At 41.8% G+C, this 144,179-nt stretch overlaps 1 protein-coding gene, 23 non-coding genes and 1 pseudogene across 26 annotated transcripts; 24 read left to right on the top strand and 1 right to left on the bottom strand.

Moving 5' to 3' along the window:
- Positions 1-104: 104 nt before the first annotated feature.
- On the top strand, positions 105-177 carry trnav-uac (transfer RNA valine (anticodon UAC)). The gene has a single exon. It is a non-coding gene; the product is annotated as a tRNA-Val (tRNA).
- A 293-nt stretch (positions 178-470) lies between these two features.
- On the top strand, positions 471-543 carry trnav-uac (transfer RNA valine (anticodon UAC)). Its single transcript has one exon. It is a non-coding gene; the product is annotated as a tRNA-Val (tRNA).
- A 293-nt stretch (positions 544-836) lies between these two features.
- On the top strand, positions 837-909 carry trnav-uac (transfer RNA valine (anticodon UAC)). The gene has a single exon. It is a non-coding gene; the product is annotated as a tRNA-Val (tRNA).
- Positions 910-1,173: 264 nt separating this feature from the next.
- On the top strand, positions 1,174-1,246 carry trnav-uac (transfer RNA valine (anticodon UAC)). Its single transcript has one exon. It is a non-coding gene; the product is annotated as a tRNA-Val (tRNA).
- Positions 1,247-1,618: 372 nt separating this feature from the next.
- trnav-uac (transfer RNA valine (anticodon UAC)) lies at positions 1,619-1,691 on the top strand. Its single transcript has one exon. It is a non-coding gene; the product is annotated as a tRNA-Val (tRNA).
- A 372-nt stretch (positions 1,692-2,063) lies between these two features.
- On the top strand, positions 2,064-2,136 carry trnav-uac (transfer RNA valine (anticodon UAC)). The gene has a single exon. It is a non-coding gene; the product is annotated as a tRNA-Val (tRNA).
- Positions 2,137-2,429: 293 nt separating this feature from the next.
- trnav-uac (transfer RNA valine (anticodon UAC)) lies at positions 2,430-2,502 on the top strand. Its single transcript has one exon. It is a non-coding gene; the product is annotated as a tRNA-Val (tRNA).
- A 292-nt stretch (positions 2,503-2,794) lies between these two features.
- trnav-cac (transfer RNA valine (anticodon CAC)) lies at positions 2,795-2,867 on the top strand. The gene has a single exon. It is a non-coding gene; the product is annotated as a tRNA-Val (tRNA).
- Positions 2,868-3,249: 382 nt separating this feature from the next.
- Positions 3,250-3,322, top strand: trnav-uac (transfer RNA valine (anticodon UAC)). The gene has a single exon. It is a non-coding gene; the product is annotated as a tRNA-Val (tRNA).
- A 293-nt stretch (positions 3,323-3,615) lies between these two features.
- Positions 3,616-3,688, top strand: trnav-uac (transfer RNA valine (anticodon UAC)). Its single transcript has one exon. It is a non-coding gene; the product is annotated as a tRNA-Val (tRNA).
- A 372-nt stretch (positions 3,689-4,060) lies between these two features.
- trnav-uac (transfer RNA valine (anticodon UAC)) lies at positions 4,061-4,133 on the top strand. Its single transcript has one exon. It is a non-coding gene; the product is annotated as a tRNA-Val (tRNA).
- Positions 4,134-4,426: 293 nt separating this feature from the next.
- trnav-uac (transfer RNA valine (anticodon UAC)) lies at positions 4,427-4,499 on the top strand. Its single transcript has one exon. It is a non-coding gene; the product is annotated as a tRNA-Val (tRNA).
- A 601-nt stretch (positions 4,500-5,100) lies between these two features.
- Positions 5,101-5,173, top strand: trnav-cac (transfer RNA valine (anticodon CAC)). The gene has a single exon. It is a non-coding gene; the product is annotated as a tRNA-Val (tRNA).
- Positions 5,174-5,921: 748 nt separating this feature from the next.
- On the top strand, positions 5,922-5,994 carry trnav-cac (transfer RNA valine (anticodon CAC)). Its single transcript has one exon. It is a non-coding gene; the product is annotated as a tRNA-Val (tRNA).
- A 382-nt stretch (positions 5,995-6,376) lies between these two features.
- On the top strand, positions 6,377-6,449 carry trnav-uac (transfer RNA valine (anticodon UAC)). Its single transcript has one exon. It is a non-coding gene; the product is annotated as a tRNA-Val (tRNA).
- Positions 6,450-7,416: 967 nt separating this feature from the next.
- trnav-cac (transfer RNA valine (anticodon CAC)) lies at positions 7,417-7,489 on the top strand. The gene has a single exon. It is a non-coding gene; the product is annotated as a tRNA-Val (tRNA).
- Positions 7,490-8,237: 748 nt separating this feature from the next.
- Positions 8,238-8,310, top strand: trnav-uac (transfer RNA valine (anticodon UAC)). The gene has a single exon. It is a non-coding gene; the product is annotated as a tRNA-Val (tRNA).
- Positions 8,311-8,911: 601 nt separating this feature from the next.
- On the top strand, positions 8,912-8,984 carry trnav-cac (transfer RNA valine (anticodon CAC)). The gene has a single exon. It is a non-coding gene; the product is annotated as a tRNA-Val (tRNA).
- Positions 8,985-9,730: 746 nt separating this feature from the next.
- On the top strand, positions 9,731-9,803 carry trnav-uac (transfer RNA valine (anticodon UAC)). The gene has a single exon. It is a non-coding gene; the product is annotated as a tRNA-Val (tRNA).
- Positions 9,804-10,057: 254 nt separating this feature from the next.
- On the top strand, positions 10,058-10,130 carry trnav-cac (transfer RNA valine (anticodon CAC)). The gene has a single exon. It is a non-coding gene; the product is annotated as a tRNA-Val (tRNA).
- A 382-nt stretch (positions 10,131-10,512) lies between these two features.
- trnav-uac (transfer RNA valine (anticodon UAC)) lies at positions 10,513-10,585 on the top strand. Its single transcript has one exon. It is a non-coding gene; the product is annotated as a tRNA-Val (tRNA).
- A 293-nt stretch (positions 10,586-10,878) lies between these two features.
- On the top strand, positions 10,879-10,951 carry trnav-uac (transfer RNA valine (anticodon UAC)). Its single transcript has one exon. It is a non-coding gene; the product is annotated as a tRNA-Val (tRNA).
- A 264-nt stretch (positions 10,952-11,215) lies between these two features.
- Positions 11,216-11,288, top strand: trnav-cac (transfer RNA valine (anticodon CAC)). The gene has a single exon. It is a non-coding gene; the product is annotated as a tRNA-Val (tRNA).
- Positions 11,289-57,373: 46,085 nt separating this feature from the next.
- Positions 57,374-143,577, bottom strand: mllt3 (MLLT3 super elongation complex subunit). 3 transcript variants are annotated; one of them, XM_084691507.1, is made up of 13 exons: positions 143,450-143,577; positions 142,711-142,891; positions 117,634-117,716; positions 117,481-117,501; positions 116,267-116,410; positions 115,882-115,920; positions 115,542-115,664; positions 112,424-113,023; positions 87,169-87,241; positions 86,496-86,631; positions 82,435-82,534; positions 76,506-76,577; positions 57,374-58,822 (listed from the first exon to the last, which is right to left on the bottom strand). In XM_084691507.1, the coding sequence occupies exons 1-13, from the start codon at positions 143,459-143,461 to the stop codon at positions 58,691-58,693; spliced, it is 1,716 nt and encodes a 571-aa protein (XP_084547633.1). In that variant the 5' UTR covers positions 143,462-143,577; the 3' UTR covers positions 57,374-58,690. The 3 variants fall into 3 exon arrangements, with proteins under 3 accessions (XP_084547633.1, XP_084547634.1, XP_084547635.1); XM_084691509.1 differs by lacking the exon at positions 57,374-58,822 and adding an exon at positions 64,027-64,809; XM_084691508.1 differs by lacking the exon at positions 117,481-117,501.
- Positions 87,507-95,512, top strand: LOC146222345 (uncharacterized; annotated as a pseudogene).
- Positions 143,578-144,179: the final 602 nt, after the last annotated feature.

The following is a 144,179-nucleotide window of genomic DNA, read 5'->3' as shown; positions in this document are numbered from 1 at the left end:
GAGCCGAAATGCCCATGTTAAGTTGAAAATGTGTGTCCTCGTTCTGTTTCCTTGTTACTGTGTGTTTGTGTGTGAACTGGGTTTCTGTCTTTCCGGAGTCGTCAGTTTCCGTAGGGTAGTGGTTATTACGTTCGCTTTACACGCGAAAGGTCCCCGGTTCGAGACCGGGCGGAAACTTCTGCATATTTCCTCAGTTTTCATCCAATTGCGATCCTCTCCAAAGTGTTTTGTGCCCCATGTTAGTCCCAATGTCCCATGAAGTCCCATGATTCATTGGAGTCGACATGTCGTTCTTTGAAATGGTAAGTCAGCTACCCTTCTGCCACTTGTGCGGATTCGCCTTTAAGCATATCAACTAGTTCATGAGCCAAAATGCTCATTTGACATCATAAAGGCATGTCCTCGTTTTGTGTCCTTGTTTTTGTGTGTGCGTGTGTGTGCACAGATTTTCTGTTGTTTACTAAGAAGAAGTTTCCGTAGTGTAGTGGTTATCACGTTCGCTTTACACGCGAAAGGTCCCCGGTTCGAGACCGGGCGGAAACTCCCTCATCTTTCCTCAGTTTTCATCCAATTGGGATCCTCTCCAAAGTGTTTTGTGCCCCATGTTAGTCCCAATGTCCCATGAAGTCCCATGATTCATTGGAGTCGACATGTCGTTCTTTGAAATGGTAAGTCAGCTACCCTTCTGCCACTTGTGCGGATTCGCCTTTAAGCATATCAACTAGTTCATGAGCCAAAATGCTCATTTGACATCATAAAGGCATGTCCTCGTTTTGTGTCCTTGTTTTTGTGTGTGCGTGTGTGTGCACAGATTTTCTGTTGTTTACTAAGAAGAAGTTTCCGTAGTGTAGTGGTTATCACGTTCGCTTTACACGCGAAAGGTCTCCGGTTCGAGACCGGACGGAAACTTCCTAAGTTTTTATCCGATTGCGATCCTCTCCAAAGTATTTTGTGTCCCATGAAGTCCCATGATTCATTGGAGTCGACATGTCGTTCTTTGAAATGGTAAGTCAGCTACCCTTCTGCCACTTGTGCGGATTCGCCTTTAAGCATATCAACTAGTTCATGAGCCAAAATGCTCATTTGACATCATGAAGGCATGTCCTCGTTTCGTGTCCTTGTTTTTGTGTGTGCACGTGTGTCCACGGATTTTCTGTTGTTTGCTATGAAGAAGTTTCCGTAGTGTAGTGGTTATCACGTTCGCTTTACACGCGAAAGGTCCCCGGTTCGAGACCGGGCGGAAACTCCCTCATCTTTCCTCAGTTTTCATCCAATTGCGATCCTCTCCAAAGTGTTTTGTGCCCCATGTTAGTCCCAATGTCCCATGAAGTCCCATGATTCATTGGAGTCGACATGTCGTTCTTTGAAATGGTAAGGCAGCTACCCTTCTGCCACTTGTGCGGATTCGCCTTTAAGCATATCAACTAGTTCATGAGCCAAAATGCTCATTTGACATCATAAAGGCATGTCCTCGTTTTGTGTCCTCTCCTTTAAGCATATCAACTAGTTCATGAGCCAAAATGCTCATTTGACATCATAAAGGCATGTCCTCGTTTTGTGTCCTTGTTTTTGTGTGTGCGTGTGTGTGCACAGATTTTCTGTTGTTTACTAAGAAGAAGTTTCCGTAGTGTAGTGGTTATCACGTTCGCTTTACACGCGAAAGGTCCCCGGTTCGAGACCGGGCGGAAACTCCCTCATCTTTCCTCAGTTTTCATCCAATTGCGATCCTCTCCAAAGTGTTTTGTGCCCCATGTTAGTCCCAATGTCCCATGAAGTCCCATGATTCATTGGAGTCGACATGTCGTTCTTTGAAATGGTAAGGCAGCTACCCTTCTGCCACTTGTGCGGATTCGCCTTTAAGCATATCAACTAGTTCATGAGCCAAAATGCTCATTTGACATCATAAAGGCATGTCCTCGTTTTGTGTCCTCGCCTTTAAGCATATCAACTAGTTCATGAGCCAAAATGCTCATTTGACATCATAAAGGCATGTCCTCGTTTTGTGTCCTTGTTTTTGTGTGTGCGTGTGTGTGCACAGATTTTCTGTTGTTTACTAAGAAGAAGTTTCCGTAGTGTAGTGGTTATCACGTTCGCTTTACACGCGAAAGGTCCCCGGTTCGAGACCGGGCGGAAACTCCCTCATCTTTCCTCAGTTTTCATCCAATTGCGATCCTCTCCAAAGTGTTTTGTGCCCCATGTTAGTCCCAATGTCCCATGAAGTCCCATGATTCATTGGAGTCGACATGTCGTTCTTTGAAATGGTAAGTCAGCTACCCTTCTGCCACTTGTGCGGATTCGCCTTTAAGCATATCAACTAGTTCATGAGCCAAAAAGCTCATTTGACATCATGAAGGCATGTCCTCGTTTCGTGTCCTTGTTTTTGTGTGTGCACGTGTGTCCACGGATTTTCTGTTGTTTGCTATGAAGAAGTTTCCGTAGTGTAGTGGTTATCACGTTCGCTTTACACGCGAAAGGTCCCCGGTTCGAGACCGGGCGGAAACTCCCTCATCTTTCCTCAGTTTTCATCCAATTGCGATCCTCTCCAAAGTATTTTGTGCCCCATGTTAGTCCCAATGTCCCATGAAGTCCCATGATTCATTAGAGTCGACATGTCGTTCTTTGAAATGATAAGTCAGCTACCCTTCTGCCACTTGTGCGGATTCGCCTTAAGCATATCAACTAGTTCATGAGCCAAAATGCTTATTTGACATCATAAAGGCATGTCCTCGTTTTGTGTCCTTGTTTTTGTGTGTGCATGTGTGTCCACGGATTTTCTGTTGTTTACTAAGAAGAAGTTTCCGTAGTGTAGTGGTTATCACGTTCGCCTCACACGCGAAAGGTCCCCGGTTCGAGACGGGGTGGAAACATGTGCCCTTTTATCAGCTCGCGATCGTCTCGTAAATAATCGATGCGTTCTCCACAGTTATGAGTTCACTGGAGTCGGTATGTCCTTCTTTGAAGCGGTAAGTTAGCTTCCCTGGTGCCACATGTTCGCTCGTTTTCTGGCTTCTGTAGAGCTTGGTAAGGGTTCGATCAGGTCTAAAACATGCAGGGCAGGGAGGCCCGAGGTCCAGGATTGGCAACGGTTGCTTTAGACAATCTCCTTTGTTGCTATCTTGCTGAAGCAGAGAATCAACTAGTTCATGAGCCGAAATGCCCATGTTAAGTTGAAAATGTGTGTCCTCGTTCTGTTTCCTTGTTACTGTGTGTTTGTGTGTGAACTGGGTTTCTGTCTTTCCGGAGTCGTCAGTTTCCGTAGGGTAGTGGTTATTACGTTCGCTTTACACGCGAAAGGTCCCCGGTTCGAGACCGGGCGGAAACTTCTGCATATTTCCTCAGTTTTCATCCAATTGCGATCCTCTCCAAAGTGTTTTGTGCCCCATGTTAGTCCCAATGTCCCATGAAGTCCCATGATTCATTGGAGTCGACATGTCGTTCTTTGAAATGGTAAGTCAGCTACCCTTCTGCCACTTGTGCGGATTCGCCTTTAAGCATATCAACTAGTTCATGAGCCAAAATGCTCATTTGACATCATGAAGGCATGTCCTCGTTTCGTGTCCTTGTTTTTGTGTGTGCACGTGTGTCCACGGATTTTCTGTTGTTTGCTATGAAGAAGTTTCCGTAGTGTAGTGGTTATCACGTTCGCTTTACACGCGAAAGGTCCCCGGTTCGAGACCGGGCGGAAACTCCCTCATCTTTCCTCAGTTTTCATCCAATTGCGATCCTCTCCAAAGCGTTTTGTGCCCCATGTTAGTCCCAATGTCCCATGAAGTCCCATGATTCATTGGAGTCGACATGTCGTTCTTTGAAATGGTAAGTCAGCTACCCTTCTGCCACTTGTGCGGATTCGCCTTTAAGCATATCAACTAGTTCATGAGCCAAAATGCTCATTTGACATCATAAAGGCATGTCCTCGTTTTGTGTCCTCGCCTTTAAGCATATCAACTAGTTCATGAGCCAAAATGCTCATTTGACATCATAAAGGCATGTCCTCGTTTTGTGTCCTTGTTTTTGTGTGTGCGTGTGTGTGCACAGATTTTCTGTTGTTTACTAAGAAGAAGTTTCCGTAGTGTAGTGGTTATCACGTTCGCTTTACACGCGAAAGGTCCCCGGTTCGAGACCGGGCGGAAACTCCCTCATCTTTCCTCAGTTTTCATCCAATTGCGATCCTCTCCAAAGTGTTTTGTGCCCCATGTTAGTCCCAATGTCCCATGAAGTCCCATGATTCATTGGAGTCGACATGTCGTTCTTTGAAATGGTAAGTCAGCTACCCTTCTGCCACTTGTGCGGATTCGCCTTTAAGCATATCAACTAGTTCATGAGCCAAAATGCTCATTTGACATCATAAAGGCATGTCCTCGTTTTGTGTCCTTGTTTTTGTGTGTGCGTGTGTGTGCACAGATTTTCTGTTGTTTACTAAGAAGAAGTTTCCGTAGTGTAGTGGTTGTCACGTTCGCTTTACACGCGAAAGGTCTCCGGTTCGAGACCGGACGGAAACTTCCTCAGTTTTCATCTGATTGCGATCCTCTCCAAAGTATTTTGTGTCCCATGAAGTCCCATGATTCATTGGAGTCGACATGTCGTTCTTTGAAATGGTAAGTCAGCTACCCTTCTGCCACTTGTGCGGATTTGCCTTTAAGCATATCAACTAGTTCATGAGCCAAAATGCTCATTTGACATCATAAAGGCATGTCCTCGTATTGTGTCCTTGTTTTTGTGTGTGCGTGTGTGTGCACGGATTTTCTGTTGTTTACTAAGAAGAAGTTTCCGTAGTGTAGGGGTTGTCACGTTTGCTTTACACGCGAAAGGTCTCCGGTTCGAGACCGGACGGAAACTTCCTCAGTTTTCATCTGATTGCGATCCTCTCTAAAGTATTTTGTGTCCCATGAAGTCCCATGATTCATTGGAGTCGACATGTCGTTCTTTGAAATGGTAAGTCAGCTACCCTTCTGCCACTTGTGCGGATTCGCCTGTAAGCATATCAACTAGTTCATGAGCCAAAATGCTCATTTGACATCATAAAGGCATGTCCTCGTTTTGTGTCCTTGTTTTTGTGTGTGCGTGTGTGTGCACGGATTTTCTGTTGTTTACTAAGAAGAAGTTTCCGTAGTGTAGTGGTTATCACGTTCGCCTCACACGCGAAAGGTCCCTGGTTTGAGACCGGGCGGAAACATGTGCCCTTTTATCAGCTCACGATCGTCTCGTAAATAATCGATGCGTTCTCCACAGTTATGAGTTCACTGGAGTCGGTATGTCCTTCTTTGAAGCGGTAAGTTAGCTTCCCTGGTGCCACATGTTCGCTCGTTTTCTGGCTTCTGTAGAGCTTGGTAAGGGTTCGATCAGGTTTAAAACATGCAGGGCAGGGAGGCCCGAGGTCCAGGATTGGCAACGGTTGCTTTAGACAATCTCCTTTGTTGCTATCTTGCTGAAGCAGAGAATCAACTAGTTCATGAGCCGAAATGCCCATGTTAAGTTGAAAATGTGTGTCCTCGTTCTGTTTCCTTGTTACTGTGTGTTTGTGTGTGAACTGGGTTTCTGTCTTTCCGGAGTCGTCAGTTTCCGTAGGGTAGTGGTTATTACGTTCGCTTTACACGCAAAAGGTCCCCAGTTCGAGACCGGGCGGAAACTTCTGCATATTTCCTCAGTTTTCATCCAATTGCGATCCTCTCCAAAGTATTTTGTGCCCCATGTTAGTCCCAATGTCCCATGAAGTCCCATGATTCATTGGAGTCGACATGTTGTTCTTTGAAATGGTAAGTCAGCTACCCTTCTGCCACTTGTGCGGATTCGCCTTTAAGCATATCAACTAGTTCATGAGCCAAAATGCTCATTTGACATCATAAAGGCATGTCCTCGTTTTGTGTCCTTGTTTTTGTGTGTGCGTGTGTGTGCACGGATTTTCTGTTGTTTACTAAGAAGAAGTTTCCGTAGTGTAGTGGTTATCACGTTTGCCTCACACGCGAAAGGTCCCCGGTTCGAGACCGGGCGGAAACATGTGACCTTTTATCAGCTCACGATCGTCTCGTAAATAATCGATGCGTTCTCCACAGTTATGAGTTCACTGGAGTCGGTATGTCCTTCTTTGAAGCGGTAAGTTAGCTTCCCTGGTGCCACATGTTCGCTCGTTTTCTGGCTTCTGTAGAGCTTGGTAAGGGTTCGATCAGGTCTAAAACATGCAGGGCAGGGAGGCCCGAGGTCCAGGATTGGCAACGGTTGCTTTAGACAATCTCCTTTGTTGCTATCTTGCTGAAGCAGAGAATCAACTAGTTCATGAGCCGAAATGCCCATGTTAAGTTGAAAATGTGTGTCCTCGTTCTGTTTCCTTGTTACTGTGTGTTTGTGTGTGAACTGGGTTTCTGTCTTTCCGGAGTCGTCAGTTTCCGTAGGGTAGTGGTTATTACGTTCGCTTTACACGCGAAAGGTCCCCGGTTCGAGACCGGGCGGAAACTTCTGCATATTTCCTCAGTTTTCATCCAATTGCGATCCTCTCCAAAGTATTTTGTGCCCCATGTTAGTCCCAATGTCCCATGAAGTCCCATGATTCATTGGAGTCGACATGTTGTTCTTTGAAATGGTAAGTCAGCTATCCTTCTGCCACTTGTGCGGATTCGCCTTTAAGCATATCAACTAGTTCATGAGCCAAAATGCTCATTTGACATCATAAAGGCATGTCCTCGTTTTGTGTCCTTGTTTTTGTGTGTGCGTGTGTGTGCACGGATTTTCTGTTGTTTACTAAGAAGAAGTTTCCATAGTGTAGTGGTTATCCCTTTCGCCTTACACGCGAAAGGTCTCCGGTTCGAGACCGGACGGAAACTTCCTCAGTTTTCATCTGATTGCGATCCTCTCCAAAGTATTTTGTGTCCCATGAAGTCCCATGATTCATTGGAGTCGACATGTCGTTCTTTGAAATGGTAAGTCAGCTACCCTTCTGCCACTTGTGCGGATTCGCCTTTAAGCATATCAACTAGTTCATGAGCCAAAATGCTCATTTGACATCATAAAGGCATGTCCTCGTTTTGTGTCCTTGTTTTTGTGTGTGCGTGTGTGTGCACGGATTTTCTGTTGTTTACTAAGAAGAAGTTTCCGTAGTGTAGGGGTTGTCACGTTTGCTTTACACGCGAAAGGTCTCCGGTTCGAGACCGGACGGAAACTTCCTCAGTTTTCATCTGATTGCGATCCTCTCTAAAGTATTTTGTGTCCCATGAAGTCCCATGATTCATTGGAGTCGACATGTCGTTCTTTGAAATGGTAAGTCAGCTACCCTTCTGCCACTTGTGCGGATTCGCCTGTAAGCATATCAACTAGTTCATGAGCCAAAATGCTCATTTGACATCATAAAGGCATGTCCTCGTTTTGTGTCCTTGTTTTTGTGTGTGCGTGTGTGTGCACGGATTTTCTTTTGTTTACTAAGAAGAAGTTTCCGTAGTGTAGTGGTTATTACGTTCGCCTCACACGTGAAAGGTCCCTGGTTCGAGACCGGGCGGAAACATGTGCCCTTTTATCAGCTCACGATCGTCTCGTAAATAATTGATGCGTTCTCCACAGTTATGAGTTCACTGGAGTCGGTATGTCCTTCTTTGAAGCGGTAAGTTAGCTTCCCTGGTGCCACATGTTCGCTCGTTTTCTGGCTTCTGTAGAGCTTGGTAAGGGTTCGATCAGGTCTAAAACATGCAGGGCAGGGAGGCCCGAGGTCCAGGATTGGCAACGGTTGCTTTAGACAATCTCTTTTGTTGCTATCTTGCTGAAGCAGAGAATCAACTAGTTCATGAGCCGAAATGCCCATGTTAAGTTGAAAATGTGTGTCCTCGTTCTGTTTCCTTGTTACTGTGTGTTTGTGTGTGAACTGGGTTTCTGTCTTTCCGGAGTCGTCAGTTTCCGTAGGGTAGTGGTTATTACGTTAGCTTTACACGCGAAAGGTCCCCGGTTCGAGACCGGGCGGAAACTTCTGCATATTTCCTCAGTTTTCATCCAATTGCGATCCTCTCCAAAGTATTTTGTGCCCCATGTTAGTCGCAATGTCCCATGAAGTCCCATGATTCATTGGAGTCGACATGTTGTTCTTTGAAATGGTAAGTCAGCTATCCTTCTGCCACTTGTGCGGATTCGCCTTTAAGCATATCAACTAGTTCATGAGCCAAAATGCTCATTTGACATCATAAAGGCATGTCCTCGTTTTGTGTCCTTGTTTTTGTGTGTGCGTGTGTGTGCACGGATTTTCTGTTGTTTACTAAGAAGAAGTTTCCGTAGTGTAGCGGTTATCCCTTTCGCCTTACACGCGAAAGGTCTCCGGTTCGAGACCGGACGGAAACTTCCTCAGTTTTCATCTGATTGCGATCCTCTCCAAAGTATTTTGTGTCCCATGAAGTCCCATGATTCATTGGAGTCGACATGTCGTTCTTTGAAATGGTAAGTCAGCTACCCTTCTGCCACTTGTGCGGATTCGCCTTTAAGCATATCAACTAGTTCATGAGCCAAAATGCTCATTTGACATCATAAAGGCATGTCCTCGTTTTGTGTCCTTGTTTTTGTGTGTGCGTGTGTGTGCACGGATTTTCTGTTGTTTACTGAGAAGAAGTTTCCGTAGTGTAGGGGTTGTCACGTTTGCTTTACACGCGAAAGGTCTCCGGTTCGAGACCGGACGGAAACTTCCTCAGTTTTCATCTGATTGCGATCCTCTCTAAAGTATTTTGTGTCCCATGAAGTCCCATGATTCATTGGAGTCGACATGTCGTTCTTTGAAATGGTAAGTCAGCTACCCTTCTGCCACTTGTGCGGATTCGCCTGTAAGCATATCAACTAGTTCATGAGCCAAAATGCTCATTTGACATCATAAAGGCATGTCCTCGTTTTGTGTCCTTGTTTTTGTGTGTGCGTGTGTGTGCACGGATTTTCTTTTGTTTACTAAGAAGAAGTTTCCGTAGTGTAGTGGTTATCACGTTCGCCTCACACGCGAAAGGTCCCTGGTTCGAGACCGGGCGGAAACATGTGCCCTTTTATCAGCTCACGATCGTCTCGTAAATAATTGATGCGTTCTCCACAGTTATGAGTTCACTGGAGTCGGTGTGTCCTTCTTTGAAGCGGTAAGTTAGCTTCCCTGGTGCCACATGTTCGCTCGTTTTCTGGCTTCTGTAGAGCTTGGTAAGGGTTCGATCAGGTCTAAAACATGCAGGGCAGGGAGGCCCGAGGTCCAGGATTGGCAACGGTTGCTTTAGACAATCTCCTTTGTTGCTATCTTGCTGAAGCAGAGAATCAACTAGTTCATGAGCCGAAATGCCCATGTTAAGTTGAAAATGTGTGTCCTCGTTCTGTTTCCTTGTTACTGTGTGTTTGTGTGAACTGGGTTTCTGTCTTTCCGGAGTCGTCAGTTTCCGTAGGGTAGTGGTTATTACGTTCGCTATACACGCGAAAGGTCCCCGGTTCGAGACCGGGCGGAAACTTCTGCATATTTCCTCAGTTTTCATCCAATTGCGATCCTCTCCAAAGTATTTTGTGCCCCATGTTAGTCCCAATGTCCCATGAAGTCCCATGATTCATTGGAGTCGACATGTTGTTCTTTGAAATGGTAAGTCAGCTACCCTTCTGCCACTTGTGCGGATTCGCCTTTAAGCATATCAACTAGTTCATGAGCCAAAATGCTCATTTGACATCATAAAGGCATGTCCTCGTTTTGTGTCCTTGTTTTTGTGTGTGCGTGTGTGTGCACGGATTTTCTGTTGTTTACTAAGAAGAAGTTTCCGTAGTGTAGTGGTTATCCCTTTCGCCTTACACGCGAAAGGTCTCCGGTTCGAGACCGGACGGAAACTTCCTCAGTTTTCATCTGATTGCGATCCTCTCCAAAGTATTTTGTGTCCCATGAAGTCCCATGATTCATTGGAGTCGACATGTCGTTCTTTGAAATGGTAAGTCAGCTACCCTTCTGCCACTTGTGCGGATTCGCCTTTAAGCATATCAACTAGTTCATGAGCCAAAATGCTCATTTGACATCATAAAGGCATGTCCTCGTTTTGTGTCCTTGTTTTTGTGTGTGCACGGATTTTCTGTTGTTTACTAAGAAGAAGTTTCCGTAGTGTAGTGGTTATCACGTTCGCCTCACACGCGAAAGGTCCCCGGTTCGAGACCGGGGGGAAACATGTGCCCTTTTATCGGCTCGCGATCGTCTCGTAAATAATCGATGCGTTCTCCACAGTTATGAGTTCACTGGAGTCGGTATGTCCTTCTTTGAAGCGGTAAGTTAGCTTCCCTGGTGCCACATGTTCGCTCGTTTTCTGGCTTCTGTAGAGCTTGGTAAGGGTTCGATCAGGTCTAAAACATGCAGGGCAGGGAGGCCCGAGGTCCAGGATTGGCAACGGTTGCTTTAGACAATCTCCTTTGTTGCTATCTTGCTGAAGCAGAGAATCAACTAGTTCATGAGCCGAAATGCCCATGTTAAGTTGAAAATGTGTGTCCTCGTTCTGTTTCCTTGTTACTGTGTGTTTGTGTGTGAACTGGGTTTCTGTCTTTCCGGAGTCGTCAGTTTCTGTAGGGTAGTGGTTATTACGTTCGCTTTACACGCGAAAGGTCCCCGGTTCGAGACCGGGCGGAAACTTCTGCATATTTCCTCAGTTTTCATCCAATTGCGATCCTCTCCAAAGTATTTTGTGCCCCATGTTAGTCCCAATGTCCCATGAAGTCCCATGATTCATTGGAGTCGACATGTTGTTCTTTGAAATGGTAAGTCAGCTACCCTTCTGCCACTTGTGCGGATTCGCCTTTAAGCATATCAACTAGTTCATGAGCCAAAATGCTCATTTGACATCATAAAGGCATGTCCTCGTTTTGTGTCCTTGTTTTTGTGTGTGCGTGTGTCTGCACGGATTTTCTGTTGTTTACTAAGAAGAAGTTTCCGTAGTGTAGTGGTTATCCCATTCGCTTTACACGCGAAAGGTCTCCGGTTCGAGACCGGACGGAAACTTCCTCAGTTTTCATCTGATTGCGATCCTCTCCAAAGTATTTTGTGTCCCATGAAGTCCCATGATTCATTGGAGTCGACATGTCGTTCTTTGAAATGGTAAGTCAGCTACCCTTCTGCCACTTGTGCGGATTCGCCTTTAAGCATATCAACTAGTTCATGAGCCAAAATGCTCATTTGACATCATAAAGGCATGTCCTCGTTTTGTGTCCTTGTTTTTGTGTGTGCGTGTGTGTGCACAGATTTTCTGTTGTTTACTAAGAAGAAGTTTCCGTAGTGTAGTGGTTATCACGTTCGCCTCACACCCGAAAGGTCCCCGGTTTGAGACCGGGCGGAAACATGTGCCCTTTTATCAGCTCGCGATCGTCTCGTAAATAATCAATGCGTTCTCCACAGTTATGAGTTCGCTGGAGTCGGTATGTCCTTCTTTGAAGCGGTAAGTTAGCTTCCCTGGTGCCACATGTTCGCTCGTTTTCTGGCTTCTGTTAAGCTTGGTAAGGGTTCGATCAGGTCTAAAACATGCAGGGCAGGGAGGCCAGAGGGCCAGGATTGGCAAAGGTTGCTTTAGACAATCTCCTTTGTTGCTATCTTGCTGAAGCAGAGTATCAACTAGTTCATGAGCCAAAATGCTCATTGAACATCATAAAGGTGTGTCCTCGTTTTGTGTCCTTGTTTGTGTGCGTGCGTGCTGGTCCCTTGGTACCCCCTGTCCTGCATGTTTTAGATGTTTCCCTGCTCCAACACACCTGATTCAGATGAATGGGTCGTGATCTAGTTATGCAGAAGCCTGCTAACAACTATTCATTGGAATCAGGTGTGTCAGAGCAGGGAAACATCTAAAACATACTGGACAGGGCGTACTTGAGGACCATGGTTGAGAACCACTGCCATAAACCATCTCAGTGCTCCAATGGTACCTCATTTTTGAACATGGGTCATACGGTTCAAAAGTTGCGTGTGTAAACACAACTCCAACTTTGACCCATTGGTGGCGCTAGAGTGCCAAAGTATGGGACATGAAACTTTGTGAATTGGACCAGGGGACTGTCCCCAATGAGTGTGCCAAATTTCAGAACTTTCGACCAAGCGCTTATGGGGGCTGCCATAGACACTCATGGCGGAAGAATAATAATAATAACTAGACAGGGTACAATTTCTGGGGAAATTGTAGCGTGTGCTTGCTTGCTTCAGATGCAGGTGGGTCCGTTTTCCCTTCTAGTGATATTTTTAAGCATTTATCCTGCTCATATTGCATAATTCATTAAGAACACCCTTTGAAACAAGCTACTGTAACAACGTTGTCACTGGCAGTATTTCAGATGGAATTGCAATTCAAATACTACAGTCTGCTAACTGAAAATAAGCCTCCCAAAACGTTCAATATTAATTTAGGGGGACATGGCTAATTCAAAAGCAGTTTGCTAGAGGCAAGCTAGCTGCCGTTGCTATCCACTCTCCACTGATTGTTTGAAAGCGCAGGAAATTAGAACGTTTCTTTTGTAAGGGACAATTAAGCAATAAGCCCCACAAGGCCGTGGTTTGGGATGATTTTAGAACAGGTAAGGGGAGTTGTTAGGCACGACGCAAAGCGGAGTTTCGCCAGTTTTGTTTCGCCATGAAGGGGCTTATTTCCCCAATAATGACCGGCGTTCTATACATTATCCCGCTTATTACACGGCCAGTGGCGTAACTATAGGGAGTGCAGGGAGTGCAGCTGCACTAGGGCCCGTGGCGAAAAGGGGAGAACTGACCGGGCCCCTCGCTCCGCGTAAATCACAGAAAGGTTAACATATGATACAGTCCGATCAATTCGTAAACATTTCTCAATTATGGTTATTCTCATCTGCCCGATAAACATTTTAACAATAGTCAGTCTTAACAACAGCAAATAATTCATTTGGCCTCATTTGCCTTTTGCTGAATGAAACGAATCTCGTTTTTATTAAGTAATATTGTCTGGGTAATATGTTGTCAATGATTCTATAGCCCACCCACACGTTGTGATCGTTTGCCATCCTGTTGTGTTGCATTGCGTGTTGAGTAATTGCAGTAAGTAGGCTACCCCATCATGCCCATCTTTCAAAAACAGAAAAGTGGCTGCAGGAAGCGGCACAAACGCAAAGAGCAGGATTAAAGGTTGGCAAAGATGGCAAAATTATCTTCATTTGGATTTGTGGCGAGGTGTTCAAGAGGATGCTGCGTCTGACCCCCAGCCCAACAGCAATGAGTGAAACTCAGCCACCAGGGTAGGCTAACGTTTACTGTCTGGTATAGCCTATTGAAAGCATTTAGACATGGCTATTAAACATCATTAAATGCACGTATAGGCATAAGGCAGCAGCCAGGTTAGATATTGAAAACAATGTGCAGGATGTTGTTGGAAAATAGATAGGCTAAACGTTAAGCTAGCATTTACAAAAATCAAATCAAACATTCACCAATCAAATCACAATGTGTATTGTCAAAGCAGTGTTGGGAAAGTTCACCTTCTACATGAACTAGTTTATAGTTCATAATTAAAAATGTTGAACTAAGTTCAACCCCTCCTTGAGTCACCACCTTACCGCGGTGGATGGGTTTGCGTGTCCTAGTGATCCTGGAAGCTATGTTGTCGGGGGCTTTATGCCCCTCGTTGGGTCTACCAAGGCAAACAGGTTCCAGGTGAAAGACCAGACAAAGCGTGGCTCAAAAAACCAACCATGAAGAAACACAACAATGGTTCTCAGTTGCCCCTGCCCGGAAGCGGGTCACCGGGGCCCCCCCCTGGAGCCAGGCCCGGGGGTGGGGCTCGATGGCGAGCGCCTGGTGGCCGGGCCTTTTCCCATGGGGCCCGGTCGGGCACAGCCCGAAGAGACAACGTGGGACCCTCTTCCAGTGGGCTCACCATCCGCAGGAGGGGTCATGGGGGTCGGGTGCAGTGTGATCCTCGGCTGCAGAAGCTAGCTTTAGGGACGTGGAACGTCACCTCGCTGGCGGGAAAGGAGCCTGAGCTGGTGCGCGAGGTAGAGAGTTTCCGGCTAGATATAGTCAGCCTCGCCTCGACGCACAGCACAGGCTCCGGAACCAGTCTCCTTGAGAGGGGCTGGACTCTCTCCCACTCTGGAGTTGCCCTTGGTGAGAGGCGTCGAGCTGGGGTGGGAATACTTGTTTCCCCTCGGTTCGGTGCCTGTACATTGGGGTTCACCCCGGTGGATGAGAGGGTAGCCTCCCTCCGCCTTCGGGTGGGGGGACGGGTCCTCACTGTCGTTTGTGCTTATGCACCAAACGGCAGCTCAGAGTACCCACCCTTTTTGGAGTCTCTGGAGGGGGTGCTGGAAAGCGCTCCTCCCGGGGATTCCCTCGTCCTCCTGGGGGACTTCAATGCTCATGTGGGCAATGACAGTGAGACCTGGAGGGGCGTGATTGGGAGGAATGGCCCCCCGATCTGAACCCGAGTGGTGTTCTGTTGTTGGACTTCTGTGCTAAACACGGCTTGTCCATAACGAACACCATGTTCAAGCATAAGGGTGTCCGTATGTGCACCTGGCACCAGGACACCCGAGGTCTCAGTTCGATGATAGACTTCGTAGTCGTGTCGTCGGACTTGAGGCTGCATGTCTTGGACACTCGGGTGAGGAGAGGGGCGGAGCTGTCAACTGATCACCACCTGGTGGTGAGTTGGCTCCGATGGTGGGGGAGGACGCCGGTCAGGCCTGGCAGGCCCAAACGTAATGTGAGGGTCTGCTGGGAACGGCTGGCGGAACCATCTGTCAGAAGGAGCTTCAACTCCCACCTCCGGGAGAGCTTCGATCATGTCTCGGGGGGGGGGCCGGGGACATTGAGTCCGACTGGGCCATGTTCCGGGCCTCCATTGTTGAAGCGGCTGACCGGAGCTGCGGCCGCAAGGCGGTCGGTGCATGTCGCGGCGGTAACCCTCGGACCCGGTGGTGGACTCCGGAGGTGAGGGATGCCGTCAAGCTGAAGAAGGAGGCCTATCGGGCTTTATTGTCTGGTAGGACTCCTGAGGCAGCTGATGTGTACCGGCAGGCCAAGCGGAACGCGGCTTTGGCGGTCGCGGAGGCAAAAACCCGGGCATGGGAGGAGTTCGGCGAGGCCATGGAGAATGACTTCCGAACGGCTTCAAAAAGGTTCTGGACCACCATCCGGCGACTCAGGAGGGGGAAGCAGTGCTCTGTCAACACTGTATACGGTGGGGACGGTGCGCTGCTGACTTCGACGGGGGACGTCCTGGATCGGTGGAAGGAATACTTTGAAGACCTCCTTAATTCCACCAACACGCTTTCCGACGTGGAGGCAGAGTCTGGGGACATCGGGGGGGGCCGTTCTATCTCTGGGGCCGAGGTCGCCGAGGTGGTTGAAAAGCTCCGCGGTGGCAGGGCCCCTGGGGTGGACGAGGTCCGCCCGGAGTTCCTTAAGGCTCTGGATGTTGTAGGGCTGTCTTGGTTGACACGACTCTGCAACATCGCGTGGACATCGGGGACAGTGCCTCTGGACTGGCAGACCGGGGTGGTGGTTCCCCTCTTTAAAAAGGGGGACCGGAGGGTGTGCTCCAACTTTAGGGGGATCACACTCCTCAGCCTCCCTGGGAAAGTCTATTCAGGGGTCCTGGAGAGGAGGGTCCGCCGGATTGTCGAACCTCGGATTCAGGAGGAGCAATGTGGTTTTCGTCCTGGCCAAGGAACAGTGGACCAGCTCTATACCCTCCGCGGAGTCCTGGAGGGTACATGGGAGTTCGCCCAACCAGTCTACACATGTTTTGTGGATTTGGAAAAGGCGTTCGACCGTGTCCCTCGGGGGCTCATGTGGGGGGTGCTCCGAGAGTACGGGGTACCGGATTCCCTGATCGGGGCTGTCCGGTCCCTGTACGACCGGTGCCAGAGTTTGGTCCGCATTGCCGGTAGTAAGTCGAACTTGTTTCCGGTGAGGGTTGGACTCCGCCAGGGCTGCCCTATGTCACTGATTCTGTTCATTACCTATATGGACAGGATTTCTAGGCGCAGCCAGGGTGTTGAGGGGGTCCGGTTTGGTGACCTCAGGATCGGGTCGCTGCTTTTTGCAGATGATGTGGTCCTGTTGGCTTCATCAGGCCGTGACCTTCAGCTCTCACTGGAGCGGTTCGCAACCGAATGTGAAGCGGCTGGGATGCGAATCAGCACCTCCAAATCTGAGGCCATGGTTATCGACCGGAAAAGGGTGGAGTGCCATCTCCGGGTCGGGGAGGAGATCCTGAACCAAGTGGAGGAGTTCAAGTATCTCGGGGTCTTGTTCACGAGTGAGGGAAGAATGGAGCGCGAGGTCGACAGGCGGATCGGTGCGGCGTCCGCAGTGATGCGGGCTCTGCATCGGTCCGTCGTGGTGAAGAAGGAGCTGAGTCGAAAGGCGAAGCTCTCTGTTAACCAGTCGATCTACGTTCCTACCCTCACCTATGGTCACGAATTATGGGTAGTGACCGAAAGAACGAGATCGCAAATACAAGCGGCCAAAATGAGCTTTCTCCGCAGGGTGTCCGGGCTCTCCCTTAGAGATAGGGTGAGAAGCTCGGTCATCCGGGAGGGGCTCAGAGTAGAACCGCTGCTCCTCCGCGTCGAGAGGAGGTGGCTGAGGTGGCTCGGGCATCTGATTAGGATGCCTCCTGGACGCCTCCCTGGTGAGGTGTTCCGGGCACGTCCCACTGGGAAGAGGCCCCGGGGAAGACCCAGGACACGCTGGAGGGACTATGTCTCTCGGCTGGCCTGGGAACGCCTCGGGGTCCCCCAGGAAGAGGTGGTGGAAGTGGCCGGGGAGAGGGAAGCCTGGGCCTCCCTGCTTAGGTCGTTGCCCCCGCGACCCGATCCCCGGACAAGCGGCAGATGATGACGATGATGACGATGACTAATTTCAAAGCTCCAAAAAATGAACTAGGTTAGTTCAGTTCTTTTTTTCAATATGTGGCTGCCGTCTGCAATACCGCTCTCTGCCTCTACGCAATTCTGCGTTTTCACACTTACCATGCATAGACAGTAGAAGAAAGAAAGAAAGCACACGCAGCAATTGACAGGTTGGGTAACCCTGGACACAAGACGGTTAACGGTGTGTTTTTAGCCTGGAAGTCTCTAGAAATCAGGCACCTTATTAAACGAAATTAAAAAGAGTGAACGTGCCATTCACAGACACCAGAATGAGTGCGTCCACTGCACAGTATCGTTCATCGGGCAGTAGCCTAATACAGTAGGCTATGTTCAGTTCACTTTCACCAAAATTATGAGCGAGTTCATGAACGTGTTCAGACGCAACACTGATAATAAATACATTTCCATGCGCCTCTCCAAGATCCACACTCAATAATTTAGTCTGACGATAGGTCGGTTAAGGGGCCCGTTGGTGGCACTACACTGCCAGTGTAGCGAGCCGAGTCTTTGACTCTGTGGCCAATGTCAAAACAAGACGCAGTCTCACTCAAATTCCAAGTTTTACACAAATAACAAACTATGCTGACCCGCTGGCTGTCTTCGCAATCGCCATATCTTTAAAACACTGCTGTCCATTTAGATGTAGAATTGACCCTGGTACGAAATTAAGAAAATACTCACCAGACGGATCGACAGTTGACTGAGTGACAACACTGTCGACAACACTGTTGTTGCTGCCGCAATCGTCAATGGAGGCTGACAGTCTCTCACGTAACAAACAAATCAACGTTTTTACAGCAATCTATATTAAAATCTCACCACCTGGCTGTTTTCACATTAGTCATATCGTCATAACATTTCTCTCTTTCAGTTTTTTCATGTAAAATTGAACTATAAAATTAGGTAGCTACAAAAAATAATACTATGACGCTTTCTAGCATGGCTGCCGCCTAAAAGACGAGGCAGTCTCACGGGCGACCTGCACTCACTTAAATTTCAAAGACTGTCACGACCTAAATCAAAAATGCGAGTTTGCAGTTCTCCTCGAAATCGTTTTCTCTACAAAGTCAAATGGTTGTGATTTTTTTGGGGTGGTATTTTTCACCCATAATCCAAGCTCCAATTTGCGAGCTAGAAAGTCTCTATCACGTTGTATCCATGCGTCGTTGCTAACGTGTGTTGACGTAGCTAGCACAGATTACCCTTCGTCAACTAAAGGCACATTGTCCCACATAAACGTTATAACCTCCTAAACTGTGCAACGGAACGTAAATCAAAATACAAGCAACTCAATGGAGACCAAGACAAACATTTTGACACAGGCATTGTGTATGTAGTCCAAATATTGACAAAGTTTTAGGGGGGCAAAAAGAAATAATAATAATAATTAGAAAAGGCTGTTCCTGCGAAACAGCAGTGAGAATGCTGAAAACCTGAATGGGGATAGCTGACCATGCTAAAAAAGCTGAACATTGTGAAAATGTTCAGAAAGTTATAAGCTGAAGCTTCAAAGCGACTGAAAGGTATTTTAAATAGGGGCTGGAGCTGGACGAAGGCATAAAACTACAGAAGAGAAGAAAAATGCTCAACAAAAAGTGAAACAAATCTGAAAGAATAGGAACAATGCATAAAAATGTGAACATTTAGCAGAAAATTATTTGCTGGAGTTTCAAAAGGCCTGAAATGTATGCTAGAAAGGACCTGCAGCAAGATGAAGGCAGAAAAGTACAGAAAAGAGAAGAAAAATTCAAAAGTACTGGCAGTTAGTAGGTACCGCTGTGAAAGGTATTTTTTTAAAGGACCTGGTGAGGGCAGAAAACAGAAGAAAAACGAAGAAAAATGCAAAACAAAAAGGAGAATAATTCAGAAAGATGAGCTGCAGGAAAATGTGAAAATTGAGCAGAAAACCAGTTGCTGAAGTCTGGGTTGAACGAATTTGAAGGTTAAAGGACAACACTGGAATGATTTGAACTTGCTGGAGAAACGTAGCAACCGTTGGTCATTGGCAACACACTGGCAACATTTCTAACCTAGAATCTCAAGACAGAGGAGAAATCAAATCAAATTTATTTGTATAGCCCTTTTTACACGCAAGCATGTCACAGAGGGCTTCACATACGCCCATAGAACTTCCCCTCAACCAACCTAAACCCTCAAAGAAACTAATCGTGCGTGTCTGCACACCCAGTCCTGTTCAGACACTTAATTTAAGATGACATCAAAATAATAATTCATAGTGCAGGGTTTCCAATGTTGTCGTTGTCCCTGGTGAGTTTAAAAAAACGTAAATAACAAGATCATGCTACATCTAACCAGCATATCATTTCTTGCAAGTGTGTCAAAGTGGTATGTAGATCTACTACTTCAAATTGAAAACGGACAAGATATTTACAGTAAAGACAAGTTACTTAACATCTGTGTTCAATATCGTCAATTAAAAGTAAAAGCTTTCCAGTTACGAAGCGTTTGTTCGTAGGATTAACGCCAGCTGCAGCAAACACTTACCCCAGACCTGGGGCAAGCCAGGGTTTTCTGTACTACGACGGTGGATCACTTGTTAACGGGGTGATCGCCATGGTAACACATGCTGAACGGCTAACCTAGTCGGGAGCAGGTTGGAGATCAGAGATCAACCGGTATAAAAACCCCGCCCACTAACTCATTCTTAATGAGTCATTCTTGACGATAATGTCGTCACCGTTCATAGAAGTTCCTATGGAGCTTGGTACGCGGATTGTCAGAGGTGCGCTGAGAAGAAACAGAACATTTAGAGACTGACAAAACCCTTTTGCATTCCCTCATCAGTATCTTTATGAAAGATATAGGTTATTAGCAGAGGGAATTACGTATATCGCCAGCTTCTTGAGCCGTATTTGGCCAATGCTACACATTGAAGATGTGCACTCACAGTCCCACAGACTGTATGCATATCGTTTCGTTATTTCGCTATGGGTACTTTGATAGTGTGGGTGATGCAGAGAACCTGAGCAAGAGCAAGAACAAGGTCTGCTCCGCTATTTGCAACAGATTTTCTTTAATGGTTGTTGCCACCATATGCTGATTAATGTCGTGGTGAAAATTTTTCCAAAGTGCCCTTTGGAAAAACTTTGGACTCTAATATGTTGACAAAATGAAAGAAGGTTTTTCACTCAATGTTCTGATTTCCCTTCTGGAAATGTATGCAAATGATATCATATTTTACAACTTAACCCATTCTGTTGTCCTTGGGTTGCTTTGAGCCATTTTCTAATCATTTCCATATCAGAAATGTGTTTTTTTCCCCCAATCAAAACCTTTCAAACCAAGAAGAACAATGGGTATCTGTACAAAGCTCTTCACAAGTGATACATAAATGATCATTTCACTACTTTCATTAAATGTTGATGTTTCATTCACTTTTATAGCATTTTTAGGACATTGAAAGAGATAAGTGGTGAAAACCCCCAGAAAAGATTCAAACGGCACAACAAGAAAGCCACAAAAAGGTATTAAAAAGACCAAAACGTAAAACAAAGTTTAACAAATACATCCTCATGTGTTCTCCCTTCCCTAGGAATACAGAAAAATATGTCAGTGTAACTTATTTTAGTGCCATTCATTCAATAGTCAATTACTATCTCTTCTCATATTCCAGTTTTTCTGTCTCCAGCCTTGTTTTTTTAATTAAAAGCCTCTAATAATCGAGCTCCAGGGTTTTTTTTTTATACAGGGCCCCTCACATTGTCTGTTCCAACCTAATACAAAAGAACATTGTCCCTTTCCAAGGCACACTTGGTCAAAGTTGAAGGTGTCCATTTGACTATTACAAGGTTCATTGCTTATACCTTGTGTCTTTGTCTTGGCTTTGAAGTGGAGGCCCTAGGCTCAGGGGGAGGAAGACGTTCCTATTCCTGCTGAGTTTAACACCATAGCAATTTAATCAATTGAGTCATATTTGAAATGAGCACTTTAAGGACTTGTGTCTTATGTTGAGACCACCACCATTAGTAAGTTATCACAGACACTTCAATCACAGCCACACGTTCACACACTCTCACCATCTGTGTTGCAAGTGGTAAATACAACTCAAAAGTGTACCCCCAAAATGAGCAGGCAGACGCAGTTTCCTGATCATCTAGGACCTGGATGAGAAAGTAAATGGTATATTGGATCAATATTTAGCAACCACATATGGCATACATACTGGCGTATGACTATTAGTTTCACTGTTACCTCTGTATGGCACAGTGGGACGACAGTCACTGCAGAGAACAGTAATACATTTCACTCCTACAATATTCATAAATAATTGTTGAATGAACATGGTCACATAGATTAGGCTACTTGAAACATACATATGCCTGGGCTTCCAACCTGCTGCCACCAGGGTCTGAAGAAATGCCCCCTTCCATCATGGGGTGACCCTGATAGATATCCTAAAAAGGGACAAGTTCAGGCAATTCAGCCTTGTACTTGTTGGCCTTAAAATATGTACCAGTATTGGCTTACCGTTTTGAATTATGGTTTTATTTTTTATTTGCTCCCACAATCGTTTGCCACTGCAGGGTTGCCACTGCAGGGTTGCAACTGAAATAATACAGCAACAAAAGTTTAACGTTGTGGAATGCACACGTGTAATTATGATCACATCTTCAATAAGTCATGTAGCTTACGCATTTACAGCTGCTATTTTCTGCCAGATTGGCTGCAGCGACTTTGTTGAATTTTGCCTATATTAACTCTTCCGAGTCGACGATCACGCCGGCGTGATCAGAGCGCTGGTCAGCTTTCGGACCACGAAGCATGTAAACAAAGACACTCAGAGAGCTGCCGTCGATTTCATGCGATAGTGCAGACCTGAAGCTACATTTGAGTGTTTGAGTTGTGTAAATAGGCCAAGTAAAACTTAACTTACGATTTTTTCAATTCCATGAAAAAAGTGCGTTAAAAAAAGCGCTCTTTTATGCGCTCGTTGCGTTTATTTGAATATTTTCATCGTTTTTTGTCCAAAAATGAAACGGAGAAAAACGGGTGATTCTGCTCACTCATAGCTATAGCGTGCACGAGAAAGCGAGAGGACAAAGAGACGTCTAAGAAAAAACGGATTAGGTTTATTATGACTAGTATTAGTCATAATAAACCTATTTTGAGTAGTTTTGGGGAGATTTTGAGTAGTTTAGGAGTACATTTGGACTTACTTTGGGTGAAATGAAGCGGACAGGATATCCTTACATGCCGTCGACTTTGTATTTCCGCTTGAGAGCAAAAAAAAAAAACATGTTGGCCTACCAAGATTCTGTTGTTGACAGCGAGAGGTGAGAAAAACATTTATTGCTTTCGTTTATTTTATTATCTAATTCTATTCTACTTCACTATAGTACAAATTCCTTAGAACATCTTGATTTTTGAATCTTTTACATGTTTTATTGACATACAGAGAATAAAGAGAAAAAAAAGAATTGCAACGGAGAATTACCACGGTAGTCAAAGAGAAGGTTATAATTGAGCCAAGTCTGACATCTAGTGGAGAATTTTTTTTTTTTTAATTTTTTTGAATAATTTATGAAATATTATTTTGGACAGTTATTGATGGCACAATAACAGTGTATATGGATAGACCTGCTCTCTTTGTAAATATCTTGATTATATCTCAACTTTACCTTTTTATGTTCACATATACAACTTGTGCTTCAATATTAATCTTTTGAAAAGCTTTGTTGAGTATGTGTGTGTGAAATATGGTCCAAAAACCATAATTTTCCCACACGGAGCTTGTGTTTTTGTGTCTGTTTGGGTCCAGTATGTTGAAAAGTATACCCTAATTTAACAGGTCATGTAGGTGAGATTGTGCTGAAAAAAATGATACCAAACATTGGTATGATAAACATTTCTTTATGCAGCATATCAAGGCCAAATCAAAGGTACTCAAAAACGGCCAAAATAGCTCCAGACTCCATGTCTGTATTCCTGATATGATTGTATTACAATATTTCACACAAGAGGAGCAGACAAAGTTTGTAAGATTGTCTGCTCCTCCTTCGTGAAATATGCGGCTCTTGTTTCGTCCATGTTTGCGATTGGACATACGGTGCAAACACCGCCCCTTTATGTGAACGCGCACGTCTTTAGATTGGAAAGATCTGGGTTGAGTTAGAGAATTGATAACCGCCGTCGTAGTACCGTTTATCGTGACTGCGATTGTTAGGCTTCGCATAGCCGGGTAACTGAAAGTAATCCAGAGCATGTTGATCTTCATTCGTAGCACAGGCCCCTGGTTTGGCTGTTCGTGACGGTCAGCTATGACAGTCTGCCTCGATTTTTGTAGATTTCTCTAAAACTTGCTAAAATAAAAACGATCTAGCTAGATTATGTACACTTTAAGCTCAATGTAACTACATACCTTGTTTGGCCAATTTGGTCGATTGTGGGAAAAAAGTCGAACCATTTTTAGTTATGGAGAGCCATCGCGCTAGCTGGATTGTGAGAAATTTAGCTAGAATCCACACCACAAACAAGTTAACCTAGACTCAAAACTCTGAGGCCCAAGACTCTGCTGAAATTATTGATATCCTTTATGTGTCTGTGCGGTCAGAAATACAACTCTTTTGGAAGTTTCCAAAACGTCACCCAATTCTGCTTACATGGTGCGTGTCTGTTTGGTTGCCACGGTGATGGCACAGCTATGATCGCTAACGAGCTGGGCAGAGCACAAATTTAGCTGGAATCCACACCTCAAACAAGTTAACCTAACGCAAAACTATATGTCCAATCCCCAAAATAAGGATAGTTTCCGAGACCCAAGACTCTCCCGAAACCAGACATGTCATTTATATGTCTGTGCGGTCAGAAATATGACTCTACCGGCAGTTTAAAAACACGTCTACTTTCGAAATTCTCTGACGAATTTTACCCACCTCTCTATTGAAGTTAGTGAGGGAATTTGAAAGGCTGCTCTCGCTTGAAAGAGTGTGCCACTCTGCTGGCTGCTCAATCATAAAAATCAAGAAGGAGCTAAATTTTCATGTATTTCAAACTGTCATCGTCGTCATCTACCGCTTGTCCGGGGATCGGTTCGCGGGGGCAACGACCTAAGCAGGGAGGCCCAGGCTTCCCTCTCCCCGGCCACTTCCACCACCTCTTCCTGGGGGACCCCGAGGCGTTCCCAGGCCAGCCGAGTGACATAGTCCCTCCAGCGTGTCCTGGGTCTTCCCCGGGGCCTCTTCCCAGTGGGACACCTCACCAGGGAGGCGTCCAGGAGGCATCCTAATCAGATGCCCGAGCCACCTCAGCCACCTCCTCTCGACGCGGAGGAGCAGCGGTTCTACTCTGAGCCCCTCCCAGATGACCGAGCTTCTCACCCTATCTCTAAGGGAGAGCCCGGACACCCTGCGGAGAAAGCTCATTTCGGCCGCTTGTATTCGCGATCTCGTTCTTTCGGTCACTACCCATAGTTCGTGACCCTAGGTGTCGGTAGGAACGTATATCGACTGGTAAATAGAGAGCTTTGCCTTTCGACTCAGCTCCTTCTTCACCACGACGGACCGATGCAGAGCCCGCATCACTGCGGACGCCGCACCGATCCGCCTGTCGACCTCGCGCTCCATTCTTCCCTCACTCGTGAACAAGACCCCGAGATACTTCAACTCCTCCGCTTGGTTCAGGATCTCCTCCCCGACCCGGAGATGGCACTCCACCCTTTTCCGGTCGATAACCATGGCCTCAGATTTGGAGGTGCTGATTCGCATCCCAGCCGCTTCACATTCGGTTGCGAACCGCTCCAGTGAGAGCTGGAGGTCACGGCCCGATGAAGCCAACAGGACCACATCATCTGCAAAAAGCAGCGACCCGATCCTGAGGTCACCAAACCGGACCCCCTCAACACCCTGGCTGCGCCTAGAAATCCTGTCCATATAGGTAATGAACAGAATCGGTGACATAGGGCAGCCCTGGCGGAGTCCAACCCTCACCGGAAACAAGTTCGACTTACTACCGGCAATGCGGACCAAACTCTGGCACCGGTCGTACAGGGACCGGACAGCCCCGATCAGGGAATCCGGTACCCCGTACTCTCGGAGCACCCCCCACATGAGCCCCCGAGGGACACGGTCGAACGCCTTTTCCAAATCCACAAAACATGTGTAGACTGGTTGGGCGAACTCCCAAACTGTCACAATTCAAAATTGGCTGAATATATTTGAAAAAAGCTGAATCATTTGGGAATAGCTGAATGTCTTGTGAACATTTTAAAAGTTGAATGGTGTCTCTAGCTGAAAGTATGTTGAAGCAGTTACGTTTGAAAGAGGAGGAAGCTTTTTAATGATTTGAAAGGATTTACCATTACTTTTAATGGGAGAATAATTTGCACAAAAACCTTAATTCTTTAAAAAGTATAAAAGTGAGAATTACCAGAAGTCATAGCCATCATCTCCTGAAGGAGCTGAATGTTTTGATTCCAAAATTGTAGGAATCGGTGAAAGTATGCAGGACTAGTTAAAGGGCAAAAAAACGGCGGAAGAACTAAGAAGTTGGAACTAGAAAAGGCTGTTCCTGCGAAACAGCAGTGAGAATGCTGAAAACCTGAATGGGGATAGCTGACCTGCTAAAAAAGCTGAAAATATTGAAAATGTAGGCTAGTAGAAAGTTATAAGCTGAATGTCTTGTGAACATTTTAAAGGTTGAATGGTGTCTCTATCTGAAAGTATGCTGAAGTAGTTAAGTTTGAAAGAGGAGGACTGAAAGTATGCTGAAGTAGTTAAGTTTAAAGAGGAGGAAGCTTTTTTAATGATTTGAAAGGATTTACCATTACTTTTAAAGGGAGAACAATTTGCACAAAAACCTTCAAAAAAAATTAAGTATAAAAGGGAGAAATACCAAAACACATAGCACACATCTCCTGAAGGAGCTGAACGTTTTCTTTTTTTAAAGATTTTTTTATTTTTATTGCTGAAAATACAGAAATGAGAAAAGCTGAAAGCTGAAATGAATTTCAAAAATGTATGAGTCACACAAAAGAGGCAGTGTGGAAGCTGTACTGCATGATCTAACAAAGCTAAGAGCGAAAATAGCCTACAATGCGGGAGAAGCTGAAAGCTGAACTGTTAAACATGAGAAGAAGTAGGCTAGCTAGTCGTGTTAACGTTTTAACAGCTGAAATTATAGCTATACCATTGAGTGAATTTACTCGGCTTTCTTAGTAGGACTCAAACATACAGCAGTAGGGCTGATACAAGAAGACACGGCGACACTTTGTTGCAGAAGGATGATGGTGCAAGTTTCGTCCATGGAGCATACAACGATTAATAAAAAAGAATCATGTAGACGTGTTTATTGAGTAAATAAGCGCAACTAGTTCTGGCAGGGCAATCGGGCAGCGCGCGTCAGTCAGTGATCGGGGACATACGGCGTCTTCTTACTCCACCTTCCTTCCTCCACCCACTACCACACCCATGTTAGCAGCGCATATCCACTGGGCCACGTCCGATAAGGCGTCTTTAAAAGACGCGCGGATATGCACACACTCACCCCGGTCGTTGTATAATCAGTGCTGCTGCCACCCTCCACCGTCCCCTTCTCCCCCATGCTGTCTGTATGTCTATCCAACAGGGGGATTATATCTCTATTGCTCCTTGCATCATATGTCATGTATGTGTTGTATCGAGGAGGCAGGGAGTGCTTCCCTTAGATCAGTGTTTCCCAAAGACTGGGTCGCGACCCTTGGGTGGGTCGCAAGACATTTTTTTGGGGTCGCCTTGTCACGATCTGCATCTCTACCAGTGGCGATTTCTTTAAGACTGCAAATATAAAAAACTGCAAATATTTACTATTGTGTTAATGTGGTATACTCTAAATTGACACCCTGTGTTTCTTTATACATTAATACGTTATTTATGTTGTAACCTGCACAGCATTGATTAATAAGAAAAAGAGAAGCGGAACTAATTAGTTTGAGTGGTGTTGCGCCCAGTTTTCGCTACGTGAGGGGCTCCGCCCTCCCCTTCAGACAACATTTGGGAAGAGAAAAGCACGCTTCTGTTTCTATTCCTGCTAATACTTTTCTGTATTTACCAGGTCAGTATTTGGTTGAGAAGTCAACAACTTACCGATATAAAGATGAACTTAATGTATTTCTTGATGAAAAGTATTGTTGTAAACAAATTTTAATGGTCAATGATGAGTTCAAAATACCAAGTTAGCACCGCACCTAGCGGCATGTTCTGTAAATAGCGACCGTTGTGGCGAGATGAAAGGATTAGCATTATATATTTTTACAGCTATGTTTTACACGCTGGGGTCCTGAGTATTTGACCAAGGTTTAATGTGTTTGAATTTTGATAACTGTTGTGGAGATGCTTACAAAAAGAATGCACTTAGTTAAATGTTATAAGGTGTACTTCCATGCATAGAGCCGACTAGTTATTGAACGTGTTAGTGAGGATTGTCCTAACCTACTTGAAGGAAATGATGACCGAGAGTACAATAATTGAGTATAAATTATTGAATTAGTGACTAGTTATGTGAAACAAACTTGATGTGAAACAAAGGGGAAGAAACCATGAATGTGATTTGATTAAAACAATGGACAAAAATCAGCATTTAAGCATGTACAATAAAGCACTATAGGGACAGTTGGAATGTTATGTAAATGTGATGTAATAAAAGAGAAGATTTGGGAAGAGAAAAGCACGCTTCTGTCTCCATTCCTGTTAATACTTTTAACAGTTAGTTCAGAATCAGCTACGTAGTACGTATTCGTGCAGGTCAAATGATACATTCTTTCTCATAAATTCCCGTAGCATGGGGCTGCTTTGAACATTTTTTTTTAATGTTAATTGGATAAATGCTGCGATTATGTCCCGCCCACGGACACTCAGCGTCTCTGGGGGTGAATGGAGGAGTGGGCTGGCCTGGATGCTTGCATTAGGCGTGATGATTGGAGGGTCTGTCGAAAGACTGCATCTTCTTTTGATTGACAGCGATTTTGTACTATACAAAAGATTCCGAGGCTAATCAAGTTCAGTCCCATCGCAGATTTTGCAACTGTAGTTGAAAGACAAACTGCTGCAACATATTTCTTTGTATTTGCTTGACGAAATTGCTAGCCAATTTTCATCATACATTTCATACAATTATAGACTACGTTCCTTGTTTCAGTTTAACCTAATTCACACATTTCCTTTGAGTTTAATAATTTTTCGTTTGATCGTTCGTTCATTCATTCAGTCATACAGTAGGCCAGGCCGCCAATGAACTCTGCAATATACTGCAACCTACTTTTCAGACACATGAGGGAGCTAGTAAAGAGTCAGCGAATCGTATATGCCTGCCCTGAACGAGTGTGCCTGCAGCTAGGTTTAACCCTTGTGCTGCCTTCGGGTCACATGACCAAAAGGTTCATAACAAACCATCGTTGTGTTTACCCAATTTTACCCAATACATAGGCAAATAAAAATAATTTTCTTTTAACCTTCGCAATGTGGGGGGTCTGAGACAGCCCAACGGTTAAAAGAAAATGCTTCACTTTGTTTTTGTATGCGGTAAAATTGTCGCAAACAAAGGTGGGTCACAATGACTGATGGGTCAGAATGACCCGAGGAGAACACAAGGGTTAAATAGATTTGAGAAATGCTTGCTTGGTTGACCAAAAAGAAGAGTAATGATGAAATATCAGTAAATGTCGGTGAACTTCAGGAAAGCGAGAAAAGTCAGGAGCCAATCCGCTATGAAGCTGCGACGAGTGTTAGCATTGAAAATACAGAGGGTGTATGTGAAAGTGAGGCTAGCATTAACGCTGTTGTTGCGCAGGGATCGGAGCCTGCTGCAAAGAAAATAAAATTGGCGGCAACGGCAAGGCTGTACAAAGACTATTTTTTGAATTATGGCTTTGTAAATTGTGCTGGTCCTAGCCAGGATGCAAGGCCAATGTGTGTCATCTGCAGCGAAAAACTGGCGAACGAGAGTCTGAAGCCATCTAAACTTAAGAGACATTTAGAAACAGTACACCCCGATTTAGTGGACAAACCGTTAGATTTCTTTCAAAGAAAGGTACAGGAGATTAAATCATCTGCAAACGGTCTCCAGAAAAATGTCACATTAAATGACAAAGCCCAACTTGCCTCTTACATGGTTGCCTACCGTGTGGCCATTGAGAAACAGCCACACACTATTGCTGAGAAATTAATTTTGCCTGCCGCAATTGACATGGTTAGCGCTGTCATTGACGAGAAGTCTCCTGAAAAATTAAAATGCATCCCCATGAGCAACAACACTGTCTCCCAAAGAATACACGACATTGCAGACAACCTGGAAGAGCAGCTCGTTACCCGACTCAAGACAGCAGGATGTTTTTCAATACAACTTGATGAGAGCACTGACGTCTCGGATTGCGCCACCTTGCTGGTTTATGTCAGATGTGTGGGAAAATGAATTTATGGAGGACTTGTGTTGCTTGAATATTCCTACTGGAACCACAGGAGAACAGATATTTAGTGTCTTGAACGACTATGTGGTTAAGTGTGGACTTGACTGGGGCAATTGTGAAGGCGTAACGAGCGATGGGGCTGCAAATATGACAGGCAGGAATAGCGGAGTTGTAACACGAATAAAGGAGGCAGCAGGCAAGGAAACTACATGGAATCATTGTTTCATACACCGCCAGGCATTGGCATGCAAGGGCATACCCCCCGCCCTCGACAAAACACTGAGCGAAGTCATTCGCGTTGTAAACTTCATTAAGGCCAGTGCACTTAACAACCGGCTGTTTGATCAACTGTGCACTGACATGGGAGCAGAACACACGCACTTGCTGTTTCACACTGAAGTACGCTGGTTGTCCAAAGGCAGAGTTCTGACCAGATTCTATGAGCTTACACATGAAATCCATGCGTTCCTCATCCAGAAAAAGTCCGCTCTTGCCGAATTATTCAATGATGATTGGCTTCTCAATTTGTCTTATCTGGCCGATATCTTCTCATCCCTCAACAACCTGAACTCGAAATTACAGGGACGCAACGACAATGTTTTCCTTAATTGGAAAAATGTCCAGGCTTTCCAAAAGTCCTTGAAGCTGTGGCTTGCACGACTCAGAAGGCCAGACCCAAGTCACTACATGTTTCCCACTGTGTTGAAGCACGTAGAAGAACATGATGTTGCGGCCACACAACTGAAACACCTACCTGCGCTCATTCAAACTCATCTCGTTGCGCTCATTGAGAACTTTGATCGCTATTTTCCAACAGAGAGGTATGCCATTCTGAATGACAAAAGGTGGATCCAAAATCCCTTCCAGTTTGAGAGTCCTGAGGCTTTGCTTGAGTTGACGCTTAGTCCTGCAGAAGAAACCGAGTTGTTGCAGCTCAGCTGCGATCGCACTCTGCAAAGACGCCATGGATCTGTAACCTTATCGTCATTCTGGATTAGCATTGCGTCAGAATATCCTGTCCTTAGTAGGGCCAGCATTTCTATGCTTATTCCTTTCACGACCACATACATGTGTGAATTGGGATTTTCTGTGCTCACAAAAATGAAGACAAGATACAGAAACAGACTGAATGCTGCGCCTGATATGCGTGTAGCGCTCTCCTTATGCACCCCGGACTGGAACACACTACAAAAACGCAGACAGGCCCACCTATCTCATTAGTAGGCTAATGTTGAAATGGTACAACATGTTTTGTATAATTTGTAATCTTTTGTTGAAATCTTATGTTGAAAAGAAGAAGAAATGGGAATGTTTTTTTTTTTATAGCCTACATTTAATGTCCAAATAGGCACTTATTGTATATACCTTCTTTAAATATTGCTGATTCAATTGTTCAGAGAGATGTGATCACTCAGTTTGAGATAGATTATTAACAATGGCAGTAGGCCTACAAATTCTGAAATAACAATAAAATAACATTTATAAAATAACAATAAAATATCCTCATTAATGGTCAAATCAATTTATTTCGTGATTTACGGATAATGTCTATTGGTTTGGGTCGCGAAGGCTTATGACTTTTAAAATATGGGTCCCCAGAAAAAAAGTTTGGGAAACACTGCCTTAGATCATCCACTCCGCCAAAGTAAATCTACATGTCCATGTCATGTAACAATAAATGCTCACATCTAATACGTGATCGTCTTGACTGAACTAATTACACATGTAATCGGAGTAATTGTATTATTGGCATAAACCGACAGTTGCTAGTAATTGGGTTTGATGAATGATTAACTTTATTGGTTCGTCGAGAATAACAGAAATTTGCCTAGCATCCACACCTCAAACAAGTTAACCAAGACCCAAAACTATACGTCCAATCAGAAAAATACGGATATTTTCAGAGACCCAAGACTCTACCGAAGCCATTGATATCCTTTATGTGTCTGTGCGGTCAGAAATACAACTCTTTGCAGTTTCCAAAACGTTACCCAATTCTGCTTTCATGGTGCGTGTCTGTTTGGTTGCCACTGCAATGGAGCAGCTGTAGTTCGCTAACGAGCTGGTCAGAGAGAATGACACATTTAGCTAGCATCCACACCTCAAACAAGTTAACCTAGACACAAACCTATACGTCCAATCCCCCAAAAATTGATATTTTCCGAGACCCAAGACTCTGCCGAAACCAGAGATGTCCTTTATATGTCTCTGCGGTCAGAAATACGACTCTACCTGCAGTTTCCAAAACGTTACCCAATTCTGCTTTCATGGTGCTTGTTTGATTGGTTGCCACGGTGATGGTGCAGCTATGATTGCTAACACACTGAGGGCAGAGAATAACCAACATTTACCAAGCATCCACACCTCAAACGAGTTAACCTAGACGCAAAACTATACATCCAATCCAAAAAATGAGGATATTTTCCGAGACCCAAGACCCTGCCGAAACCATTGATATCCTTTATGTGTCTGTGCGGTCAGAAATACAACTCTTTTGGCAGTTTCCAAAACGTCCCCCAATTCTGCTTTCATGGTGCGTGTCTGTTTGGTTGCCACAGTGATGGCGCAGCTGTGATCGCTAACAAGCTGGGCAGAGAATCACAAATTTAGCTGGAATCCACACCTCAAACAAGTTAACCTAGCCGCAAAACTATACGTCCAATCCCAAAAATTGGGATATTTTCCGAGACCAAAGACTCTGCCGAAACCAGAGATATTCTTTATATGTCTGTACAGTCAGAAATAGACTCTACCTGCAGTCTTGAAAACGTGTTCCTTTTGGTTTCCTGGTGTGTGTTTGTTTGGTTGCCACGGCAATGGAGCAACTGTGCTCGCTAACGAGCTGGGCAGAGAAACACGAATTTAGCTGGATTCGACACCTCAAACAAGTTAACCTAGACGCAAAACTATACGTCCAATCCAATCCAATTCCGAGACCCAAGACTCTCCCGAAACCAGACATGTCCTTTATATGTCTGTGCGGTCAGAAATACGACTCTACCGGCAGTTTAAAAACACGTCTACTTTCGAAATTCTCTGACGAATTTTACCCACCTCTCCATTGAAGTTAGTGAGAGAATTTGAAAGGCTGCTCTCGCTTCAAGGCTCAAAGCTGAAAATCTGTAAATGTGAGCTCTTTAGTAGTTACATTGGCTGAAAGAGGACAAGTTTTCCTACATTTTAAGGTATAACTTGTTTCTGTAAGTTAAACTATATGAACGTCAGAGGAATTTGTTTGACAATTTAGTTGAATACCAGAAAAAGAGCAGCCAGCAGAGTGTGCCACTCTGCTGGCTGCTCAATCATAAAAATCAAGAAGGAGCTAAATGTTTAATTTGCACAAAAACCTTAATTCTTTAAAAAGTATAAAAGTGAGAAATACCAGAAGTCATAGCCATCATCTCCTTAAGGAGCTGAACGTTTTGATACAAAAATTGTATGAATCGGTGAAAGTATGCAGGACTAGTTAAAGGCCAAACAACGGCGGAAGAACTGAGAAGTTGAAAAGCAAGTGAGAATGCTTAACAGCATTCTCACAATAATAAAGAGAAACAGAAAAACAATGCTTAACAGCATTCTCACAATTATAATAAGAAGAAAGAGAAACAGGAAAAGAATGCTTAACAGGATTCTCACAAATATAGCTGCAAGCAGCGATGCGGGTTCCTCCTCAAAATGGCAAAATATTATAAAAATGTACAATGTATAAGCAAAACGATTTCATGTTTGGCCAACAACAATAGGCTGAATGGGGATTTGAACTCGTGAGCGTAAGGTTACAAGTCAGTCTCTCTATCCTCTCTGCTACACACCAACTGTTGGGAACCATGAGTGATGTCTGAGAAGTCTTGTGCAGTTGTCCCACGTTGGCAACAAATCAAACTAAACCTACTATATTCAACCGTGTTGGTTAAACAGTACTAACTAGTTCATTCACTGTGTTAATGAAATGCACTCCACGGCTACAAGCTAGCTAACGCTATACACGAGTCATTAACTTAATCATGCAAGCCCAGGTAACGAAACAATTGAGACCCGGGTATTCCCTTTCGACTACAATACCTCTGCTGTTAAGACCGTTTAAGAAATGTTGCAACAGGCTACAGTCTGAATCACAGATATAACTCCATGACATAAGTTACAATCAGGGGGTAAATTGGGGTTTGATATATCGGGGGGCTCTGTGGTTTCTGGGTTTCGATGGCACATGTGTATGCAAAGCCTACTAAAAAGGTATCCTACTCAGTTGAATGACTAACGCAGACTACCTAACTCACTACCCTTCGAATAAATTTGTATAGTACTACTATGTACCTCTTTCAATTATATCTTTAACATATGAAACGTTGAGATTGTATCATCTTGCGGAAAAAAACATGAAAAACTGAACCTAACAACAGCTAGGCTAGCTCATAACGTTCAGTTCTCGTTTGGCCAAACATCGGTTAGGGTCTACTGAAATTATTACCAAACTTAACTTTACGCTAGTAGCCTAACAAACTCATTCACTGTTGACTATATATATATATAATATATTTAAGTTGTATGCATAATTTGTGATGACTTTGATTTAGTAGTTGCTTCTCTTAGATGCTTGTTTGCCTTCATACCTCGTGGCAGAAAATAACCGGAAATGACCAGGCTTCACACTTGTTTTTAGGTCACTTAATGATTAAATCATAGGCATTCTTTATTATGTCTATGGATTTAATGGCCAGACATGGTAAAACAACAAAACTTTATTATTCATCAAATGCATACATTACATTTTTCTTTGGCATGTGGCAGCACAGTAAAAAAAAGGCAGTAAACACATAACTGACAGCACATAAGCCTATAATACCAACAGTACACTACATTGTAAATGGCAAACAAAAAGGGTAGACAAGCAACAAGTGAAACCAATGATCAATTGTGTTGACTTTCTATAGAGCAAGCAAATCATGACTTTTATAGTTGTTAATTACGAAAGGCAATTCACCTTTATATTAACTATAAAATAGACAATTAAACTAAACATTTAAGCAAATTGCATACCTTTGAAAAGACTGACTTATTGTCTGTCCAAACAAGAAATTTCCATCAATCAAGCTGTTGTAGTGAATATATATCATTTAGTGACTTTCTAGAAAGTTTCTGAGAAAACTGTAGCCTTGTGTTTTGATACTTTGTGCTAATAATAGGAACAAGACACTGATGTGTGCAGGTGGCCACAGCTGTATCTCCATGTATAAAAAGCCTGTCTCTGGAGAATGTTTCATCAGATGCCGACAGACTACCCAATGTACTCTGTGTGTGTCAGGTCCTTTCTGCAAAAAGCTATATTCAATAAATACTTACTACATTCTAGCAGCTTTGGGTGTCTTCATTCTCAAATGTCCACCGCAATTGTCAATACCCCTGAGCCATAGCAACTACCATGTAAAAGAAAAACTTGCCAGTTAAATGAAAAAAGAACCAGATTTAGCTATTGTGTAGGAATCCCCTCAGAATGAAACATTACCGTTACTATTTTGACTATACAGCTAGTCATACTGTGGTGTACCTGGACACCTGTTTAACTAAATAAATAATCAGTATCACAAAGATTTGAGGCAATGTGGACATTCACATAAATACACCCCTTTCAGACATTTTGTATTGTACTGTCTGTCTCTGGAGGGCTGGCAGGCAGTGGCAAGCAGAGCCTGCAGGCAGGCAGAGCAGGCCAGCTGGATGAAGCCATCCTGGGGTCAGGGCTGAAGAGAAGCTGTCCAGCTAGAGAGGGGTAGTCCAGCAAGGGGTCTGTGTTGCTCACAGCATCTTCTGTTGCATCCTGATAGATCTTTATTTGTCATTGTCACAGGTAAAACAAAATTAAAGTGCTTCCAGTCCGTGCAACATTCATTGGCCTAAAAATCAATAAAAGGATCAAATTACTAAAGTACTAAAATAAACAACAATAACTAACTAGAGAGGTAGTTATTGTTGTTTATTTTAGTACTTTAGTAATTTGATCCTTTTATTGATTTTTAGGCCAATGAATGTTGTTTCTGGGGAAATTGTAGGGTGTGCTTGCTTGCTTCAGGTGCAGGTGGGCATTTTCCCTTTTAGTGATATTTTCAAGCATTTAGCCTACTCATATTGCATAATTCATTAAGCACACCCTTTGAAACAAGGAACCCCCTTTGAAACAAGCTACTGTAATAACGTTGTCACTGGCAGTATTTCAGATGGAATTGCGATTCAAATAGTACAGTATGCTAACCAATGTTCCCTCTAAGCTGCGCGCCTGCACGGCCGCGCAGACCAGTTGAAGGACCCGCGCACTAGATTTTCCAGACCGCTCACAAAATAAAATCTGTATATTTGGGGTGTGCTTGCCTTCGGCGAGCACAAACCATTGTTATCTCACATATATTATTATTATTTCTTTTTGCCCCCCTAAAACTTTGTTAATATTTGGACTACATAGACAACCTCGGTGTCAAACGTTTTGTTTTGGTAGCCATTGAGTTGCTTGTATTGGGATTTACGTTCCGTTGCACGGTGTAAGTAGAAATTACGTTTTTGTGGTGAAAAGTGAAGCTAACGGTGGCTAACTTGCTAGCCACAGTCACTGACGTTGCTAACGTCACTAACGTCACGAAAACACGCGTGACTACCTGTTGCAGAACATTAGTTTAGCAGCTTGTTAACTTCTGGGAGATGATAGGCTAACTAGAAACGCTACAAGCAAAGAGGCCAGGGTGAACTATTTACTCATTTAACATTGTCATAAAACAAAATTATGAAATGTAGTGTATAATATGATCTACGCATTGTTATTAAGCTAGTACATCTATTTTCGGAAAAAGAGTGGTCTGCGGCTGATGCCTTAGCATCATGAGTCATCATGATATAGCCTCTGTTGCCCGGGCGACATAGGGCATACATACAACATAATGCTACATCTGTTTTCAATCGTTAATTAAACATTCCTCACAAATGCATTTTCGTTTTTGGATTTATTATTTTATTAGATTACAAGTAAATGATTTGACTAGCCATGGTGATAACCATTTACTCATTTAAAATTGTGATACGAAACACTTGTGAAATATGTATGCTGATGATTATAGCTACTGTAGAGCTAGCTAGCTAGTCTAGCTCTACTTTCGTAAACGGTGTAAACGGTCTCCTATTTTCACAGAGAAGTTAGCTCTAGCTGTTACACCGGCACATCTCTGCTACTATCTGTTACCAAAGGTGTTAGACCGTAAGTTAGAGCTAGAGCTAACTTGCGACCTTGTAGTCTTCCGTTCCAGATCGCTTTGGCCTGGGGAGGTTGCCTACAGTAGGGATGGAGATTTGAACTGATTTCACTATTCGAATAGTATCCAAAATTATTTTCGAATATCCGGATAATTTATTTTTGTTAATGTGGTTCCGTTAATTAGCCTGCCGTGACGCAAAGCATACAGTAAACACATGAACCACCACACATTCTGGCAATAATTGGGACTGTTCAGCTATTAGATTAAATAAGGGTTGAATAAAGAAAACAAATGAAAGATCAATTTATTAACATGACGAAAAGACAATGAACTTGAAAAAACGCTGCGTCTTCAGACGTAGGCTCTCAATTTGGCGGAAAAGCGATTAACCTATTATTATGTGAAATGAAAAGTAGGCTACATTGGACTAAATTAAACACATTGGGAAGGCTATCCTCGATAAAATGGAAAGACACACATGGAGAAATATTGCATATTAACTTGGATATTAACTTGGAACAGAAATCCTATAGGATACGGTGCGCCACTACACAATGCAAACATAAACAGCGGATAACGCTAGCTCTACATGGCTACTGGTAAGAAAATAAATAAGCCACAACTGCATTAGCCATACGCATTTTTATTCAGGAAAATGAGCATGTAAACATGCTCAGGGGAGAGGCCAGTACGGAGTCGATTTACGAGCAGGCCGGCGTAGAAAAAACTGCATGAACTGAGGTTGCTGCGAGGTAGCCTACTGCTTAGCCAGGACATAATGCTTCTTGTAGCGCCAAATGAAATGAAAGGAGACTCGCAGCAGAACGCAGGCGTAGCCTACCTTTTTTGATGGTTTTCATCATTTCTAACGTCACAACTATTAGAATTCACAACACAACGCGACGGTTTTTCATTAAAACATTTTTTTTTATTAAACTTCGATAAAAGTATTCGAATACTAACTTACTTTAGGATTTCCGGATATTCGATTAACCACGCCCATCCCTAGCCTACAGTACTGTACAATATACGAGTGGCAGGTAGCTACAGTATAACAACAAATTAGTTAGCCTAGCTGTTAATCCTACAGCTAATTTTCTACCTTTCGTCGTCCGTTCCAGACCGCTTTCGGGAGGTTACTTTACAATTCGTCCAGCCACCAGATAGTGCCGTACTGTAGTAGCCAGATATATATAGCACTATATATATTACATCTCGTCAGCTTTGTTGTCTTTGCGCTGTTGGTCAGCTAGAATACAAAATCATTCTTTACAGTCAAGTAAGTTAAATGTTCGGTTTACATAGTTATAGGCCTACACATTACAACAGATCAGAGTGGTTTACAAATATGCCTTTTACATTCATACATTTCTGAGCTTACTTTTAAATAACATAAAACATGTAGTAAGATACTTTTATTAATCAGAATGACCTACACCAGCTTGCGATTGACTTTTAGGTCGGGACCCACCACTTGAGAAACACTGTCCTACACATAGACAAATGCAATAGACGTCCCATCGCTTACACGGGACCCTTTCAATACAGCAAAGATGGGTGTTCATTTTTGAATCATTTATGTGTTGTGTAAAATTGCATTAAATTCGATGTGTTTCTAACCAGGTGCAACTAAATTAATCTTCCAGATCTGCCTTAAAAAAAAATCCACTCTTCCCGGACAAGCCTAAGCTACATGGCTAGACTGTTGATACAGATCAGAATCCATCATAATTTGGACACTCAAAATCAGGTAGCCTATATATATAGGCCTTTATATGGCTACAAACTTCTGCTCGGTTTCTAGCTGGCTACTTGTTACCAAGTTACAACTTTGTTGCACGAGCATTCTTTGTCTACATTGCGAGCTAGCAGTGTCCGGTAATGATGTCGCTATAAATAATGATGTTAAACCGAGACCACTAAGCCCTCAAAGAAAATGTAAGGTCAAAGAAACAAAAGAAAGGTTTGAGGTTACTCTTAAAATTATTAATAAAATAGGCTTGAATTAATAAAACTGCTAAATCCTTCTCTAACTAGGCTCCTCTATCATGCATAATGAAACACGTTTTTTAAGTAATCAATAAGCCTGTGCTTGCCCTCATTACTCAAATGATGCCATTCAGGGCGTTAAAATTCCATAATAGGACGAGTGTCTCAGAACTAATATAGAGCTATATTTGTCTTCAAGGCCAAACAATGAGAATATTGTGAATAAAAACAACACAGACACAGGCGGCAAATAAACAGGCAGATGTTAGCCTTGCATTGTTTGAAAAAGAAGAAGCGGGAAGCCAGCTAGTATATAAGAGGCCGATGTTGGATGTTGGATCATATCACACCATGGAAAACCAAAGTCGTCCCCACGTCTGGATCGTTGGCAGCTCGTTGGTCTACTGGTTTGCGCGGCACGCGGAGGTTGGACTGTACCCCGACCTTGCACTGGAGTGCCATATTGAATGGGTAGGGGTGAGGGGCATGAGGTGGGCAGACCTTGTGCCTAAGCTCCGTGAGAAGCGTGGCATGCTTCCCACATAATGGTGCTCCACGTCAGGGGAAACGACCTCGGCCAACTGACCGGGGTAGACCTGACGAGGCAGATGAAGCGAGACCTGGGGGCCATCATGGAGATGTGGAGGAAACACTCTGCTGGTGTTTTCGGATATCCTGGAACGCTGCGTCTGGAGGTATCGGAGGAGCACCAGCGCTTCTGGTATCGACAGGGCAAGACGTCGAGTCAACGCAGCCGTGTCTAGCTTCCTGGCCGACCGTGGGATGGGGAGCATTCAACACCCCCAAATAAGACACGGTTTCGTGTGGATGTACCGACCCGACGGTGTCCACCTTGATCACATTGGAAACAATGTGTTCTTGGGAAACATCCAAGACGGTCTCCGACGACTCCTGTGCTAGCCACAGCACACACAACAACGGCTCTTTTAAGAGCCACCCAAAATGTAAAAAAAGAGCAATTAGACCGTTCAAAGTGCCGTTGTAATTTTACAACCATGGGGCAGGGACGGACTGGGAGTAAAAATAGGGCCTGGACTTTGATCCAGACCAGCCTACCAGAACCGGTCCCGTATACGCCACCACAGCGAGCGCCCTGCTAATGCATGCAAATTCTGTGCCTGATTTGATGCTTTGGGACTTCCACGCTTAATGCGAGCGAATTATTTTGGCTGATTTGAGCGAAAAGTAGTTTTTTGAGCTTGATGTACAACAAACAAACATAGCCTTTTGTCCAATTGGTAAAACATTGTGTAGTGAAGGTAATTACGTTTACGTTTCTTTACCTGGTTTTCCATCTTTATATTGTCTCTATAGCTAACTTTCGATCTGTTAGTGTCGCTGTTGTGTATATAAGCGGCACAAAGGGCTGCATAGACGTTCATTTGGAATAGACCAACCGGCCTGGGGGAAAGGGGGGCCGGCAAACCGTGTTGCTCAATCTTCTTCCAACAATTTTATTAGTAGTAAAAAATTATGGGTCCTCCCGGCGGCCCTCCGGCCCAAAGGTGCTTCGGCCCATCGGGTATTCTCCCGATTCTCCCAATGGCCAGTCCGCTACTGCCATGGGGTCTTACAGGGTTAAATCGCACCATCTTTACATCTTTGAAGTGTGTCATAAAAAGCGGTGTCACGTAGGCTGGGGCTAGGCATTGCGAGCTCAGCTCACGGTGTCCGGTAGGCTACTCTAGGCCTATATAGCGAGCAACTCTACATTCATACGTCTCTAAGCTTACTTTAAAATAACAGAAAACATTAATATATTGACGTTGACAGGCTACATTTAGATGCTTTTATGAATCAATATGTCCTACCACTTGAGAAACACGGTCCTACACATAGACAAATGCAATATTAGACGTCCCATAGCCTACAACCTCATAACCAGGTGCAATAGTTGCCTTGAGAGGATTAAAGAGTTGAAGAAGCAGATGCTGTGTCTTCCTCTTGTTGGGCAACCAACAAGTTGTTTATCTGATTACAATTTAATAAGTTACCTAGCGCTGCATCTTCATGAGCTACATTTGGCCTCCTTCTCTTCCAACCAACCAGTATCACCTCTCCTCCATCTGAGTGATGCATGTAATTTTTACAAACTTATTATCAAGGGAACACAATGGTCAGAACTGCAGTCATCCATCTAATATGTAAACACCAGGAGAGTGTGGGCAGCTGGGGCAGCCGCAAGCACACCCTCACAATTTCCCCAGAAATTGTATGCTCTCTAGTTTTTTATAAAATTATTTTATAAAACCAATAAATGTTCAGTTGATCGGCGAAATGCGGCGAAGCCCACTTCATACATTTCAATGTCTCTCTAGACACAAGCTTTTAACAAAACAACGTTACCTTTACAGGCGAAGAGCGTAAGTCTGCGTAGGGTCCATAGGGACTAGTCACGACCAAAGTTTGGGAAAGATACAATTGTCCCCACCAATATTTTGTTAATTTTCGAAAAAAATATTTTGCACATATATTTGCAAAACTCATTCGTATTATTATCTTTACTATACTGTTGCCCAGAAAGGTGAAAAATACATTTCCAAGTTAACCAATGCGCCCTCGAGCCTGCGAGACAAGACAATGTCATTTAATTGGCTGAAGTGGCAGGCAGAGTCAGAAACACTTCATGAATTGTGACTTGCAGAAAGAGGGCTGGCCCTCAGTACGCCAGGAAATAATAAAGCCTCATATTAGTATTTTGTTTGGTCTCAGCATTGATATTTTTGACCCTTGTGTGCTTTATAGATAGGAAAATGTCACCCAAAAAGAAGAGAGATATCAGAAGTTTTTTCACCACCCAGAGAGTAGTAGTAGCTAGCAAGAAGGTCGTTGTTAGTCAGCTAATAGGAAAACTACACACAGTGCAAACCTGCTGGCCTTATATCGACACCCATTCTACAATGGAAACATGTTTTGAAAGTTGTTAGTGTAGTGGAGCATGTAACTTTTGCTTGTATTCAATCTATCCCTAGCGTCTGCAATCTTTCGACCAGTGTGTTAGCAGCAGCTTGTCTTGTTGAAGCCAGAAGGATAAAGCTAACCTACCCACATAATGGGACTGTGCTAGTTTAGCCTAGTACCAGCAGGCTAGCAACTCAAAAGTGACATTAACTGGTAATAAGTAGGCCTATATGATATGATCCCTTGGATAGTAATATGCCTATCCCTGTAATCTCGACCAATGTCAGCAGTCAACTAAGCATGGTTAGCGTCTGTATTAAATTGATGAATTACTGTGCAGGAAAAACAGCACCCTCAAGATACAGATGTAGAACAGGTTGGTGATGAATCAGCATCAGGGGTTCAGGTGAGAAGTTGAATTGTCCATTTTGGTAAATACTGCATTAAATTGCAGTTTTATAAGGGATGATTAGACAATGTTACCCATGAATGTTATCATTCACACTTATACTTGTAGATAGTAAAAAGTTGCTATAAATTGGGATGCCCAAATGTATGCATCATATAAGATGTCATTGCTCAGAAGTCCAGTACAGATTATGTAGGCCTAGTACAGCTCTATAAAACTTGAACCAATTACCTAAAAAGTGTCCCTACCAAAGCAGAGACCAAACCTACGCCCTTGTTACATGCGCCCCAAAAAGGGGCAATTTTATATTTAAACACAAATGGCTTGATGAAATTGTTCAAACGGACACAAGCGATGGTCCAGGTAGGCTGATGAAGCTTTCTGATATATTTAGCTACGAAGAAGCTAGTGGAGTTCTCTGCAAACTTTGCTCAGAGTACTGAGGTTTGCGCTCAGACAGATTTCTATTTGTTCAGTGCGGAACATTTTTTGAAGGAACATTGCTGCTAACTGAAAATAAGCCCCCCAAAACGTAAATAAGTTCGATATTAATTTAGGGGGACATGGCTAATTCAAAAGCAGTTTGCTAGAGGCAATCTAGCTGCCCTTGCTCTCCACACTCCACTGATTGATTGAAAGCGCAGGAAATTAGAACGTTTCTTTTGTAAGGGATAATGCGACGTGAAGCTGAAGGGGCTTATTTCCCCGATAATGACCAGCGTTCTTTACATTATCCCGCTTATTACACGGCTACTTGCCAACAAAAATAACTTAACACAGTGTGTCTTTTACAATGTATTTACCATTCGTATTGATGATCAGCGGAGAAATAAATCGCCAAAGACGTTGAACTGCATAGACTTAGAGCATTATTTTGGCTTCAAATCAACTGACGTCGCTAAGCAACAAAGTACGCTGGGGTTGAAAAGTTACCGGACTGCTTGTGGAGTGCTACGAAAGACGTGAATCCGAGGCAAAAAGGCCACTTCCCTTGACAGCGGTCAAATATGCATAGCAACGGTCAAATATGAGAAAATTGTTCACGGCAGAACGTTGGTAAGCCCCATTCAAGTGAATGGAGCATTCTACAGCATTAAGAACAGCCGTGTAATAAGACATAAAAATGTTTAGCCATAGCTGTGGCATTGAAGACAGTACTGTAGCCTACTACTCTACTGCCAGTGGGCGAGCCGAGTCTGTGATTTTGAGGCTAACGTCAAAACAAGACGAGGTCTCACTCAAATTCAAAGTTTTACACAAATAACAAACTATGCTAACCTGCTGGCTGTCTTCGCAATCGCCATATCTTTAAAACACTGCTGTCCATTTAGATGTACAATTGACCCTGGTAAGAAATTAAGAAAATACTCAACAGACGCAGATTGTCAGTTGACTGACTGTCAACACTGTTGACTTCACTGTGTTGTTACTTCCGCAATCGTCAATGGAGGCTGACAGGCTCTCACGTAGCAAACAAATCAATGTTTTTACAGCAACCTATATTAAAATCTCACCACCTGGCTGTTTTCACAATAGTCATATCGTCATAACATTTCCCTCTTTCAGTTTTTTGGTGAAAATTGAACTAGAATATTAGCTAATAAAAATACTACTATGACGCTTTCTATCATGGCTGCCACCTAAAAGACGAGGCGGTCTCACGGGCGACCTGCACTTGCTCAAATTTCAAAGACTGTCACTACCTAAATCAAAAATGCGAGACTGCAGTTCCACTCGAAATCGCTTTCTCTACAAAGCAAAATGGTTGTGATTTTTTTGGGGTGGTATTTTTTACTCGTAATCCAAGCTCCAATTTGCGAGCTAGAAAGTCTATCACGTTGTATCCATGCGTCGTTGCTAACGTGTGTTGACGTGGTGACGTAGCTAGCACAGATTACCCTTTGTCGACAAAAGGCACTTTGTCCCCACAAAAACGTTGTAACCTCCTAAACTGTGCAACGGAACGTAAATCCAAATACAAGCAACTCAATCTCTACCAAAACGAAACTTTTGACACCTAGGTTGTATATGTAATCCAAATATTGACAAAGTTTTAGGGGGGCAAAAATAATAATAACTAGAAAAGGCTGTTCCTGCGAAACAGCAGTGAGAATGCTGAAAACCTGAATGGGGATAGCTGACCATGCTAAAAAAAAGCTGAAAATAGTGAACATTTAGTAGAAAGTTATAAGCTGAATGTCTTGTGAACATTTTAAAGGTTGAATGGTGTCTCTATCTGAAAGTATGCTGAAGAAGTTAAGTTTGAAAGAGGAAGCTTTTTTAATGATTTCAAAGGATTTACCATTACTTTTAAAGGGAAAATAATTTGCACAATAACCTTAACATTTTTTTAAGTATAAAATGGAGAAATACCAAAACACAGCACACATCTCCTGAAGGAGCTGAACGTTTGTTTTTTTATATAATTATTATTTTTTTTATTGCTGAAAATACAGAAATGAGAAAATACCAGCAAGCTGAAAGCTGAAATGAATTTCAAAAATGTGTGAGTCATACAAAAGAGGCAGTGTGGAAGCTGAACTGCATGATCTAACAAAGCTAAGAGCTAAAATAGCCTACAATGAGGGAGAAGCTGGAAGCTCAACTGTTAAACAGAGAAGAAGTAGGCTAGCTAGTCATAACAAGAATATTATCGTTTTAACAGCTGAAAATATAGTTGAGATAGTAATAGCAGTAGCAGATGTAGCCTAACATTGAGTGCATTTACTCGGCTTTCTTAGTAGGATTCAAACATACAGCAGTAGGGCCGATACAAGAAGACATGGCGACACTTTGTTGCAGAAGGATGATGGTGCAAGTTTCGTCCGTGAAGCATACAACGATTAATAAAAAAGAATCATGTAGACGTGTTTATTGAGTAATCGCATAACTAATTACACATGTAAACGGAGTAATTGTATTATTGGCATGAACCGACAATTGCTAATAATCGGGTTTGATGAATGATGAACTTTATTGGTTCGTCGAGAATAACAGAAATTTGCCTAGCATCCATACCTCAAACAAGTTAAACTACACGCAAAACTACACGTCCAATCCCCTAAAAAACGAATATTTTCCGAGACCCAAGACTCTGCCGAAACCATTGATATCCTTTATGTGTCTGTGCGGTAAGAAATACAACTCTTTTTGCAGTTTCCAAAACGTTACCCAATTCTGCTTTCATGGTGCGTGTCTGTTTGGTTGCCACTGCAATGGAGCAGCTGTACTCGCTAACGAGCTGAGCAGAGAGAACGACACATTTAGCTAGAATCCACACCTCAAACAAGTTAACCTAGACGCAAAACTGTACGTCCAATCCCAAAAAAATAGGATATTTTCCGAGACCAAAGACTCTGCCGAAACCAGAGATATTCTTTATATGTCTGTACAGTCAGAAATAGACTCTACCTGCAGTCTTGAAAACGTGTTCCTTTTGGTTTCCTGGTGTGTGTTTGTTTGGTTGCCACGGCAATGGAGCAACTGTGCTCGCTAACGAGCTGGGCAGAGAAACACGAATTTAGCTGGATTCGACACCTCAAACAAGTTAACCTAGACGCAAAACTATACGTCCAATCCAAAAAATGAGGATATTTTCCGAGACCCAAGACTCTCCCGAAACCAGACATGTCCTTTATATGTCTGTGCGAAATACGACTCTACCGGCAGTTTAAAAATACGTCTACTTTCGAAATTATCTGACGAATTTTACCCACCTCTCCATTGAAGTTAGTGAGAGAATTTGAAAGGCTGCTCTCGCTTCAAGCCTCAAAGCTGAAAATCTGTAAATGTGAGCTCTTTAGTAGTTACATTGGCTGAAAGAGGACAAGTTTTCCTACATTTTAAGGTATAACTTGTTTCTGTAAGTTAAACTATATGAACGTCAGAGGAATTTGTTTGACAATTTAGTGGAATACCAGAAAAAGAGCAGCCAGCAGAGTGTGCCACTCTGCTGGCTGCTCAATCATAAAAATCAAGAAGGAGCTAAATGTTTAATTTGCACAAAAACCTTAATTCTTTAAAAAGTATAAAAGTGAGAAATACCAGAAGTCATAGCCATCATCTCCTGAAGGAGCTGAACGTTTTGATACAAAAATTGTAGGAATCGGTGAAAGTATGCAGGACTAGTTAAAGGCCAAAAAACGGCGGAAGAATTGAGAAGTTGAAAAGCAATAGTGAGAATGCTTAACAGCATTCTCACAATAATATGTGAGATTACAATGGTTTCTGCTAGCCGAAGGCAAGCACACCCCAATAAATCAGAATAAATATACAAACATTTGGCTCGATTCCAGGCTCTGGCAAGAGTATTTAGCCCTAAACTGGTCAATATACACATCTGACCAAAGACCAACTCGCCCTTTGTCTGTAAACAGTGATTCTGACTGTCAGAGACTTTAAAATATGCTGACCGAGTGAAACTTGCCTGGCTAACGTAGGTCGCTTTCTCAGGAAAATGACAAATGAAATAGGCTTGTTTTGAAAGATCCTATATACTGGTTAGCTTCAGCAGACTCTTGTCTACAAAAAGCAGCCCTCCCTGACGTTTTAGGAGTAGAATTGAGTGAACTACAATATCGTTTACACACTGCCAGTGAGTGAGCGAGCCAAGTCTGTCACCGAGGCTAAGTCAAAACAAAGTACACCCGGGGACGCAGTCTCACTCCACTTGCAAGTTTTCCACAAATCACAAAAATAATCGGAGCATCTGGCTAAAAGCACAATTCCCACATCTCCTAAAGGCTGCCCTCCTCGACATTTTTGGTGTTGACCGAACTGTGAAATGGTGAACTTATGAACATGACGCGACCAAAACATGGCTGCCGCCTAAGCCTATGCGGTCTCCCTGGCGCATAGGCTTATTACAAAGACTTTCTCGACCCAAATCAAAATTCTGAGCCAACAGGTCTGTGGGGAATCGCTTGTTCTCCTAAAAGCTGCCTTCCTCTAGCTTTATGATGAATTTGCCAAGATGCTACATGATTCAGTAATTACACAGAGGGAAAAAGCTAGCTACTTTTCGAGTTCGGTTTTCCGTCACTTCAAACTCACGATCTAAAGGTCTCAAAGTGCTCAAACCTTCAACATAATTCAAGAGTAGTGTACTTTCATGAACCCAATCATTGATTCTAGCTTAAAATGTGTAAAAATAGGACTTATCGAACGTGTCTGCCTCCAACAAGGCTTTCAGGTGATTCCTGTTGATAACAACAATGGCCGCCAAAAAATAATTTATATTCGTAACGGCGAGCTGCGATTGGAAGCGAAATTAGGGTGAGGGTGGGGCTTGGTTAGCACACCATTTCCAGAAAGGATGTGTGTGCGTCTCGCCAAGCTCGTGCGTGTCAGTAGGTTGACCACCTGTTCCTCTTTGCGCTGTATAGCACAGCATTTTCAATATGCGACGTGCGGAACAAGGGGTGAAAATGCTGTGCGACACAACGCAAAGTGGTCACCCTAGTGTCAAGGGGCAGGATGAGTCTGTGAGAATTTGGAGTGCGCGCACTGTGGAGCAATTCAATTGAATTCAATCATATATTGACATACCAAGGTGAAATTGTTTTTATTTCTAGAGATTGATGTCGTCTTGAACCCTATTAGGTTTGAAATACAATCAGTCAAAATTATATTTGATTTAAGAAAAAAAATATTGAGGCAATTTGTAAATTTACATAAATACACTTCTTTCAGCCATTTTGTATTGCATTTCTTATTCAATTTGACCCTTTATAAAAACGTGTATTGTACACATCTGTAACAAATTTCAAGTCGATTGGATCTATGGTTCATGAAGAGAAGGGTTTTGAAGGTTGTACCAAATTTGAACAGTACAGCCAAATCTATCATGGCGGACCTTATGGTTTCTTGAGGCTTTTTTGTTCCCCATGAGAAATAAGGCATGTATACCAATTTTCAGGCATTTTGGAGTAATGGGTGTTTTTGAACTTTTTGAGCTGTTGGGCCATTTAGCGGAGAAATATAATTAGAATATGAATACTAACAAAAACCTATTGTTTTTGTTAGTATTCATATTCTTATTATATTTCTCCGCTAAATGGCCCAACAGCTCAAAAAGTCCTGGACCCGATTTTTTCCAATTTGGCCCAATGATTCAACAGGTCATTCATTACTCCCAGACGGCTAGTGGCCCATGTACGCCCATAGGTGGCGCTATAAAACACGCCCAAAGTCTACGTGATTTCCCCAGCGCCCCATTATTCCAAAATGCCTGAAAATTGGTTTACATGCCTTATTTCTCATGGGGAACAAAAAAGCCTCAAAGAAGGTCCGCCATGATAGATTTTGCTGTACTGTCCAAATTTGGTACAACCTTCAAAACCCTTCTCCTCATGAACCATAGATCCAATCGACTTGAAATTTGTTACAGATGCGTAGAATATATGTATTTACATAGAGTGACATGGAATAAGAAATACAATACAAAATGGCTGAAAGAAGTGTATTTATGTAAATGTCCAAATTGCCTCAATATCTTTGTGTTAATAAATCAAATATAATTTTGACTGATTGTCTTTCAAACCTAATAGGGTTCAAGACGACATCACTCTGAAGTACCATAAACAATTTCACCTTGGTATGTCAATGATATGATTGAATTCAATTGAATTGCTCCACAGTGCGCGCGCTCCAAATTCTCACAGAGTCATCCTGCCCCTTGACACTATGGTGACCACCCGTCCCGCTTTGCGTTGTGTCGCACAGCATTTTCACCCCTTGTTCCGCACGTCGCATATTGACATGCTGTGCTATACAGCGCAAAGAGGGACAGGTGGTCAACTTACTTGACACGCGCGAGCTTGGCGAGACGCACACACATCCTTTCTGGAAATGGTGTGCTCATAGACATAATAAAGAGTAGACGCCGCATTGGCTGCTGGGCTCGAGAAATGCAGCCGCCATCTTGAAAAGGTCAAATTCCCAGTTGCGTAGCAGCAGAATAAACAAGATGCCAACACTGCAGCATATTCATGCTCTAATCAGCGAACCATCTTAAATAGGGCTCAGGGGATTACTTTTCGCAAGTAATATTTACCATTACAGTACTATTTGTTGCATTTTGTAAATAGAATCTTACCAACGTTGAGAAATTTTTAGCAAGAATCTTTGATATTACTGTACTGAAATTGTAGCACGCAAGCTAGCCTAGCCCCCTATGTTTACTTCACCAGCCGGTGTATACCCGGCTATGAACTGAGACTTGATATGTCATATTCCTTAACACTGACTTGGATGATACAACTGACTCAAGAATGCTATTGTAGAAATAAAACAGATATTACTGGAAAACATTGGCCAGCGAATTTTACACAAGTGGCACCGACTGTAGGCATCAGGGCAGTCGCTATAGTAGGCTACTTCTTCCACAATCGACCGAATTGGCCAAACAAGGCATGTACTTATAGCTTATAGTTTATATAATCTAGCAAGTTCATGTTGTTTTTCCAAATTTCACAGAAAGCTGCTAAAATCAAGGCTAAACAGTGCAAGCCTACTACTGTCATAGCTGCCTATCAAAAACGGCCAAGCCGGACACGTAATTCTTTGTTCAAATAACTCATGTCACTCCCACAAACAAATTCTTCATAAGTAAAAACTTTAGACTTTTAATTCACAATATTGACAACACATATTAAGAAACTTGTCTTTACTCATAATATCGTCTCCGACTTCAATTCGAAGCTGTGAATCTAACACTGAAGGCTATCTCCCATTGTCTCCGCTCTGGCTCCGCCTCGGAAAACAATGGCTCCCGTTGCTGACGATACATTTATTTTCCCCTCCCAGTAACCCTTAACCAATGACATGTACTTTGAGCTTAAGTTGTCATGAGTATCTGGCAGTTTTCAGAAATAAAATCGGCAATTGGACGGCAAAGATATTGACGCGGCAACCATGGGCATTTTAATGCCCATATTTGAATGGTCCGGCAGGAAAGGGTTTAAAGGAAAGGCCCACTATGAATATTAAAATACGCCGAAACATGTGGCCTGTTTCATAGCTACATGTATGACCTTTGCAGCAAAAGGTATTGGTATTCAGTGCGGTATGATTACTTAAATGCGTTGACAGCTCATTGCCCCAACCAAACAGATTACACTGAGTGGAGCGATTGGACCTTTCCAATATGGCGGCCCCACGTCTCATCAGCGCCAGTAGGCAGTAGCGTTCGATGCGGCGTCTATTCTTTATTATGTCTATGGGTGTGCTGACCAAGCCTCACCCTCATTTCGCTTCCAATCGCAGCTCGCCGTTACGAATATAAATCATTTTTGGCAGCCGTTGTTTTCAACTGGATTCACCTGAAAGGCGTGTCTGAGGCAGCCACGTTCGGTAAGTCCTATTTTTACACATTTTAAGCTAGAATCAATGATTGAGTTCGTGAAAGTACACTACTCTTAACTTATTGTGAAGGTTTGAGCACTTTGAGACCTTTAGATCGTGAGTTTGACGTGACGGAAAACCGAAATCCAAAAGTAGCAAGCTTTTTCCCTCTGTGTAATTACTGAATCATGTAGGTTAGCATCTCGGCGAATTCATCAAACAGCTAGAGGAAGGCAGCGTTTTTGGAGAACAAGCGATTCCCCACAGACCTGTCGGCTCAGAATTTTGATTTGGCTTGTGAAAGTCTTTGTAATAAGCTTATGCGCCAGGGAGACCGCATAGGCTTAGGCGGCAGCCATGTTTTGGTCGCGTCATGTTCATAAGTTCACCATTTCACAGTTCGGTCGACACCAAAAATGTCGAGGAGGGCAGCCTTTAGGAGATGTGGGAATTGTGCTTTTAGCCAGATGCTCCGATTATTTCTGTGATTTGTGGAAAGTGAGACTGCGTCCCGGGGGTACATTGTTTTGACTTAGCCTCAGTGACAGACTCGGCTCGCTCACTCACTGGCAGTGTAAACAATATCGTAATTCACTAAATTGTAGTCCTAAAACGTCAGGGAGGGCTGCTTTTTGTAGACAAGAGTCTGCTGAAGATAGCCAGTATATAGGATCTTTCAAAACAAGCATATTTCATTTGTCATTTTCCTGAGAAAGCGACCTACGTTAGCCAGGCTAGTTTCACTCGGTCAGCGTATTTAAAGGTCTCTGACAGTCAGAATCACTGTTAACAGGCAAAGGGCGAGTTGTTGGTCTTTGGTCAGATGTGTATATTGACCAGTTTAGGGCTAAATACTCTTGCCAGAGCCTGGAATCGAGCCAAATGTTTGGAGTGACTTTGCATGGCCGGGTCTCCATCAGTTCAACACATTTGGATTTAAGTTCAAGTAATGCCATTGCATTTCACAGTCAAAACTGTAGTTTGTCAAGTGTAGATGTAAAAAGCTTCATTTTTCACAACTGACATGGATCCGTTCTTCACTTGTACAGGTCTGGAGGGTCATGCAGAGGCCTGCTCAACAAAAAATACGGAGTGTAACAGAGGATGCCCCGAAGCCTTCATCCCCACCAGTTTGCCTACAGGGCTAACAGATCCACAGGAGACGCAGTGGCGGCAGCAATCCATGCCACTCTGTTACACCTGGAGCAGCAGAGGAGCTGTGTGCAAATGCTCTTTGTGGATTACAGCTCTGCATTCAACACCATCCTCCCACACAAGCTAGTGATTAAGCTGGGGGACCTCGGGCTCCCTTATGCCACATGCAGGTGGATCAGCGGCTTCCTCTCTGGCCGCAGACAGTCAGAGTGGGCCATCACACATCCACAGCCCTTAGCCTCAGCACTGGCTCCCCCCGGGGCTGTGTGCTCAGTCCCCTGCTCTACTTCCTCTACACACACGACTGCACCCCTGTCCATCACAGTAACACCATTGTAAAGTTTGCAGATGACACCACAGTGGCAGGGTTTATCTCTGGGGGGGATGAGCCCGCCTACAGAGAAGAAGTGGAGCGGCTGTCGAATTGGAGCACGGCCAACAACCTTCTCCTTAGCACTGCAAAGACAAAATAACTCTTAATAGACTACAGGAGAAAGAAGACCGAGATCACACCATTGACCATCAGCCGGATCAGTGTGGAGAGGGTGGCAGACTTTTGCTTCCTGGGGGTCCACATACAGGACAGCCTATCCTGGAGTGTGGACACCTCTGAGCTGCTGAAAAAGGCCCAACAGAGACTGTCCTTCTTGAGAATACTCAGGAATTGAGGAGTAACATCACACAAAGACTGCTGGTGTTCTTTTACCGAGCCTCCATTGAAAGTATACTCACATACTGCATAGGCATTTGGTATACCAGCTGTACAGTGGCTCAGAGGAAAATGCTCCAGAGGGTCATCAACACCGCTCAAAAGATTGTTGGCTGCCCTCTCCCCGCACTGGGAGACCTACACATATCCCGTTGTCTCAAGAGCCCAGAACATCATAAGACACTTCACATCCTGGGCACTTCCTGTTTGAAATGTTGCCGTCAGGCAGACGGTACAGATCAATCAAGGCAAGGACAAACAGACTCAAACATTTTATTGATTTTTAGGCCAATGAATGTTGCACTGACTGGAAGCACTTCAATTTTGTTTTACCTGTGACAATGACAAATAAAGATCTATCAGGATGCAACAGAGGGTGCTGTGAGCAACACAGACCCCTTGCTGGACTACCCCTCTCTAGCTGGACAGCTTCTCTTCAGCCCTGACCCCAGGATGGCTTCATCCAGCTGGCCTGCTCTGCCTGCCTGCAGGCTCTGCTTGCCACTGCCTGCCAGCCCTCCAGAGACAGACAGTACAATACAAAATGTCTGAAAGGGGTGTATTTATGTGAATGTCCACATTGCCTCAAATCTTTGTGATACTGATTATTTATTTAGTTAAACAGGTGTCCAGGTACACCACAGTATGACTAGCTGTATAGTCAAAATAGTAACGGTAATGTTTCATTCTGAGGGGATTCCTACACAATAGCTAAATCTGGTTCTTTTTTCATTTAACTGGCAAGTTTTTCTTTTACATGGTAGTTGCTATGGCTCAGGGGTATTGACAATTGCGGTGGACATTTGAGAATGAATACACCCAAAGCTGCTAGAATGTAGTAAGTATTTATTGAATATAGCTTTTTGCAGAAAGGACCTGACACACACAGAGTACATTGGGTAGTCTGTCGGCATCTGATGAAACATTCTCCAGAGACAGGCTTTTTATACATGGAGATACAGCTGTAGCCACCTGCACACATCAGTGTCTTGTTCCTATTATTAGCACAAAGTATCAAAACACAAGGCTACAGTTTTCTCAGAAACTTTCTAGAAAGTCACTAAATGATATATATTCACTACAACAGCTCGATTGATGGAAATTTCTTGTTTGGACAGACAATAAGTCAGTCTTTTCAAAGGTATGCAATTTACTTAAATGTTTAGTTTAATTGTCTATTTTATAGTTAATATAAAGGTGAATTGCCTTTCGTAATTAACAACTATAAAAGTCATGATTTGCTTGCTCTATAGAAAGTCAACACAATTGATCATTGGTTTCACTTGTTGCTTGTCTACCCTTTTTGTTTGCCATTTACAATGTAGTGTACTGTTGGTATTATAGGCTTATGTGCTGTCAGTTATGTGTTTACTGCCTTTTTTCTTGCTGTGCTGCCACATGCCAAAGAAAAATGTAATGTATGCATTTGATGAATAATAAAGTTTTGTTGTTTTACCATGTCTGGCCATTAAATCCATAGACATAATAAAGAATGCCTATGATTTAATCATTAAGTGACCTAAAAACAAGTGTGAAGCCTGGTCATTTCCGGTTATTTTCTGCCACGAGGTATGAAGGCAAACAAGCATCTAAGAGAAGCAACTACTAAATCAAAGTCATCACAAATTATGCATACAACTTAAATATATTAGATATATATAGTCAACAGTGAATGAGTTTGTTAGGCTACTAGCGTAAAGTTAAGTTTGGTAATAATTTCAGTAGACCCTAACCGATGTTTGGCCAAACGAGAACTGAACGTTATGAGCTAGCCTAGCTGTTGTTAGGTTCAGTTTTTCATGTTTTTTTCCGCAAGATGATACAATCTCAACGTTTCATATGTTAAAGATATAATTGAAAGAGGTACATAGTAGTACTATACAAATTTATTCGAAGGGTAGTGAGTTAGGTAGTCTGCGTTAGTCATTCAACTGAGTAGGATACCTTTTTAGTAGGCTTTGCATACACATGTGCCATCGAAACCCAGAAACCACAGAGCCCCCCGATATATCAAACCCCAATTTACCCCCTGATTGTAACTTATGTCATGGAGTTATATCCGTGATTCAGACTGTAGCCTGTTGCAACATTTCTTAAACGGTCTTAACAGCAGAGGTATTGTAGTCGAAAGGGAATACCCGGGTCTCAATTGTTTCGTTACCTGGACTTGCATGATTAAGTTAATGACTTGTGTATAGCGTTAGCTAGCTTGTAGCCGTGGAGTGCATTTCATTAACACAGTGAATGAACTAGTTAGTACAGTTTAACCAACACGGTTGAATATAGTAGGTTTAGTTTGATTTGTTGCCAACGTGGGACACTGCACAAGACTTCTCAGACATCACTCATGGTTCCCAACAGTTGGTGTGTAGCAGAGAGGATAGAGAGACTGACTTGTAACCTTACGCTCATGAGTTCAAATCCCCATTCAGCCTATTGTTGTTGGCCAAACATGAAATCGTTTTGCTTCTACATTGTACATTTTTATAATATTTTGCCATTTTGAGGAGGAACCCGCATCGCTGCTTGCAGCTTTATTAATAATAATAATAATAACAATACTAACAAAAACAATAGGTTTCCTCCTACCATAGGAACCCAATATATATGTGAGATAACAATGGTTTGTGCTCGCCGAAGGCAAGCACACCCCAACCAGAGAGGGTACAGATTCGGGTGTGCTTGCTTGCTTCAGTTGCAGGTGGGTCAGTTTTCCCTTCTAGTGATATTACAAGCATTTAGCCTACTATTATTGCATAATTCACTTAGAACACCCTTTGAAACAAGGAACCCCCTTTGAAACAAGCTACTGTTACGGTGCGTGTCCACTACAGCGGAGCGGAGCGGAGCAGCGCAGAGCATCGGCTTTCAATCAATTTTCAATGAAACCGGGCGTTGACGCTGGTGTAAGGCATTGTGGGAAGGCGAGCGGGGCATCGACGCTCAGGTAGGGTATTGTGAGAAGGCGAGCGGGGCGTCGAAAGTTGGATTTTCTCAACTTTATGTAAATGAGGAGTGTGAAAACGCTAGCGTTGGCCAATCGGGTTGGTTTCTTGTTTCTTGTAACATAGCAACTGTTTGTCATGGTAAACACTTCGAGGTTTGACAATTTGAAGATGGAAAAGCAACTCATTGTATGTGTGTCTACACACTCAGTCTTGTTTTATAATCCTCTGTACGATTAAAGAGAGGTTAACAAAAAATGTATACCTGGCGCAGGGTTGCCGAGGTTGTCTGTGTCCCTGGTGTGTTAAACTCAGTCTTGTTACTTTAGCTAGCTACAGTACGCAACCTAGATCTAACTTTCTTCTGTGCTAGCTGCATACTGTACTAGTCTAGCTACAGTAGTCTAGTTTACCCGGCACACGATTGACATTCAACGTTGAAATGCTGCTTGGCAGTCACTCGCTAGCAATATAGTAAATGTGTAGTGGCCATAACCGAGCGAATGTTACTGAAGTGCTGTACAGTACTGTACCCATAGCCTAGTTGACAAGATCATGCAACATCTAGTCAGCGTATCTGATTCCTTGCATCATGCAGTGTGCATTTTCAGCTCAGGTTTTGTATAGGCGGAGCCAAAACCCGACGATCTACGTCACAGCGACCAATCTACGTCAGACCACAGATGGTTGCATTCTGTTACTCAGCTGCAAAGACAAAGTAATTAACACATAAATCACTCAGAGACTGCAGGTATGACTGTTCTGATATCTGCAATTGATTTAGCTAGTGTTACTGTTGTTGCTTTATTCAAAAATCCGAGGGGGCGGATATTCAGCTCCTTCAGGCAACACGCCCCCCCCCCCTAGTCTCAAGCAGAGAAGACTGCTGATTTTCTCACGATTTGAAAGCCTATTTTAACATACTTGTCTGTTTTTTTTCCCATTCAAATTTGTATATACTTGACAGATCTTCCCAGGTACACAAGGGCCAGTTATATCTATACTGTAGTTCAAGGAATCTCTCTGTGTGTCTGCCTGCAAGTTTTATAGTGGGATTTTAGGTTGACTTTAGTGGAAAGATTAGCTTGAGAACTGGGCACTGTGCAAAGTTATAATTTTGCAGGTGGCACCCATGGACGTTTGGTGCAGTGTTTGACGTTGTTTGGATGAACGTTTCTCATTTCTGAAAGAAAAAAATGCCTAAAGGCCGATTTATACTTCTGCGTTTTTACGCACACGCACACGGGGAACGCCCTCTCCTTCAAGAAACGCCCTCTACGTGTCTTCGCAGAGCCCTCGCACAGCTCTGCGTGTGCCTCCTGATTTTCCTGACTATCCGTCTGTCCATGCGTCTTTTTACGGCTACCCCTTGGCTATGATTGGTCCGTATTGCGTCAGGTGTGGGGGGCGGTGTTGCCGTGACCAACAAGAGAACAGAATCCTTTGACCGCCATTGTTGTATGTTTTTACAACTCTTATTTCAGCTAAACAGTACATGTAAATCAGCATCTGAATTAAAATGTGACGAGAAATGGACAGTGTAGTTGCTGAAAATGTGCTTATTTTATTGATGAAATGGTTCATTTGTAAATTTGCTCCGACTTTTCGATAACCTAGCTAGCATCGCAGTGCAGCGTCATCTACTGTTCTGGCTGTGAATTGCTTTCAGCACGCAGCGCCGTCGGAGTAGTATAAATTCAACCAGTCCGTTCGACTCCGTCCGACTCGTCTGTGCGTCTGTCCGTTAACGGAGAAGTATAAATCGGCCTTAACTAGTTGCATGACGGTACTTACTCTAATCATCCAATCAGTATCCTTATTTTTGCTCTAAGAAGGACACTGATTGGAAGAGGACGAGAGCCATGTTGATTATTCCACATTAAGATGACTTAAGTTCCACTTTTATTTTATATAACAGGTTGGTAGATCTATCCCTTCCATAAATATGCCTTAAATTGAGTGTACATTTGAGAAGGGAACGTGACATTTATTTGAGCTGAGCATAGAGGGCTGTATGTTAGCTTGCTGATGTTAGAGTGAACTTGTGTAGTGCGAGTCGTGTTAAATAGGATTTGTTATTGTTTCCAGAAACATTTTTTGTTACACTGGTTGAAGGTCTCTTCACATCCTGATAGCTATCAATAATTTAAGTGGTCTAAATGTCATTGCGCAGACAATCACAAGTCATTGTCTTGGGTTCCTTGTTGCTGTGTAGAGCAAACGTGACAATGGACGGCGAGCAACCTTGTGTTCCTCACTGACAGAGACATACAGGAAATTGGGGAGGGGAACAAATGGCGAGAGCCGTAATCAAACCCGGGATGCTGTGTGTGGGCCTCAGCTCGTATGGTAAGCATCCTAACCAGTGAGCCACCAGGGAGCCCCATGCTAAGAAATGTTTACATTAAAGTCAACAACAAAAAAAGAACATAGTTAACACAAATACAGTTTATAGAGACACAAACAATATATGATATTCTTTCAATCAAAACAGATATATTTGGGCTTGGAAATAGAGCAAAGGAAAAATATGAAAAGATAGGGCATTCAATCAAATATCTAGCAGTAAAGTACAAGAATGCAAGACCATTTCGAAATCACAGTGCCAATACACTTTCCTCTGCTGGATATTTATGATTTCATTTGTACATAATAATTATTTACTTTTCCAATTAAAAAAATATTTTTTTACGATTTACAATAACTCATAAGGAACATAAAGTCAAGCAAAAGGTTAAACAGCACATTCTGCTGTCATGGCCCCTGAAAAAGACCACATGCATTCTCCCACATATGGTACAGCCTTTGAATACCAAACAATATCAATTCATAAAATTAGTCTAAGGACAACATATTAACCATAGCAAGTGACACAAAAACGTCTCCCCAAATGTATGCAGATTTGGCAACCAAGATCCCCATTTAATAAATAAAGACTTTCTGATGTCCTGCACTCTAAATAGTACATTTGTATATATAAAAAAGTAATTCTTGACTGTTTAATATTGAGGACAGTTACAGTTTTAAACAAGCACAAGCTAATAATTATGTAATGCAGCACCTTTTCAAAATAATTATACAGTATTAATACAAATGTTTGATACCACAATTACGATATCAATGTGACAATTGTAAGTGCATGACTTGTTCCATTGCCCATTTCTGTACTTCATATAACCTCAGAAAGAGTCATCCCCTGCTTTTACATTGTATTGCCACTCAAGTAATTCCTCACAGTTTTTTGGTTATAAAGAACTTGACTGTCATACACAGCATGAGATATGGTTGCTGTGAGGTGCTGGTGCAAGTATAATTCTGTTCTCTCCATCACACACACACTTGGAACTCAAATTCAATAAATTAGCCTGATAATGCAGTAAGGCAGTTGAACATACATGTCACAAAGAACAAAACATAACACGCACAGAGTACACGATAACAATATGTAAAGTAAGAGCAATACGGTGTTTTCAATTCGTTTTTGTGAATTGTGAAATTTTCAAGGCTTATGAGGTGATCTGGTCGACCTGGGTAATTTCCAGGGTGATGTAGTGGTTAAACCTGTTCTTTGTCTATCACGAGCCAACTACTGACTAAAGAAAGAAAGAACAAGGATCCAAACCAAATGCTGGTCTCAGTAAAGGAGGGAACAGGCTGCATTGCAGTGAAAGTTCAAGTAAAAAGAGACAAAATAGTAGTTAGAGGAAGTTAACATTCACCAAACCCACTGGCAGCCTATAGCTCTTCGCCTTACAAAACTCCAGACGTTTCCAGGTAACTTTGAAGCTTTCTGACTGTGGTTTTGTCCAAAGAGCAGAGGTCAAAGTCAAAAGTTGTGTTTGTGATATGGAAGTGTCCAGTCTCTTCGATGAGATTCACTATCTGTGGGAACAAGACACTGTAAGAAAACTGACAAGATGAAGCAGAATGCAGAAGCAGAACAAAAGAGCAGAATGCAGCATAAATCTGCAGGTGGTGATGTTGCTATTAACAGATTTTCAAGACTAAATGTAACAGATGTGGTTGCGCCTGTAATCGGGATCAACCCCGCCACCTCGGAATGACCGCTACCAGATACACCAACAAAAAGCCAGCGATTCACTGGCCTGTAACCAATCTACACCGTCTACACTCACCCCTCTTAACTCACTCCACACATCACAGCTACCCCAGCTGTGTCGGCTGCAGCTAACCTGATGGAATCTGGGTCACGGCACCAATGTAATAGATGTGGTCACGCCCCCTTTGGAGGTACAGCTAACCTGATGGAATCTGGGTCACGGCACCAATGTAATAGATGTGGTCACGCCCCCTTTGGAGGTACACTTGGCCGAAGCTCGCCCACACTCGGGATCAAACCCCTCACCCCCGACATCTCAAGCACTACCACTACCAGCTACGTCAACTAAAAGCCAGCGATTAGCTGGCGCATGTAGCCTGTGTAAATACCTGCAGAGTGAGTTTAACCAATCTTCACCAGCCACAAGTCTGGAATTTGTATACATTACTTCATACTGAGAGGAACTGACCTTAATATAGAGTGTGTGTGTGCAGTGAGTATGGAGGACTAAATGTGCCATAATTAAATAAGTAAAGAAATTAATAGACCAATAGATCTCTTAAGTGATGTGAAGTTGCATGTGTTTCAAAAGAAATAGGGGCGGGACATAACCCATTACATGGAGCTGTCCTCGTGTGCTTGGAGCATTGTGATTGGATGCTTGAGAGCAAACTGTCAGACCTGAGCTGTCAATCAAGTAGCAGACATACAAGTTTCATTCTTATTAAAACACAATTGGGCCACTTTGAAAATGATTTAACCATACACATATATATATATATATATATATATATATATACACACACACACACACACACACACACATATATATATATACTGTTAACATGTGGCCTGTTCTCAGTCACGTTCATTGAAGCAAGCGCATGATCAGGTAGAGGGTCAGAGAAGTGTGTGTCTTGGTTGTGCCAGGCTGCCAGCACCATTCTACAGCTCAATACCATACCATAACCTTTACAGGTTATGTTTTAGGACCATTAAAACATTTTCAGGAAAATACAATGCACATTTCATTTTAAATGCAAAGGGGCGGGACATAACCAGTTGCACAGAGCTGTTCTTATTAGACTGCAATGTTTTACTCTTGGAGCACTGTGATAGAACACTTGAGAGCAAATTGACAGACCTGAGCTGTCAATCAAGTAGTAGACATATTCAATCTTATTGAAACACAAGTGGGCAAATTTCAAATCTATTGTTAACATTTGGCCTGTTCTCAGTCACGTTCATCAAATAAAACCAAACCAGTCTCATCCCAACTCGTCAAATATTGGCTCTTGGGCAGACCCCTTTGGCATCACTATACTGATGCCGTTTTTTGACGCAGAGGGTTGCACATTGACTTCCACGTTGAATAAATAAATCAGGTGATTTTGTAAAAATCCGGCAGATGTGCTTTATACATGTTTCTTTTGTTATATCCAAGAAAATGGACATAAACGTTGTTCATGGTCATAAAAGTTATTTATAAAATGTATAAATAATATAAAATAAACCGATCTAAAAACATATGCATTAAATTTTTTATAAAAAAATCTGACGGACGAGGAATATCATTTTACTTTGATCATAATTTTAAGTGCATGGACACAAGCATTATTTATCAAATGCTCTGACTGCAAAACCTATAAGTTGACCTACATTATTGTAATTGTATTATTCCACACAAGTTGCTGAAAGGTTTAGCACTCAACTTTCAAGTTCAGGCTGGAACTACTTCTTGTCAACCAAACCTAAAAAACATCAACAGAAGCTGTTGCATCAGAAAGTTGTCATCAGAATCAGAATTGAAATTAGTTTTTATTGCCATGTTTTCACAAACACAGAATTTACTGTGGCAGAAAGGTGCGTACAATAAAAAAACGGTCAGCGTGAGTCCTTGGCCTTGTAGCGGATTGGAAGAAACTCTTGTTATGGCGTGAGGTTTTGGTCCTGATGGACTGCAGCCTTCTGCCGGAAGAGATGGAATAGACAGTGGACAGGGTGAGAGGAGTCGGCCACAATCTTACTCGCTCGTCTCAGGGTCCTCGACGTGTGCAGGTCCTCGAAGGCAGGCAGATTGCCGACCATCACCTTCTCAGCAGCACCGATTATACCCTACAGTCTGCTCTTTCCCTTGGCTGCAGCGTACCAGATGGTGATGGAGGTGGTGGGGATGGACCTATAACAAAATAATGGCTGTGTAGAAGTGCACCATCATTGTCCTTGACAGGTTGAATTTCTTCAGCTGCCGTAGGCAGTACATCCTCTGGTGTGCCTTCTTGGTGAGGGAGCTGATGTTCATTTGCCACTTCCCACAGTTCCTGGGTGAGGATAGTGCCCAGAGGCCTGTTCCATAAAGCGAGTTTACCGAATATGCCAGACTGTCAGTTAGTCTGACTCATTTCTAGTTAATTTGGTTCCATAAAGCTAGCTCAACGTAGTTCTAACTCAGTTACTATGGTAACTTATGCTTCAAAACTAGCCTGGTCCGGGTCAGGCTAATTGTCAGGCTTAGACCGTGTTCTTGCTTAACCAGACGTTCCAGTAACACTGAGCCAACGGGAAAACTATGACATTCTCATTTTCTTATTCTTATCAGTTCCATACGCTACATTTATAAAAAGTCAACTTAAATAGCCTATAGATGAATATGATAATATTTCCCATAAATGAATATGCAGATGACCTATAAATGCGCCCGAGGTCATTTCTTTGTCTGAATTAAAATGGCTTAACACGCAAAAAAGATATTTCACAGGCTGTGAGATCGAGGTTCTAACAACAGAGGTGGAGACAAGGAAATTATTTTCTGTTTGTTGGCCTGTCATCAGGTGTTAGCAAACCCCAACAAAATCTGTGGATTGTTTTTCACATTTTCAGACTGAAAATCTGCGGAATTCCGCTAGCCTTCCTGTTTTTATGTCGGAGCGATCGAAGATGTTCCACAACAGTTTGATGCTGAATATGGTTGATTGAATGTTGACAGACTTTGCAAAAAAGTATTGATCCATCCTCATAAAGATCACCTGAAAACTCCCGGGCCCTTTTAATATAATTTTAATATTGTCTACATTAGCTAGTCTAACGTGAGCGTTACTGTATACGTTTATGGGTTGACAGGCTTCCTTCAATTGCTATCACATACCTACACTGGTGGCTCTGTTTACAAGTTAAATATTTTGAAAGAATAGAGATGTAATATGTGTTGACAAGTTTATTTAAATTTTATTTTGCCTCAGACCAATGCATTATATTTGAAATCGGAATTCTGCGCTAGAAAAGAAAAGAGAGTCGGCGGAGTGGAAATGTAGGGCATGTTGTGGGTTGGGAGAATCGGACCATGGCATAAATTAATAAGAAATAGTCCGATATGAAACTCTAAATAAAGAAACGAGTGGTGGTCCTTGGGAGGTTGACCGTGCGTAATGCTTTCTGTGCATCATGGATAAGCCAGAGTCAGGCTCGCAGAAACAATTGCATTTTCCCATGCCAATCTTGTAGTTGCACGGCACAGCGAGTATATATATTTCGTCTGTAGTAAATAATCTGTGCTGCGTGCAATATTAACCATATTAGGCCTACAGAGGCCTACAGAGGGTGACATGCATTTCCTGAGTGATTTTGTCGTTCGTTTGACACCGTCAAGTTTAACAGAAGTTATTAAGTGGTGGCGAATTAAACAGTTAATAGCATTTTCGGTTTGGGTTTTGGCATTTTGATGTGAATCATCCACATCAATGATCAAACTTTTATTAGCGGAGGTAATTATGTTTTTTGAATAGTCAATGTCATAGACGTATCATCATCATTTTGTAATGTTTGGTGAGTTTTGGCACTTTTCAGTTGAAAATGGCCACGTTACATAGCCAGACAAGACTTTGCAGACGGCCCGCATATTCTCACGTTAACTTATTTTTTATACATGACATTGTGTGCATGAAAACCAGCATACACAACGTTATACGAGGCCCCGGCCACCAGGTTGTCAGATTTCCACCCATAGTCAAACGTCCCCACCCAAGATGAGCCCAATAAGGGTGGTGTTGTCTGAAAACTTCAGAAGTTTGACGGACTGATGACTGGAGGTGCAGCTGTTGTTGTACAGGGAGAAGAGCAGAGGGGACAGGACGCAGCCCTGAGGATATCTGGTGCTGATGGACCAGGAGTCAGAGATGTGTGTTCCCAGCTTAACGCATTGCTGCCTGTCAAATAGGAAGTCTGTGATCCACCTGGTGGTGAAGGCAGAGCTGAAGTCTACAAACAGGATCCTGGCGTAGGATGCTGGAGAGTTCAGGTGCTGGAAGGGGTGAAGTGGAGGGCCATGTAGACTGCGTAGTCTAAAGACCTGTTGGCTCTGTAGGCAAACTGCAGGGGGTCCAGGAGAGGGTCCGTGATAGCTTTGAAGTGTGCAAGCACCAGGCGTTGAAAATACTTCATTACCACAGAGATCAGGGCGATGGGTCTGTAGTCATTAAAGGGGCAATTGACAGTTTTTTGGGGGTATTTCACACTGTTTCTTAAGGTCTCCAAATAGGGTATGTAACATTGGTTGGGTTGAAAATGGCCCGGGAGCTGTTCTATGCTCACTGAAATGTTCCCGGGGTAAAACACTAGCTTTTCTCCTTTTATGGTATGCTCATTAATATTTAGATGAGCTACGCGCTGATTGGTTGGTTTTCAACGAGTGAAGCTGGGGAGCAAAAACGCAACACGGCAAACAGCAGCACTCGCTAAAACACCGAAGTTGGAGACTTGAAATAAAAATGTGCAAATAAATCTATTGTGTCTACACAACACTGTTTTCAACAGATTGACTATATATCATTTGAAATGATAACATTACTTGTTTCCACTTCTGTTGTTGAAGCAAACTGGATTGACTTGGGTGGGTAGAACGTTAGGCTACAGCTTAGCAACCAAACCATATCCTGATTCTACTTGGCTTCAGTTAGCTAGCTTGCTCTAAATAACTTGCTGAAAAATTACATTACCAAGATCTGGACAAACATGCATCTTGAATTGTAGATTTACATTACACAGGTTTTTTATTTGAATGAAACAGTCAGGAACATGAATCAACAGGTTGGTTGAGGGGCAGTTCTATGGGCGTATGTGAAGCCCTCTGTGACATGCTTGCGTGTAAAAAGGGCTATACAAATACATTTGATTTGATTTGATCAACGTTAGCCCCTTGCCAATAAACTAGGCTAAATTATCACACATTCTACCTATGCTCTTGCGTTAGCAAGCTAAACTTGTTTACATGCCTACAGTCTAGGTGTTACTAGTTTACTAGCAATGCTACCGTATCCTGTGTCAAGCACCTGCCTTTCTCCAGTTCTTTCAAATAGATTATCTAGACAGGCGTTAGCAATAAGCCAGACTGCTATTCGTTTTCTGGCTATTTTTCGGAAGCTTCCCTTCTAATGCCGACTATAGCTAGTCTAGCTAGAGTCATTTGATGTGTGTAGAAACTTATTTAGCATTCTACCTGGTATGCTATATTATACAGGAAACGTTAGCATTGCTAATAACTGTCATAACAACACAACATCATACTGTCCTTATAGGCGGTTGCAATGAGCATACGGTCGGAACAGCACCTCTTTCCAGGTTCAGCTTCCTAGCAAATCCTGCTTGCAATTGTCCAAGGTTGTCAAAACTGTCTTGGGTGAAATGTTCAGAGCAAATGAATGATTGAGTGTCGAACTTCGCCGGGATCTTCTCATAAGACAACAGCAGCCATGCCTGTTGAATGTTTGGCTCCTTGGGAAGACTGTGAGTGTTAGCCTTCCCTGTAGGCTACAGCCTGGAACACAGCATTTACGAGTGGTCCATTAGTGGTCCATTTTCAATATCCTTGTTATAGTACAAAACATTCTTTGTAATTCCTTATAAGTAGCTTACACAGAGCAGCGCGCAGCTAAACTAGAATCGGAGATAGACGCTACCTCGGGCTGGTCTGGATGTAAATTCTGGGGCGTGACAAAGATACAGACCAGAGCCAATAAGAGGGAGATCACCGGTCCTACGTAGGACCGGTAGTTTTGTTGAAAAGCTTGCGTTTTACAGCCAAATCTTTTCTTTTTGAGATTTGAATAGGAAAGAGGTGTCAATGGACTTTGATATTCACGGTATGTTCATTTTACCCACCGAACTGTCGTTATTCAACTATGACAAGGTACAATCGGTTTTGCAGTCAATTGCCCCTTTAAGTCCTGATGGCCTTGGCTTTTTGGGCACAGGGATGACATAGGACTAAACCAAATACATACATGGAAAGGTATTGATCAAAGGAGTAACATCTCAACAGCAGTGTTGCGCCTGAATGTGTTCATTGATCAAAAGTTCTGGGCAGGGCTGCTAAACAGCAGTTATCCAGCCCTTAAGTTAAGTAGCTAGCTAGAGATCGTGCTCAGGGTACTTGCCGCTGCGTGAGACCCTGGCCTTTGTTTACATAATTAGGGTCATTGTAGGAAGCAGCTAAATAGCCCTGACATCTGTAACCAGATTCAGAGCGAATAGTGTTTTTACTGTATGTACATCGTGACTGTCTCCTGACCAAGTAAGTGAGTTTAAACTTGTAGTATTGCGTTGTGTTGTTGCTAAATCTTGTGTCTGGGCAGGGCTGCTAAACAGCAGTTATCCAGCCCTTAAGTTAAGTAGCTAGCTAGAGATCGTGCTCAGGGTACTTGCCGCTGCGTGAGACCCTGGCCTTTGTTTACATAATTAGGGTCATTGTCAGCTGCGCCTTGCATATTTAAGGCGGTTAGCACTACAGAGGCAGCCTCGCCTGCCAGCCTCGTCACACGAAGACTCAGTCGATCAAAGACAAAGGAGTCTACCTGCGGAGTCCACCGAGGAAGGCCGACGAGGAGGAGCACCTCTACTGATAAGTATCAACCTATTCATATTCATAATTAGATTATATTCTACCTAGAACTTATTCATAGCTAGCATGTGTTTCTTTAGCATTCCTGTTCATTACACTACCCGTAGACGTAGATATGTCACAAAATATATACGGTCTACTTCTAACCTTCACTACCTATCCAGATCTTCTCCACCTGCCCTCTCTCTTTCCTTAGGGCTCTGGAACTGCCAGTCTGCTGTGAACAAGGCAGACTTCCTCCCGGCGTTTGCATCCCATGCTTCTCTTCATGCCCTTGCGCTGACAGAGACATGGATCCGCCCAGAGAACACTGCAACTCCAGCTGCTCTCTCCGTCAACCACTCCTTCACTCACTCACCCCGCTCAACTGGGCGGGGTGGTGGGACAGGTTTGCTTCTTTCCCCACATATTAAATACACATCCACGCCACTCTCTTTTACTGCCAAATCATTTGAACACCACTATGTGATGATAACTAATCCTATCAAAGCATGCTTAATTGTTCTTTATCGCCCACCAGGACCGCTAGCTGACTTTGTGGACGAGCTGGACATGCTCCTCAGCATCCTCCCGGATGATGGAACCCCCCTGATAGTCCTTGGGGACTTCAACATCCACCTCCAAGGAACGCAGGCTGCTGACTTCTTGTCCCTCCTGACTGCCTTTGATTTGACGCTGCTGAGCACACCGGCGACCCACAAGGCAGGCAAACAGCTAGACCTCGTCCTGACACGTAACTGTATCACTCACTTAACCTCTGTAACCCCACTGCACATATCTGATCACTACTTTATCAAATTCTCTGTCTCTCTCCCTCCAACTCCTCCTACCTCCCCTCCCCTCGTAACTTTCCGGCGCAACCTCCGCTCCCTATCCCCCTCCCATTTCTCCTCTGTTGTAACATCCTCCATCCCTCCCATTGACGAGTTCTCGTCCTACCCCACTAACACTGCCACCGACACCCTTTTAACCACGTTAACTGCATCACTTGACTCTCTCTGTCCCCTGTCAACCAGGCCTGCTCGATCTTCTCCCTCCTGCCCGTGGCTTACGGATGTTATTCGTGAAAAGCGGTCCACCCTTCGAGCAGCTGAGAGGAGATGGCGCAAGTCCAAAGACGGTCTGGACCTTGATAAGTATCACTCCCTCCTTAAATCCTTCTCTTCTCACATAACTGGTGCTAAAACCCTCTACTTTCTTAACAAAATTAACTCTGCTTCTAACCCCCACAAACTTTTCTCGACCTTCTCCACCCTTCTTAACCCACCTCCCCCACCCCCCCCCCTCCACTCTGACAGCAGACGACTTCTCCTCCTTCTTTGAGGAAAAAGTCTCCGACATTAGCAGTCGGTTCCCTAAACCCACCTTTCCTACCCCCTCACCTTTCACGACTGACCCAACTAAATGTCTAAACTCTTTCTCTCCCCTGTCCGAGTCAGAGCTCTCTGACCTCATTCTCTCTCATCGCCCCACCTCCTGCCCCCTTGATCCTGTTCCCTCCCCTCTCTTTCAAACTATCTCCCCCTCTATCATAACTTTTCTGCTCCATGTCCTAAACTCTTCTCTTACCTCTGGCACCTTCCCCTCTGCCTTCAAACAGGCCAGAGTTGTTCCTCTACTCAAAAAACCCTCCCTTAACCCTGCCGTCCTCCAGAACTACAGACCGGTATCACTGCTACCCTTCTTTTCTAAAACAATTGAACGTGCTGTATCTAACCAACTGTCTAACTTTCTCTCTCAGAACAACCTGCTTGACCCCAACCAATCGGGCTTCAAGACCGGCCACTCCACAGAGACTGCCCTCCTTTCAGTCACCACTGCCCTCCAGTCTGCCAGAGCGGCTTCCAGGTCATCCGTCATCATTCTGCTGGACCTTTCTGCAGCGTTTGACACGGTTAACCACCAGATCCTGCTCTACAGACTTGGAGAGATGGGCATCACTGGCACTGCACTCCAGTGGATCTCATCCTACCTCTCGGGAAGATCCTACCAGGTCTCCTGGGGAGGCAAACTGTCAGACCCCCGCCAGCTCTCCACCGGTGTCCCACAGGGCTCCGTCCTTGGACCCCTCCTCTTCTCTCTGTACACCACCTCACTTGGACCAATCATCACCTCCCATGGCTTCTCCTACCACTGCTACGCTGACGACACCCAGCTGTACCTGTCGTTCCCCCCGACCGATCCGGGGATCTCTGCTAGGATTGAGGCCTGCCTCGCAGACATCTCCGCCTGGATGACCGAGCACCACCTCCAGCTGAACCTCGCCAAAACAGAACTTCTCATCATCCCGGCTAAACCCTCCATCTCCCACGACCTGTCAATCACCCTGGGATCTGCGACGGTGACCTCCTCATCCTCTGCCAGGAACCTTGGGGTTACAATGGATGACGAGCTCTCCTTCACGGCCCACATCGCCGCAGTCTCCCGGTCTTGTAGATTCACCCTCTACAACATCCGAAAGATCAGGAGATACCTGTCTGAGCACTCCACCCAGCTGCTAGTCCAAGCACTGGTCCTCTCCAAGTTGGACTACTGCAACTCGCTGCTCGCTGGTCTCCCAGCATGTGCAACCCGCCCTCTTCAGAGGATTCAGAATGCAGCGGCCCGCCTGGTCTACAATCTACCCAGACGCTGCCATGTTACCCCGCGCCTCATCTCCCTCCACTGGCTACCCATCAACGCCCGTATCAGATTCAAGACCCTGGTACTGACCTTCCGAGCAGTGAACGGGACTGCACCCATCTACATCAAGTCTCTCCTGCAACCTTACACCCCCACCCGTCACCTACGGTCTTCTTCAGACAACCGCCAGGTGGTCCCACCGCTCAAGACTGCCCGGTCCCAACACAAGCTCTTCTCCTGCCTGGCGCCCCAATGGTGGAACCAGCTCCCCACCTCCATCAGGGACACTGACTGTCTCCCCACCTTCAAGAAAAGGCTCAAGACGCACTTGTTCCGGGAGTACAACGGCACTTAAGAATGCTTGGCTGGATTTGTTAGTCTCCTCCAGGATCACTACGACTCTTATTGAGTGACTTGTTGCTATTGTAGGTTAGATATAACGAAGTTAAGTCTTGTACTTGCTGTGTAATATTTTATTGTTGATTGTTCTTTTACAGGTACAGTCCTGCACTTTTGTGGTTCATGTTGTTTTATTTGTAACTTGTATAACTACATGCTCTTATGGGTCTTCCCTTTTGGCACTTGTTTAGCTTTTTCACAATGTATGCTTCATGTTTTGGCTGCTTGCAATGTTTGGGACTATCTCGTTGTTATGTTCAGTGACCTATGCTCTTTTGTAAAGCTCTCTCTTGGAAGTCGCTTTGGATAAAAGCGTCTGCTAAATGAATAAATGTAAATGTAAAAGTTCATGAACTCATTCATAATTTTGGTGACCGTGAACTGAAGGTACTGTATTACTGCCTGATGAACGATACTGATGAACGCGTTCATTCTGGTGTCTGTGAACTCTTTCAGTCTTTTTAATTTTGTTCAATAAGGTGCCAGATTTCTAGAGACTTCCAGGCGGAAAACACACCGTTAACAGTCCTGTATCCAGGGTTTCCCAACCAGTCAGCGCCAGTTCTCTGCTAACGACTCTGCTTCTGTCTGGAGAGGGCTCAGGCCGAACACCAACTACAAGCCCAGAGCCCCCCACTCCACTAATGACTCTCGTTTTGGCCAACGACCTGAACAAGTTCTTCTGTCGTTTTGAAAGACAACCATTCCATTCAGGAGAGTGAAGTTAACAGACTTTTTAAGAGGCAGAAACCACGCAAAGCAGCTGGGCCAGATGCCACCCTCAAGAACTGTGCTGACCAGCTGTCTTCGGTGTTCACCTACATTTTTAACACCTCCCTGGAGACATGCCATGTGCCAGCCTGTCTCAAGTCCTCCACCATCATCCCTGTGCCCAAAAAGCCCAGGGCAACTGGACATAATGACTACAGACCCGTTGCCATGACCTCTGTGGTAATGAAGTCTTTCGAGCGCCTGGTGCTGGCACACCTTAAATCCACCACAGACCCTCTACTGGATCCCCTGCAGTTTGCCTACAGAGCCAACAAGTCTGTGGACGATGCAGTTAACATGGCCCTCCACTTCACTCTACAGCACCTGGACTCCCCAGCATCCTACGCCAGGATCCTGTTTGTGGACTTCAGCTCTGCCTTCAATACCATCATCCCCGCCCTGCCTCAGGACAAGCTCTCCCAGCTGAACGTCCCTGATTCCACCTGCAGGTGGATCACAGACTTTCTGTCTAGCAGGAAGTAGTGCGTTAAGCTGGGAACACAAGTCTCTGACTCCCGGTCCATCAGCACAGGATCACCTCAGGGCTGCGTTCTTTCTCCTCTACTCTACTCTACTCTTCTCCCTGTACACCAACAGCTACACCTCCAGTCATCTGTCCGTCAAACTCCTGAAGTTTTATTGGGCTCATCTCTGGTGGAGACAAGTCTGATTATAGGTGGGAAGCAGCCAACCTGGTGACCTGGTGCAGCCAGAACAACCTAGAGCTCAATGCTCTTAAGACAGTGGAGATGGTTGTGGACATCAGGAAGAAAACAGCCCCACTCACCCCCATCACCCTGAGTGACTCCCCAGGCAACACTGTGGAGTCCTTCCGCTTCGCGGGCACTATCCTCTCCCAGGACCTCAAGTGGGAACTGAACATCGGCTCCCTCATCAAAAAAGCACAACAGAGGCTGTACTTCCTTCGGCAGCTGAAGAAATTCAACCTGCTAAAGACAATGATGGTACACTTCTACTCAGCCATGATTGAGTCCATCCTCACCTCTTCTATCACCGTCTGGTACGCTGCAGGACAAGAGCAGGCTGCAGCGTATCATCCGTACTGCTGAGAAGGTGATTGGCTGCAATCTGCCTTCCCTCGAGGACCTGCACACCTCGAGGACCCTGAGGCAAGCGAGGAAGATTGTGGCCGACTCCTCCCACCCTGGACACTCCCTGTTTCAGTCGCTCCCCTCCGGCAGAATGCTGTGGTCCATCAGGACCAATACCTCACGCCACAAAAACAGTTTTAAAATTTAAAATAAATCCCATTCTGATTCTGATTCAGTCAATCGCTGCGTGAGCTTTATTCTACTGTCTATGCCTGGCAAGCATGAGAGCGCCGAAGTTGCGTAGAGGCCGAAAGTGGTATTGCAGACAGGTAGAGATTTCAATCTTTTTTGTAAAAAAAAAAAGGGAGATTCCTCCCTTCAATGCGAATGTAAATCTTGGTTGGATAAGGATAAAAAAATGGATATGAAGATGAAATCTGACACATAGTTTCTGCGTCAAACTAATAAAATAATTGCTGTCTGTGGTTCTATATGGGCTGTGGAATCATTTAGGATAATTATAGCTCGCAACATATTGAAAAAAAGAACTGAACTAGTTTTTGGAGCTGTGAACTGAGTTCAAAATCTTGAATTATGAACTGAACCAGTTTATTTTAAAATGTGTGAACTATGAACTGAACTAATTCATGTAGAAAGTGAACTTTCCCAACAATGCACAACAGTCTCTACATCAGTGTTTTTCAAAGTCAAAGTCAGGGATGAAAATTGGGTCGGCAAATATGTTTTCATAATGATTTTGTCATAGGCAGTGATTGAAGTGGGCCGGAACTCACTGGTACGCAGTACCGGCACTTGTACATTTTACTCTTAAGCGTACCCCGCCACTTTTGCTTGCGTACCGCTACTTCTCACATGTAGCCGGCCCGGTACTCTACCACTGACAGAGAAAGCGTCAGCGTCAGAGAGAGATTGGTAATGACCCTATCACTACGTGAATTACCTCAGATCTTGACGAATCACGTAAAGGCAAGCAGTCGGCCCACCCTATCAGAAGTTTGCTTCTCCACGGACGCTAGTTCGAAAAAGCTGTCTGATGCCTGTTTAAGTGCGTAACAGATTTTTCACTGCTGAAAACCTAGAAACTAAAAAAGAGTGTCAAGTTTCTGAGTCTGTAAGTCGTTATGTGAGCCTGGCTTCAGAAAGGTACTAAAAGAACGCTTGTGCCAGAGCCAGACACGTCAACAGAGGTCCAAGTCCAACCAGAAACATCAGGTACAAATCATGAGCTTCAAACTTATTTAAATAAATACATACATATGCATGGCCGCGGGAAATATGGGTACTGAGGGTGCTGCAGCACCCCCTGACAGCACAAGAATTTAAAATGATATGACTTGAAAATCCACCACCACATACATATTACAGCCCTGCAATAGCGGACTGGCCATCGGGAGCAACGGGAGAAGAATAACGATGAAAAACCAGGCTAAGAAACTTAAGGGTGGGGCTGAAAAATTTAGACAAAAAGACATCACCTTCACTAGACAAGGTTTTACCAATGAAAAAACGACTATGTTTATTTTACATAGAGCTCAAAAAACTATTGCGCTCAAATAAAGGCACAAAATGTTGGCTCGCACGCTGTGCGCTCTCGCATTAAGTGCAGAAGTACCTATCTTTCTTTATCACTAGCATCACATCAAACACAGACTGTGCATGCATTAGCAGGGCAGCTTTGGTGTCGTACATTATTACTGATGACAATTAGAACTAATTATTCAATTAAAACTTGAACAAATAAATAATAACAATAGGGAAATTGTATATTTGCAAACACCCCTTTTCATATCATTTGGGTCGCGATGGTTTGTAATTTTGAAAATGTGGGTTGCCAATTTTTTTTTTTTTAAACCACTGCTCTACATGACTCCTGTTGTGAAATAATGACCTCTGAACTTTGACTTTTGGCCCAAATTTAGGGTTAGGGTTCAGAGTTCCTTTCATGGGGCATAGTCGTGGCTTGGTACCGTGAATAACTGGGATTAGATAAACGGAGTATTTCAATTTCATAACCCTAGCCCCTACAGGGAATCAACAGCGCCACCTAGAATAGGTAATTTCCCAAAATTCAATTTCAATTCCTTTTTTCAGCTGAGGCTAGGATCAGCCTGGGATTATGTATTTAGTAGTGCTGTCAAACAATTAAAATATTTAATTGCGATTAATCGCATTAATGTCATAGTTAACTCACGATTAATCACAATTAATCACACATTTTTATCTATTCTAAATGTCCCTTGATTTCTTTTCGTCTCGATTTCTTTTTTTCTTTTTGTTCTTTTTGGAAAAGTGGTTCGGATTGCTTCGTGCAAATATTTTTTTTATTGAAAACAACATTGCAATCGCCTGGCTTTGACGAGGGGGCGGAGAATTCGCATCAGCTGGGTGCTTGGCCATCAAGTGGTATTTCAGACTGGACGTGCTGCGATGATAGCTCAGTTTACAACGACAAAACACACAGATCACTTTGGTCTTGTCAATGGAACCATTTGGCAACTTTTTAAAAGTAAACTTTCCATTCAGAATCTTATTGGCATCCATTTCGGCTTCTCGCGCTCGCCATCCACTCAAAACGTAACGTTAGCCTACTACCAGAGAATGTCTAATATCCGTAAATGGGCTCTGCTACTACTCTTTAGCCGGCTCGCAAGCCAAACAAGAGTGTGTGGCGTGCCTGTTGTTTTGTTTCCGGTCTAGCTAGATCTGGTGTGGTGTTGTAGTTTTTCTAACGTTGGTAGTTGTTGCAACAGCATGTGAAAAACACTACAAAGTTTGCTAGGCCAGAAAGAGCGTTAATCGCGCAATAAAAAAATTGACGCAGTTAATTTGGGTTTGCGTTAACACTGTTAATAACGAGTTAAACTGACAGCACTAATTTAGACCAATATTGACCGTCTTCACATCATATTGGCACCATGAGTTGTGCCAATGTGTAATTTCTTTATCAAGTAGTCGTCGGATTCAAAGAAAGTACAATAGTTTAATGCTTGCCGGCAAGGACACAAAATCTGATTGCAATATGTCTGGTTCACAAGTCTTCATGTAAGACCATTTAAACATATTGATAAGAAGTCCCCTCCCCTGAATATCAGCTGTCAATGTGATCGATCCCAGAGGTAGAGTGCGCATGCACGTGGAAACTTACAGAGTTCTCTGACCCTAGGCTTGACCATATGATTCACTCAACACATATGGTTAAACACATTTTTTGCACCTTTAGTATGATAATGGTCAACCTAGGTCTGTTTGTTTACGTAAGCCTAGTGTCATCTATAGGTCATGCGAGGAGGGGGTTCTCTACTGACAAGCAATACTAAGCACCAGTATTTTCAGAATATAACTTTACATTAAATATTTCTCCGACACCATGTTCAAAGAGTATAATGTAAAATAATGTTAAGTAAAGATTACATATAAGGACTTTTAACTCGTTAAGGAGTAGCGTCGCACATGTTATAGTTCGAATGTGGGCCCCACAGCGTAACGTCGCACATATGCGATATCGAACATTCCAATTGAATATTTTCCAATAGACAAATACTATGGGACAAACGGTTTGGTACGGCTTCCAAATGTACTAATGAGGAGGCTAACAAGTAACCCTAGCATGGTAATAGCATTGCTACGAGTATTATGCTAGTTACGTTAGCCCAGAAGCTAACGAAAGCTAGCTAGCTCCCGTTTCTGAAAAAAAACTCACGCAGTGGGGACCGTTATATATTTAGAGCTCACACATGTAAGGGTTAAATGTTGACTTTGAGTACTGATAAATTACACCTTTCCCAGCCCCCCGACAATATGTTTTAAGCTAATATGCGTCATATTTGTAGTCCAGGTAGTTCACTATGGTTAAAACATTTGTGTAGCGCAGATTATATGAAGCCCTTTTTCCATTCCTTTAAAAACTTGTATAAGTCATACCATGTGTTAAACACCCTAAAAATTAGAATATATCATTTATAATTAATATAGCCGACCTTCATGCCATCATCTTTTATTAAAGGCATGGATTATTCTGAATGCCAAGCCATCGTGCCGTACTACCAGTGCAGATAACTAATATTCAGCTAAAAGGAATCCATCATTAAACATTTTAATAGGATAATCTGCTTGGAATGGCCTAATTTTTTAAATGTAAATCTTCTCTTCATAGGTATTCTACTCTTATGTCCACCAAGCAAAGGATCATACGGTGGCTTGTAGACTTGCATAAGTGAGTCCAACCACGCAAATCACTGTTTATAAAAATAATACCAGAGTTTAATAGACAATAAAACAAGACTGTGGTTAGTGGTATTCAAAAAAAAAATAATCTTGGATGTAACAAAAGAAACATGTATAAAGCACATCGGCCTGATTTTTATGAAATCGCCCAATTTATTTTGGGGAGATTTTGTAAAAATCCGAAAGCAGCTCATCAAAATATATTTGAGACCTAATGCGTCAAAATACAACGCCATATTTCAGAATTTTCAAAGCAAAAGCCAAACATAATAACGTGGAAGTCAATGTGCAACCCTTAGTGTAAAAACCCCCCGAAAAAGGCGCCCCACGGCATCAGTATAGTGACGCCAAAGGGGTCTGCCTGAGCGTCAATATTTGACGAGTTGGGATGAGACTGGGTTGATTTTTCGATGAGCGTGACTGAGAACAGGCCAAATTGTGTTAACAATAGATTTGAAACTGGCCCATTTGTGTTTCAATAAGACTGAGTATGTCTACTACTTGATTGACAGCTTAGGTCTGACAGTTTGCTCTCGAGTGTCCAATCACAGTGCTCCAAGACTAAACCTTGCAGTCCTATAAGGACAGCTCTGTGCAACTGGTTATGTTCCTCCCTTTTGCATTTAAAATTAAATGATGCAAAAGGGCGGGACTTTGATAAAACTGGCTGTGTCCTGCCCCTTTGCAAAGGAAAATGCTTATTTAATTATGGCACATTTAGTCCTCCATACTGTGGACTGTACAATGCTTGTGTCAGATATACACACTGTTGTAATTGGGGTGTAACCTGATCTGTTTCACACTCAGCCCTCAGTCGTCATGTAGTATTAATTTATTTCTGCCCAAGTGCAGACCAATAGGTCCAGGGGAAAGTATCTTGGGTGATACACTAAGCTATGTCTTGGAGCAGTCTGTATTGGAAGCACTTTATACATAAGCGCCTTTTCCAATTTGTGGTTTCAAAGAAAGAGGTCTGTAAGAAAGGATGGTTTGTGAGATAATCTTTTCTATTTTATTCTCACACATCTTCGAACATGAACAAATAAGATTAATTTGTTTAGGATTAGTTTCTCTTTCTACATCCTATTGGTAAAACCCATGAAGTGCCTAAATACAATAGGCCTTCGGAATCGAAGGGGTTCTCTGTTGTAATTACTGTACTGTTAGGATGACCAGACGTCCTCTTTTACCCGGACATGTCCTCTTTTCGAGACCTAAAAAATGCTTCCGGCAAGGATTCCAAAATTGTCAGAGATTTTGCCTTGTTGGATATTTGTGTTTCTCTGGGTCTTTCACAAACTAGTTATTACACCCTTACAAGTTTTAGAAAGGGAATCTACCTTACGTTCCACCTTCTTGTGCAAGTTCTGACTGTATGAGATGACTGTCAATGGTCGACTGTCTTCTCAGTGTTGCTGGCATCAGGCAACACTGAGCACCTTGCCGCCTCCACTAGTTGCATTGTTTACAACAGCACATGACATCTGCAGCGGTTTTCCCGAAATACACAGTATTTGAACTCACTTGTTGTAATATGCGCCTTTCTCGCAGTGCCATTAGTCTTCTGTGCAGCTCTATCAGCTCGTCCAGGTAAGCCTGAGACATGGAAGATAGCAGGTTAGTGGACAAGAAGTTTGGAATTATGCTGGAGGACTGCACCCATGATAAAGTCACATTTGGATTTCAAGGATGTTCTCTTGATATAATGATATGCCTGACAAGAGAGGAACAAGATTATAATTAGTAAAGAAGGTTCACATCTCTGAAGTACTTGTTCAACCGCCACATCTATTCTAGTCAAACATTGTACTTGTACATTTGCAATGTGCAGACATCGGTAAACACATTCATCTATGTAATGAAATGTACTGATCTGTACTAAAAGTATATCCACTTTATTTTGTCATTCTGTTCGCTAGCCAGCCCCTTTAAACGCATCTGAATATCGGTTGTCAAAGCTAATTTGAATTTCCTTATTTTCCTTAGAGTAAGCGGCCCCATTATCTTCCATTCAAACTCACCAACGTTCCAGACCCCATTATCGTCCATAACCGTTTCTTCCGTTAATTTCTTAAAGAAGATATGCAGCAGCAACGAAAGAAAGTAATTAATAAATAAAGCCGCGTTTATACCCCGATTTAACATTTTTCTTGTGGTGGTGCGGTTTATATTTTGAACTATGTCACAAACGCTTTAGTATTGGCCATTTTTTAATGAACATTCTAGAATTTTCACTTGTCAAGTTTGGCCCTTGAAAGCTTCCGGTTTCAGACGCGCGAATGATTGCTTTGATGGAAGTGAAAGGCTGTTTATCAATCCATGTGTTTTCCGTTCTTGTGTTCTTGCGAACTTGTTTGACGTCATCTTTCATTGCCCAAGTATGGTTCCAATCCAAAGAACACAAGTCACCAAGAACGCCAAAAATACCCGGAAATTTTCCTGATCCGCCCCTTTGATCGAGGATGCACTGGATGGTGACTTGACCAGCGAGAACGCTTCTGATTTCCCAAAAGTCCTTGCAAGGACGCTTGCAAGAACGTTCTTCAAAAGAATGTACTTGCGTTCTCAGCGTTCTTCGGATTGATAAACAGCCAAAGACTTTAAAAGCATAAAGCCTAATAGGCTCTGTGCACAATCGTACTGACGAACGTCCGCTGGAGCCAAAATTCGGTTTCTGGTTTATGGGAGACCATCACCCAAGTTTCCAAAATGCTTAGCTTTAGTAGATGTCTCCAAGACCTGCTTAAAATAAGTGTCAGTGACGTCCATCGCACCTAAATGCTTTTTCCCCTGCTCCAACAAGCAAGCGGGACAAGGGATTCAAACTGTACATATCCAGTTATCTGCAAAACTATGAGAGTAAGTAGTTTAATGTGGTGTTCAGGTCGATGTGTTCATTTTTTGTGTAGTATAGAAGCTTGTTTTTCTTTATTTTAAATGCTAACTGTCCATTTTTATGTATTATAATTTGTATTTCTGCCCCTCTCAGTTCCTAATAAATCAGGACACAGGGGAAGTCGTGGTCAGGGCATGTGCTACAGGTCCATAAGGAAAGCTGAGAAACCTCACAGTCTGAGTGTATGGTGAAGTTGATTGATAAGTTCAAGTTCAGGTTCAGCCAACACTTATAAGCTTGTTACTTTAATAACCCGGCGTTTCTAATGTTCCTGGGGATTTAACTAAAGTCAGTTACGTTTATTATAACTCCCAAAAATAATGATCTTCATTAGGCAGGTTTACCAAGCTGATCCCCTCCGGGTTAAATGCGTTCTTATTCAACTATTTCCCAACTCAGTCGTTCATTTAAGATGCAATCTTGTGTTTAAGGTATTAGGCTATCATGTTTCAAAGAAAAACAACTATGGATCTTGATTGAACGCAGTTGGCAATGGCATATTATACAACATACTGTAATCCAACATATAGAAATGAATGACATTTGATCTGTGATTATAGAATATTAGATATAGAAAATATTGTAAAAACAAGATTGTGTCCTAAAAGAATGGTTAAACAGTGACCAAGCTAAGATAAATAAGTACTATGACATTTTACTTATGCAGGTGGTACTCGTTGCCCATTAAAAAAATAGTTGTAGGAATCAGACTTTTATAGGCTAACCACTTTACCAGTGTTGGGTAACGGTACTTTTTAAAGTAACTAATTACAGTTACGAGTTACATTCCTTGTAAAGTAACTAGTTACGTTAGTTACTTGCTGTAGAGAGTAAGGCGTTAAGTTACTTTTGAGAAAAGTTTTTTATTTCTAAGACAATTCACCTAGGTCACTCTTATGCCCAGAAGGCACATTTAATGGGTAGACCTCAGCAATAGCACATATTGTACTGAATATTAAGTGTAACTTGCGTATAACATGATCAATCCTCATTATACAGCAAGACGGATCAAGGTAATAATCCACTATAATGAAAAGCAATATAACTCTTTCATCCATAAATAATGTTGTAAAATGTCAGGCAGAAGTCTAGTAGTTAGCTAGCTCTACAATGGCTAAGTTTGAATCTAGCGCACCAAAAGAACAAAGGGGAACCCACCTGTCTATCAGATTAAGACATTTTCGTTGGTACCGAGTAGCCTCAACTTTCCTAGACTTTTAGCTACATGCTGAGTGCTCTCGACCAAAAGACTATATTAAGTAACACGTTACTTGTTTGAACAAGGAACTAGTAACGGATTCATTCAATTAAATAAGTAACGCGTTAAGTTACTCGTTACCTAACAAAAGTAGTCTGACTACTGTAACGCATTACATTGTAACGCGTTACATCCAACACTGCTCTTTAGACTGTAAACGCACTGTAGCTACTATTTGACACAGTGGTAGACATCGGGATAGATTAACTAGCTCTACCTTGAGTAGGCTATCAATCAGCCTAAAATAAATTATAGCCTAAAATAAATAACGTTCTGGTCCAGTGGGTCGGTTAGGGGACACTATTTGATGTATCGCTGCTATTCACAGCCAGTTAATTGGCGGTAATATGCGCTAGTCATGATAACTCAATGGTAAAGTAGCTAGCGATAATGTAGGAAACACGCTAGCCGAATGTAGTTCAGGGCCTTGCGTTCTAAACTGATCTGGTATTGTTTACGTTCCAAAAAAGGTAATGAATTAGTAACTAATTATTTTACTCAGAGTAACTGAATATAAGCGTGCACATGAGCCACCGTTGTAGACTCTCCTAAGTCTCTAACGCACATTGTTGTGTTACGCCTCTTAGTGGGCGTATATCATTAATTGTAATAACTTAAGTCAATAAAGGTAGCCTACATTTGCATTTCGATAATCTGAGTAAATATAGTTGTTAATAATAGTTCATTATTTTCATATGAAGAACCATGTCAATAAATGACACCCTATGATTGCAAATGTACTTTCTGGGTATTATACATATTGGAAACTACAAACTCTCCCGGATACAAATCTGTTTAAATCACTCAGATATCTTTATCACACCTGAAGTTACATCAAGTCGACCTGTGTCAAAAAGTGATATGGAAGAAAATCCTTTTGTTCGTAATGACGTTGTGAATGTAAATGTCAGTTTAAGTATAGGCTACATTAATAACTTCTCAGCAAGTTATTTCATTGATCAGTTGTAATGGACTGCTGCAGCACTCAAAAGAGCAGGCAAACTAAGCATTTGATTTGACATGGCTTGAAAACCTTGCTTGCAGACATGTCCAAAAACTGTTGAAATTAACAGTTTTTCATAAGTAATCATATACTTTTTGAACATTACAATAAAGTTTAGGGTGTTAACTATACAAAACATCCAAAAATCGAAATTTTGACATAAAACGATTTTTCGATCTTTAAAGGCTTATAGCCAACACTGAGTAGCCGCGACATCCACGGGTTTCCGCAGGCCGCCACACATATTTAAAAAATAAAGTTTATAGACTGTTCTCCTATTCTGTTAGTCGCATTAGTTCAAACGCAAAATATTAACTTTGCTGAGTGCCCAGTTCTTGAGATATTAGTCGGAAACTTGCTGGAGATCATTGGACCAATCAGAGTGAAGGGGCTGCGATGCGACGAGAGCAAGCCAAACTGATGGAAAAGTACTTTTTCATTGTTTTTCATCATTTGATGTCGAAATGCTTATCCAAACAACGTCCATCACAGCACTGCACTCCTTTGGATTACTAAGAGAACACATGCAGAATACGAACTTTGCAGAGCGTAGTAAAGGTGGAAAAAAATGCACCCAGGATTTAGTAGATGCTCATTCTCCAACGGATTTTCTCCTGCCAACCTCTTTTGATATGCAATCAATCACTGTCCTTTATCAAAATCACACCCTGGAGAAACTGGAGCAACTTTGGAATACCCATGGTACACCAGTTAAAGCTGTATTTGCTGAAACTGGAATTGCACTAAATGGAGTGTGAATGACGGCCATCCAGTAAATGCACACAGAAGCAAATCGATTAACCCAATTAAAAACGCAGAGTCATTGGTGGCCAAGCCCCTAGAACCACATTGTCAGAAGTTGTGAAATTTGGCACACTCATTGGGACCAGTCCCCTCATCAATTTCACCAAGTTTCATACCTCGCATTCCAACCCTTCTAGCGCCACCAATGGGTCAAAGTTGAAGGTGTGTTTACACATGTTACTTTTGAACCATATGCCCCCTTGTCCAAAATGAGGTATCGTTGGATTCCCTGGATCAAGATGAGTTCAAAGCACTCTATGACATCATACCCAGCTCTATTGATTCTCCACCATTTTGAATGTAAAGGAAAAGTGGCAGCCAATCAAAGTCGTCAACCAAGCCACCATAAAAGAAGTGAGGTCATATCTCAGCACCTCTTTACTGCATTGACACCAAATTTGGTATAGGGACTAGGGACACTGTTCTACAGAGGTCCAAAATAGGTCATGCCATTTCACCTCTAGGTGGCCCTGCAATCAGCAAAAATTTGGCACCATTTATCTTCAGATCAAGCCTCACAAACCTTTTCACCTTTTGGTAAAGCTGATCAAATTAGGCGATGAAGCCGCCAAAACAGGAAGTGAGATAATATCTCAGGAAATAATTGCTGCATCGACATCAAACTTGGTACAGGTGTTCAGGACCCTGTTCCAAAGAGGTCCACAAAAGGTTGTGTCATCTAACCGCTAGGGGAAGATCCTGTGTCTGATACATGTTAAATTGTGATACCAGCTGAATTGATGTGGCCGCCATTTTGAATGAATGAATCGTTATTGGTAAATATCAAATATTCACCTAATTTGGCACAGATTATCTTCAGACCACAATCACCTTTACATGTCAAAATATAACTGAATTACAGCTGTTTAAACTTTGGACAAATCCATTTTTTACCCAGTAACTGAAATCTGTGATTTCCAGCACTGAGAATAGCTCACTAGGATAAGTTGGTGTCCTGGCAATGTCAACGTCAGAGGTTCGAATCCAGCCAAAGCTGACAAGCTTGTCATGTCTCTGATTCTCTGTTTAGCGAGACTGTAAGCCACTGCAAAGGAGGCCAGGTACACCGCAGTCACTAGATTTCGAAAGTTTCTTCTGGGTCATCTGACCTGCTTGGCCACCACATTGCTGCTTGCAGCTATATTTATTAATTATAATTGTCACAAAATTGTCTTGTTATTACCAAGTATGGGTGGCTTATATACAGCTACCTGGTTAAAATTGGCACAGCACATTCCTGTCTAGGTTACTGCTGTGCTCTCTGACTATCGGCTCTTTAGGTTTGGGTTAATGTTAGGCATTTTTCTATTTGGTGGGAATCAACGTTTTAATTAATTGTTCATTCATTGCTTATTGTGGTATTAATAATTTGTAAATTATTCAGTTTCTTAGAAAAAAAAATCTCTACTCAATACATGCTGAACTACAAAGTATACAAAAGTTTTCTATTTCTGGCTTTGGTATAGGATACTAGCTATCAGGTTAGTCTTACCTGGTTATTACTTGTCTTTAATAAAGGAGGCGGATTGTTGTGTAAAAGGGGTGAAGGAGCAGAGCTGTTTTCACTCTCACTACCGTCACTCAGGCTGATCCTATTAAGGAGAAGAGAAGTTAGAGATGAGGAGAGGATGGGTTGACCCTTGAACATTATAAAATATAATTATAAACATAATAAAAATCACTAACCTCTCACTTGTTTGCACCTTCCTGCCACAGTAAATTCTGTGTTTGTGTAACATACATGGCAAATAAACCAAATTCTGATTCTATAACTGAATCCTGTCAGATTGCAGAATCCAGTTAGCTTGCAAGTTGGCTGGCTTGTCCCACCAGACCAGAGTATCATGCAGTTTATTTGGAAAAGATGGCATTTGTCAAATTAGACAAGTGTAACCTTGCAATAGTTGACTAGCAAAATGAGTCAACGTGCTACATTTTAATAGCACAGTGATTGTTGAGATGGGACAAAACACGGCGGGCCTGCAATGTTGACTGCATTTAGGTTTAAAACATTTTTTAAAAATCATTTTCAATTGTAGTTGTTCTGAAGGATTAAGTAAAGGATAATGTATAGAACGCCGGTCATTATCAGGAAAATAAGTCCCCACCATGGCGAACAGCACCCCGACACGAGGGATGTTGCTTCGTTCTGAAGGGGCTTTCCCGATAATGACCGGCGTTCTATACATTATCCCCCTTATTACACGGTTACTTTCCGAAAACATAACTTAACAGTGTATCTTTCTCAAATTTGTTACCATTCGTAGTGTTGATCAGCAGATAAATAGTTCGCCAAAGAGTTGAACTTCATAGACGTTGAACATTCTTTAGGCTTCAAATCAGCTGACGTCGCGAAGCAACAGAATACGCTGGGGTTAAAAGTTACCGGACTACTTGCAGAGTGCTACGAAAGAAGTGAATCCGAGGCAAAAAGGCTACTTTCCTTGACAGCGGTCAAATATGCATAGCAACGGGCAAATATGAAAAAATTGTTCACCGTAGAACGTTGGGAAGCCCCATTCAAGTGAATGGAGCATTCTACATACACATTAAGAACAGCCGTGTAAAACTATAAGGTATTGAACACAATCATCCCCTTCAATTTAATCATCATTGTATAAAATCTATAACACTGCACTACATATAAAATAGTGTGTCCACAGACAGGGGTTCAATCATTTGCATGCTTTAAAATAGATACAAATGTTTAGGTTTTTTTTACAAATAAAAACCTCATAAAGCTCATATCTCATAAAAGTTGTTTTTCGATGCCACATGCATGTTTCAAAAAGTTTCAAAGTTGTCCACACTTTTTGTCAACACCTTCAGACATTCATTAAAATTTTATAAAATCCTGCAATATCAGAGGCAGTTAGCACTATGCAGAGGTGGCTTGTGGCAAGGAGTCCTTCAGAGTGCATCAATGACAGGCAGGTTCAGGAAAGATTTCTAGTTTCAGAATATTTTTACCTTCATGTCAATTTTCTCTGTCAAAACCATGATATGTCAACACCCTCTTCCAGTTTTTGAGGACATTATTTTTAATTTTGCAGTCATGTCCCATTTTAGTATGTATACCTTATAGAAAACACAAATCTATTTTTATATTTAATACAATAAGAAAACCTAGACTTGAAAACCACAAAAACATCACTTCACATTGAACATCAACTCTGTCATTGGCAAGTCACCACCATAAATAAGTAAAAATCTGATAGTGGTGACATTTGACGGTGTTGACATTTACATATTTAAATGTGAATCTTGACTAACATGAGAATGTATTTTAGAAATCATAAAAACATTTTGATTGCTGTTAAAAGGTCAAACAATTTTTACAAATTCCCATTCACAAAACACAGATGAAATTTGATAATATATTTTTGTATATATGATATATGATAATGTATTTTTGTAATTAAGGTAAAGTAATTTTATCATGGCCTCTGTCAGCTTCTGTGAAAATTTGTGTTGACTATACTTCTTATAGTTCTAGCATATTGTAAGTCAGTGGTGATTTATTTAAGACTGCAAGGGAAGCTCAGTTTCCTGTAACATAAAAAAATATTAATGGTCAAATATTTACTATTGTGCTAACATTTTAAATGCGTTAGAACACATTCATATCGAAGACGAGTTCATTCAGAATCAGCTATATATATTAGCAGGTTGACTGACTGATTTCCGTCTCATACATTCCCGTAGCGCCACAGTGAATTTCCTGTGGAAGCTCAACTTCCATGGACTTCAATGGGGCTGCTGTGAACAGCTGTTTTCAGTGCTTCGAAACTATACGGTTATTGGATAAATGCTGCGATTATGTCCCACCCTGGACGCTCAGCGTCTCTGGGGGTGAATGGAGGAGTGAGCTGGCCTGGACGCTGGCCTGGATGCTGGGCTTCCGCATGATGATTGGAGGGTCTGTCGAAAGACTATCTCCTTTTGATTTACAGCGATTTTGTACTATAAAAGTTGCCGAAGCTATTCAAGCTCAGTCTCATCACGGATTCTGCAACTGTAGTTGAAAGATAAACTGCAGCAACCTATTTATTTTTATTTGTTTGGCGAAATTGTTTGCCAATTTTCATCATACATTTCATACAATTATACATCACATTCCTTGTTTTAGTTTAACCTAATTCCCATATTTTCTTCAGGTTTAATATTTTTTCTGTAGTTTGTTCATTCATTCATACAGTAGGCTAGGCTAGTGTCGTAGGGGTGAACTAGCCAGTGAACTGAAAATGTATACGATGTAAGCCGAAAATTAGCTTCCCCTATTTGAAAGACGAGCAGCCGCCACTGTTGTAAGTGCAAATTAATTTGTGTTTTTGGTGTATACACAATAAATGATGGCAAAGGGAAAAAGCACATTTTGATTAAAAAAAGAGAAAGGTTGGATCGAAGCATTACTCATTAGCTTAGTACTTGTTAGACATGTACATGTAGTTTAATTTGTGTGAGCATATTTTTAACATTTTGAAGCCCGTTTTGTCCCACTTCTCCAGAATCACGTAGCTATGAGCTGCTAATGTTGAGTCAGACTTTTAATTTCATTGGTAGGCTAGTCCCAATTTGAGTCACGATTAAAATGGGTAATCTTTTGGTGGATGTAATTTTTTGTGTAATGTGCTCAGTAATTATTAACAAATGTATTCAGGCAAACCGAACACAAAGAAATATAAACAAGCTTTACAAAGCAAACAATATAAATATCAATGTTAACAGAAAGGCTGCAATGCACAATATAATGATATTTGTGACTGTGCAGCGCATTTTAAAAGCATCTTTTCCAAATTCAATGAAGACCAAGTTATAACCTTTACATTTTAAAAGTCAATTTTAAAAGCCATGACAAGTATAAGGCCAAATCCCAATACTCCCCCTTAGGGCTACATAACCCTAAGAAATGGGACACCACTTGGTTACAGGTACGTCATCTAGCAAGTATCGATATCTCCAAAGCAAGTAGTGTTATGCACTGCTATTAAACGAAATTCGCTGCTACTTGAGTTCACATAAAACTGTAGACATGCTAGTCAAAAAAATGCGGGACTGCAATTCAGCACTGTAACATTAGCGTACCAAACTAGCTATTTTTTGAAACTTTTCAATTAGGAAAATGGTTGCGTATAACACAAAAAAAGACTGTCATAATTTTTTTATCAATTAATTAAGCCAAATATATTACATTTATTGGACTCTCTGGATGATCTGGCGCCATTGTTGCCGGTTGCGCAGTATTCACATAGCCCTAGGTTTCAAGTAAGTTCCCAATCTTACTTGGTTTTAAGGGGTGTATACCCCTTAGTCTTAGCCCTACCCCTAGCTCAAAAAGAGTATTGGGACAGCACTAGCTCTCACGGGAACGCGCGAAACTAAGGGGAAAGGGGGAGTATTGGGATTAGGCCGAAAGGGAGTATGGTAGGATGGATTTGTATACAAATATCTCCCTGTGGTAGGCTTACGTTTGTTCAATCTAGAGGTTTTACCACCGGTTACTCCGCTACAATCATAACCACAAGATAACAATGGTTGATCATATTGGTTCACCTGCGGTGGCAATGTGTCATATGTGTGTGCATGGGCCGTTCAAGGTCAGAGTCTGCTTCATTGTCCTCCTCCCCAGACTCCTCTACATTATCGTCAGAGTGCAGGTCTTGCATGATTGATTGGAGGGGACCCAACACTGCATTTGTGAGAAAGGGGCACACATATGTTAATTATTCAAATATGTTGGATTTATAAACAAAGTATATACAAACGTGTGTGTGTGCACACAAGGTTACATCATAGAGACAGAGAGAGATATAATAAGAGAAATGAAGGGACACTTCATAGTACCAATGGCACTTTCTTGCGCAATCGGAGTTAGAAGACAACATGTTTATAGAAAGGAGGTTTTTAAGTGTTTGTGTGCATGTAAGGGTTTTTGTGTGTGTAAGAAGGGGGAAGGGGGGCATTCTGAAACACCCCACCGGGATCAGATCAATGGTTACCTGTGTGGGTAGTGACAGGAACTGCCACAAACTTCCTATGGACAAAGTTCACCACTGTGTTTGTAAATAAAAGTGCATGCAACAGGGGTAAGAGGAAAAGAGTATAATCTGCTGTAGCTGCACATCACATGGAAAAACATTACACAAATTGTTTGCATTAGAGAAAGAGACAGCAAGAGAATGCAAGCACATCATATCTGTTCATGTATGTTATTCCTTTAATTTACCTTGATGCTTGTGACTGGGTGTAAAGCTCGAGCTAGAACTTGAACTGGAGCTGGCAGGGCTAGGCTGCTTTGACTGGAATAGAGGAGTAAATAGGACACATCATTAGCGAACACATTAGAATGCATATAAACTTATTGACGCTTAACTGCAAATAAGAAAATAAATAAAAAAGCGTAAAATGCACAGTCTTGGATTTGTAGAACAAAACATGCAATTTTAAGGTTTGACGGTTCAGGTTCAGTATGTGTGGACATTTTTCTCACGTTTCTATGGAATACTGGAACAATAATACACATTTCATAGTTTTTCAAAGCTTTTATTGGTGAAGACGTTCAATATGTCAGACTGGTCAAAGAGTAGCTAGCCAGTGAGTCATTTTCGGTTTCAGGGTACTCAGGGTATTCTTCTGTTTGACAGTAATTGGGGGCGTTGTATCTGCGCATTAGCATATTTAAGGCGGCTAGCACTACAGAGGCAGCCTCGTCTGCCAGCCTCGGCGCACAAAGACTCGGTCGAACAAAGACAGGGAGTCTACCAGCGGGCGATATTTCACAAAGTATATACGGTCAACTTCTAACCTTCAATACCTATCCAGATCTTCTCCACCAGCCCTCTCTCTTTCTTTAGGGCTCTGGAACTGCCAGTCTGCTGTGAACAAGGCAGACTTCATCCCGGCGTTTGCATCTCATGCTTCTCTTCATGCCCTCGCGCTGACAGAGACGTGGATCCGCCCAGAGAACTCTGCAACTCCAGCTGCTCTCTCCGTCAACCACTCCTTCACTCACTCACCTCGCTGATAGTCCTTGGGGACTTCAACATCCACCTCCAAGGAACGCAGGCTGTCGACTTCTTGTCTCTCCTGACTTCCTTTGACCTGGCGCTGCTGAGCACACCGGCGACCCACAAGGCAGGCAAACAGCTAGACCTCATCCTGACACGTAACTGTATCACTGACTTAACCTTTGTAACCCCACTGCATATTTCTGATCACTACATTATCCAATTCTGTCTCTCTCCCTCCAACTCCTCCTACCTCCCCCTCCCCTCTTAACTTTCCGACGCAACCTCCGCTCCCTATCCCCCTCCCATTTCTCCTCTATGGTAACATCCTCCCTCCCTCCCATTGACGAGTTCTCGTCCCACCCCACTAACACTGCCACTGACACCCTGTTAACCACTTTAACTGCATCATTTGACTCTCTCTGTCCCCTGTCAACCAGGCCTGCATGATCTTCTCCCACCTGCCCGTGGCTCACGGATGTTATTTGTGAAGAACGGTCCACCCTTCGAGCAGGTGAGAGGAGATGGCGCAAGTCCAAAGACGGTCTGGACCTTGATAAGCATCACTCCCTCCCTAAATTCTGCTCTTCTCACATTACTGGTGCTAAAACCCTCTACTTTCTTAACAAAATTAACTCTGCTTCAAACCCCCACAAACTTTTCTCTACCTTTTCCACTCTTCTCAACCCCCCCCTTCCTCCACCCTGACAGCAGACGACTTCTCCTCCTTCTTTGAGAAGAAAGTCATCAGGGTTCCAGTGACGTCAGCACAGCAAGTGGCTGCTTAAGAACACAGCTCCTCCAAAAAATCAATATATTTCGCCCCAAAAATACTCAAATAATATTATATTTTACTTGTACACGGTCAAAATGTCGGGGCCAAAATCAAGAACAAGGGAAACAACAAGTAAAAAATGTACTGAACAGCAAACCGAGTTAGTTGGCCGAGTAAACTCTAGCTCACCTCATGGAGATGCTAGCCCAAATCAAGACACAGCAGCTAGCCTGGCTAAAGTATTAGAGGAGATTCTGGATTTTCGTCAAGATATGAATAAACAACTGAACGACATCTGAACTCACTAAAGTTGACCAAAAAGTTGAGGAAGTGGAGAATCGTGTGGGTGAGGTAGAAGACCGCACCCAGAATATGGAACAAGTTGTAACAAAACTGATAAAAGAAGTGACCCAGCTCGAGAATTAACTGCTAGACCTAGAAGGTAGATCCAGACGGAAAAATATCAGAATGTTCAATGTACCAGAAGACGCAGAGGGGACATCAACGGTGGAGTTTGTGGAAAAGCTCCTGCGTGACAAACTGGAAATACCCGATGCAACGGCAATTGAGATTGAGAGAGCACACAGGGCCCTTGTTCCTAAACCTACTGGGGAAGACAAGCCACGGTCAATAGTGATATGATTCCTGAGATACAAGACTAAAGAAGAAATCCCACGGAAAGCATGGGGGGAGAAAAAAGTGCTTATTAACAATGAGAGGCAGATATTTTTTGACCAGGATTATCCCCCAGCAGTTCTACAGAAGCACAAGGAATACTCCGAGGCAAAACGAGTTTTGAAACACAACAGTATTCGCTTCCAGACCACATTCCCAGCCAAACTGCGAGTGCACTACCAGAATGGGACACAGCTCTACCAATCAACAAAGGAAGCGACGACAGATATGAAGAACAGAGGACTTCCCATCAACTTGTTCAGGGGTGAACCGAATGGGGATTTAGCCGCGCAGCTGTCTCGCACTGCATGGGAGAGAGTGGAAGCCCGAGGACGGTGTCGGGGGACACATAACAAGAGCCGGAGGACCCGTGAATGACCCATGAAGACGGAAGATGCTGTGAAACAGTGGTAACTGTACCAATTCCCCCCAAAAATCACTATCTAAACACAAGTATATTCCCTTCCCTGACAAATGTAAAAATATTAAGTATAATGGAGGGATCAGACATTAAGTTAGCCTTTGCACTGATGGACAAAGATTTTTTTCTCCCTCTTTAGGGAAATTTCAGCAGAGGCCCTCAACCTATGAAAAGGAGAGGCTTTCCTCCCAAGCTAGACGTTCCTTCTAGCTTAGTTAAGGGTCATATCAGGACCTCAGCCTTGGAATCTAAGTTACTGTGTTTTTTGTTTTATTGTGTGAAAATGTTCTTAATTGTTGATTTTCAGGGAGTAAATCATTTGAAATGTGTTTAAGCATAAAGATGCATAGACTTAATCTATGGCCAGTGACAAGGTTAAAATAATTTCTTACAATGTTAACGGGCTATTAAATCCAATCAAACGCTCTAAAATTCTAACTAAAATGAAGAAAGAGAGGGCACATGTGGTATATCTACAAGAAACCCACTTAAATGATAAGGAGCACGAAAAACTGAAGAGAATGGGCTTTACTAACTTGTTTTTCTCATCATGTTAGCTAGGACATAGGAGAGGCGTAGCCATTCTTATTTCTAAACAGGTCAATTTTGAAAAAACATCTGAAATCAAAGACAAGGAGGGTAGGTATGTTTTAGTTAAGGGAAATAAAGATGGGAATATAATAACCTTACTCAATATCAATGCACCTCCGAGAAGTGATATGGAATTTTTTCAAAAGATAATTGATATCATAATAACAGAAACAGAAGGCCTACTAATATGTGGGGGGGATCTTAATATCCATCAACAACCACAACTTGATTCTTCAAGTGGGAAAACATATGAAACAAAATGTCTATATAGAAAAGTCAACACACTTTTCAAGGATGTGGGACTTATTGATATATGGAGAGAACTATTCCCACAAAGAAGAGATTACACCCACTACTCCGCTCCTCATTCCATTTACACCAGAATAGATTATTTTATAACATTCGGGAGGGATAGAGATAGAATACATACATGTGATATCTGGACGATTGATTTGAGTGACCATGCACCTATTTATCTAGCTGTTGACCTTGACCTACCACCCCAAAATACTTTATGGAAAGTAAACTCTGGCCTACTCAATGATCCTTGTTTCAAACAAGATATTAGAAAATAAATGAGTGTCTTCCTAGAATTTAATGATAATGGTGAGGTCTCACCTCATACTGTGGGATACTATGAAAGCGGTTTTAAGAGGAAAAATTATAGCAATAGCCTCACATGAGAACAGACAACAAAAAAAGTTCTTGAGGAGCTACAACAAAAATTGTAGAATTTAGAATCAAAACATAAGACCAGTTCAGATGGAAATACATTTCAGGAAATTGAGAAAATCAGAAATGAAATTTGAAGTTTAACCACACAAGACATTAAAAGAAACCTCATGTATCTGAAACAGAGACATTATGAAAGTGGCCCAAAATCAATGAAAATACTGGCATGGAAACTGAAGAAAAAACTAGCTGAAAATACAGTTTTACGACACCCTAGAACAAAGGAGATCAAAAACAAGCTAAGTGAGATTCACGGAGCATTTGAAGCATTTTACAATTTTTTTTATACAAGAGTCCCAGGAGGAGGCATAGCCCAGATTGATACCTTCTTGAACACCCTGAAATAACCCACTCTTGATGAAGAGCAAAACCAAGAGCTAATGGCTGTGATAACAGAAAATGAACTGCAAGCGGCAATTAGCAGACTTAAAGCAGGTACGGCTCCAGGTTCCGATGGTTATACAGCTGAGTGGTACAAGGAGTTAAAAAATGACTTGATTCCTATCATACTTCCTACACTAAACTGGGTCCTGGAAAAGACACACACACCTCCTAGTTGGAAGGAGGCCATCATTTCTGCCATTCCAAAGGAAGGCAAGGATAAAACGGAGTGTGCGTCATACAGACCAATATCTGTTTTAAATATAGATTATAAGATGTTCACTTATATTATGGCCAGAAGAGTTGAAAAGTTTATTACTAAATTGATCGAAGATCAATTTACCCTAGAAAGAGGTACAAGACAGGGCTGTGCATGGTCACCAATATTATTTGCACTTTTCCTTGAGCCATTAGCCCAATATATAAGACAAAACTGAGAAATCAGAGGCATGCAACTTGCGGAAAGAGAGCATAAGCTAGCATGCTTTGCAGATAATGTACTAGTTTATCTCAGACAGCCAACACACTCTTTGCCCCAGCTGATGCTGGCACTTGAGAAATATGGGCAATTATCAGGATATCAGGTTAATGTGGGTAAAACCCAAGTGCTAGCGTATAACTATAATCCAACATCAGAAATGGAGAGCAAATACCTATGGTCATGGCAAGCGAAATCCTTTAAGTACCTAGGCATAACTATTCCAAAAGATCTGTCAAAACTATCAGAATATAACTACTCACCTATACACAAAAAAATCAAAGAAAGAAGATGGAACCTCGTACCTTTCTTCAGTCTCAGCTCAAGAATACAATCTATTAAAATGAACATATTACCCAGATTGTTATATCTATTTCAAACCCTACCAATAGAAGTTACTCAGGGCCAGCTTAATGAATGGGACAAAATGTTGTCTAGATACGTGTGGCAAGGCAAGAGACCAAGGGTTTGTCTCAAAACACTGCAGTTAGTAAAGGAGAAGGGAGGATGGGGTCTGCCATCCCTCAAGGAATACTACTATGCTGCCCAGACAAGAGCAATAATATGCTGGTGCAATCCTTCATATAGTGCACAGTGGAAAGACATTGAAGAAAAAATATTTCCCATTCCAATACAGGCAATCATAGCTGACTCTAAACTGCAACACTACATAAACAGTTCTGATAATCAATGGTTCAAATTGACCTTTAAGGTGTGGAAAAATATAATTAGAGATAAACTAGAAGGAGATCTACTGTCCCTTAAATGGTGTGGATATGACTCAGACTTCACACCAAATAAAATGGACACCAGATTCAAAAAATGAAGAGATAATGGAATAACAGCTTTATGCAATATTATGAATGGAAACATACTGTTTAGTTTTGAAATGATTCAAGAAAAGTATCTGCTAGAGAAACAGGACTTCTTTAGATACTTGCAGTTGCGGCATTTTGTCAACGAAAACGTTAAAAAGGTAACGGAGGCAAACTCCAGTCTCATGGAACTGTTCAAAAGAGAATATAAGTCAAATTGCAGTAAAGGGGTGATATCAGCCATATATAAACGCTTTCTAGATCTTAAAACTCATTCAACAGCATACATTAAAGCAAAATGGGAAAAGGAATCTGGGTTAGATATTTCTGAGGAAGAATGGACATTAATATGGGGGTATCAATGGAAATGTATTAGTTCAATGAGCTGGCGAGAGTTTAACTGGAACATTTTAATAAGATATTTCATTACACCGTCTCAGACATCTCATTATAGCGATAACATTCCTGTTTGCTGGAGAAAGTGTGGACACCAAAGTGCAAACCATTACCACATCTTCTGGGACTGTCCCATTATTAAAAACTTTTGGAAGGCGGTACATGATGCTTTACAGGACATCTTTCGAGAGGACGTTCCTTTGGACTTTAAGATTCTGTACCTTGGAATTATACCTCAAAGTTGGCTGAAAAGGGACAGACACTTGATAAATGCAATGCTGGTGGCCAGTAAAAAGACTATTACCAGAAAATAGTTATTACCAGAGTGTCCTACAATTACATCATGGAGAGACATTGTAACATAAATCTACAGAATGGAGCAGATTACAGCTCATGTTAACGAAAGAATGGAAACATTTCTTAAGCACTAGCAAAAGTGGTGCAACTATGTCACAGATAAATGGCCTGACTGTATTTCTTTACTTTATGGAAAAGGATCTCTCCCTGCTTTATTTTTTGTTTTGTTACTATAGTATTGTTTTGGTTTCTTTATTTGTATATGTGTTTGTTTGTTTTTCATTTACTTCTCTTTATACATAGAATCAGAACAATTGAAATGTGTATGTGAGATTCTGAACATTAATAAAATAAAAAAAATAAAAAGAGAAGTCACCGACATTAGCAGTCGGTTCCCTAAACCCACCTTTCCTACCCCCTTACCCTCCATGACTGACCCAACTAAACGTCTAAACTCATTCTCTCCCCTATCCGAGGCAGAGCTCTCTGACCTCATTCTCTCTCATCGCCCCACCTCCTGTCCCCTTGATCCTATCCCCTCCCCTCTCTTTCAAACCAAATCCCCCTCCATCATAACTTTTCTTCTCCATGTCCTAAACTCCTCTTTTACCTCTGGCACCTTCCCTTCTGCCTTCAAACAGGCCAGAGTTACCTCTCTACTCAAAAAAACCTCCCTTAACCCTGCCGTCCTCCAGAACTATAGACCGGTATCACTGTTACCCTTCTTCTCTAAAACAATTGAACGTGCTGTATCTAACCAACTGTGTAACTTTCTCTCTCAAAACAACCTGCTTGACCCCAACCAATCGGGCTTCAAGACCGGCCACTCCACAGAGACTGCCCTCCTTTCAGTCACCACTGCCCTCCAGTCTGCCAGAGCGGCTTCCAGGTCATCCGTCATCATTCTGCTGGACCTTTCTGCAGCGTTTGATACGGTTAACCACCAGATCCTTCTCTACAGACTTTCTGAGATGGGCATCACTGGCACTGTACTCCAGTGGATCTCATCCTACCTGTCGGGAAGATCCTACCAGGTCTCCTGGGGAGGCAAACTGTCAGACCCTTGCCAGCTCTCCACTGGTGTCCCACAGGGCTCCGTCCTTGGACCCCTCCTCTTCTCTCTGTACACCACCTCACTTGGACCATTCATCACCTCCCATGGCTTCTCCTACCACTGCTACGCTGACGACACGCAGCTGTACCTGTCGTTCCCCCCGACCGATCCGAGGATCTCAGCTAGGATTGAGGCCTGCCTCGCAGACATCTCCGCCTGGATGACCGAGCACCACCTCCAGCTGAGCCTCGCCAAAACAGAACTTCTCATCATCCCGGCCAAACCCTCTATCTCCCACTCTCTCAATCACTCTGGGATCTGAGACGGTGACCCCCTCATCCTCTGCCAGGAACCTTGGGGTTACCATGGATGATGAGCTCTCCCTCACGGCCCACATTGCTGCAGTCTCCCGGTCGTGTAGATTCACCCTCTACAACATCCGGAAGATCAGGAGATACCTGTCTGAGCACTCCACCCAGCTGCTTCTCCAAGCACTTGTCCTCTCCAAGTTGGACAACTGCAACTACCTGCTCGCCGGTCTCCCAGCATGCGCAACTCGCCCTCTTCAGAGGATTCAGAATGCAGCGGCCCGCCTGGTCTACAACCTACCCAGACACTCCCACTTTACTCCGCTCCTCATTTCCCTCCACTGGCTACCCATCACGGCCCGCATCAGATTCAAGACCCTGGTACTGACCTTCCGAGCAGTGAACGGGACTGCACCCGACTACATCAAGTCTCTCCTGCAGCCTTACACCCCCACCCGCCACCTACGGTCTTCTTCATACAACCGCTTGGTGGTTCCACTGCTTAAGACCACCCGGTCCCAACACAAGCTCTTCTCCTGCCTGGCCCCCCCAGTGGTGGAATCAACTCCCCACCTCCATCAGAGACATAGACTGTCTCGCCACCTTCAAGAGAAGGCTCAAGACGCACTTGTTCCGGTAGTACAACGGTACTTAGGAATGGTTTGCTGAACCCAATGCTATTTTCCTCAAGGATCACAATGACTCTTGCTTAGAGACTTGTTGCTCTTGTTGGTTAGTGGCAACTGATTTAAACTGTTGTATTTGCTGCAAAATATTCTATTTTAGTTCATCTTATTTTTATCGTTATTGCTGCTACTTTTTCTACAGGTACACTTGCACTTAGAGATGCATGTTGTTTAATTGCAACTTGCTTAACTACATGCTCTTATGGTTCTTCCCTTTAGCACTTATTTTTTGGTTGTTCACAATGTGTGCTTCTTGTTTTGGCTACCTGCAATGCTTTGGGGCTATCTTGTTGTTGTTATTATCAGTGACCTATGCACTTTGTAAAGCTCTCTCTTGGAAGTCGCTTTGGATAAAAGCGTCTGCTAAATGAATAAATGTATATGAAAATAGTCCCCACATTTTACAGCAATCAATCTGCTCTTAAAATCCAATCAGAATGATAGTAATTTCACCTGACTAGAACTAGTTCACAATTTCCCATGTGCTGAGGATATGACAATGATGTTCGCAGACATTGTATGCCAGGGCCCAAAAACTGTGAAATTTGGTTTTTTTGTGATTAACAAAAATTTGGGGGGGGGCCAATGAAGATTGAAATTAAAATCCATCTGATCACTCTGAAAATAATTGAGTAACAATCAATCAAAATGAGGTGGAGGTGGTGACATCCTGATCATGTGCACACATGCATGTATACACTGTAAAAATGAACCTTAATGTATTTGTCAATCATCATTATCACGCCTGCAGCTGGTCCAGAATGCGGCTGCTAGAATGTTGACTGGTACCAGAAAGAGGGAGCATATCTCCCCAATATTGGCCTCTCTTCACTGGTTGCCAATCAAATGTCGAATTGATTTTTAGGTGTTGTTACTTGTTTTTAAAGCTTTACATGGATTGGCTCCATTGTATAACTCAGATCTTCTTAGGCTGTAGAAACACTTCCAGGTCCCTTAGATCATTATGCCAGTTCCTTTTAGCCATTCCACAGACTCGGTTGAAAAATGCCAATTTTTATCAGGTCATCCCCCACCACCGAGACATTTAAGTCTCGTCTTAATTTTTAAAAATTCTTTGGCTTTTCGCGTCAGTTTAGAGTCACTCGTGCTTGCTGTAATTGTGATGTTTGTCTGTTGTTCTTATTTATTGTTGTTTTGCCCTATTTGATAATTTTGTACAGCACTTTGGTCGGCATTGGCTGTTTCTAAATGTGCTCTAAATTTGAACAACAAATCGAATTGGTTACCTGCAGAATGGGTCATCAAATATATCATTAATTAGCATCGGCATGAATGTGGTCCGCTTAGACTAAATACACTCCATATAGAAAATTCTGTCAGACCAACGCAAATGTGCTTCAAGGTCAAACGAAAATAGCAAATCAAATAAAAGTTAAACTACAATTCTAAATATCGCAAGAATGCAATTTATATGATGGCTTATATACAATAGGCTACAACGACCAGACATTAAATTGACATGCATAATACACAAATATAGTAGAAAAGTAGGCCTATACCGCGTTGAAACGGTATAGCCAAATCTCTCCCGGTAGACACATTTCTACCGTCGCATGGTATATACCGTCATACCGCCCAGCCCTAATTACACTGATGGGATGTAACATTAATTTAGGAAACCTTTTTCTGAAATGGATTGGCTTGGATCCAAAAGACACAATATTAACCTGTATTAACAACCATGAAATATCAGGGTGGTGTCTGACACATTCTAGGACACATTCTTCCTCTGGCAGTTTCGGTAGCGCTTTTCCAGGTGCACAGTGCCACCACATTGGCAAAATGCCGCAATTTTAGTTATCAATAACAGAAATGCCCCAATAGCAACGCTTATTAGAAAATAGTTTTTTCCATGAGAACACCTGTCAGTGTTTTGTTGAGAGCTGAAGGCAGCACAAACTTTGACAGAGACTGCCTGCAGCTAAGAGGCGGCTGCCTCTTAATTCTCTATACAAGAAAAACCCTGAATGTGAATCAACACCACAACAACTGAAGCAGTAAACTTTGCAAACACAAAATGTATGTCCCTGACAATACTTTTGGCCACGACGGCAAGTTTCAAGGTGTATTTAAAAATGTTCATGGTGCAATGTACAGTGCGTGGGGATTGAGTGCATATGCAATTTAAATTGACACATACATTTTAGTGTGATTTGAAATGGTTTGACAGAGTCAGATCACCCAGATTGAAAATGTCCATTAGCTCTTCTCTGCACTGATACTGATAGTATTGACAAAGAAATCCTTGTTCATTTAAATAGTTTTTAGTTCATTTCATTTTTACATTTTAAGCTATGTATCAACATGTATGAGAAAATAACATGACCTAGTTATTAACAAGAAGAAAAAAAGGCCAACACGGACAAAGAAAACAGACTCTGGCTCTCTATTTCTCTACATTACAAATGTTTGAGTTTTTTCAAGGAATAGGTCAGCTTTGTGCCTCGTTTATAAACACTGAAACGTAGCCAGCTGCAAACCCTACGTTACCAAGTCATCAATTGGTATCAAACACGGTTAAGGGCTGTAGGATGTCCCTAATCCTCATTTAAGACCATAAAAGACTATCTGTGGTATGTAAAATACACCTAAGGTAAAACAATGACAAACCTATGTGCCTTACAGGCAGACACCAGAAAAATAAAATATGACAGTTTTACTGACAAGGCTGTCAAAGGCTAAAGGCTCACCTTCACATTAAAACAATATTCAACCAATTACATAACCATTTTCAGATCTTTTTGCTGCGGAGTGTATTACACAATGTTCATTTTTGGTGTGGCGTTTATTTGAGGGCGGTGTTTACTTGAAGGCAGCGTTTAATCCAAGAAATACGGTAGTTTGGTACAGTAATGCAGTGCAATTGAGTATATGAAAAACAGTGAGAATTCGAGTTTACAGAACAACTTTAAGGTAAGTTTCCCAGATTGTATTACTGACAGATATTTTTTTGCCAGGCTTCCTTTAAAGGTCACATGATATGCAGTTTTTGGATGCTTTTATGTAGGCCTTGGTGGTCCCCTAATACTGTATTTGAAGTCTCTTTCCCGAAATTCAGCCTTGGTGCATAATTCTTGGTGCGTAATTACAGCCACTACGAGCAATCCCACAATGAGCATTCCCCTTGACATGCTGTTTCTGTGTCTGTAGCTTTAAATACTAATAAGGAGGAGAGAGGCGGCACCATGCGCTAATGTTTATAATGGATGTATCGCAATGGCATGTAGCCCCGTTGCTGTAAGATGTCACAAAGTTTCTCAATTCTCATCTGATCACCCACCCATCTGATCATCACGCATACTTGAACTCAGCTGTTAGCTGCAGAGCTAATGTTACAGCCACATTCTAAGGGTAGCAAGCTTGGTAACCATATACAGTAAAGCAAAAATGATATAGCGTTAGCTAACTTGTCGAAGGTTTGTAGCTGGACCAAGGTGAGTTAGTACTGATCCAGAATTTTTTTTTCAGCAAGGCCAGCTTTGTATTACTTCAAGTTGAGGAAACAGTCGTGGCTGAAATATTTGGCGCAGACATACAAAACTTTGGGAAGTTGTGTTGGCGCATTTCCAGAGAAAATTAAATTAAGACACTGGGGGCCTCATTTACTAACATTGCGACCGCAGCTTAATCTGCGCCTTTGCCAAACCGCAATTAGCGTACGGTATATTAGCGTATTTTGCATGGTATTTATCAAACCATATCCTCATCGGGCAATCAGCGCCCATTTGTGTTAATTATCGCGCCGTTAAGTGAGGAAAAATCTCCTGCATGTTACTGCCACCATGGGTGATTCGAGGAAAAGCAAAAAAGCAAACAGGAGCTAGAAATATACACACCCACTTTCCCTTATACCCACCCAGCAGCGGTAATCTGCGTTTTTACTCAAGTGCGCTGTCTTTGTAAATAAGGTGTTATGTCTTTACCCGCTATTTCACGCCTGAAATGGGCGCAATCCTGTTAGTAAATGAGGCCCTGAGTTTTCAGAGGCTCGGATGAAAGAACTGTAAAATTACTTTTGTTTTCCTTTGTACATCCAAACTGAGCAAATGTAATGCTTTGTTCGTTTGCAAGCCATGTCTCTCGAGGATGAAAACACTTGCACGGTCATAGCTATGTTTCTCATGGGCGGGCCAGATTATCTGGGCCGGCAAAGCAGAGAGAGGGGAGGTAACTTTCAAACCGAGAGTTCGAGCTTTCATTTTCTCAAAGGCGGAGAAGAATACCCAGGGCTTGGTTTACAACTATCGAAAATGTCTAGCCACTGGGGACCAAAGGCAGGCTAGGAGAACTCATATTAATGTTAACCTGTTAAACGAGTGAGTTCTAAATATTTCTGACGCTTCCAACAGAGTTAGTTATTTTTGCAAAACGGAAGCTAGCTTGCTTTAGTTTCCGTTACCTAGCAACCTAGCATAATACTCGTAGCTATGCTATTACCTGCTAGTGCTACTTGTTAGCCTCCTAATTGTAAATTTTAAAGCCATAATATAGCGTTTGTCATGTAGTTTTTGTCTATCGGAAAATAGTTGGTTGGAATGTTCAGAATCACACATGCCGTCACAAATCAAATCAAATTTGTTTGTATAGCCCTTTTTACACGCAAGCATGTCACAGAGGGCTTCACATACGCCCATAGAACTGCCCCTCAACCAACCTAAACCCTCAAGGAAGACAAGGAAAAACTCCCAGAAAAACTCCCAACGGGAGAAAAAATGGAAGAAACCTTGGGAGGAGCAATTCAGAGAGGGATCCCCTCCTCCAGAGACGGTTGGTAAGAGAGAGGAGCAGAACACAAGCTAAACATAGTCATACAGTGTCAATGGGTTTTGAAACACCAAAAATCCATTGTTCGGCTTTATAGACATTGGATGGGACCTGGAAACTCGCTGTCACATGTGTGACGGTACTCTGTGGGGCCCGCTTTCGAACGATCACGTGTGACGCTACTAATTAACAGGTTAAATAACCTCCTAAAGTGAAGTTTTCATGTCATGTGACCTTTAAATAGCGTGGAAACCATTTACCAACTCATATCCATTTAATCAATACAATGAAAGTAATTAGGATTCCTTTGGTATTAGGAAACTAGCTAGCCTACCAAACTCAGATTTGGATGGGGTAAGGCAGGTGTGTCGCATTAGTTGAATTTTACAGTGCTTTGCCACGGAAAAATAGCTGTTATGTAGCTTTCAACAGTAATTTTAAGGGATCACAAAAAAAACGTGTTCAATATAGTTTAAAGAATCTGTATTGGTGTACTAGTGACAAAATTCACTGACCTAAACTGAAAGTAGCCCCTTTGAAAGCAGCTGAATATCTGTTGTAAAAGCAAATTAGCTTCTAAATAACAAAACATAATTTCCATATTTTCCTTACTACGCTTTGTTTAATTTCATTGTGACTGCCTTTGTTTACCAATTAGTTAAATCGGTGGTAGCCTACGGCACTTGGATTATAAAAAGGACACCTGCAAAATCTTAATTTTGCTGAGAGCCCAGTGCTCAAATCGAGATATTCATAGGAAACTCGCTACAAACCAGAGGACCAATCACATTGAAGGGGCTGTGCTGTGAGCAAGCAAATTATTTTTTCATTAAATTTACTGAAACTTTGCTTATCCAAATACCGTCAATCCCGGCACTGCACTCCGTTGGGTTATAAAGAGGACACAGAGGATATTAATTCAGGATCATTGTCCTGCTCAAAAGGTCCAATGGCAACCTAGCTTTATATTTTCCTTCAATAGGCAGCCACTTTAAAATAAAAAATGTCATAGGATTTAATGGATTTCATGATGCCATGTTTGGTCCAACATCTCGGCTGTCATTGGACCTTTCAGCAGGACAATGATCCTAAGCACGTCAAATTCATACAAAAATTGTTTGACTGAACACAAAAACAGGATTCTGCCATAGCTATCTCAGTCCACTGATCTAAAACCCATTGAAAATATGTGGGCTGCGTTGAAGAGAAAAGTGCACAAGGGAGGACCTAGTTACCTGGATGATCTGTATAGATTCTGTAAAGAGGAATGCTCTCAGACTCCTAGCTCTGTATTCTCCAACCGTAATAGATGTTTTACAAAGCATTAAATGTAGGGGTGCCAAAATTGTGGCACATATGGTTTCACAAAAGATCATTTCTTGATGACATATTTTCTCTTTTTATTCTCTTTCAAAATAAATATACTTAAATTGAAGATTGGATTGTTCGCATTTTTCCAATGTGACACTCATCTTTCCCGGGGAGCCAATAATTCCGGTGGTGACTTTGTATTCAGTACTGAAAGCAGTGATTTACGTCAAGTATGATATGTCTGCTTCTTGATCGGACATACCGTACCCCATTCTGCCAGTTTTCTGATTGTACTGCTATACCTTAGCTTACACTTACGTGACTGGTTGTCACAAAGTATAATGTGTACAGCAGGGGCACTTTTCTTTTTTTTGGGGGGGGGGGGGGTGCCACTGACGACAAGCTTGGACCTCCTTGAAAATGGCTGCCTATTGAAGTAAAATATAAAGCTAGGTTGCCATTGGACCTTTTGAGCAGGACAATGATCCTAAACATCCCTTAAATGTCAGATGAAGTCAGATGTTAAATGTCAAGGGAGTCAAATGGCTGAGCGGTTAGGGAATTGGGCTATTAATCAGAGCCTTGCATCCTTGGGCAAGGCACTTCCCCCTACTTGCCTCGGGGGAATGTCCCTGTACTTACTCCAAGTCGCTCTGGATAAGAGCATCTGCTAAAAAAATACTAAATGTAAATGTAGAGTCTGAAATAATCATTACATTTTTGCAATCATGTTTTTGCATGAAAACACAAACCTAGAATACAGTTGATGTGACTGATATGATTATTTAATGCAAATTAAATGAAAATACATTGTGGAATAATTATAAACTTGCCCTCCCCCCAGTTGAAATGGTTTAGAACTTCCACTGGTGTACAGCTGGTTGTGAGCGTGCACAAGCCTCGGAACCAAGAGCATAGCAAGCCACTCTACTGCGCAAGACTGGATGACCTGCATGCTCAAGATTCTACGATAGTTTACCGTAAAATCAGTGACCGTTTCATCTGCAGAAACGAGTTTTATGTAACTAACAATTTACCGTGGTTTTTGTTGTGTATTACGTTTGCCCATGCAGGTATACCGTAGTGGGGTTATCCAGGGGCACTATGGGATATTGAAGCAATCATTGTTAGTTGTCACACAGTTTGGAATAAAGGCCAGTTGAATACAATAACTTGTTTCCTCCCTCCTTGCAGAAGACAAAGCCATTGGCTCTATCAAGCTAGCTGTGCATTTCTGAACCTCCCGGCACAAAAATACAGACAGATGAGAGAAAATGTGTGTTTGACTGACTGTATGCACCGAACCATGACATCCATACCGTGACGGTTCGGTACCGTTAAACCCCTAGTAAAAAACACTTTTTTGTCTTAAATTTGAAGTGTTCACCAGATTACCAACAGGATGATTTTTTTTTTTATCACATTGAATCAAAAGGTGAAATCCTAAACCGACACCAATACAGTCACATGAGACAAGTGATGATTTATAAGGGGAGGAAAGAAACCTTAATTTTAATAGGTGTTTCAACTGAACTAGCTGTAGACATACCTAGACCACCAGGGTTGACAGCATGTTGTAAAGAGCACCTGGCATTTGACTCACGAGCCATGCACTCTACCCCCCATTTATGACCAGTCTTGGTGGACAATCTCTTTGGGTCACAATAACACTTACACACACACAGCAGGAAATAGACCAGCCTCATATTTTTTTATCCAAAAAGGTCCTGACTGTCCATATTTGAAATAAAACAATTGTCAGAACAGACAGTCAGTGTAACTGTAAAGTGAAAGTGTTAATAATGTGTTAAGTTGTATTTTAGACATTCTAGACAAGGCATATCAAATCTACAGGCAACCTTAATATAAAAACATGAAAGGACTATGAATTAAAAGAAAAAGGGCATTAAAATAACTAAGGTACCAATACACAGTGAGTCATTTTGTCTTGAATGCAGAATGTTTGCCCAGTGTCCTTGGAAAATGAAAGGGTACCCCTCTGCTATTCATTGCCTCTTTCTTCATTCTCCTTACGTGCCATTAAACCATAAATCAACTTGCTTTTCTGTTCCTTAGAAAGCCTCTCTTAAGCAGAGTTTCATCAAAATGTGTGAGGACATGGCAACCCTTGGATCCTAGACACACTAAGAATTCTGTCAATCGATTGCCTCCCAAGGGCACTTAACACCATAACACTGAACTGAGTTTCAGCGGGAGTTTATGCAGTCCTCTGAAGTGTTCTTTTTGCTAATAGATTCTCCACCTGCGCTAGGAATAAAACTCCTTAAGCCAGTTGGCGACAGTAATGTAGCCGTCTTCGTCAAGTGAGTTAAACACTTTCTACTCAGGAAGACAAGATATTAGTTACTGGAGATAAGACATTAAGATTTAACCATGGCTTATAGTCTAGACTCGACTTAACGTTAAAATTACTCACAGACGTTGCCGGCAAAGTCAAACTTATACTAGAAAAATTGGCCTGTTTAATAATCATCAAATGATGAGTAGTGTAAAGTAACATTTGCAATTATTTGAACTAAAAACAAAAATGTTTGTGAATGGTTTGTACCATGAAAATGCCAGTCTTTATGTTCAATTCCACAGGGGATGGTGGTGCTGGGGGGGTACATTTCCTGTTTGGCCACCCAGAGAAAGGCCGCTGAACCCCCATCATGTTTATTGCCCCCCTCTTGGAGACCAGACCTTTGTTATGGGGGTTCTTAGAATCCCATAATTTAATGTTTATAGCCCGAGCATGCGGAGGATGGAACAAAACACTAACAACCATAAAAACATACTCTAAAAAAAAAAAATAATAATAATAATAGCATAACCTTTCATCTGCATTGCCCAACTCCAGCCTACCTCTTCACTCATATTCAAATTACAGCAGGCACAGAGATCAATGAGAACAATATGTTGAATTGATACAAACATGGATTCATTTGTTTACCTTTACTGAAAACCTGCACCCAATTTTTGAGAATATGCAGATAGAAATGTACTTTTAAAGGGACCAAGAGTTTGTGTCTTGTAAGGAATTAGGGGTGTAATGATACACAAGTCACGGTTTGGTACGTGCCGCAATTTGGGGTTGACGATTTTTTATACGAGTTTGGTACAACAGGAAAAAGCAACAAATGCTAGGTTTTCTTTCATATTACTTCAATGTCACAGTCAAACTTGATGCCGATGATCTGTTCACAAAAGCGAATTACATTTTCCATTTGGGACCTTTGAGATATTTGATCTCAAGTCAGATGAGTCCCCCATTTTGTTTGACATACTTTCACTTACCTAATTTATATAGCCTATCACTGTTCCAGCGCGGATACGGCCACATTTAGCAGTGTTGAGTGATAACGCTGACATAGTGGTTAAATCAACTTGTTTCAAAGGGTTTCTATTATGTATGAAATGCTGGCTAGCTAACTAGCAGAAAGACAATATAAAGTGGGTACTTTAGTTTCAGTAGAGATGCAGTATATTTGATCTAGATTTAATATATTAACATTCTTATATTCAATCTCTTGAAAACGTACAACAAACATTGCTGTCCAGGTTACATCAGTGCTGGATAGCTGCCTGACAAGCTTCAGATATTTTATGGGGGAATTTTGCTAAAGTGTAAGCCTACATTTCAATTAAACTGGGTGGCAGAAAATACAACAAAGGGGGCTTTGCTCCCTCTTGCCTCCTCGTGGTGCCGGGCCTACATTCGCTCTCTCTGGCCAGCTTGCCGCAAGCATTTCTCAACCTCCTGGCTCTAAAATACGGACAGATGAGAGAACATTTTGCATTTCATCTGGTCAACCTCATAATCCGTTTCCTTAAAAAGGGGTAATTGATTGACAAGGTAAAATTGGTTTCCCATAGTTGAATATTGACAGTTCAGTGGGTAAAATGGACATACAGTGAACCTCAAAGTCCATTGACACCTCTTTCCTATCTAAATCTCACAACTTGAAACTGCAGCTGTAAAACGATCAGTTTTCGAAAAAGCGGAATTTCTTCCGCATCACCTTTGTCACGCCCCAACATTTACATACAATATTTTGATGAGTTATGAGTAATGACTGTAGTGGTGAGAAAAGCTCTGCTTGGACTAAACCTAATCTCAGCCCTGTGTTCTGGCCCAGGATCTCAGACACGAGATACAATCACTTTCCACTGCACTTTAACACTTTTTACGGACAGCTTCTGTCCACACTTTATTGCACTACACTGTATATCCTACACTTACTGCTATTGCACTTCTGGATAGTCCTAAACTGCATTTTGTTGCCTTGTACCTGTACTTGTGTAATGACAATAAAGTTGAATCTAATCTAAGCTAGTTTAGCTGCACGCTGCTCTGTGTACTTCCACACGGACAACAAAGGAGAAAGTTTGAAAGTTTTTAAAGTATATTGAAAATGGACCATCGTAAATGCAGCATTCCAGGCTGTACTGGGAATGCTGACACTTTTCATAATCTTCCCAAGGAACCAGACACTCCACGGACATGGCTGATGTTTTTCTATGAGAAGATCCCTGTGAAGTTCGACACTCATTTATTCATTTGCTCAAACCATTCCACCAAAGACAGTTTTGAATGAAAACCTTGGTCAATTTAAAGAAGGATTTGCTAAGCCGCTGTTGCTGAATAGAGGTGCTATTACAACCATAGGCTCATCACAAACGCAAGCTGTATGTACAGGGGCGGCACCAGATAATTTTTAATGCAGGTGCTGAGGGGGTGGAAAATCATTGACAGGGGGAGCTGCGCAGTTATATATTTTTATATTAAACTAGAGAGCATACAAGTTCTGGGGAAATTGTGAGGGTGTGCTTGCGGCTGCCCCAGCTGCCCATACTCTCCTGGTGTTTACATATTTCAAAAAGCATTTAAGTGTATGACTACAGTTCTGACCATTGTGTTCCCTTGATAATAAGTTTGTAAAAATGACATGCATCACTCAGATGGAGGAGAGGTGATACTGGTTGGTTGGAAGAGAAGGAGGCCAAATGTAGCTCATGAAGATGCAGCGCTAGATAACTTATTAAATTGTAATCAGATATAAACAACTTGTTGGTTGCCCTATTATGTCCTATTATCCTCCTATTATCGTCCTATTATGTAATTTGAACGCCCTGAACGGCATCATTTGAGTAATGAGGGCAAGCGCAGGCTTATTGATTACTTAAAAAACGTTAAGTTTCATTATGCCTGATAGAGGAGCCTAGTTAGAGAAGGATTTAGCAGTTTTATTATTAGAAGCCTATTTTATTAATAATTTTCAGAGTAACCTCAAACCTTTCTTTTGTTTCTTTGACCTTACATTTTCTTTGAGAGCTTAGTGGTCTCGGTTTAACATCATTATTTATAGCAACATCATTACCGGACACTGTTAGCTCGCAATGTGGACAAAGAATGCCCCTGCAACAAAGTTGTAACTTGGTAACAAGTAGCCAGCTAGAAACCGACCAGAAGTTTGTAGCCATATAAAGGCCTATATATATAGGCTACTTGATTTGGCTGCAAGATTTGCTGATTTTGAGTGTCCAAGATAAGATGGATTCTGATCTGTGTCAACAGTCTAGCCATGTAGCTAAGGCTTGTCCGGGAAGAGTGGATTTTTTTTGTACGGCAAGTCTGGAAGATCAATTTAGGCTAGTGCTACTTGCCCCAATGCACTGGACAAGTTATTAAAACTCAAACAAAATAAAACGCAATGTTAGGCCTAGTTCACGTTATGTGCCACTCATTACGTCTATCGATTTTATTTGAGCGAATTCTGCATCAGTAAAACCACCAACCCAAGATCTCTACAGACCAGCTAATTTCCTGCTCAACACTTCAACGGGGGCTTATTACTTGAAAGATGACTTAGGCTATTTACGGTCGTCTCAGTTACACTATGAGGGGTGGGAAATACTGTGATTTGCTTAAGAAGGCAAATGGCTAGTAAAACATAACATTTCATAATAATTTCAGTAAATCAAGCAGCGCTGCAAGACCTAGTGAAATGTATATCCTACAGCAAAGCAAGGCTGAAGCAGGCTGACATTAATTATTTTCATGAACAGACAAAGTTTTGACATTGACAAAGTTTAGGCTGTGGCAATAAAGTTCAGGTTAGTAATCAGATACTTTCACCTATTGAAAAACTTTTGAGTAAGGGGAAAGCCGAACATGTTCCGTCGCCGTTTGACTTCCTAAACAGCTGTGGAGATGTTTTTGTTAGCTACTCATTAGTGTCTCGGGTAGGCTACAGCGTTGCAGTGAGCCGCCACACTGATATGAAACCACAGGTAATGGTCATTTCACCAACAAATCGTTTATTAATGTCAAAATAAATCCTACAACAAAAACGTATTTGTGAGGAATGTTTATTTCAACGATTAAAAACAGATGCATCATGACCACTGTAGTATGTGTTGCCCAAGCAACAGAGGCTAATGTCATGATGCTAATGCTTCAGTGAAATAGTAGACTACCGTTTCCGAAAGTAGATGTGGGCCTACTTACTTAATAAATATCAGCTAATTTTGTACATTACATTTCAAAATTATGTTTCACATCACAAAGTAAAATGATTAAATATCACCCTGGCCTCTTTGTTTGTGGCGTTTCTGCAGCTGCCTTGCAGACTAGTATCCCCCAAGTTAACAGATGCGAAACTAATGTTCTGCTAGAGATAGTCACGCGAGTTTCGTGACGTTAGTGACGTTAGTGGCGTCAGTGACTGTGGCTAGCAAGTTAGCCACCGTTAGCTTCACTTTTCGCCACAAAAACGTAATTTCTACTTAAACCGTGCAATGGAACGTAAATCCCAATACAACCAACGCAATCGCTACCGAGACAAACCTTTTGACATCGCCGTTGTCTATGTAGTCCAAATATTGAGGCATCCTTAGGGGGGCGAAAAGAAACAATAAATAATAAATAATATATATGTGAGATAACAATGGTTTGTGCTAGCCGAAGGCAAGCACACCCCAATAAATATTATCAGGTCAGGAGTGGTCCCCACCAGGGGCCGAGCCATACATTGAACATTCGGGGCTTAACCCGAACCTAGGACCTAGTCAAGGTTTTGATGTGAGCTGAAATCGGAACTTCATAGTAGGTAATGCGAGTACGCATAGCCCGCAAGCGAGATTTTTTGCATTAATTTCAGTGTGAAATTGTTTTTTGAGCTTTATGTAGCCTAATATAAACACAAATGAAACTGCAACCCACGATTTTACCTTAAAGATTAAGGGCAGTGTTTCCCCTAGGATTTTTTTTAGCAGTGGGGGCAGGTCTGTAGCCTAAATGGTCAGTACCCTAGACTATCGATCAAGGTACTCGAAAGCATGTACACTGTTGGCTTCATTTGATCTTGATAGGCTAAGCATTCTTTAGAAAATAATAACAATATACCCACTATTAATCAAAACTAGTTCAGCATAATAATGCACCTAAAATACAAACGTGAGCAGGGGCAGCAATCGCTATCGAATCAACAGGCATGCAATTATGCTAGCAGAATACAAACAACGAAAATCACCAGTTAACTTAAATTTGCAATAACTGTAGACTAATACAATAACAGGCTTTAATGAACTGAAAACACAAGTTATACGACTTACAGTTCTCAAAGACGCACACACGCAATCTCAACTGCGCTGTGAAGCGCTTATCCTTCCTATTCTCCGACATGCACTCTAACAATCACTGCTGATAGACGGCCTGTCTTGTACAGCTCTATTTCTGATATCGTGGCGGCAGAAATTTTGCCACGACAAAATCAACATAGGGGAAAAACTGAAGGGGTTTTGAGAAAACATATTTTTCCCAACCTGGCAGGAACCTAGATTTATGAAGTGACTGATCTTTCTTTTTTTACCTGGCTTTTTCAGTTCCTCCTGGCATGTTTTTCCCATTTATTGTATTATTTTTGAATCAGCTTATTCTCCCTCCACAACAATAAATTGTGGTTTAGGGTTGTCTCCATGAAAAGAACCTTGGTACACGTACTTGTGTTTGAGAAAGAGAGCAAGCGCGACAACTGAAAACAGCACTTTTTAATGCACAGCCTGATCATGCGCTTATTTAGATTAAAACCTAGTGTAGCCTATTAGCTTACTTATTGGTCACACAGTAACTTAACAAACCTAACACATATGAGCAGTCCACCGGGAATTTTCCCGATGGCCACTCTGGGCCTATTAGTAAATGAGCAATATTTTAGGGGGTGCTATGGGGGTGCTTTGGTCTTTCTTGGGGGTGCTGAAGCACCTGCTAGCCCCTCCCTAGAGCCGCCCATGTGTATGTAACTAACAATTAGCCTATTAACAATGCTAACGTCTCCTGTATCTAGCATAGGTAGAGCTAGAATGCTAAATACGTTTCTAAACACATCAACATAGCTCTACCTTACTTAGCTAATAATAAGAATACATTTTATTTGGAGGCGCCTTTCAAGTCACCCAAGGTCAGCCATCAATAAAGAATACAGGATAAAAGATAGAACACGAAAGATAAAAACAACATTAAGAACATCAAAATAAAGACAAGTGAAATGCACAGAGTCCATTTATAGAGAGTAAGCCAGTTTGAACAGTTGAGTTTTGAGTTCAGACTTGAATAACGTGATGGAGTCTGATTGTTTTATGTGTGGGGGGAGGGAGTTCCAGAGCCTGGGTGCTGAGCAGCTGAAGGCTCGGGCACCCATGGTACTGAGGCGTGACGTGGTGATGGTTAGCAGTCCAGAAAAGGATGAGCGAATGTAATGGTTAAGGTCAGCTGGGTCAGAACCGTTTTTTTTCAGGATGGGTGTGATGGCAGCCAGTTTGAGAGTGTACCAGTACCAGTGGTGAGGGAGGAGTTAATTATGTTGGTGATCATGGGGGAAATGGACGGCAGACCCCAAATGACTCCAGCTAACCTAGCTGTAGTCGGCATTAGAAGGGAAGCTTCCGAAAAAAAAGCCAGAAAACTAATAGCAGTCTAGCCTATTGCTAACGCCAGTCTAGATCATCTATTTGAAATAACTGGATTAAGGCAGGTGCTAGATACAAGATACAGGTTAGCATTGCTAATAACTGTTCCCGACAAAATCATACGAAAGCTTGCGGTTGTGATGAACGTAAGGTCGCAACGCACCTCTATTCAGCAACAGCTTTAAGCAAATCCTGCTTTACATTGTCCCAGGTTTCCAAAACCGTCCTTGGTGAAATGGTTTGCGCAAATGTGGTCAAACTGCACATGGATCTTCTACGCTACGGTATAGACAAAACATCAGCCATGCCCATCTAGTCAATGTTAGCCAGACTCTACATCTGCTTTTTATTAACGCTGATTTGCAAGCAATGCAAGAACAGCTAGATAGCGAAAACAGACTGTAGGCATGTAAACTAGTTTATCTTGCTAACGCAAGAGCATAGATAGAATGTGTGATGATTTAGCCTAGTTTCTAAAACTGGTTGTTCCCATCCTTGATTGTGATTGGCTATATCGCATTCCATGCTTTTGTAAAATCCAGCATAACCTCACAGGTTGTCTTCATAACATTCTTTAACATTTCATATTACTGCGCATCGAATATTTCAAATTGAAAAAGACGGCAAAGATGTCCATCTGGCTGTTGCGTGGCAACGAGTTAGGTAGGAACTATACTTTGTAGTAGCGGAAGAATTACTGTTTATTATTAAACTATTTTATTTCTAATTGTTTTTATTGATGAAACCATATCACATTTTTGTAGTAACAGTTTTAGAAAAGCAATAAGCCCCGCGAGTCCGTGGTTTACGCTGATTTTAAAACAGGTAAGGGGGTTTTCGGCACTCGCGTCGTGCCTAACAACTCCTTTACCTGTTCTAAAATCAGCGTAAACCACGGCCTCTTGGGGCTTATTGCTTAATTATTGCCGTGGGGCTAACATTATTTAATGTTCCTGACTGTGTTTCATTCAAATAAATAACCTGTGTTGTCATATAAATCTACAATTCAAGATGCATTTTTGTCCAGATCTATTTTTCAGCAAGATAGCTAGAGCTAACTGAAGCTGAGTTGAATCACAATGTTTATTTGCTAAGCTTTAGTGCTAACGTTACCCATCAGGCGATCCCGTTTGCTTTGACAACAGAAGTGGAAACAACTAATGTAATAAATTAAAAATGATATCTAGTCAATTTGTTGAAAACGTGTAATAATTTCAAAATTATATCTAGTCAATTTGTTGAAAACGGTGTTCTGTAAACACTATGGATTTATTTCTTCGTTTTTATTTCAAGTCTCCACTTTCCTTGTTTCAGTGAGTGCTGTTGGCCGTGTTGTTTCTTTGCTCTGCAGTTTCACTCGTTGTAATTTATACTCGTTTACAATGTAAACCAACCAATCAGCGCGCAGCTCATCTATATATTCATGATCATACCATACCCTTTTTCCAGGGAAAATGTTACTGGATGTATCAGGGGGCATAGAACAGCAACCGGGCCATTTTCAGCCCAACCAATGTTACATACCCTATTCAAAGACCTTAAGGGACAGTCTGAAATACCCCAAAAACCCAGTCAATCACCCCTTTAAAGTAAAAAGGCCTGTGACCAACTGAACATGTATTCTTCGTCTGACTGCATGCACCAAACCATGACGTCTGTACTGTAAATTTGTGGTACAAATACATATACTGTTACACCCCTGTAAAGAAGGGGGTAAAACTAATACACTTCCACCTTCAATGTTTCATGCAGATGCAGAATACAGATGCAGAATACATAAGACTTCAGTATCTACTCACCTCTGATTTGGTGCATATGTTGCCCTCCATGTCCGAGTCATTAGGGTCAACTAGCTCCTGAAATTGTGGTAACGTAGGTGCTCGTCTACTGTCTGTCATTTCCATAGTGTTTATCCGCTGTTTTGCAATGCGCATTTGAGATTTGTCCTTCAGCAGTTTCTTCTCCACATGATGTGGGTGCGGCAGGGAGGCTGTGCCCGTTCCCGCTTTCACCGGTAACTCCAAGAAACCCTTCTTGCGCTTTTTTGTCACATTGTCATTATTGGACACCAACAGTCGCTTGCTGATCCCTGGTCCAGTCCCATAGGAGAGGACGAGCTCGGTCCGATGTTCCTTGGACAAAGACTTGGGCTCCTTAAAACCCATCTTTGGGTTCGACTCTGTATCCCTAAGTGGTTGGTTCTCTTTGGGTTTCCTGGAATCTTTGGCGGCTTTGCTGCTGGGTTCACTGCCACAGTCTTTGAAGGCACTTTTGGGTTCTTTAGAGTCTTTCAAAGGTTTTTCCTTGTGGTCCTTGGAGGGTTTGTGGAGTTTGGAGAAGCTGTTACTATTGGTGGTGGTTGTGGTTAGGAGCGGTGTGTTGGTTCCTTTAGTCCCATCCTATAATAAACAGTTTATTAAATTATTTAACATTCTTAATCTTTCTGAAGAATTAACTAAAACAATAGGTTCTCAAAATATTTTGTGCAGAGGTAAGACATTTGTGGGGCAGTCAAGTATCAAACCTGAGAGCAGTATGTGTGAGCAGTTTGGGCTATTATACAAGTTGAAAAATACATATTTCCTTTTCATTACCACTCCAGCTAACGAGCATTACCATGTAATTGTATAGCAGTTCAAGCGTCACTTTAATGTTACAAGATATTGCTATGTAATTATCATACACCCAGGGGAAAGAGTAATCAAAAGGAAAATAAAATAATCCTGGACAATTTCCTGAAAGAATTAGATGGCAAAACTGTGTGGATTGAAATAAAGGCAAGTCTATTACACAAAGAAATCAGGCTTGACCATTTGACATTATTTTCAACAGCACTAGCAGTGTGAGGGGAAAGGATTTACACAGTCACACATGTGCAACCCAAAAAGTAGTGTGACAGTATCTTGACTGTATAGAGTAGTAAATGTGTTTGCTTTAAACAACAAAGCTATTTTTCCTGAGGTTGGCCACAAGCACTCAATTCATCGATGCAGTAAATCCATTAAAAAGTCTAGACGATGTTATGACCTTCCAAAACTACCTCTAAACTTTTTGTTTCGTCTATCCGTTCCTGACCCTGGAACATCTGGTTTCAAACCTGCTAGCCCTCTTACAGTCCTACACTGGTTTCCATCCCCCGCATTTTGGGATAGGTTCTCAAGGCAGAAAATACAATTATGAAGATAATTCAAACCTAAAAGTTTTAGTGGTTTGAAAGTGATTGTCTGCATCTAAATAGCAATGATCACTTAAATATGCTGTAAAGTGGAAGTGAAAATTAGTTTTAATTTCATCACACCACAGAAGAATGTGTTGTTAACTACCCATCCAAATTCGGAAAAAAAAACACCGCCAAGTATGTTAAATTAGGCTTTGAAATCGTGAGAAAATCAGCAGTCTTCTCTGCTTGAGACTGGGGGTTCATGTCGCCTGAAGGAGCTGAAGCTCCACCCCCTCGAATTTAGCAACAACAGCAACACTAGCTAAATCAATTGCAGATATCAGAACAGACCTACCTGCAGTCTCTGAGTGTTTTATGTGTTCATTACTTTGTCTTTGCATCGTACCAGCTGAGTAACAGAATGCAACTGTCTGTGATCTGACGTTGATCGGTCGCTGTGATGTAGATAGGTTGGGTTTTTGCCCTGCCTATACAAAACCTGAGCTGAAAACGGGCGAGAAACTGTTCAACGGTCTAACTCCACATTTCAGTGTGACTAAGTTTTTGCGCTTTGCACATGCTTTCAGGAACTCATTTCACACGTATATTATGTACTGAGAAGCAAATCATGGAATTTGCTTTACAGCATCTTTAACTGCACATAGAATGCAACTTTTCAACACTTATGCTAGCCTCTCCAACTACATGTATAACTATTTGCAAGATTGGAATCAACAGCCACCATATCTACACACAAACAGTTGTTTAGGTCAAAAGGCTAATATCCTAATATAAGTCCCCTATAAGTATCCTAATAAGTCCCAGTCAACCTAGTACATCGATATTCTCAGGAAGAAAAAAAATCCAACCACGTGATGTTCGCCTTACTCATTGGTGCCAAAATATTACCAATTAATCTTTTAATTTTCAGTTACCTAACGTGCATGTCTAATATAAATCAACACATTTAAACCTATACTCCTTCCATTATGGAATGAATATTGCGTAGTGTGCTTCTGCAAAGTAGGATATATGGAAAAGCCATATGTTGAAGAAAAACAAACAATGTGACACCATGAAATTGGTGTGAAATTGGTGTAAAATTATGGAGTAACGTGTGGTGTGTGCCTCTGCTCCAACAGTAATCCATCACACAGTCTGTTTGGATTGGAAACAGGTTCCATGTGCAATGGGCCTCTCGTAACTCTGCCCTTGCCGGACTGTGCTCTGCTGAATGCAGTAAAATAAACCCTTTAAATTGACTAAAACTAACACGTAATAGAAGCAACATGCCAATTTATGATTTACGGCTGTGACAGATGGTGCCCCAAAGTACATACTCGTGTATTTTCTGCATAGATTGAAGTTGCTTTTTAAAGGAACCTATAGCCTTGTCAAAAAAAAGTGCAATGCACTTGCATGGTTTCAAATTGACAGCTTTTAAAAAACTGAACTTTCTTCAATACCGTTTTATTTATACATTGTGAAACCTTCCAAAACCATTAGTAGCTTGGGATTCCTGAGTGAAAATCATAGTGATTGACAGAGCAGTCAAAAAATATTACTCCTGACTTCAGATCTAGACTTTTTGAAAATTCAGATTTAAAACACAATATTCTTGAACCTTCCAAATATGCAGGGATTATGGAGTAGGAGACTTTAAAGTGTTGAATACATCTGGAAGGAGAATACATCTTAAGGCTACATACATTTTAGGGCATACACTTTAGGGCTGTCCTTAGAAACCGCCAACTAACCTTTTCCTGCTGGAAAGATTTGTTCTTCTTAGACTCTGAGAGACTCACAGTCAAAGAGTTGCTTGGAAGTGTCGACAGCTTGAGGTGCTGCCCAAAAGTGTCTTCTTCCTGCAAAACCATTACCTACCAAGACAAAAGGAAAATGTATATACAAATCCAACATTAAAAGTGCACACCAAATGTTATATTCAATGATGGTCCAATGATGTCTAATGATGTCAGACAGCATATCAGAAACTTCTCATTAATTTAAAGAAGGTATGGAACAATTTGCCGTTTAAGTGCAGCGTTTGTGATACTCTTTATATAACATTTAATATAATTTTATGTCAAAACTTACTTTACAATTCTCTAAACTAGTTTTGTGAGGATCCCGTTGCTGTTGAAGACAAAACAATTTACAACAGCGACAAATATTTATATTACATTAAATTCTCCAAACCAGAATCTTCTAAACAGTGAACTCTCTCTCCTGACAGTTTCTGCAAATATACCTGCGAGCAGATGATGGCTGACATGTAGCAGGTCCAGGGTTGCCAAAAAGATGGCAGGCACAGTGCTACTTTAAGCTACATTCAATAATTTCTGTGAAGCTCACATAACCCTCAGTTTCTTTTCACCCTAGAAACTCTCTAGAAATGAGTTTTGGTAGTTTAACAAGGTGGATTTGTCCGCCTTATCCATTTTTAAATAGTGTGGTCAAGACCCCCCTCTCTCTCTCCTACCCCTCCGGCTTTCAGAAGCTTTCTGCGGAATTCCTCTGTGGGGTTGTTGAAGGTAAGCTTCTCACAGCGCAGATGATTGACAGGTGGGTGGCCTTCCAGGTGCAGGAACAGGTCGTAATCAAAACGTACCTTCCTAGGTTCTTCCTGAGGGGAGAAGTAGCCCAGAGAAATCATTGTGAATGTATCAAATTGGAATTGAAGATAATCTCACAGTGTGATGGACTTTATGATGGATACACTTAGTCACTAAAAGGTTTGTGTATTTAAATGCAGTTGTTTAGTGACACCCTAGTAAGACTAAAGGCACGTCTGTGAAACAGTTTCTGTTCTTAAAAAAATATATACATTATTTTGAGCAAATACTGCATAATATTCAGGCATGCAAACAGGTCAGGGGGGAGCATGCCCCCCCGGAAGAAAATGTCTTAACCTAAAGGTAAGGAGTTTGCATGCCTGAATATTGGTCAAACTTTTACATTTGTCCTATATATTACTTTTATAATTTTTGCAAATCAAGTGTTATGAAAAAGGCCTTCAAAAATAATTGCATGGAATGAGAAAGATTAAGGCTGAATCCCAATACTCTGTCTTACCCCTACCCCTTACCCAAAGCCCTTAGTTTACCCCTAGCCCTTTGGAGACGTATATTGATGTCTCCAAAACAAGTAGTGTTATGCACTAATATCAAAATAAATTTGTTTGAAATTCACTGCTAATGGACTTTAATTAAAACTGGAGACACGCAAGCCCATTCAAGGATAATCAGAGAAATGCGGGACTGTTGTGAAAATCAGTAATGTAACTAGCGTAGCAAACAAGCGATTTTTACAAACATTTCAATTAAGAACATGGTTGCAAATAAATTGTACAGGATTGTGTAGAGCACAAAACAAGACTGTCATATTTTTTTAATCAATTATTTAAGCTAAAAATATCACATTTATGGGACTCTCTGGGTGATCTGTCCGCCGTTGTTGCAGGTAGCGCAGTAGTAACATACCCCTTGGTTTCAAGTAAGCTCCCGAGCTCACCAGGGGTGTATACCCCTTCGTCTTAGCCCGAGCCCTCGATCAAAAAGAGTATTGGGACACCACTTACTCTCATGGGAACGCGCAAAACTAGGGGGTAGGGGTAAGACAGAGTATTGGGATTTGGCCTAAGTATATGTTTGATTATATAAGATACATAAAAAGCATAACACTCATGACACTTACTGTATCAAGACCATTCATTTCCTGCAAAACATAGATTCCAGTATGGAAGAGGCAATTGAATGGAATTGGTTTTAATGGTACATACATATTTGTAAAGAGCAATATAGATTCTCTCAGTCGGAGTCAGAAAAACATTTTACTGTATACCGTTACCTTATTTCTGAAGTACACTTCAATGGGTAATATAAAACCAGCGTATCCAGACTCCTCCACTTTGTAGGGTGGATCCTTGCACACTGAAATCCAGAAAGGAGCAGAGCATGTATTTTATCAGGCTTTTATTTATGATCGCGATGAAAAACCACTGTATTATAAATAGGGCTGTGAAAAATAACGCGTTAACGCGTTATTATTAAATTACAGGATTAATTCGTTATTTTTGTTTAACGCATTTAACGTAATATAATCACAATTCCACCCAATCTGCAACTTCTGGATGAGAAGTTTGTGTTACAAAAAAACTCAAGATGGAACATCCAATAAAACCAAAGTGATATGCACACTCTGCAGGAAGACTTTATCGCTCTGGATAAGAGCGTCTGCTAAGTGACTGAATGCTAAATGACTGAATGTTATCATTTCACCGAAGCAATACCAGCCTAAAGTAATCTATACCACCTCAACGCAAAGCATGCGTTGGTCGGCGAGGGGAGTTCAAGTAGAATGTGCCAAACCTCCCTCACTGAATAGCGTATAGGGCCCTCACTAAGTCTGCCTGTGACAAGGTGACTAGCACAGTTGCCAAAAATATTGCAAAAAGCTGTAGACCGATTGATATTGTTAAGGACGAGGGGTTCACCAAAGTTTTGCGAGTGGCAACGGGGGACTTGAGCATCAAGGTAGGCCCACCGCAAAATCATAGACGCACACTAATGACAAAAATTCGGAAAATCGGTAATAGCCTATGTAATTAATCATGATTAACCACAGAAACCTGTGATTCATTTGATTAAAAATGTTAATCATTTCACAGCTCTAATTATAAAGTACTAAAAGAATAGTATTACTCTACGACCACTGAAACACTGTAAAACTATGCACTTCTGATCCTTGATCTGCTATCGTACTTTCTATATGCACTATTCGTATGTTGCTTTGCATAAAAGTATTTGCTAAACGAATAGAATGTTATGTATTACAACTGCAAATATTCAAGGTACTGTCGCACAATTCTCCATTAAAATGTGCTTCTGAATCGCCTACATAAGATGTTATTTGGGCAGAATTTACTGAACCAGATATTCATGTATTTGAGACATGAAACAAGGGAGATTCCAGTTCCCTTTAGTGCCTGTGAGATTTGTTCACTACACAAGAACCATCTTAGACGTACCACTCTCCTGAGATCTCATTAGACTAGTGCCATATCTATCACGTGACACGTCAATACCAGAAATTGTGTCCCAAATTCGATGTCAAGAAAATACTCTGTCGGGAATTCAGCCCAACAACTGGCATTCATAAGGCTGTACATTTGGTTCCCTTCAGGCTTTTCAGGACAAACAACCTTCTGTCATGGTCAGGTGTCCTCCTCGGGGACAACTGTTTGTCAGAAAACCCATCCCAGATGATTTTGCTGCAGTAGTGTCAGTGATTAAGGCCATCATTGTAAACAATAATTTGTTCCTCATAGAATAACATTGATTCTATAATAAGAATAGAATAGGTTAACAGGTTTGTTAAAAAAAGTATACCACCTAGAATCTGAATGCGGTCGATAATACAGAACACAATTATATAGTAAGAATAGAAGAATATAAATAAAATCTAATTGCAAGTGAATGGATGGGAAAACACTGATGTTCAGAGATCTGAATTAATAGAGCTTCTACATTGGCATTTCTGAGTTTGGGTTAAGATACAGGGCAGAAAAGTACATAAGAGACCCCAAATGATATAAAACTATTGGCATTAGACAACCAACAATGCTGCAGAATATAAAGTACTCACTGACTAATGCATTATTCTAACAGTGTGCTAATGGTTTTAATGCACATTATTCTCTAACAGGGACAAATATTCAAATCAATTTTCCAAGTTTCACCTACAGTCAACTACAACTAGAGCACAAATCTTACACCATAATTGACGCCCACTCCCTTACATGGCTTAAAATGCTAGACAAGATTACGCCTTTCAGAACACAATAACGCTGCACAAATACTGTCGTGACTAATCATGTGACTAGGTCAGGTTTAATTACATACAGCTAAAAGCTTCCCTTCTCCATAACATATTTGTGTAATAATAATGACTGGGTTTCCCAGATTCGTTAAGAAGCTCTTAACGCTAAGAGCTTCTTAAGAACATTCTAAGAGCATTCTAGAGCACTCTTAGATTGTTCTAACCCTAAATATATATATATTGATTAATGTGTCGCTATAAATATTTTGATTATTATTAGAACATACCCATGTTGAATTCCATATGCAAACTCATATAAAAACAATTGATACACAATTGTGGCACTTAAAGGAGTGTGCCAGCAAGCTTGCTAGCTATTTATTAGTGTTGTTCACTTGCATAGTCAACAAAAGGAAACCACAACCATATATACTGGTTAGCCATGGGTAGCCAGCAAGTATTGGCCAGAAGTATATACAAATTCAGAATTCCCATTTTGATAATAGAAAGTAGGCCTACATGTATTTTATCTTGATAAATGTTTTGGGCACCAGTATTTTGTATTTTATTTTCATACATTAATTTGAAGGGTGTTTTATAATGAGACACATTCAAATGCATCTTTGCTCATCTCTGCTGGGCCTTTCATTTTGTGAAATGTCAAACTGTTTAAATTGTAATGTATATAAAACAGTGTTTGTAAGTTAGATGTGGCTAACTTGCCTAACGGTAAACAAACCTCACACATTGTAGCAGAGAGAAATAATACTGGTGCGGCACTATGATTATATAAAAAAACTAGCTGCAACATGATGCAAATCACGCATGATGCGCCCACAACTCAACTGGAAGCTTAGGTCAACAAGAACAAATTATGAGTATTTAGTGATGCTAAACATGTTTATTATATTGAGTGCCTTCTTGAACACTAACTTTTGTAATATGCAAAAAAATGAAAACGGTAAAAAAAAAAAAAAAAAATGGGAATACCTACAACTGACATTTTTCACCAGAGCTTGTCACAATTTGATCTAGGGCTGCAAGTAACGATTATTTTAATATTCGATTAATCTGTTGTTTCTTTTTTCGATTAATCGATGAATCGGATAACAAAAAAACAAAAAGCATTCATTTCCAACCCTTTATTCAAAAACAAAACTGACAGTGCAAAGAGTTATTTTCTATCATTTTATTTGAAACCTAAATGAAAAAGTAAAAGCTGTGAACATATACCAGACATTCTTAAGATACTCTGGTGTCTGTTTGAGGTTTAGTATTCCAAAAAATATTATGGGTAGTTTTCACCTGGTCCCACCACAATGCTGCAAAGAGCATCTTCCGATAGTGAGACAAATGTTAAAATATTAAACTAACTTCACCTTGGTCAAGTAACAAACTTTTTCAATGTATTTAGTATGAAATGCTCCCACACTTTGGATGACTTCTCTGCCTCTGCCATGTGTTTCAGAACAACGTTACTCGACAACGTCTCTCCGATGGCCTTTCCTCTAGCTCCGCGCTCAACTAAACGTTTTTCTTTAATTAATACTCAAACATCTACGCAACTTATTGAGTGGCGTAATAATCGTGCAACACGTCGAATCGATAATGAAATTTGTTGCCTATGCTTGAAATAATCGATTTTAATCTATTTAATCGATTCGTTGTTGCAGCCCTAGATAGATCCCTGTCCCAGTGTTTGAGATTGTAAAGAGGGACATACATATGAACAATTACATAGATTTTGTTTATAATACGGGTGGTTGAAATCAAGCATTCTGATTGGTTGAGAGTGAGTCACTGGGTGTGCTTTGAGCATAAAGTACTGTACGCCTTTTTACATTTACCTTAAAAGGGGAGCGTTCCATATTAGTGCGCACTCAACATAACTAAAAGGTTGCAGAAGAAAAAGACTGTCTACTAGTATTGGTGTGCAGCTGTTTATTGGTTAGCAAGCTAGACTAGCAACATTCGGTTAATTTTTGAGCAATAATATTGGATTGTCCCGTGCTATCAGTGCTAACTAGCTGGTCTAACTACTGAAACGTTGGACTGAAAGGTCTAGCCATTATTTGCTAACTTGAATCCACTTATTTAATTTTAGCTTTGTAGCCACGCAATTACAGTACATGACCTGCTGGTCTTGCTGGCTTCTTAAAAGGACGTTTTCCACGGATGCACAATTAATGGAGCTATCCAAATCAACATAAGCTAACCTTAACAACAGCCTAATGATAGTCCATCAAGTCCCAAGTCACTCGTAACTTGTTTACAGCATATGTAGGCTAGCTAGCTACTATATACCCAGCCTACGAAACATTTATGATTGATTTAGAATGCTTGGGTCTATAACTTATAAGTGTGGTCTGTCAATACCATGTTTTAATAAATGCTTTCCACAAACAGAAATTCACCACATACTATTGCATTAGCGGCGGGACAAAAGTAAGTGTTACTTTGGTCCCGACAGGAACTCCTGACATTTAAACCAGATTTACTTTTATACTGAAAAACTCTGACAAGGCAACCTTCAGAATGTGTTAGAGCACTAAATAACCTGTAGATTGATCTGTGACTGTGACACATAAAAGGGAAACAACAAAAAAAGGACCACCTCAGTTATTTACTTTGCGCACTCGAAAAGAGTATAATAATAGAATGTAATACATAAAACAAAATCATATTAAACATGACATTAAAAGCTGTTTAGAATGATATTTACTTGTACACAACTTTTAATGATAATTTCAGAGTCTTCCTCTGTCCACCCTCTTCAACTGTTGAGATCACCTCTCCAAAGGTGTGTCATTAAGGTGTGATTGTCATTTTAGCATTCATGCAAATCAATGACTGTCCCAGACGAGTGTCTGCGTGACCAGTGACAAAGGGCTGCTAAATACAGCCCTACAACACCATGGTTCACCTGATTCCTGCATACAGGCAGAAAGCCCTGTAAACCTTCTGTGAGGACATCAAAATAGTGGACCAGTGAGGCTATGGAGGATCTGCAGGCATGCTTGGACAAAACTGACTGGGATATGTTCACGACTGCTAACAATAGTCTGGATGAGCTAACAGAGGCTGTGACATCATACATCAGCTTATGTGAGGACTGCTGTATACCAACAAGCACTAGGGTGAGTTACAACAATGACAACCCCTGGTTCACAGCAAAACTCAGAAGGTTGAGGTTGGACAAGGAGGAAGCGTTTAGGAGTAGGGACAGAGACAGATTCAAGGAGTAGAAGAACAGGTTTAGCAAGGCGGTGAGAGAAGCTAAACGACTACTCAGAGACTAAAACACCAGTTCTCATCGACTCTGCTTCTGTCTGTACAGGGCTCAGGCAGATCACCAACTACAAGACCAGAGCCACCGACACCGGGGAGTCAGGTGGCTGAGCGGTTAGGAAATTGGGTTAGTAAAATCGGCCGAGCTAAAATGATGTTGTGTCCTTGGGCAAGGCACTTCACCCTACTTGCCTCAGGGGAATGTCCATGTACTTACTGTAAGTCGCTCTGGACAAGAGCGTCTGCTAAATGACTAAATGTACACCATTAACAACTCTCGCCTGGCCAACGACCTGAATGAGTTATTCTATTGTTATAAAAAAATTTCACTAGGGAAGGTGTAAAGTTGCTAAATCTAGCGACAATGTCATTTAACTGGCGACAAGCAGCTAAAGGGGCAAGGGCTCCAATAAAATTTGTTGACAAGAAAAGTGAAATAGCCACGTATGGAAATAGCTTTGATGTGAGGCAGACGACAATCAGAACATCGTCGATCACCAGAAAACAATTTGCAAACATCTCCGTTCAGGGCATTCAATTTTTGTGAAAAGTTTGGTGTGAGATTACATTACCATGTACGGTATGCAGGGGGTCAGATGGCTGAGTGGTTAGGGAATCGGGGTTGTGTCCAATGCACTTCCCTTCCTACTTGCCTCGGGGGAACGTACTTACTGTAAGCCGCTCTGGATAAGAGCATCTGCTAAATTACTAAATGTAAATGTATGCCCTGAGTCTCACGCTGAATGCATGAGTCTCACGGCGAATGCGTGAGACCCCTGACCTTTATGGTTTGCAGGCAAGAGGCAACCTCCGGCGCTGATGTTAAACCTCAAATATCTGTATATTTGGGGGCATGGCTGGCTTGACAGGTCCAGCAGGGAGTCATTGACAACCATTGACAAGGGGGGTCTTTTCGATGGAAGCAAACGATAGTTGCAGTGACTTTGCACAGTTTACTAGCCAGGTGCATAGAGGCAAGTAGAGGAGAAAGGCGGTGGCTTCACAGTCTGACCCGCTCATGTCACCCTCCTTCGCCCTCTCATACAAATATGGTCACTTCTGGCCCCAAAAACCCAAGATGGCACCCGGAAGTGCAAAGATTGAGGCTTCAAAACAGGCATTCACAAACAAATGGGTGACGTCACGATTACCATGTCCATCTTTTATATACACGTTTGCAGCAGACTGCAAATGCAATACCTTATACTGGGGCATAAGAAAGGAGGGGACAGCGTCAAACATTTTTACTGAGGCTTTTAGATGACAGTTTGTCACAGTGTGTTTTGGAGTTTGGGATGTATATTTACTAGGACTGGGAAAGTTAACGTGTTAATCTTCTTAATTAATTTGAAATGTTTAACGCATTAAAAATAATTTTGCGCTATTAACGCAATACCTTTTTTGCGTCTATTACAAACACTATAAGCTTCCGTTTTAACCATTTCCTGTTATGGCGGCTGTTGAGCGTGCCAGAGCCAATTCACCCTGTTATGATGGAAAAAGACCGTTTTAGGAGGAAAGTTTACATTTAAAAAGTATCCGGATGGCAATTTGGACAAGACAAAAGTGGTGTGACCAATTTTCAAAGTCGAATTCAAATATTATAGAAGAAATGTGTGTTTAGTTTATCATATAAAAGCAAAACACCCGGGCATTATTGACGTTACTAGCGAGGCTACAGGACGGCCTTGCCAATCTACGTGTCTTCTTTTGGACTATTGCCTGAAGTTCTAAGCTGATCCAGTATTTTTTTATAACCTTCAGGGTTTAAACTTTAAATATTCAACATGCACTTCAACACTGTTGTTTTTAAAGTTGCTGGATATATTTAATGGCAATTACTATTCTGTAGTTCCCAGGAGAGACTTTACAGTTCACGACATGTCATAAAATGTTCCATTTAAAATATACTTAATCGTGTTAATTTATTAAATTCAGTTTTTTACATGATGATTAGAAGCTCAGGGAAAATGCAATTAATCACAGCATATTGTGCGATTAATTAGTAAAAAAAAAAAAAAAAAAAAGATTCCCTGCCCTATTATTTATGTTTTGTGCTTATAGTAGGGCTGGGCGATATGGGTAAAAAATTATCGATATAGATATTTATATCTACATTCAATAACGATAATTAAACGATAGACCACAGATCTATAGTAGTAGCTAAATAAGTCTCCTCCTCAACTTTTTTCCCTACACTCGGCATAAGGTTTAAGCAGAGCAGTGTGAGAGAAATGTTTGCAGTCAGGGAGCGTGTACCTGGGGTCAAGTATCTTAAGCTTTATAAAACCTTGCTTTTTATCAATAGACCAATTATTTGTTTGTAAACATTCGGGATGCGTACGCAACGTGGTTGAAGAAAACCGGGAACGGACAGCATTTTAAATGTCAAAAGGAACACACGGATAATACAAATAGTTAGATTTAAAAAGATCAAAAAGATCGAGGAGGACAGCCTTTAAGAGAGAAAGCGATTACCCTTTGATCTGTCGCATCAGAATTTTGATTTGGGTCCCGAAAGTCTTGAAATTTGAGTGAGAATGTCGCCGGTACAGACGCATAGTCGAGCGGCAACCATGTCTTCACGTCATGTCACAAAGTTCATAATTTTACAGTTTTACATTCAATCAACAATAACTCCACATTTGCAGTTTGTCGTATTACCAGATTTGGTAACCACCTGTTTGTTTACTACACCAATTTGCACCGAGCATTGCCTGCTCTTTCTCGTATTTCAAAAAGCCAAACAACTTTCAAATTACTGAACAAGACTAACCCTTTTTATCAACAATTTCTTCATTGGAAGTTGCTCCCTCGCCATGCCTATCGCTGCCACTGTTTTCGGCAATAAGACTAATTTTCCGCGGTTTACATTTGCTACTCCACTCGACGTGCTCAGAATATTTTAGCGTAGGCTATTTCTCCGCAACTTCCTGCTGCATCACAGAAATTAAATGGACTGCTGTTCCTAATTATTCTCTATCGACATTATCGATATTATTAAAAATGAATGAATGTTACGATATCTTTATCGAGGGAAGTCATTACTTCGATAGTTATTTTTATCGATTTATCGCCCAGCCCTAGCTTATAGCGCAACCAAAATTTAAATAGCCCCATGAAGCATGTTGAATCCACTCTTTCTACTTCCTATACTGTATGTTCCAGTCAAGATTTATATTTTTTAACTCTACAAATGATCTCAAAGTCATCTGCTGAGTTCACTTAATGTTAACACTCAGTCCACAGTATCCACACACATTCATTTTCAGTTGTTCAATAACTTAAGTTCTACTGTTATTTTGAAAGACAATTGGACTGTCCTGACCCACACCTCCCCACCCCAGAGGCCCCTTCCCCCACCACCACAGAGACGAGAAGTTTACAGACTGTTCAAGAGGCAGAACCCCCGCAAAGCAGCTGGACCGGACTGTCTCTCCTGCCACCCTTAAGCACACTGTGCTGACCAGCTGTCTCCGGTGTTTACAAACATCTTCAACACCTCTCTGGAGACATGCCATGTGCCAGCCGTTTAAGTCCTCCACAATCATCCATGTGAGTAAAAAGCCAAGGCCAACTGGAATTAATGACTACAGACCATTTGCTCTGACCTCAGTGGTAATGAAGTCTTAAGAGTGTCTGGTGCTGGCACACCTCAAATCCATCACGGACCCTCTCCTGGACCCCCTGCAGTTTGCCTACCGAGCTAACATTGCCTGTAGACAATGCAGTAAACATGGCCCTCCACTTCACCCTCCAGCACCTGGACTCCCTGGGATCCTACGCCAGGATACTGTTTGTGGACTTCAGCTCTGCTTTCAACACCATCATCCCAGCTCTGCTACATGGCAAGCTCTCCCAGCTGAACCTGCCAAGAAAAACCAACCCCACTCAGCCCTATTAGCCTGTGCGACTCCCGAGTCGACACTGTGGAGACCTTCCACTTCCTGGGCACTATCCTCTCCCAGGACCTCAAGTGGGAACTGAACTTTTTTTCTCTCTTGGATCTTGATAAAGGCGGTCGCATTTTTCCCTCCTCCCCTTCCCTGCTTCGCTCTGTCTTGTCTTGTATGTCTCAAGATACTCTCTCACCATCACGAAACTAGAAGCATGGAATTAATTAGCTGGTCTCTCAATGCAATTGATACCATCTTCTCGAAGAGAAGCTCGGGTTCGGGGGAACTCAACTGTCCTGACGGGACGTTCGCAGCTGGCTACACGATGGACGCGTGGGACAATTGGCGTGTCGTGTGTCTAGCGGCACTTTCCGTTGAGGATGTTGAAGACATCTTTATATTCGGAACCGTGATTACAGGCTTTCTGCTGTTTGGAATAGGCGGTTGGCTTGTATATCGGAAAGTCAAGGAAACGGCTGCAGCCATCAAAAGCCCCCTTAGGCTGCCCGACCTGATTGATACGTGGGCAGAGCCGTTGGAGCACTGACTGTGAACTTACAGCGGAATATGGATTACAACAGGGATAAGTTTGCGGCTCTGCAAAGGAGTTTCGAGGAGTTGGAGGCCTTCCTGAAGGGTGGACGTGAAAATTGAGTCGCGTCTACTCGTCTGAACAACTACACCAATCTTATCTACTTTCGGCCCCGTAACCAGCACAGGCCTTGGCCAAGGCCGTTGCTGGAAAACGCGACACTATCTTGCTCTTCCCTTCCCACTCCCCCACCATCATCTGTGGCTTGGTCTCTACCCGGGTCATGACCCAGGACGTCTCCTTGCCAACACAATCTGCATAGGGAGACTCGGACTGATTGTGGCCTAGGTCGAGGGCGCCAACCCAGACCTACTCACACACTAACTTTCACTTACTACAGATACCACCACCCCCCACCCCCATCCAACGCCTTCGACTGCTTGTTTCCCTGGGGGGCTGGCGGGTCTGTGTCCAGCGCCTATCATGGCTGCAGGTCCAGATGCTGCTAGTCTACCCCCCCCCCTTTCCCATTGCAAGTTTTGTAATGTTGTGTTGTAAATGTTTGTGGGCTTATGTGCTGAGGTTTTTGCCGGTTCCCACACTGTACTCCTGTAGGAGCATTGTCTGGGGGTTGCTTTTTTCTCTCCTCCCCTCTCCTCATGTTATGCTTTGTAACCTTTCTAATTGGCGCCACTAATGGCTGCCTAGGTAGGCTATCCTGCCAAAGTAAATTCCTTGTTTGTGTAAACTTTCATGGCGAATAAACACCAATTCTGATTCTGAACATCAGCTCCCTCACCAAGAAAGCAGAACACAGGATGTACTTCCTGTGGCAACTAAAGAAGTTCAACCTGCCAAAGACAATGATGGTGCACTTCTACACAGCCATCATTGAGTCCATCCTCACCTCTTTCATCACGATCTGGCACGCTGCTGCCACTGCCAAGGACAAGATCAGACTGCAGCCTATCCTCCCCACTGCTGAGAAGGTGATCGGCTGCAATCTGCCATCTCTCGAGGACCTGCACACCTCAAGGTCCCTGAGGCGGGCAAGAAAGATTGTGGCCGACTCCTCCCACACGCACACTGTTCTAGTCACTTCCCTCTGGCAGGAGGCTGTGGTCCATCAGGTCCAAAACCTCACACCACAAGAACAGTTTCTTTCCATCTGAAGCTGGCCTCATCAACAAGGCCCAGAACTCCCAAATGTCATTAATGCGGTCATAAAGCTTTTCTCTCATCTTAATGGAAATTGCATAATGCACCAAATCACATTGCACTCTTCTTATATATGAAACGATTAAAATTGTATAGTATTGGTTAGAATGATCTAGATACTGTTGTAAATTCCAAAATATATATTTTCAACATTTTATATTTAAAACTCATGTTTACTGTATGTACCTTCATGCCATAGTAAATTCCTTGTTTGTGAAAACTTACATGGCGAATAAATCTTATTCTAATTCTGATTCAACTTGGGGTGCTGGGTGTCTCTAAATATTTATCATTAGGTGAGTGATACATTTCATAATATACATACCCTATATGTCCGTTCAAATCAACAACTGCATGAAGTTTGCTAGTAGCAGCAAATTTAATTATAAGCATATCAGTTTATGACTACTTATATTTTATTTTTATTTTATTCCCCTTAGTATTAGCTAGACCCACCTTAGTATTAGCTAGACTTTGCTCCTTTTGTATAGTAAGTCCACATATTGAAGTTTCAATATTCCTATATGTTTCATGTATTCACCTCCCTGCCAAAGTAAATTCCTTGTTTGTGCAAACATTCATGGCAAATAAAATCCCTTCTGATTCTGATCAGGGTGATCACAAGCCAGATCAGACTAAAAAGCCATTTATTTTCATGTAGAGACTTTTTTGTACACAACTTCGCATATGCAACAAATGAATCACTGCATTTTACTGAGTCTGCCGTTCAAAGGCTGACAATCAGTTATTAAGGACATTGTTTTCTGTCCATCGTAATCCACATTTGATATACTTAGAAACTGCACAGGGTTGCATTTAGTTCAACCTCTGACCATAAATTGCTATATGTCTCTAAACAAATATTTTGCAAAGAATTTCAAAGAAAAGGTGCTTTAAAATGATAACATGGTAAACACTTCGAGCTGCAATTCTTGTATGAAAAGTGCTATATAAATAAAGTCTTACTTAGAGTACAATAGCAATCTCAAAATGCAATGACTAAAGAGGGTGTGTTTATAGCATAAGAACAGTTCCGAACACAAACATTAAGGGTGTAAAAAGTTTGTAATAGGCCTTTACAAGAATCCTGTGCTAAGCCAGGTAATACAGTAGACATGAGTAAATTAACCTTGTGTAACAAACGGAACATTTACGTAATGGAAACCCTTGAAATTTACAAGTCTGATTGAACAGTTCTTGGTTAACTGATGTCATTAATAGTTGGAAACACATTACAATCACTGATGAAAAGGCATATTTTGAAGAAGGAGCAGCACTACTCAACCCTTTATGGATACAATGAGGCTTGAGTCGCCATTGGCTAGTAAAACATTTGGTATTTATTTTACTCAACAGACTTTTTACAAATGCATGAATAATGCAACTGAAAAAAACTACATAATAATTATTATCTTGCATATGGATTTAATCTACCATTTTTTTTTACAAATGGCTCTCTTGCCACTTGACTTAGCCACTTCTCCACAGCTGATGATGGATCATACTGCTGAAGCTCTGGGCCTTCTGTTGAAATGAAGATCAGGTCTGAAAGGCGTGAGCATGCGAGCCTGCTGCGGACATCTGATTTTATTCTCTTTTGGGCACTGAAGGCTCTTTCGCAGTTGGCAGAGCTGATGAGCAGAGCAAGAATAATCTGAAGAAGGAACAGTAATCTTAAATTGTCTTGAGAACTAAAGAAATATTAAGCGTTTTCTGCTCAAACTGGAATCGTCCCTTTTTGCATCCATATCTTTGTTCGTGACGAGTGCTGTAAAAAGCAAATCTATCTTTTTGTGAGAGAAAGCAACAGAGGCAGTGTAGCGTTTTACCTTCCCTAACGACAAAAAATCTTATCTAGTGACAAGCGACTTGCCGTTACTTTGGCAATCTCTGTTTTCGTTGTTGAGCAGCAGCAAAATAACTAATTGTTCGTCTGTTGTCATAGCATCCAGTCATGTTAACTCGCAGTCAAGCGACGGTGCATCATTGAAATCTGCGCTACACTTATTATTTGCCTCTAACTCAGTCACAGGCGAGTGAAATCGAATTAAAGATCATTTTTAGTCGTCTAGCATGACATTTTGTCGCATGTGCGATTGATTTACTTGCACCGTAGAGTCAGGCAGCTTCCCCAACACCCCCCCCCCCCATTTCGAACCTGTAGCCTGGTCCTAACCAGACCCTCGTACATTTCATTTGTACAGAGGGTCTGGGATCGCTCCATTGACAAGCGTTAACTTCCTTGAAGGCGGGTACTCTGTTAAAGTTAAAAACTATTGGATCTGCCCAGAGCCACTCTGATCTGCCATAACCAATTGCTTACGTTCGCCTTAGCCAACTCCTTCACTACGGGGTTAGCTGCCGTAGCTGGAAAATCAAACTGTTCCCAAACCCCCTGGGGAGGGGAGTCACAACATCATGACCACTAACAAAACTCAGCAAGGATTGTTCTTGCTTCGGCTTTAACTTATGGATATTCGGCAGTGTCGCCACAACTGCAGAATAGCTTCGCTCGCATCTTTCTCCACCGCCAATACTGAACTACAACTCAAACTAGTGCACAACATAAATGTCATTGTTCTCAGCCACTCCGTCTGTTCGCTGATTGGACCTAGACATTTTTCTTCCTGAAAACTGACTGATGCACTGAAATCCCAGACCTAGTACAGAAGCAAAATCCAAATTGAGCGGAAGTACGTAGGAGGGCAGAGCCAGGCTAACGTTATGACACCTTTTGCAGAATCTACACAAATGCACCTTAAGAAAAATATAAAATGCTACAATATACAAAAACAGCACTAACATTTTGCACCAACAGCGGTTACGTTGCTGAAATAAAATATCAATAAATTAACTAAGTAAAAATTGGGTTAGACTAACCCAGAATTAAAGGAACACATTTCTGGGTTGACATTTGACTCTCTCTCAAAGATGAAACTGAACTTTTGTGGAAGTCAAAATACGCGAACAATTTTACGATAATAGTACAACCACAAATTAATGGGTGAAAATCCCAGAGGGATGGGGGGGACACACCCCAATCCTGGGAAAAATATGATTGGCCCTGCCACTGTAAACAAGTTTTTCAATATGCAATGAAGATACTGATTTTAGACACAGATTAACGTGAGCTATATGTTAAAGCAAAACTTGTCTCCCCCCACCGCCCAGAAAATGCTTGAGACCATTTATATGTAATTTTGCCCACCAAACATATCTGATTTTTGCCCCTGCACAGATCGAAGGGAATTTCTCAGAGTAAATACTATGCATTTGGATATCACAAACATCAGGGTTTCCCACAGCACTTTGCAGTTATGGCGGCCGCCTTAACACACGCCTGACGCGTTGACTGTCAAAGTTTTTTTTTAATTAGCGATATTTGCTGTGTTTCCACCAGTTCTCCCTTTCAGTTCTCCCTTTCAAATGCCCCCTCCCCTGAACATAGATGGGGCAGAGATGACATGTATATTATCAATGTTTCTTTTTCATTTACTTGCACATTGCATTCCAAGTAAGTTATTGACCCTTTGTAAAATGCAACAAGATAACATTGGATTTTGAGTGTATTTGGTCTCCAAAGAAATTCTGTGCTATATGCCTCAATTTAAATGAAGACATCTTTGAAGTGCTGACTAAATTAAATGTAAAAGCTTTACTTTCTAGAGGTGCTCTGAAATAACACAAAAACAAGCCAATATGTTATAGCAAGAGTAACTGGGGAGAACAGAGTGAAAGACCTACCAACCAACAGCCCTTATAAACCATGCTTCAATAAACCACTTCCTCTACCCACCTTCATTGACAAAACCAGAGGAGAGTGAGTAGTTACAGCCGAGTTCCTGTTTTTCGTCCACACCTCCTCCCCCTTTCCACTCCTTTTATGCCAGCAGCAGCAGCAGCAACAGGAGTTCACAGTCCCAACCCTTTGTGCTCCTCCTATACAAGTAGGCATGATTTCTGCTAAGTTGTAAAACAATTACTAGCAAATTCCTGTCAGCCTTTGATTTCTGGCCAGAGGCTGAAAAAAGCAGAGAAGGAAAGGGAGGAGCAATGTCCAAGACTAAGATAGTACTATACCAGAGGCAGTGGTAACTGTGTGTGCGCATGTGTGTGTGGGGTGATATCAGTGCACTTTCGTTGTTATAACAGGAGAACACATTAATTTTAGAAAAGGCTCCTGTGCACATATTGGAAACCAAGCTATTAAAATGGAACTGCTTCTGGAGATGTTTTATGAGAAATGTTGCATGCCCTTCTTGCAACAGTTATTCTGACTACATGTGGCTGGTGTACGCAAAACCAGAAAGTGTATTTATATTTTGTGCAAAACCATCAACAAATGACAGAAAAGCTCAAAGATTCTGTTTGTTATCTTAAAAATGTATGAGGCACAACACAACCATTTTCAAAGGTGTCAAGTTCATCATTTTGTCGTGATGTAAAAAAATTCACAAAACATTCAGGGCTCAATGTTACATTTACATATAGTCATTTAGCAGACACTCTTATCCAGAGCAACTTACAGTAAGTACAAGGACATTCCCCCGGGGCAAGTAGGGTGAAGTGCCTTGCCGAAAGACTACATCATTTGGCACGGCCAGGAATCGAACCAGAAACCTTCTGACTACTAGCCCGATTTCCTTACCGCTCAGCCACCTGACTCTGAACGTTAACATTTTTTGCCACTGGCCCCGTTTGATACTTACTGGCACCAAGGCCATTTTTAATGGCCCCCCCTTTATCATTGTTACAACAAAACCAAAAGATTTATAAGTTATGTTATTCTGTTAACATGTTTGACCATTTATCAAACACATCCTGGATATAAAAAGAAATGAAATCACATTTCTAGTGATAAAAAATAAACAGGTAATATAGCTGCAAGTAGCGATGCGGGTTCCTCCGCAAAATAGCAAAATATTATAAAAATGTACATTGTATAAGATCAAGAGTGTTCATGTTTGGCAAACAACAACAGGTTGAATGGAGATTCGTACTTAAGCGCATGTGGTTGCAAGTCACATCTTTATCCTGTCTGCTCCACATCAACTGTTGAGTTTCTATGAATCAAAAGGCTGAGTAATAGCTTTGGTTAGCTTTGGGACAAAGTTTAAGCAGCTGTAATTCAGTCATCTTTTGACATATCAAGGTGAAATTGCGTGTGCTACTTCAGAATGATGATATCCTGTTCAACTAACCAGAAAATTAGAATTGTGGCAGGCCAAAAGGTTGTGACTGGATTTGAACCTATGACCTTACTTTCAGCAGCACACTGTCAGACCATTGAGCCATTCTCAGCAACTGGAAGTGTTAGTGACTGTATGAAAAAGTCAGCCGTTTATCCTGTGGCAAGCATTATTAGATTAGGCCAAAGTTTAAGCGGCTGTAATTCAGTCATCTTTTCAAGGTGAGGTTGCACATGGTATTCCAGACTGATGTCATCTGGAAGCCTGTAAAGTTTGAAAAATCAGCCAAAAGAACATTAGCGTTATTGACAGACAATATGAACATTTAAATTGAGCCACATTGCCTTATATTCAATTTTGCCAAACATTGCTTTGAAAGACATGTATCCTACACAGCTACAACAAATTTTGGCTTTCTACACATGATGCAAGAAATCCAATGCGCTGTCTAGATGAAGCGGGATCTTATCTACAGAGCACAAGTTAAAGATCTAGTTCAGGTTCTTCTGGTGTAGGAGTCCCCTCAAAATGAAACAGCGCAGTCTCGCTAAACAGATGATCGGAGTGTTGTGATGGGCTCAAATAAACACGCATTGCTATGTTTTACAACAGGAGTGATCGGAAGACTAGAAACCGTTTTGTCAGAATAAAAAAAAAAAAAAAAACGATGCCTCTGACTGGTTTTGAACCAACAACCCTTTGCTTAGCATGGTCAACGGCCCGGAAGATGGATTGTCAACCACCCAGTTAGCTGTCACGGAAACCAGGTGCTGTCTGCTATTAGCATGGCTGGTCAGGGATTGTTTTAGAAAATTGTCGGTGCCTGTGTAAAAAGATCCACTTTTGTCTGCTTTAGACGGGAACATACGACAGGCGACACAGTGCATCTTAGTTCCATTAAAAAAGTTCCTTACGATTGAGCTTGTAGCTCTCCTTTGCTGCCATCTTCACTTCTGTGTCTTGCGCTAGTTGTTAAAACTTTTATTGAGTTATCACTACTCAACTCTTGACAACGGTGCGCCCCACAATGCAATTTTTTTTCAATCAATACTTTGCAGTGGCTCGAGCGCGACAGTGAGTTGCTAGTTTTACTGTCCCAACGTTACTTTACACTGGCCCTGGGCCATCGGGCCATTGTTATTGTCGAGGACCAAAAAAACATCTCCAGAGGGCTAAAATCATAGCAAGTGTAAATGGAGACACGCTAAGCCTCAGGGTTCGAGACCCAATTATTGATTTTGTGTGTGATTAATCAGACTTCATTTATTTCATCTCCTTACCTTTTAAATCGGATTAGTTTGGGAATCATTCATTTAACACATAACTACTTACACACACGGACAAAATTGTTGGTGCCGTTTGGTCAATGAAAGAAAAACTCACAATGGTCACAGAAAACTTTAATCTGACAAAAGTTATAATAAATAAAAATGCTGTGAATGTTAACCAATGAAAATCAGATATTGCTTTTCAACCATGTTTCAACGGAATTATTTAAAAAAAATAAACTAATGGAACAGGTCTAGACAAAAATGATGGTACCCCTAGAAAAGACTGTAAATAATGTGACAAAAGGGACATGTTAATTCAAGGTGTGTCCACTAATTAGCATCACAGGTGTCTACAATCTTGTAATCAGTCAGTGGGCCTATATTTTGGGCTCCAGGTAGTCACTGTGTTGTCTCGTGACATGGCGTGTACCACACTCAACATGGACCAGAGGAAGCGAAGGAAAGAATTGTCTCAGGAGATTAGAAAGAAAATTATAGACAAGCATGAATAAGGTAAAGGCTATAAGACCATCTCTAAGCAGCTAGATGTTCCTGTGACAACAGTTGCACATATTATTCAGAAATGTAAGATCCATGGGACTGTAGCCAACCTCCCTGGATGTGGCCGCAGGAGGAACATTTATGATGAATCAAAGAGACGGATAATCCGAATGGTAACAAAAGAGCCCAGATAGACTTCTAAAGAGATCCAAGGTGAACTTCATGCTTAAGGAACATCAGTGTCAGATCGCACCATCTGTCATTGTTTGAGCCAATGTGGACTAGATGGGAGACGACCAAGGAGGACACCATTGTTGAAAACAAATCATAAAAAAGCTAGACTGGAATATGCCAAACTCCATGTTGACAAGCCACAAAGCTTCTGGGAGAATGTCCTATGGACAGATGGGACAAAAATTGAACTTTTTGCAAAGGCACATCAGCTCTATGTTCACAGAAGGAAAAATGAAGTATATCAAGAAAAGAACACTGTCCCTACTGTGAAACATGGAGGAGGCTCCATTATGTTCTGGGGTTGCTTTGCTGCATCTGGCACAGGGTGTCTTGAATCTGTGCAGGGTACAATGAAATCTGAAGACTATCAAGGGATTCAAGAGAGAAATGTGCTGGCCAGTGTCAGAAAGCTTGGCCTCAGTCACAGGTCTTGCTACAGGACAATGACCCAAAACACAGTTAAAAACACCCAAGAATGGCTAAGAGGAAAACATTGGACTATTCTAAAGTGGCCTTCTATGAGCCCTGACCTCAATCCTATTGAGCATCTTTGGAAGGAGCTAAAACATGCTGTCTGGAAAAGACCCTTCAAACACCTCAAAAGCTTGTGCAACAAAATATTAAGTTAGGGGTACCATCATTTGTCTAGGCCTGTTCCATGAGTTTATTTTTAAAAATAATTCTGTTGAAGTATGGTTGAAAAGCAATGTCTGACTTTCATTGGTTAACATTCATAGAATTTGTTTATTACTTTTGTCAGATAAAAGTTCTCTGTGACTTGTGTTTTTCTTTCATTGACTGAGGGATACCAACAAGTTTGTCCATGTGTGTAAGTAGTTATGTGTTAAATGAATGATTCCCAAAATAAACTGATTTAAAAGGTTTAAAAGCTTTATTGGATTGAGACAGTTCAAGTTAGACAGGACAGCAGGGAGATAGAGGGGAAGACATGCAGAAAAGGGCCTGTGCCCAGGCTGCTGCAGTAGGGCCTCAACCAACCTATTTAAGATGGGTGGTCTGGGGTTGCATTGGGAGTAATTGGGAATTTTCAATTGGAACTTTGTGTATGGAAATGTAAGCATAAATAAAATTGTTCCCCAGGTGGTTGAACACCTGTTCCCCGTTCTCTGTTAAGAGACCGTTGTAAAGTTTAAACTTGTTGTTATACGTAATGATAATCGTAAAATAAGAATGAAACTACTTTTCTAAGTGCACTTATCAGAAATAAATTCGAGAGCGTAACTGAATTGAGTAGCCTAAAATAATAACACTGTGCCTGAAACAGAACATGAGGTTGTTAAATGACACACAATAATAATAATAATAATATACACTAGCCAGGGCTCAAGTTTTATCAAAAGCTTGGCATGAGATAACCATGCATACCTGTCGGGTATTTAAATCAGCATGTGCAATTTTTATGCCCGTCACAAGAAATAACCCCTTCCCCCATACTTGATCCAAGCCAACTTCTTCGGGGAACTGCATGGTCCATTGAGACAGTGGGCCGTCTCCACGGCAACACCTGAACGCCAGCTCTTAACTGCAGACCATAATGAAATGCTGTTGTGATTTTACTGACTGTTGCATCATTAATTGTAAATTGCTGGAGAGGGCAGCTTCTCTGGACTCCCTGGAAACCACTATAGCTGTGGGTGATAAGAGGGAGAGAAAGCTACAGCACATCTGTCTTTTTCTTAAAGGGGTCAAAACCGATTTTACCTTGCAATAGTTGAATAACAACAGTTTGTGGGTAAAATGGACATACAGTGAACCTCAAAGTCCATTGACACCTCTTTCCTATCTAAAACTCACAACTTGAAACTGCAGCTGTAAAATGATCGGTTTCGAAAAAGCTGAATTTGTGACATCACAAATGTAGCATCGCCATTGTCACGCCCCAACATTTACATACAGACCAGCCCTCTGGTGTTCTGGCCTAGGATCTCAGACACTAGTTTACCTGTGCGCTGCTCTGTGTACTTCCAGGGGAATTACAAAGGAGAAAGTGGAAGTTTTTAAAGGATATTGAAAATGGACCATCGTAAATGCAGTGTTCCAGGCTGTATGGGAATATTGACACTTTTCAGAGTCTCCCTAAGGAACCAAACACTCAACGGGCTGTGATGTTTGTCTATGAGAAGATCCCTGTGCAGTTTGACCCTCAATTACACATTTGCTCAAACCATTTCACAGAGGACAGTGTTGAAAACCTGGGACACTGTAAAGCAGGATTTGCTATGAAGCTGTTGCTGAAAAGAGTTGCTGTTCCAATCTTACGTTCATCACAACCGCAAGCTGTAGTATGAGGTTGTCACTAACAGTTATTAGCAATGCTAACGTATCCTGACTTTATCTAGCATCGGTAGAATGTTTGATATTTGAGTTTATTGGCAATGGGGCTAACGTTATTTAATGTTCCTATTTCTTTTAAATAAATAACTTGTGCTGTCTTGTAAATCTACAATTCAAGATGCATGCTTTTCCAGATCTATTCAAATAGATCATTCAAATAGTTAGAGCTAACTGAAGCCAAGTTGAATCACGATAGTTTGTTTGCTAAGCTGTAGTGCTAACATTACCTACCCAAGTCGATCCCGTTTGCTTCGACAACAGAAGTGGAAACAACTAACGTTATCATTTCAAATGATATCTAGTCAATCTGTTGAAAAAAGTGTTGTGCAGACAATAGATGTATTGTCCATTTATTTATTAAATGGATCTGGGAGGTCAGCAAACTCCCCCTAAAAATAATTTATCATACCACGTCTTCAAAGGTCTTAAAAAAAAAAAAATGTCAGTCAAAGATATTAGATGATATCAAAGATGGCAGGTTGATTTGTGTGCAGCTTTGAGGCATTTGGGAAAATAAATACTGTGTGGGTATCTCAACACATACACACTCTTATTAGACCCAACTTTGACTCAGTCCATTCCAAACCCAAACATAAAGCCATTGAACTGTGAAAAATATGCAATTTTGCTAACCACCTCAGCCTATCCCCAGTCAGAAGCACTCAGTTTAATGTCTCAATAATTTGCTGCACACAATCAAGAAATCCCCAAAAAGCATTACCATATTTTAGGCCTGGTAAAGTGGGCAAACAATGTTTACCTGGCATGGAATATTTTTCCATATTGAGAAATACGTCACACACAGTGTTGGGTAACGTAATTTTTTTAAAGTAACTAGTTAGTTACATTCCTTGTAAAGTAACTAGTTACGTTACTTAAATGTATTCATTTAGCAGACGCTTTTATCCAAAGCGACTTCCAAAAGAGAGCTGAGTTAGTTACTTGCTGTAGAGAGTAAGGCGTTAAGTTACATTAAGAAAAGTAGTTTATTTCTAAGACAATTCACCTTGGTCACTCTTATGCCCAGAAGTCACATTTAATGGGTTGACCTCAGCAATAGCACATATTGTACTGAATTATCAGTGTCACTCGCATATAACATGATCAATCCTCATTATACAGCAAGACAGATCAAGGTAATAATAAAAAGCAATATTTGCATGAAGTTCTTGAATCAAGAAACTCTTTAATCAATAAATAATGTTGTAAAATGCCAGGCAGAAATCTAGTAGTTACCTAGCTGTACAATTTACCAGGGCTAGGTTTGAATCTAGGAGCAAAACAAAGCTAAGCTATAGCTAGGTATATGGTAGCAAAATGGTGTTCACTTTAGTACTGAACCAGACTATTTTACTTACTGTAATATAATCCTAAACCACTGAACGATACAGCAACACATCACACAAGCTTGAGTTCAATACATTATTTTATGTGACATGTGACAGGCCTGTACATGCAAGTCTTAAGCGTTAAATAACTATTTAGCTGGTCGGCTCCATGACGCCGGGTAAATTGGTTGAGACTGCACACCAAAAGAACGAAGGGGAACCCACCTGTCTAGCAGATTAAGACGTTTTCGTAGGTACCTAGCGAAAAGTAGCCTCAACTTTCCTAGACTTTGAGCTACATGCTGAGTGCTCGTGACCAAAAAACTAAATTAAGCAACGTGTTACTTGTTTGAACAAGGAAGTAGTAACAGATTCATTCAATTAAATAAGTAACACTGATCACGCATATGTCATTAAAATTCTCATCCATGCCATATTTATGGTGCCCTAACCAGAAAGTTAAACCCTGGGCATAATAATTAATATTATTCACATAGTATGCTATCCATTTGTATACTGTACATATATAGGAATACATATTTTCTTTTTGACACCAATAATTGATTAAGGAGATGCATTAGTTTAAATAAATGCATCTGTGCATGGGCGGATCTACAGGGGTGCAAGGGTGGGGGGGTCAGCTGCCCCCCCATTCTAGAGCCTTGCCCCCTCAGCTGCCCCCTTAACTTTGGTGATCCAAAAACAAACTGCCACTATGTCCACAAGCTTCTCAAAACATTGAACTGAACAATACATTTACCGAAAGTGAACAATTAAATGTATTTTAAATGTATTCTTAGCCCCCTGCCCCTCAAATACTCAGCTACGCCCCTGCATCAAACGTGCAGAACGGCGTTCACAGTCTGGCTCACACAGCTAGTCTGCTATGGTGCAGTTCTGCATCCCGGCAAAGACTGGAGCGACTGAGCTTCACCCGAGCCTCTGAAGGTGAAGTCAGTTTTCCCAGGTGAAGTTTAAACACACGTTTAACTTAAAGTTACATTTGTAATGAATGTAATGTATGTTAAAGACGATTCAGCATCAGCAAAAACAGCGAGTCTTTTATGTTAGCCAAAATTCAAATCTCTCCCTCGTGATTTGCAAGAGCACTGCCCTTTGATTAGTTTTGATTTTAGTAAAGAAAAGAACAGCTTAATAAATCTTGTTTATATCCATAACATTTACTGATGATCGCTGTTTCGCCGACATTGCATTACAACACACAATACAGTGCCAGTTGGGAGATCAATCATTTTTATATAATTAGCTAAGCAGTCCTTTAAAATCCACTTACTCTCACATATCGTTTTGCTGCAAAGCACAACAACCGTCGCTTTAAGCTTTCCAAAAACGGGTGATCATGGGTAATTTGTGGACAGAAGCCTAATTGTAAAGTTGTAAAGTTTTAAATTATAATAAGATGGGAATTATAATGGATGGGAAAAAGATGCCAGCAGGAACTGAAAAAGCTGGTAAAAAATAAATATCTGTCACTTCATAAACCTAGGTTCCTGCAAGGGTGGGAAAAATATATTTTCTCAATAGCCCCGAATCTTTCATGTAAACATTTGGGTTGTAGCCCAATTACCGGAAAATATAACAACATGAGTCCAACAATGTTTTTATTACATAAAGCTCAAAAACAATTTTGCACTGAAATTAATGCAAAAAATCTCCCTCGCGCGGTATGCGTGCTTGCATTAATGTGAAGTTCCGATTTACCCTCACATCAAAACCTTGAATATAGGTCCTTGGTTCAGGTTAAGCCCAGAATGTTCAACGTATGGCTAGGCCCCTGGTGGGGATGGGCTGGTTTTGGCCGTTACACTCCCAGGCTGATAATACACTCCGGCCCTGACTGCGCTTATTCCTGTTGTGAATTAAAAACGCTTGTAGTGTGCAAGGCATGATTAAACAATAACTACTGTAGTTTAAAAGTATTTTCGTTTTTGTTTTGTTAAAGCCATTCACATATAGTGATTCCCACATACCTATGCCACCCTGCCAAGACCTCTGACACCCATTTGCCACCCCATGTAAAATGTTCTAGCTCCACCACTGATCTGTGTCTAATCAAACTGCGAGATTGTGTTTAACTCTGTGCCCTTTACTTTGTAACCAATATACCTTCCTTTCTTCCTACCCATCATTGTATTTAATCAATCTTTGAGAACAATGCCGTTGTTTGTCTACTAATGTAAATCAATTTCCAGAAGCTCCTCCTCCTAGACCTACAAAATAGGAAACTCAAAGCAGCATTTGAGAATAAAAGGGTGCTGTGTCAATTATATACACAACAGATTGTACTTGCAGCAATCATTTGATGGAACTTTTGCAGTGGTTTCTAACAGACATGGTAAAATATTCCCATTGACTCATTCACAAAAACAGCATGTCTGACTGATGGTCAAATATCACTCTGCAGCCAAGTCTCGATAAAGAACGCACTAAGCAAATACCGCAAGATCAAGATCCCAAAAACATTGAAAAACAAATACAAAACAGTAAATTACAAGCAACACTTAATAGAAACAAATGATTACTATTTATAAAACAAGTTTGCATTAACCGGGCTAAAGCTTTAGTTTTGCTGGATGGGAACAAATAACTAGACACTGCGTTGCAATATTAGAACTGTTCGAAAAACTGCTTATGTTCTACTGCAACGCGAGTCGCGTGTAATTACAATATGACAGGGTCTCTCTCCAAGACTACGTCTTTGGCACGTTTCCCAGCAATTGTCACGCCAAATAACACTCAAAGTACCAGCAACGTAGGGGGTAAAAAATCCCAAACCCCCCCAAAATATATTAATTGATCCCTTCCCTTCTTTCCAAACGCTCTATTCAAGGACATTAGCCTGGGTTTGCATTTTGGTCTGAAGGCGTTGCGTTTTGAACATTTGCCTATAATGTTTCTGGATTCTTGCTCGTACAATGTTTGTGTATCCACCAGGGGCAAGCATGTCCCAGATGCTCAAAATGTTATGATTCACATAATGCATTAAAGCATTAATGCTAGAGCAAGTCGAAAGAAACGATTGTTGTAAAGATGCACTGAGGGAAAAGACTAGCAAAAAAAAGCATATAGCCAAAAAGTCCAAGCGTCACTAAAATGATTGCGAAAAGCATTTCTCTAAAGTTGGAAACACAAACGTTTAAGTTATAACTTCGTGGATCTACAACAGCAGCATTGGGCTCCTCACCGCCATGTGTGCGACTGTGCTGTAGTAGCGTGTATTAGTATTGTGGTCGACAAAGGCAAACCAAATGGGTTACGTTCATCTGTCCTTACCTCTTTTGGGTCTCGGGAAGCTTTCGTGCAGGTGAAAAACTACTTTTTCCACAAAATGCTGTATATTGCTGTGCTCTGGTCCCCGGACGAACACCAACCAGTCGTGCGTAAAGCCTTCAACAGTCGGTTTCTTTCTGACCTGAGCACGATGACCAAGTTCTAATTTTACCTGAACAGCACCCTGTAAACATCCACAATGTGTAAATAAGAATGCATTTTCAGTCCTAAACATGGCACTTCATACAAAAACGTTTCACTTGATGTGCATACGAAGAATGTATTACAATTATAGCCTATATTAACAGGAAAACTAAGGGTAATACACACATGCATTTTCAAAATTGTATTGTATAGCCCACGTTGAAAACGAGCGACGTCTTATCTTTAACAGTTTCAGCATTCTTTAAGAAATTAATCAACGTACCATAATAAAAGACAGTAAAACTGCACTTCATTTTCAACGCTGAAAATAATTCTAAAAAAGTTTGTTTTATGGTTTATTTATCACTTTCTAATAAAGGCTTTAGCTAACGGTACAGTATATTGTTTGAATGGGAATGCACCGCTACATTTGCATTTTTCGGATCGACTAGTTCCACTGTATTGAGATATGGATGTAAATATGGCAGAAATCTTCGGCAGCAAGACGCGCAGAGTTGTCAATACTGGCTTTCTTATCCATGTAAATATACAGTGCGAGACACCCAGGCAAAAGCATGGTTGGTTTCTGTTTACTCACCGAGCTGGTCATTCTTGATGTCGCGTGTAACCACTGTATCACGGGAAATTTGTTTTAAATGAGCGGATTTTGTAGTGCAGATGGCTGATGGCGGACATGGTGTCTTAATTGAACTCAACCTCGAGTTTCAAAGGTTGAGAAGAAAAGTAATACGCATGCGCTGTGTAGTGCGCTTACAGAAATCGCAGACAGACCAGAACACCCTTGAAGGGAACCAATGAGACAGCACACACGCACAAAGTACTCCTCCATCCAGTAGCCTATCCTACGTTTTCCACCTCTTCAAAACGGCAATGCTGGGCAGTTTATTGGCTTCAATAAAAATATAATATAAAAAGCAAGTGCAAATGCAAAACCTGACCAAACTACGTCCAATATTTGTATTCATTTCACTCAATCTGGATTTGTCACTTCAAAGAACATATACCATTCTCCCAAATCCAAGTGTATGTCTATAGTAAGAACATTTGAAAACGGACTCAATACGAAGAGTAGGCCCACAAGCAGGCAGCTACATATACGTAAAATAATTTAAAAGCGATGGAATATGCTAAACGAAATTAAATAAGTAAACTCCAAAATATACAGGCAATATATACATATGAAATACAATATATTAAATCCCTAATACACATAACCTATTCTAACCTAGGGTTAAGGTTAGCTGTGGTGTAATTGTTAAAGAGGTAAGCAAATACCAATTATAGCACACACAAAAACATCTCTGGAC

The sequence above is a fragment of the Hypomesus nipponensis genome, chromosome 25, assembly GCF_054491055.1.
Source record: "Hypomesus nipponensis isolate SF chromosome 25, ASM5449105v1, whole genome shotgun sequence".
Classification (NCBI taxonomy): domain Eukaryota; kingdom Metazoa; phylum Chordata; class Actinopteri; order Osmeriformes; family Osmeridae; genus Hypomesus; species Hypomesus nipponensis.
This window is presented reverse-complemented; position numbering and strand designations above follow the sequence as displayed.

Excerpts from the sequence above, each read along its gene's own strand:
- mllt3 (XM_084691507.1), bottom strand. Across the intron at positions 115,665-115,881 it reads CTAGTTTAGAGAATTGTAAA|GTAATGGTTTTGCAGGAAGA; the intron begins GTAAGTTTTGAC and ends TTGTCTTGGTAG. Across the intron at positions 82,535-86,495 it reads ATGACACATTGCCACCGCAG|GATCAGCCTGAGTGACGGTA; the intron begins GTGAACCAATAT and ends TCTCCTTAATAG.